This window comes from Tyto alba, unplaced genomic scaffold, assembly GCF_018691265.1.
Source record: "Tyto alba isolate M040663 unplaced genomic scaffold, T.alba_DEE_v4.0 Super-Scaffold_17, whole genome shotgun sequence".
In the NCBI taxonomy this organism is placed as follows: Eukaryota; Metazoa; Chordata; class Aves; order Strigiformes; family Tytonidae; genus Tyto; species Tyto alba.
The window spans coordinates 14,491,466-14,635,644 of record NW_024881279.1 but is presented as its reverse complement, the minus strand read 5'-3'; the positions used below and the strand labels follow the sequence as shown (position 1 = coordinate 14,635,644).

The window sequence follows — 144,179 nt, the reverse complement described above, 5'->3', positions numbered from 1 at the left end:
GTTGGACAAAATCTTTTCCTATTTCTTGGGCAGACTGCCCAGAGCTGAGATTATCTCTACAACATAAATTCAAAACATTTATAGACTTATATACTTTCTTTGACTCTTTAAAAGCTCTTCAATAATTGGCATTGTCAATCTGTTTATACTTCAAATTTGAAAAATGTTTGATCCTTTTTTTTTAAGTTAATCAAGTAACTAAAAATTAATATTTTGGGAAGACCTTCACCTCACAGAGGTAAGCTCTGCAGTCTTCAACTCTTAAGGGAGTTACGGAACATATTAAGAAAACTTGCATGATGTTTAGATGCATGTTTCTGATATTGTGACACGTATACAGTCTTTAGAAAAAGTAACTTTCATGCAGGGTGTAGATTTCTTTTTTTTCAATTAATTTTGCTATTATACTTCAGCATTATGACAAAGCAACATCATTTTGTTTATGCAGAAGTAGGACTTTGACCTTGTTGCCCTAATAGAACTAAAGCTTACACCCCTCCTCAGAGCTCTGACTAGCTGAAAAGGGTAGCTTCAAGTCCTGAGGAAGTCTGTGTTAAGTCTGAAGTCCCTTTGCAACAGCTAAAAGTAACTCTTCCTCAAATGATCTGCCCCCTCTTTGTGCCCTTTTCCCCTACTCTGTATGAAACATGTATTGGAAGAAGAGGACGGCAACTAGCATCAGGAGTCCTCTCCTTTCAGTTAAACAGGTGCTACTTCTTTGCCACACAAGCTGGTATAAGTTAATATACCTGAATTATCTTCAGGCTCATTTAGCTCAAGTGAGCCATGTCTTAGTGCTGTATTCTGATTTCACAGAGCGATTACATTAGTCGTTCATGTGGAGCTGTCATCTGAACTGATGCAAATGACAAAAGGCATTACTGCCTCCATTTTCAGTTGTAATTTTGCCCACACTTTATTTTGGACCCATGTGCATTGCCAGCCCAAGGAACTCAACTGTAAACCACCAGTTAATGAAACACAGAGATTTTAATGGAGAGACAGGAGCCCAGGGAACGCAGACTTTGGTGTGTCCTAAGTAAACAAAACAATGGCAACAAGCGTTGAGACTCGGCCCTCTGAGGTCAGTGCACAAGACCAGGGTTCCAGAAACCTCAACCTATTTTTCTTTCTGCCACTGATATGTCATATGTTTTAGGAGCATCCTTTAACTTTGTCAGTCCTTTGCTTCTACTTTCCTACATCACTTGCTTTGTCTCTTGTAGGACAAGAATTACCCTTTCTCGTACTAAGGAGTCCAGACTTTACTGATACCTCAAGGCAGTGCTGTACCAGAAATAAATAAAAAATAATCAGATGAAAGAGAGTTGTGCCTCATAACTGCTAACAGAAATGTACTTCTCTGCTTTATTTATCTTCTTTAACCATTATAGAGGGACTATTTTAGCATATAAATTTTGTGACTTAATTGCATTTCCAGGGCCAAGTTGCTCTGAACATTTAGTGTTCATGTGTCATTTTTTGAATCTCAAATATAATTCAAAAATAAAATTTAAGCTGTCTTTTCTGCTTCTTTCTCTTTCTGTTGTGTTTCTTTTATGGTTGTAGTTAGGGAAAAGAGTCAAAATCTCGAACCATCACAGAGCTGTTGGAAGGAGAGATGACAGATGAATTTGGCCAACACAGGTAGAAAAAATATGTGACTGGTTTCGGTAGTGCAACTGTATTGCATCTCCTGCTGTGTTTTCCTCTTTTTAACCACACTGCCTAAAAGTTTTCCAGCAGATAATTAGGTTAACATCCAAGTATTTTTGTCCTTGTGGCTTTGAAAAGGCAGCAGCATAGCACCCCACCAGACAAATTGGATTTGATTACTACTCTTAGGTTAGAGAGCAGCAAAACATAAGACAAGAAAACTGGGGAATTTGTTGTAAAATTTAAATCAGTATTCCTCTTTCTGAAATTATTTAACCTTGATCTTATTTTCCTGTGAGAGAATTATCTCTCATGTCAGAATCACTAAAATGATCATTAATGTCACTTAGTCACAAGACTGTTTGTTTGTACATTAAATCTTTCTTGCATATGTGTTTTTATCAAAGCCTATGAAGAGAATGACAGCAGCTGAAGGAAAATGGCTTTTTGGGTGGTTTTAGTTTGGATATTCTTTAAATAAAGGGGTTGTCCCTGAGTATAATGATAAACAAAAGCAATTACTGAATTATTAGGAACATTTCTGAACTCTCTTTTCCTATGATATTGGTATATGTTTCCAGAAGAGAGTATCAGGGGCCACGTTTTTAATGTTCTCTGTACAGCACAGAATAAAGAGTGTTTGATTGTGTGACAACATAACTGGACCAGTATATTTTACTTGTAAAATATTATTCATTTGACTGGTCATTACTGTATGTAAGGTTTTCTAATGTAGAGAGACATACTTTTGAAATGTTAAGAACTTATTAAACGTTCAGTGGGAAATAGATTTGAATAAAAGCGTGCTTTGCAGCAGGGGCAGGTGAAACAGCTGGGGAAGAAGGAATGGAACTGATCTACATACTTTTGCCTGACTCCTGCGCTTATTTGAAAGAAAGACAAAGAGAAAACAGTTGTTTCTTCTGATAGACTAGCAAAATAAAAGAAATTACCCTTTATTTCACACATTTTCTATTGTGTAGGGAGACAGGCTCAAGCCTGAAGTCTTTGTGAAATAAGTTTAAGAAGACAGTCTTGGTAAAAATCTAGGCTTTCTACATATTATAAAACTGTATTATCATCTTTCCTTTCTCTTTCTCCTATCATAATTTCTCCCAAGAACAGCCCTAAAAACCTTATTCTTTACAATTGTATATGTTAGGTGCAAATATTGCTTTTCCTTACTAAAACAGCTGGCTGCTCAAGACTGTAGTGAAAAATAAGCTTAAATTCATGGTAACCAGGAGAAACCTTGGTGTCCTCAGATGTCTCAACACCTGCAACACAGAGAAGGGAAGAATTTAGTAAGGGATTGTTAAGTTTTACATTTCTTTTGTTTTTTACTTTGAAGCACTGAAACTGTATTGTAAAATGTGTTTTAAAGGAACAATAATAAAGCCTTATGGTTTATTGCATGTTCTGCTCTTATCACAATATGTTCTTTTTTTCTTAATCTCCTGCTTGATTATCATACCCAGGTTAACTATATTTTGTATGTCATGGAAAAGTATTTTGCTGATTTTCCATTATTTTAGATTGATTATTCACTAAGATTCGGATCTTTATTCTTTCTTAACCAGATCAAACAGTCCTTTCTTTCTTTTTAACCATAAAAGGGTTTTCATCTCTTAGAAGATTCCATTTAATCATTGTTTCAATCACATGACTAAATAAAATCTAACATTGCCATCTAGTGTCCAAATTATTGTATTATATGCACTTTTTTAGTTCAGTGGTATCAGATATCCTCTCTGAATATAATCTATAACTGCTGGGTGCCCAACTGATAGAAATGTTGCTTGTTTCCAGCACTTCCATTTTAATCTTCTTTTTTTCTCAGAGGAATAACTTTATGCCTACAGTGTAATAACATTAGGTGTTTTATAACGATGCTAAGAATCTCAGCTTTTGTACAGTTTCAAAAGGGTTGTGATCAGTATTGCAAAGAGTCAACTGGGATAGGAAGTGCAGAGAATAAACTCTGGTATCTATGCTCTTCCTCTAACTGTTTTGCTAGAAACTGAAGAGTTGACACAAATCAGCATTTTACCATACAGTCTGATTCAACTGGGAAAAAAAAAAAAAAAAATCACTTGGAGAGTGTGTCACAGCAGTTGTGACAGGAATGGTAACAATGACCTTAATGAAACAAGGAGAAAGGAAAATCATTCAAGAAAACATTTTATTACGGTCTCTGTTTTTTGAGAACATAACGCGTTCAGGATGCTGAGAGGAATAAGCTTCTACCTATATACGCAGCTTCTGTTAGAAGATTACAATTTCATTACCCTGATGACATAAGTGCAATGAAATGCAAGTCACGGCTTTCCAAGGAGAAAACTTGAAAATTGTCTTGCAGCTCCAGCTATCCACAGGCTGGGTTATGATTTCTTTTCTGAATACAAAGAAGTTCCATCTCTTACTGGGGAAAGACTATTTCTTAGTAGTGACCCCAGACAGCTTGCAGAAGAACTTGTCCATGGCTGTGAGCATCCTGGGTGGTAGCATAAGCAGGTTAAGTGTGTTACCATTCCCAGTTTAGGTGCTTGTAATGTAATTTAGGCATATATAATGAATGGTAGGTGTACCTCTGAGAGGTGCACTGATTTTAAGTCTATTCACTTCTTCAGTAAAAGGAACTGCTACACTGAAAACTTCTTTCAGAATTGCAGCCTGATAGCCCCAAGCAGACTGTCAGACTGCATGTTTATCCACTCTCCATTGCACCCCCTTGATTTATTCTCTTTTGTGCATTCCCACTATTGATTTTTCTTTTCTGTCTTTGTTCAAACACAAATATGAAGAATTTCCTTGTGGTCTGAGATGCCTTAACCACTTTTTGAAGAGCCCTTTCTTTAGGGCAGCCTGTGACAAAGAGAGCGGAGCCTTTAGCTCAGCCTTCCTCCAGCTGTGCACACCTGCAGCAGGGCTTCAGCAGAGCTCAGCGCAGTGGTAAGTGTGGAGATCAGACCCCAACTGTTACAGTGTTTCAGAGGAGCTGCAGGACACCTCACAGTCAAAATCTGTGATGTGATCATAGATGATTGTCATAACTTTATTTTTCCTGGAGCTGAGCTATAGGAAAACATGTTTTGCCTGTATTTTTAGATTTCTCATTACTGCCATATTCCCTTAATAAAAATAGAAGAACAGATGTCAAAAAAAACTTTGAGGATCCCTCCTTAATTTAAAAGGTTGGCAGGTGGCTGTTGGTTGTATTTAATACAGTTTCAATCTTTGAAATTTTATGTAAAAGTTTAAAATTGTTTGGCTGGGAGATGAGGAAATAAATCAGGCAGGGTTGGTTAATAAGCCTTTAGACCTGTGCATTTCTTCAGTTAAGAGAAACTTCACTTCTCTACAGTTTTGTGAACACTTATAAATTGCTCCAATAAATATTTTATGTTTACTGTCTTGTTTATATAGTGCTCATTTGTGGTTTTTTTTCTAGTTTATAGTCCTGCCTAATGAGATAATACAAGATCTAAAAAGATACTCAAATTTGCTAAATCATACTGCAAGCGTTGCTCACATACATGACAAAAGCAATTCTGGTTTGCTTTTCTTTGTTGGTTGCAATCTAACTGAGTTGGAAGCAACTTCTTTCTGTTGATAAGCAGTGTTTTATCATTGGCTTTGTTGTATACATTCACAGTATGCTTGCATTCCTCTGGACTAGAAGTGACTTTAAATACCTATGCCTTATGGTATAGAGGGTTATTTTATTTTTCTCACTTCAACAGCAGGCATTGGCACTAAAGAGGGGAATCTATTCCTCCAGAAGTAAAGATCTTCCAAGACCATTGTCAATGTCAGTTGATAAACTACTATAAGCTATAGGCTTGTGCTGTAAACTCAGATAAAGTTGATCATCTATACATAGATGTGACTGTCACAGGTTTTTACCAGAGAGAAAGGCCCCCTGGAATGAACTGGTTCAGATTTTAGGTAGAAAAAAGGCACATATAAGATGTATGAAACCAGATAGTAAGTTTTATATCAGAGATCAGAGAAACATAACAGCAAGGGAGTTCATCTGTGGAAATTGGAGAGCTTCCATGATTTGTCTGCTCTGTATGGAGCTGCTTGACTCAGACTTTACCTCATCCTACCATGACTGAAAAGAAACTTTCCTTCAGATAAGTAGTGCCCACTTGGAGAGTAACTAATTTCCATGGACACCAAGGAAACAGCTGACCAGCCATGCATGTGTTCTGCCAGGCTCTTATTACAAAATTATGAAAATAGTCCTCTAAAGCCAGTGACATGACTTCGGCAGTAGGCATTCCTGCAATTTGAGTAACCCAGGTACTATCACAAGACTTGTCAACAAACCAAAAGTAACGCTTTCAGTAGCTTTGTTGGGTAATCTGTATGTAATGTAGCTAGAGCAAGATTAGTCCTTCATATTTTGGTGCACTCAAAGTTGCAATAAATAGCATGTGAATTAGCCCTTCACCCCTTGAAATAGCTACAGATTCTCATCCCAAACAAAATTATATTAGAATTGCAAATCATTATGAATATCATCAAGCAATCAAAACCTAATATAGAAATGTATGCAGAGATAAAGCAGATATTGTGTTCTCCAGGTTTAATGAAAAATGTCTGTTACTTCTGTAGTCATACTTTCATTTGATCTATTTCTTGGGATTTTTTTATGATGAAAAATCTGAGTACAGTGATTCATCAAAAACGACTATTCTCTGGCCATTGTCTTTCATAAATATCTGTTATAAGTTAGAGCCCATCTCTATTTAAAATCTGTTTCCAGAAAGAAAATATATGCTGGAGTTACTTTTGTACCGTTTGTCTTACAGGATTTAGAATTACCTGTTAAATAATTCAGAATATTTTATTTTGGTTTTGCTTGTAATATTTCCTATGTCTCTCAGAAGAGTTTTCTACTTGACAGTGAAATTAAAAGATTTTTTTTTTTTTCTGAAATGGAAAAAAAGCACTCTAAAGCTATTTCAACATAGGTACAAGCATTTAAAATTAATAAGTCTCTAGGAAGCAAACGTTAGCGCTGTCTGAGGAATGAACAGTTGTGCACCTGGCTATCTGTTAAAAAGAAGTCCATTAAATACTTATCTATTGAGGCTCATTACTGTATACAGTCATGTAAAAATTATTACAGCTTTTTTAGGAACTGTTTTACCCTTTCACAACAGAAAAAATAAATATAGGTTGACACTGTATGTTATTAACACTGAATAACATTCCAGCAAAGTAAAATGTTAGCAGTTACCTGTTTCTGGAGGTGAGAAAAAGGACTGCAAATATATGAGATCTCAACCTTTGAACTAAACTCTCAGGCACACTGTTTTCATCAATTAATCTTTCATCATCAGTTTATATGTGTCTTAATAAGCAATTAATTAAGAGACATGGTTCTTAACCATTAGGTTATGATTAGGTTCTTAACAATAACTTCCAAACAAGTTTCTCAGATAGTTACACTTGCATCACTCAATATCTCAGTATTTATTTAATAATAATTACTGTCTGTTTTCACTTAAATTATGATGAGGACATTTGCAGCTATAATAGCTTAATTGTAAACATTTCAAAATAGCACAGTACATGCATTATGAGGTTAGTGCTCCTTTTATGACTTAAGAAAATCATGCTCTCCTTACCATAAACCACTGTATTTCTATTTCCAAGGTGGTACAAGTCTTGCCTCCTTTTTTGAATACTTCTATCTTTAGTAAAAAGCCCGACACCTAGCTAGGCCTCTCACAAACCTTAATTAGTTTTATTTGTAGATTTGTGTTAGAAATAACACAGCCTTTCTATAAACATATTCATCCTAATAGCTGTAACATGCAACTATGTTAGTATGTTTACCACAGCATTATGGTATTGTGTCTGCCTGCTAAGCACTTGTTTTCCTTGGGAAGCTTTAGCTCTTCCCTTTCAGAGTGCAGGGATAAACCACTTGCTTTGCTTAATCAGACTGGTTTATGTCTTAATTTCTTCAGGATTGTTTTAAAATACGAGAGACATGGGTCAGAAAGGAATAGACAATATGAATGTAGTCATATGAGATATTTATATTTAACAGTGTTTGATCACTTCAAAATGCTCCTGAACTGGTAAACAATAGTTAGTCTGAATCATTTCCATAGGGGGAAACATGTATTAAGATTTTGTTGAAAATTACTATACGAGAATATCAACTTACAGTAGTTTTGATCTTTGTGTTTGTGGTGCTGTGTTAGAGACTGAGGCCACAGAGGGTTAACAGTCCTGGTTCTTCAGGGAAGCAAAGACTGTGACCAAGGAGCCCAGACAGGAGTGAATTCTGGTCAAGACACCAGCCTGTGAACTTGGCCAATGAGTCAGGGGCTTGTGCTCTCCTCTTGCAGCAGCTGAGCCTGGTCAGGGAGATGATACCAAGCAGATCAAAGAGATGAGGCTTGGATGGTATATAAAGCTTGTATGGGGAAAGAGAAGGGAAATATATATGAAGCATTAACTTCAGCAAGATCAAAATGGAAGATAAGAAAATAAATAAAAAGCATCAGGGAAATATCTTGCATTAAAATTAATGTTTTTCAATTATGTTTCTTGTCCATCTGCTTCAGGTCGTAAGTTTTTCTTCTTCCTACATCCATCCATCATTAGTTTTATCTTCTCGGTCTTTAAGAGCTATTCTTTGATTGGTTTTCCTCAGGCAGTGGTACATAACATTGTCATTTATTCTTGTCCAGAGTGTTCTTTCAAGCTTTCCTGCTGACTAGACCCACAGGTATGACTAGTTAAGCACTGTTTGCTTAGCAGTTGACTGGGCAACAATCATCTGAATGCCATTTTAAGAGGTATGACTGATTTGAGCAATTATGTTGAACAGGAAGCAATGTCTTAAAGATACTTAGCGCACAAAATAGCAATGGGAATTAAATATCTGGTTTAGTTACTGTGATCAGTGAAATCTAAGGTACAACAATCATAAATTCTATACCAGTTCTCTTTCACTGTAACACCTGGCATATAGCTGGGAAATAGTTCATCTGCTTAGATGAAATGATCACCTTCCAGAAAGAGGAATAAAGGTGATCTGCTACTGAGGATCTGGACTTGTACTCCAGATTTCTCAAGAGTCTCTTCTTATAACGTAGGGCAAATAATTTTCTCACTGTAGCTCTATATTCTTCTTTTCTCATTCCCTTGTTCTTTTGTTCAGTTGAATTGTGTATTCTTTCAAGCAGGAGCTTTTTAATATTTTGGTAAGTCTTGCCACAAGAAAGGTGTGATTGTTGTAAAGTAGTTTCTTGAGGTCTTACAAGGAAACAAAACCAGGTGTTGTAGTGGCATCACATGTAACTATGTCACTGAACCTTGCACATGCATAATCAGTATTAGACTTCACAAATCTATAGCAGAAGTGTCATCTGATGTGGCAGATGAACAAACACAAAGTCTTCCAGAAGGGAAGCAGGTGTAGATGGTGCGTGTCCTGACCAATACAAATGTTGTTCAGTTTATTAAACATAAACTCAGTAGGTAAATTAAGATTAACCTTAACTGAAATCTGAAAGTGCAAAAAAAAAAGAAAAGGAAGGCATTGCTGGCATTGCCAGGCCGTTGTTGTTTCTTTGTTTGTTTGTTTGTTTGTTTTTTACCAGAGCTTTTGTCCACTCCAGTCCAGTCAGAACACAGTGACGGTGATGTTTTTTGAGGCCAGTGCGTCAGGCTGGTCAAATATCTTTTCTCCAATAATAGCTGGAAGCCAAAAGAAATCCTGTAGTGGCTAATTATGAAATTATCTTTCTCTAAGGAAAATTTCTTCTTAACTGCATGAGCTGGCTTATTCCCTGAAGGAAGAATGTTTTACATTCCTTATACAATTATACAAGGGAGCTTAGAAAGTGCTGAATGAAATTCCTTTTTTAAAATAAGTGGATATAAGAAAATTATAAAATCCATTTTCAGCTGAACTCTAGACACAAAATAACTAATGTGGAAAGCAGACACAGGCTGAAAAAAAAAACCTTCTCTTCCAGATTTTTTCTTTTTATTTCAAAAGGTGGATGTGGATTGAATATTATGTCTTTCAGAAACAGTTAATAAGAATGGGATTTCATACTGACTGCTGGGGAGAACAGGGAAAATAAAGACGCATTGCACAGCCTCTCCCGTGCCTAGACCTAGACTTGCTAGGTCTAACACTATAGGTTTGTACCAGCAGGACAAAAGCCATTTTCAACTAATCTCAGACATGAAAGCTTGAAAAAAAATGTCACAGATTTCTTCTAGCTATAAAAACTCTATTAAGTTTGTAGACAGTAATATAAGTTAATTGAGCATCGCTGTCCCACAGAGACCATATAAAAGCATAACCAGAGCTGAGTCAAGACCTTCTGTGGTTTTGAGTCTATCAGTTTGCATAACATGGTCCATACCCTGAGGGTGAGCTGAAGTTAATAACCAGTCTAATTAATCACCTACAAAATTGTGCTGCTATGGCACAAGGAGGGTGTATGCAGAAGGGGCACAAGCCAGTGTTGACTGTGATCCTGAGAGGCTGTTGGTAACATTAAAATAGGAAATCTTGCTTCACTGGTCAGCACTCATGAATCTCCAGAAAGAGCAAGTGCGGTCTTGTGACAGCTGTGAGCAGTAGGTGTTGAAGAGTAAAACCTTACAGCTGCCTTCATGCTTAACCTGATGCTGCTTCTGTTATTTTTCTCCCCAACCCCTTCCTGTGAGATAGCCTGGGATACAGTGAGGAGTTAAGTGCTGCCGCAGGGCTGACCACATCAGTTTGGGGTGTTTAGCCAGGCCTGGGGCTAGAGCCAAGAGCTGATCTTGTCCCAAAGCCAAGGAAACCTGACTCATGAGCAGCACTACAGGACACAGGATTCACAAGGTTGTGACAAAACCAGTTATAGCTGGGAACACCAGAAGAGCTCCATCACTGCCTGAACTTGTCTGTGGGGGTGTTTAATCACTTTTGTTTGTCTTCAGGGGCCTGGTGATTGCCTAGATGGTATTTTAAGTAGGTATTTGAGTGGCTCAACCTTTCACACAAGGTAGAATGTTTCAACAGGCTGATGGAGGCTTGAGGGGTTGTTGGGCCCTGCCAGCCCACCTCAGCATATTCTATTTCCATTCTGGTATCACGTGCTATGGCCAGACACCAGGAACAGCATAGGCACGTCCATTCAGAACCTCCTTGCACAGGCAGGTGAGAATGGTGTATGCCTTCGGAAACAGGATCAGGAAACTCTCTATTAGTGACTACAGCCAGGATATTTATGATATGAAGGAGTTATGCAGTGTTTAAAGCAGTGGAGTACATGTAAGAAAATTTGGTTTGAAAAACAACACCCACTTAAATGCAGCTTAGAACAGCTTTCACAATGTTTAAGTTATAACTATGATGAGAACAACTGAGCTTATATTGGAAAGGGTGAACTTCTCTTCACTAGGTTTCAGCAACTACAGGGCTATCAAAATGTTGCTTTGCAAAATGTTAAGTCGGCACACATAAATTATTTAATATCTGAAAGCCAAATGACTGCAAAGATACTAAGGTTGCATATAAATTCTGAAACGCAAGGGATACTGCTGGAGACAGGTACAGTGCAGTGGAGCGTAAGAAATGCAAACTGAATTGCATAGCATACAAGCAGCATTAAAGAAATGTATCTCAGCTTCTAGTCAGTGAACCCAAACATGTTGTACATTATGCAGACTGCTTAGCAATTTGCATAATTATAAACTCCCCTAAAAACAGTAAACATTACTGCAGAATTCAGTAATACAAAAAGCAACATTAATATGCATTGCATTTGCCAGGGTCTTTAAAAACACACAGGTTTTGCAACAGGCAAAATAAAGACTTTTTCAGTAACAAGTAATCCATATTGGAAAGAAATGGAACATAAAAATAGAAACTTTCAGTTTTAATATAGGGTAGTTGTCTTGTTGACTTTTGAAGCTGTTTCTGGGAAAGTTTTATTTTATACTTTAGATATATTCTTAACCTCCTACACAGAGTAATCCATTAAACCACAGACCGCCAATATGTGAGGGGGTTCAGAAAATATTGTCTTTATTGCTGTGCATAGCAGACCATATGATTACGTTAGGGTAATCTGCTGCATGGCTGTGAAGCAGAGGAGCTGAACTAGCAGCAGAATACTAATATTGATAGTGCTTCACAGTAGACTGCAGAAGAGCTCTTTCCAGGGAGAGTCAGGGAAGAAATATAGAAGTTTAAATATGAAAATGAAAGAATTCTCAAGGAGACAGGAATAAAAAAAATTAATCCTTTTGTTAACAAAACAAGTAGAGAATACTGCATTGGAAACTTTTGTGAGCTTGATGCCTGGTTCATATTTCAAAGAAAGCCTGGTTTGGGGAGCAGTTAGGGAAGGAATCATGCACTGGTGAAAATCGTTCTCCCCTTTATCCTGAGGTAACTTTTGTAATAGCTTCAGGTAAATTTTACATGTTCTGTGGAGAGTAAGGGACCCCACTAATGCAAAGGCTGCAGAGTAAATTTGGTCCCAGTGTTAGTTGCTGAGAAGTCTAACTGGGAGGCAGCCACAGCAAACACAACTTTACGGTGATAGTGCTCAGAGCAGTGTTTCTCTGAGGTTGCTTACTGATTCTGATTCAAGTACTGAAAGATGAATTAAGGAAAAAAATAATGCAAAAATGGACTGCTTACAGAGTCTGAAAAAAAGAGTTCAAAAGGGTACATGGTATGTTAGTAAAGCTAGTGCATCAGTACTCTGTGTGTTCCTTTGCCCTCAGCTATTTTGTTGCGGGACTGTTGTGTGAACTTTGAGAAAAGCAATGATACATTTGCATTTACCTCTGTGAGCCTTTTGCGTCATCCTTCACCATTCCCCAGTCCAGATAAATAATCTCCTTTATTCCAGCCTTTTAAAAAAGCTTTTAGAAATTAAAGTAATAAAATAGGCTTCAAGCAAATAAACAAGTATGAAGCAAACAAAACAGAAAGTGTAAGCTTCTATGCAAAATATAAATAATTACCCCAGCAGAGACTACCTCTAATTTTTTCTAGCAAGAAAACTGACATAACAATAAGTAATATGTAATCTTGCTTGCTTTCTTTTCCTAGCAAATAGAAAAGCTGCTAGCTCAGGCAGAGCAGGATCCAGTTAATATCTTATATCTCTTGACCAATTAGACAAGGTGAAAAATCGATCACTGTCAGTCTTGTCTGTGGGTATGGGTTGGGGTGGGGGGGAGTGTTTGCGATGACTAATAGTAATTTGTTTCAGAAAAATAAGAACGATAATGCTGTATTTTGTCCATCTGTGCAATAATGTCATTAAGATAAGATTTCCAAAGGTTTATTTTAAATACTCCTTTTACAAAATTGTGGGAGACTCAAATCTCCTTCTCTTTATTTTTCTTATCCACTTGAAATCTTCCTATTAGTGTAACCAATAATGAGATTTACCTGCAAGTGATCACTAACCGACTAAATCCACAGTGACACTTTATTTATATGGTAATTTCAGGAGGATTAGGAGGGTGTGGATTGGGAACACGTACCAATATTTGAATTCTGTTGTATTTCTGAGGTTTGATTTGGGCCACTAGCTCAGCTGCTTGTGCTTCCCACCTTTTGTGGATAATGTTCTGTGCAAATTTTGTATGGTATTAAGCCTCTGAGCTATTGAGCACTAGTTAATGCAGATAGTGAAGCTGTAGGGCAGGGGCTACCAAACTTCCTGACCCTGAGAGCCATTTTCTAAATTATTTAATGTTGCTAATAGCCATATCCTTTTGTAAGTCTCTCTGTGTCCCCTATATTTTATAGACCAAGACCTTACACCCCATTGTCCCTACACCCATTGCTGTTCTGAAACAAAACTAATTTTGGCAGATTGCTGCTATTATATTTTATAATAGAGACCTCTAGGTTCTACTGAAGAGTAAGGTTTTAGTTGCTCATTAATAAGCATGCATAATTATGTTTTCATGCTACTTTCTGATGAACTTTTTCTTCCTGTTTCAGATATGCACTGACACTTAGATAATGTTGTTCTGGGAATTGCCTGTTCCCATTTCCTCAGCTTGTGCCAACCTCAGGTTCAGCAGCCAGTGCTCTCCTGCCCTCCCACATCTCTGATTACAAACACCCTTGAGTTATTCCACACTTGGGCAGATTTTTCTCCCATGTGGTATTGAAGGCAGATCCCTCCAAGCAAGTGCTGTAATTTGAAGTTGTGTAATTCTAAATAGTCTCAGTCACTCTGGGAACATGCTTTTAGTAGTTGCTCAACCAATTACAAAACTGAAAATAATCCAACATTCATTTTTCTTCTCAATTTACAAGGGCTAACAATGGTGGGTGAAATTTTGCTGGTACTATACACATGTAAGCAAAGAGTACAATCCTTACATTTGCAGAATGGTGCATGTGCTATGCTTGTTCTTGGGCTGCACCACTTTTATTCCTGCCATGAGTTCTGTGCACCAACAGTCTGAACAAACCAATCAATGACATGTTTTCTCCACTGTTCTTGCTTTCAGAAAGTTTTTTAATTATTTCAGTAGACATCTTGATTAAGTGAGCACAGCTGTTTGGAGGTACAGACCTGGGCCTGCCTCTCTGTGTGCAGGTTGGTCTTGTGTACATCTATACTGATTTCAGAAAAATTCTTCGGAAAAGTTTAGAGTCTTTGCTAGGCACCCAGAGTCTCATTTTGAAATAAACTTTATGTAATGAATAAACCCAAGGAGGTTGTTTTCAGTGGTTTAATAGAGCTTATGTGCTTGGATCAAATGATGTAAGTAAGAAACAATTATAGAAAACGGGGTATTTTCTTTAGCGTTCTCCAGGGTGCTGTCAACAAGCATATTTTTCTGCCTGCAGCCTGTCTGTTACCAGTTGTTACCTTTTACCACAGATATTCTTTCATTTCCCTGCCCATTATTTTAGTTACTTCATGAATAAAGAGAATTTAATTTGCCTCAATCTTAAAGCTACTGCATTTTTAAGCAATTGCAACTGATATGGGACTATCAGAGCTTAACATTTTATAATATGTATTAGCTACTCCAGCCAGCTCCTGTAAACAACCTCTTTCAGTAATATTTCATTTCTATGCAGCTGGAGGTTTGCCTGAGCATGCAGCATACATATTTTAGCCTAGAATAGTTAAATGTACATTTGAAAAGCAGAAATTCAGGAAGTTAGTACTTGCATATACTGGGTGGTGTTAATGTTCCTGTCACACTGAAACAATTTTACAGCCTCTTATTTAAAAATAATTTGTGGATTTGAGTCTTGCAGAGAACCTGTAAATAATCTGTTCTGGATTGGACAGCAAACTGCCTGTGCTTATTTAAGAGGTTGTTTGGGGAGCAGGCAAGGATGGAGTCTTCTCCCAAGCTATCCTCCCTATGCTCCATCTCTCTGTCTCTACTTCTTCCCCTAGGCACAGTGAAACTCTTCTTCATGAGCATCCTCTGGAAGATGATACATTGCTGTCCTCAGAATTGGCCTTTCCATAGTAGGCGTACATCTTGCTGTTTGTGAAGGAAAATGTGGGTGGTGGATGCTCTTTATTATTATTTTTTACTAACTTATTATATTATTTTTGCCAAAAGGCTGCTCGGGTAGTTCTACTAGGAATTGCTTATAAAACCAGCCAGCACAGAGAGTAGAAAGCTAATACAGTAATTTTCTACCTTGTCTGGAATTTAATTAGCCAGAGAGAGGTTTTGGGAGCTCTGAGGCTTTCTGAGCAGCACGGCCAGTAGAGTGTGTGCTTCTGTGTGTGTGTATCCTGTCAGGCCAAACTCCCCTCTGATTTCAGTCTAGTCAGATTTATTTTTTTTTCTAGTTATGAAGAGGGGAGTTGGCAGGTTTTGCAAATATTAAGGCCAAATATCCTATTAGGTACACACACCTCTCCTCTCTTAATTAGCGTGTTGGCACATTGAGTAAGCTCCTATCAAAGCAGTTGAGGACATGAATCACTGCTTTCAAACACCTTTGCAGAACATCCATAGTACTCACAGATGGAAATTTGACCTTAAGCATTTCTTAATGTACACAAATCATATAGGTATAGAAGTTGTAGTTGTTCTTATTGTCATTTTGCAGGATCACAGATTTTATTTTTTGACTTAGCACTGTTCATTTGTTCTTTGTGCTTACATGATGTCTTGTCAACAGCTCTCATTCATTTACAAGCATTAATTAAACTGTTCACCTCTTGCAAGATAGGTTCAGGTCCTGTACGTGCTTCAAAACTGCTCCTCTTTGATGTCTTTTTGAGTTGTATCTTTTCTCTGTTTCTGTGTCAGACCTGCCCAGAACAGGAACTGGCACGTGAAGGTCTTCCTTGCAGTAGTCTCTCCTCCTTCATTCTGCCTCTGCATTACATTGCTGTAGTTGACTGGCAGCTGGCATGGTCAACACTTTCCCCAGACCTCAGAGAAATGTAGATGATGTGACAGCTCTGTTAATTTCACCAGTGGTGTGATAGTGCCAGGTAATTAAATAAATTGATACAGACACAAAAAGTAAGAATACAAGAAAAGCAATGATATTGACTAAGTAGAAAATTATGTCAGATAAAACCACTTGGGAAAAGAGGCATGTTTTCCTTCTCTTGTCTCTTCGTGTTATGATAATCTCTGGAGACACAGGATCTATAAGAAGAAATTGTGTGTTTTGACTATATTTATGAGGAGAAGCAGTATTGTAGCAGTAGCCTAGTCCTGATCTTTTCTCAGTGTTTATTGTCTGCATGTTGTTGAGAGTGACCAAAGAAATAGCAGGCAAAATGATCGATTTAATAAAGTATTTAAGAAGTCTTTGGCTGGTAGTGTAATCTGACACAGAGGATTATTGGAAGTACTAACTTTACTAGAAGAGCACCCTTTATATCTTGAGCTTGATAGGCTATACTGTTTCATGAGCTGTTTAGTGGTTTTACATAGCTCCAAGACTAAAATAACAAATAGCTAAAGTTCATGTATGGTGTATTTTATTTTCTTTATTATATTGTTTAGCAGCAATTCACTCATGTGTGTCGTTTCCTGATAATGGGAGGGAAAAAAAAAAAAAAAAACAAAAACACTGTTTTTTGACTCTGTACTGTCTCAAGGGAATGTAAGTATTGAAGTTGCTGTGGTTTGCGCACAAGAGCTCCAAACAAGATGGGTTGAAATAGTGTCTGTGTTGCCCTTCCTGTTGTTTTACTGTTTCCAACATGGTGAAGTAGTCAACAAGAGACAAGACAAGAGAATTTCTTATAAAGACAGCTTGTCAGAGGATGAGAAAGAGTAGTATTTAAGAATTATTTTCTCTAGCTTTTTTTTTATATTAATAAGTAAATTGTGTCCACTGAGGAAGTTGTGGATCTTAGTATTTCATATGTCTAGTAAAAGTAATGAAATAAGAGTTTGCTGTAGAAATGCTTTAAAACTATCTTCCTGGAGTTAGATTTTTTTTTTCTTACATTGTGATTCACAGTTAGAAGTTCAATAAAATTAGCTTTATGAAATCAGAATGGGGTGTTTTTCCAGCTCATAGTGTAGTGCTGAGAAGATAGGAATATGACTCCTAAGCAAAGACTGATCAGTTACTACTGCTGTACAACTGACTAATGGCTTTTCACCTTAAAATCCATGACAGTCTCAAAATAAGTGTTTTGCAGTACAAAAGAGAATAGGGATTGCCTTCTTTAATAATAGATGGAGCTAAAATGTTGTTTAGATCAGCTGAACTCTTATTAAAACATTTTCTTTAATACAGAAGATACCTTGCTCTCTCATCATGCACTGCAGAACCCAAATCAAACTCAGAAACAAGAGAAGCACAATAAGCATGCTCAGAAAGCTCCCCCAGATTCATGCAGTATCAGTGGTCTTTCACAAGCTGATGAAGACTTTAACACAATCTGCCACCAGCTCCCATTTGAACATGGAGCTACATGCAGGTCATTTCTGTCAAGCTTTCTTCCTCTCTGTAACTGAATCTCTAAAGGGCTGAAGGCACTCATATTTGACATGAAAAGCAGGTTTTTCAGTCCAGTCTGCTCATGCCTGGTGTCTGTCTCTGCTACTACCTATGATGCTCATCAAGGAGTGGGCAGGTTTCTGAAGGCCCAGTTTCGCAACAAAGTTGGATTCTCAGTGCTGTCTACAGAAACCAAGTAATTTGGACATAATTTAAACACACAGCCTACTTTTCCCACTGCTGCACAGCATTTTACAGTTATTATTGATAGGTGAGTGTGAGTGAGTCTTATTACAGCAGTTTTAGAAGTTGCTAACTTCACCTCTGGGTCACTTCCATGTAGTGGGATCAGGAGAAAGGTTCATAGTTGCTGCCCCAGAGCAGTGTCCTGGTTGGAGCCGAGCCGTGCGCTGGTGCCCTGGGGAGGTGGAGGTGTGTGCACAGGTACATGATCGGTCATGAGGAGGGGTGACCTCTGGCAGAGGAGCTGGGCAGAGAGCTCAGGCACAGGACAGACTGAGTTGCTGCTGCAAGGTTTGCCAGTCGTTTTCAATCAGTCCTGAGCTAGGAAATGTGAGCAGAGTTATCAAAAGTACCTGTGTGATTTGGGAGTTTGTTTGTCTATGAAACCAATAGCACAGGCTCATAAGGGATGCTGATATGCCTTTGCTGGCAGACTTTGCTCCACCTACTTACCCTGTTAGCAGGCACTGAGTCTGGGCCATTATATCTTGTGTCTCGAAGGGGCTCATTAGCTTGGGCTCAGCACTTTTAACCACAGATACACAGCGCTCTGCTTTGGAGTTGATTCCTATCTAGTGAGCTCAAAATGTGGGTTGAGTGAACTTGTGTCTGCAGACAAAATAATAAGTAGGCAAACCACAGAGTCACATTGGCATATGTGACTGTTCATCTTTGAGACTGTGATGCTCTGCTGACTTCAGTAAGTAAGAAAAAGTGAAAGTATGCAGGTGAGATGTACATGGATGTACACGAGATGTACTCTTGTACATGGAGTATTTTGAACTTAAAATAAGTTACCAAATGAATGGGATGCGTTGCCATAATTCTAATGATCTGATAACTCAGTGCTGATATTTAAGTAACCAAAAGTTAATTTTAGAAGTGAGACTTTGAGAAATAATTTTTGTATATCCTAACACTGAGGACTTAAATCACATGAGAGAACTAAAAGAGGACAGGCTGGTGCTTCATGGCTTTTTAACCAGAGAACTGTTCCCAAAATATTGATTGTCAGAGACCATAGTAATAAGATCCCAACTAGGAAAGCTTAAAGATTCAAACTTTTCTGATGTCTTCTTACAACTTTTTAAATCCCATCTAGATCAATACTGGAGGGGGGTAGAATGCTGCTTAGAGGCATTCCACCAGAGGCATTTCTTTTCTTAGAAAACCTTATTTTTTCACTCAAAGTTCATCATCCTCTTTATTTTTGTGGGCTTAGCCATGAGTAATGCACCCGCAAATACGTTGTTGGTTTTTTGGGGTTTTGTTTTTTTAAGGAAAAAGAAAGTTAATAGTTTCATCCAGTGTTTGGCAGTGGGGTTCAATGGGGAAAATGAGCTACAGATTTTATCGTCTCTGGACTAATGACTACTGTGAATTCTTACAAAATACTGTTTGTATTTGGCATTTAGTTTCAGTAGATAAAACCAGATATTTAAAATACGTCCATTACTCTATGCTTAACTGTCACTTACCAAAACTTTATTCATGTAAAAAAAAAGAATTAACATTATGAAAGAAGCATTTCTGGATCAATGACCTAATCTTTTCAGTGCAAATTTATTGCAATGATTGTTTCCAACAAGTTCTTTCTTATACAGCTGAAATGTTTTTTTCAAATTGACTTATTTGCTCTTCTTTGGGTTAATAAAAAAACCTGCACTTATTTTTTCTGAATGAATAAACGTTAGTTGCAAGGGGGAAGAATATTTTGAAACAAAAGATATCAGTGATGCTTTTTTCATTACTGATTTCTTATGACAAAGACTGAGAAGTGAGACACCTGTATATCCATTTAGATTATTAATTATTCTCATAATATAACCTTCACATTTGATGGCTTGTTTCAGCTACAGCTGTGAAACTCTGCAGGTTTTAATCACTGTTTCAACCACTTGGATCAAGACAGAAAGGAAAGTTCCCCTCATGTGAAAAGTTTTCCATTTCCAGACTTACTGTATGTGTTTATTATAAGCAAAGAAAGGTTTTTAAATGCTGAACGTCCAATTTATGGAAGCTGAGAACGAAATTTCTTCTCTTTCACAAAAATGAACTCGAATTATTTTTTTTTCTCTGTTTTATCACATTTTCTTATTTATTCTTTTTTTTATTTTAGCAGATTTTTTCTACAGCACAGCATGCATTTAAGACTGGTATGTAAAAATGGAGAAAGTTAACCTTCAGAATTTCTTAAAATTTCCATATGATCCATTTTATTAATGTTTTTTCAACCTCAGTTTCCATGGCATAGAGACTGGACACAGAGTGGAGTTGGCTGACAAGATTAAACTCACAGTTTAAGCCCAAGTCTCTGGATGGCAATCTGAAAGGTGTGCTTGGCCACTGCCTTGGTCCAGCCCCAGGGCACTTGTAAAAGAGTGCAGAAAGATTTAGGGGATGGGGGAGGTGTCTGGATGCTGAGCAGAAGGTAATTCTTGTTGTCTTCTCCATGCCTACCACTGTATGACCACCAAGAAGGATCTTGAGAGTAGCTGATTTCTGACATGGAGAGATCTCTGGGACTGGTTACTTAAAAGAAGACAGACAGGCTTTTTGTTTGGAACTACAATGTATAGTCACATCTCAAATGTGTGGATACATGCTCTTGTTTTCATGTTTCAAGGCCTAGAAGAGAAAAATGATCGAAGCACAATTAAAAATAGCGTGAGAGATTGTATGCATGTGTACCAGCATGTATCAACACACTTACTGCTTTTTTCTTTTAGAAGGTCTGAGAAGGACCTGAATTCTAAGGGAGTTCAGTTTTGATTGGCAATATGCATATTATTATAATTTATTTATTTATTTATATTGAGTATTTTCTTGCAAGAGTAAGCTATCTGTGGGTTAGCCACAGACTTCCATTTAGTGTTACTTATGCATTTCTCTGTGGTTGGGATGGAGTTAGCAGTTTCCCCATGGTCTCCCATGACAGCCTGACTGATGAACCCCTTGGTATTACTACAAGGCTAACGTTATAATCCTAATGATATTTATTCAAGGTCTGATGGTTCAACTGAATATGGCATATCAGTCAACATAATAGGGTAAACGGGTAAATATTAAATCTAAAAGTTTCTCTTCTATTCCTGTCCTGACATCTGGATGATCCTTCATCTACCAGACCCTGCTGTAGTCCTTCTGTAATGCTCTCTGCTATTTTTCCATCTCAACCTAAGCATTTCCAATTTTGCAGCTGGTTTCCCATTCCTAATTTTCAAAACATTTCTGGAGCCTTTATGAGTGTATAATGTATCTTTCAGTTCACAGTATCTGCTCTGCCAGGCTGCTCTATAACTTGGTACTATGTAAATCACTTCAGAAAACCTTGTACGTAAAAACAGTATCTGAAAGAAAACTTTATTCACTGTTTTGTTCAAATGAATTACCACAGCAGGCAATTTCTGCAACAACACTCTGTCACACAGTTTTTGTGCTAACTTTTTAATAATTTCTGTTGTCTTTTTCAGCATAAGTTGATGAAGGATAAAGAGAATAGACAAGCCTATAAATTGTATACTATGTCAAGATATCCTCATCTAGAATATTTGACTGGGTAGAACTTGGAACATTATTATTGAATGTATTCAGAACGGTGCTGTTGAAAAAAAAAATCAGTAATGTAAAATATTTTTAAATTATCATAGTTTAAATTTAGATTAATATAGTGCTGTCAGAAAAGAGTAAAATAATTATGCTGACCATCAAAAGCACAAATCTATAGTTAACCCGGTCCCTCAAAAATCATTTCATAGTGCTCTTGTTATTCTATTTTAATAAATAATTCCATTTACAGGAAGTGATGATAGATACAGGATTTTAGAAAAATACAAAGTGTGTTTTAACCATCACTTGACAATAAAGAGGTGTTTAGCACAGTATGAAACAGAAGAGCTCAAGTCTTTATGAGACACCCCGGGGCATGTCCCCTGTATAAGAGGATAGTAACAGGGTGGTTGTATCAAGGTGAGGAAAGCAATTAAAAGGAAAAGAAACTATTGAAAAGCTGCAAGCAAAGCTTGACTTAACAAAAGGTTACATAGAAAGGAAGTTCAAGACTGTTGTAGGCAGTATAAGTGATAGAACATATCCTGAAAGGGAAGAAAGACAAGGTTGCAAAGAGGTTCAGGTAGGGCTACCATCACACATTCTGTTTCCTGCACTGTTTTGCAGTCCTTCAGTCAGGTACATGGTACTTCAGTAATGCACATAAGTGCTATGAGGTAATGAGGACAAGGTAAAACAGATGTAAAGTTTTCTGTACAGAAAATGTGGAGCTTTTCTTTTTTCAAGAAACTTCCAAGATAGTATTACTACCTTGAATGTCATAGCTGGATTACATGACTGCAGATCAATGCAAAACAAAATCACAGCTAGTTGACGAGGTTTCTCTTCTGTTTTCCAAACTGAAATTAGGAAAATATATAATCTAGTTTGTCCTTCATGGCTCATTGCCTTGGTTGACTAGTTGGGTAGCATTATGTTTAGCACAGAAAGCTTAATGGCCCATGGTTCTAATTTATAAGCAAGAAATTAGTTTTTCAAAAAGCTGTCTGCAGAGCACTCTATATTTGCCTGCCTAAACCTTCTGCCAGTCAAATCATGGTGGCATATTCTGATACCACTTGTCACTATTTATTTGTTTATGCAGTAGAAATACAATGCCTAGCATTATTACCCTTATAAACAAGAGTGCAGAAATGCTTGCATTCATTTTTGGCTGATGTGAAATCTGTCCTCTAGTTGTGTATGTGCATATGTGTTTTCCAAGGGGAAAAAAGAAGACTTCTCAAATGTTCATTGACCCAATATTTGATGTGTAAATAGGGAATGGAAAATTCCACTTGAGTGAAAAAATCTGGGCTGTTGTTGTTATTATTATTATTATTATTTCTATTAATTCCATTCTTGCTTGTGGTCACAAGTAGCCAGAATCCATTCTATGCCACTATATTGCCTTTTTGATCAATTGCTTTTAGTCTTACTATTGTAAACAGTCTTGATACCATAATTGTGTTTATTGCACAATGGAGCAGCTGCTATACAAAACTTAACACTGTAACTGCATTTTATATTGAATCTGTTTCATTGGTACTTTTTTTTTTTTTTTTTTTGGCTGGAGCCAACTTTTAAACAGCTTCCTTGTAACAAAAATGAATAGGTTTTAGTGTTTTTCATTTTCTTCACCTAAAGAAGACATTTTACAATTTTATAATGATTATAATGATTTCTCATTAGCTGTAGGGCTTTTTTTCCCCTGGAACTACATATATTTGGGGGATGTTTTCAAAATGCTCAATCCCTATGCTACACCTGAAGACAAACTTCTAAGATAAAGTGTGTTTCTCCTTGCCAGATGGAACATACGAAGGATTAAAACAAGGATGTTGGTACAGGTAGAAAAGACATGTTTGCATACGCCGTGTCCTCCCCAGTTTGAACACAAGTCTCAGACTATAATGAAATGACCTTCGAAATAAAGGTAGTTAAATTGTTCTAAATCTAAAACAATTGAAAAATTTCTCAGTCTTTGTGTTGCTTTATCTACTCGTTTTAACTAATCTCTATAGCTAGTTACAAATTTAAAAAAACAATAGAAAATCCTGATTTGAGACTTGCAAAAGAAGGGGAAAAAGTAGAATATCCAGCATGCCCTGGTCCTATCATTTTATGAAGTAGCTCCTCTTCAGCACCTTCAGTAAATCGTGTGTGTGTGTTTGTCAGTTATTTCTGTTATAAAGACAGGATCTTAGATTTAGTGGTGTCTTTGATATCCATGTTGACACTTGAGACTGTAGTCCTCCCCTGACATTTAGATGCAAATTAACACGTACATATTATGAACAAGAGTTTCCTCCTGTAAGATGAAAAGAGACAGATGTTTCTAGAGTTTTAAAGAAATTCCAACTTCTGTATCCCCAAGCTATTATACATTTCAGTGTTCAATGCTTGCTCAGAGACCTTTATTTTTCTAAACTTTTTTATAAAGAAGAAATTGCAGCTGAAATCTAGAATGTTGCCTTAGGGCAAAATGTGACTAGATTTCCTGTATTAAGGATGGAGAGGAGAGCTCTTCTCTTAGGCTACTATATTTCTTGGGTTTGCCAATCTGTTTGCTTGTTACTTGTCTAGAAAATAATTAACAGTGATTTTCCTGTTCTGAGCTAGCCAATGATGAATTAAAGCACCCCCGTCACCCCCCAAACATTTATGTTGGGGGTGTTTCTATTTTAAACAATGGAATTTTCATAAATCTCCATTGATAGGCAATTCTATAGGGAAGGTCCAGTTAGATGCACCTTCCTCTTTCCCACTGCCCATGATAGTGGTCATCCTCTTAAGTGTGTGCATGAGCTAGTTACTAATTGGTCTTGCATTTTTCATAACGAGAGAGGATAGACAAAGAAACAACTTTTAGGTCCTTTTGGTACCGGAGAAACTACTGGCAATCTTGGGATTGAATTCAATGCTTTCATTATACTTCTATGTAGAATTTAGTTTAGTAATAATTGAATTGTGTTTCGCCAGTTTCTGTCAATACATCTTTTTGTTCCATACTGACAGTGAAGAGCAGCAAAGTGTTGTACAGAAAATCACAGATTGCAGATAGCATCAAGAGCATATCCTTTAAAATTATGCATTTTAATTAGACATTGACATCTGGTATAGACTATGAATGCTTATTTGCACACCTGCAGGCTATTTGATATGAAGAAACCCAAAGTATCTGGAGAATTTGTCTGTAGATGGAGTTTAGTGGTTTAATTTAATATAGCAATTGTGCAGAATATATCAAATTTAAAAATATTGGAAAATTTGTATGCCACATAGGTTCTATGTACTTAAAAGCTATTCATTACATAAATAACACTTTCCCCTTCTGTTGATTTTCATAATTGATTGAAAGATGAAGTGATAATCTTGACAATATTAAAATCTTTGAGAGTAGAAAAGGTTTCATTGAAACCCACTTTGATTTATAATAACATTTAAGACTTACAAAGGAACAAAATGGTTATCCATGAAGAAAATATATTGTACAAAAAGCTCATTTTGACTAAGGTGTACATGAGGAATCTCACATCAAACATTTGGAGGACAGTGAAGTTCACTCCACATTCCTAATTACTATAATGACCTTGTTTGTTCTGGAGTTGTTTTATTTACAGCCTTTAAATTAAGAAGCATTCCCGTGCTTTTGTAAAATAACTGTTTTGTCCTACCTGTAAGAACTGAATGAGATGACTGCAAAAGTTAAGGATCACATTAACAATTTTCTTAGCAATGTTGAAATTTCATGTTCCATGATATATGATTTACTGTCATTCTCTACTGCCCTCCCTTATCAGAAAGTCTCTCTCCTGGGAAATTAGGACTGGGAACAAACCTGTATTTTGTGTTAGCAGCTTCTCCTGTCTGAAGTTACATGTGTATATTCTCATTTTTCTCATTGCTCTGTGGCTTTCAGGTAGAGGAAAAGGGAGGAAATGGCCGAAACAAAAAATGTGAGAAAGAATTTAATTATGTATGGGAAAGAAGCATAAAAAGTTATTTTATTTCCAGAAATGCTACATGTTCTGCTTCTTGAACTTTATATCCCTGTTGAAGTACTGATTGTCCTTGCAAAGGCTAGCTTCCTTTTTGCATCCACTAATGTCAAGGATGCAGCATGAAGTCACTAGAGCCTCCCCTTCAGCTACTCCAGCAACACATGAGAAGGGATTCATCCACGTAAGCTGCAGCAAATGCTGGGGCTGTGTCACTTATACTGCAAGACCATTTCCCTTCTGGTATGCAAAATCTGACACATTGCTGTTGGGAGGGAGGGAGCCTGAAGCTCTCCTACTTCGGAGTCTTATTTAGATCTTGATATCTGGTCTGGACTGCGCATATTTGTTCTACCTATAGGCATCTGATATAAGAACTTGCAGGACACTGAAGCATGTGTCTGGAAATCAGATGTATAGCCTGTTTTATAGCTTTGTATCATCTGGAAGAAATTATACGTTGTGATTTATACCTGGCTGCTAGGTCTTTTGCTTTCAACATCTCTATCAGGAGAAATCTGTTCAATTCACAGATTCATATTGTTTGCTTGGAAAAAAACCCCACACAGCACACACTGCAGTAGTGTCATGAGTTTCTTACTCCTGAAATAATTTGGCTAGGCAAATGAGGTGAGTCAAAAAACTAATGTTACCATCAGCATATACAAATTTATAGGAGTTAGAGAAATAAGAGTGGGATTAGAATAGAAGCAAATGCTTTACCTGAACAGCATCACTTCCATGCAAACCACAGAGGAAAGGTTTGAGGGGACCAGAGCACATCCCTTGCTGAAGAATTACCATCCCACCAGCTATGATCTACTTCTACAGCTGGTCAAAAGCAATGACTCTAAACCTTGCTTCTTAATTGCTCATTTGGCAACACTATCACTGTGAGGTATTGTACAACCTTTCACTATAATGATAGTTAATCACACACATAAATGCTGCATCATTAGTGCCTGGTAATAAGGAAATTCTGCCATACTGTTTGACCACCAGACATAATTGAGTGATATTGCACTCATTTTACTAATTTTCTTTGGCTACAGAAGAATCTGTAGCAGAAAACAGCAGAAAGGAGGGTTTACACCAGATGGTTTTCTTTAAAGGTGGGGAGTTCTTTTTGTGCCTGTGTAATCTCTGACATTCTGCCCAATTTCTGAATAGTAAATACTCCTTTTCAGTTTCTGGCCTTTTCATCAAGAGGATAAGACGCTCAGATTACTCTGAATGCATTAATTAACGTGTCATGATCAGGGTTTTTATCAGTGGCCTTGAAATCTTGAAGACCACCAAAGCAGTTGTGGTAGCAGAGTAGGGAGGCTTACTTGACTGATGTGGAGAGAGAGGTTTTGCTTTAATACATTCTGTAAATCCACTATGTTCTTCTGCCTTTGTAGAGCTGCTGTCAAAGGAAATCTGTGTAACTGAATTTGGTCGGTTCTCTTGATCTGAAGTATGTTGCTATTATTTCTGTATTTTCACTATTTTTCCCTCTGCTATTTTGAGGTGAGACCTGTATGTCTTTAAGGATAATAATTGGAAATAAAAGGTAAATGTTTTTGTTTTCCTAAAAGGTGCTACCATTTGGCAAATAAGCCTTTTAAGTATATTACTGGGAAATTTAGTATTTTGTTAGTAAAAAAAAAAAAAATTATAAGACCTCTGGTTTTGTTTTTCCTATTTTGTTTCCCAGTTAATGTAGTTTATAACAGCATAAGAAAGAAGTGTTGGCCTTTGTTCTTTGAGGATGGGTACAAACTCTCTCATCCATAGGAAAATAATACATCCTCCACAATAAGTCTTTCGACCTACCTCGTTAAGTTTCTAGTATCTGTGAGAAGTAGGAGTAACAGGGTAAGAAACCTAAGGCTGGTCTCACATAAGTAGGATGATCCTCCTTACTCCCAGCAGAGTCCCTGACAGCTTCCTCCCTAGTGTATAGCTCTTTTTCACGTTCTTCAATACCGTGGCAGTCATTCAGCTAATTGGGCAGGTTTAACTAGGTCAGTCAACTCTTTCTCTGGATCTGTCTGGCATGAGCAGAGGTAGATGCAAGAGTGCAAACTGAAACTTATGATTCTGCTGGCTTTAGCCCTTGATTTATTGTCTGTTAACCCAGAACTGGGCTTCAGTTTCTGTCAAACCAAGCGCTGTAAGCCAGTTCCACACATGCACAAGCAAATAAGTGTTTTGGAACCAGCTGTGCAAATTTTGTCCATCTCCCAGTTGTAATTCCTTCTTCACATATCACATCATTATTAACTAAATAACTGATGAATGAAGAGAAACAGCTGTTCTTTGATCTAGAAATACAGTTTACTATTGCCAAAGCAAGTAATGTACTACTGAGAAGAAGGGAAGCACTCTGTGATCTCTGGATATTGCAACATAATACTATCTACAATAACAGGATGTTAATCAAGTGATGGTGGAATCATGGACAGCAACTGCTTAGTGGAAAAATTGTCTTTTCATGTTCCAGTTAGCACTGAAGAGATTCAGTCATTTGCTGTGCCATGAATGAAACAGCAAACCTGCATCTTGGACACCTGAGAAGGGCAGAAGCAGAAAGTTTTATCCCAGCAATGCGCAGACAGCTAAATTTTCATCTTGTACACAGAAGCTGCTTCTTGCACAAAGCAAGAAGGAGCATTGATAGAAAAAGACATAGTAATGCACTTCTCTGGCTTGACTTAGAGCTTCTAGGGATCTCAAGTTGATAATTTAATAACTTAATGATGCAAGTAAGGGTTAAACTGGCTTAAAAGTATCAGAGTTAGGGGGTTGATCTGGTTCATGACATAAAGATTTTTTTTACTTCATTCAGCAGGATATATTCATGTAGGTGAGGTCTTCCAACATAGCAGACAAATCTAAAGCATGATTAAACCAGGTTCAAAATCAGCTTGAAAAACTCATGTAAATTCAGAACAACATGCTAGATAAATGTTCAACACAGTAGTGAATGAGAACTGTAGTCCAGAAACAAATGCTCATTTTAATAGGAGAGCTGTCGTACACAAAAAAATCACCATAGTCGGTGGAAAGAGGAAGAAGAACAAAAAAGGGGAATCTTGTTATAGGTCATGATAAATTCAGAACAGATGCTCAGCAGTTAATGATTATTTAAATTCTATTCTTTTTTTATTCTAGAGTATTAAGGGAAGGGTCACTATAAATATATTTGTTATAAGTCCCTGGTAACATACTTGGAATAAGAAGTCATGCTCCAAAGATTTTGCAATCTAGATAAGTAGTTTTAAAAATATCACAAAGGGATGCAGGTCACATGACAAGCCTGTGCCAGAATAAAATCTAGAAAAGGACTCCACAATACAGCCCAATGCAGACATCACAGTTTTGTACTGACTTTTCCACTATTGGCAACAGGCATCCATGAGAACGAGACACTGTTAAGAAAAAGGTGCACATGGCTTCACAATTAGACCACCACTTTGGGAACAGAAAAGAAAAGGAAATGTATATTCATCTCCAGATCTTACAAACTTCCATGGTTTTTTCACATTACATTAGTAAAAATCTTCTAATTAGAAATGCATTGTTTTTCCCTCTCATTGAACTGGAATTATTTCAGGAAAAGAAATGAGCTGGCAATGGGAACCCAGGGTTAAAAAATTATATTAAATTCAACAGCTACATTAAGGTATAAGCAAGTCATTTCTTGCTAATGTTTCATGTCTTGATATTTCAGATCTCTCCTTTTTTGTTGTTTTTTTGGAGTTTTTGTGTTTTTGGCTTTTGTAAGCTTCCTATTCCCAACTATCAGTTCTGCTCAGCAACTTTATTAATATGTTTAGCATTTCATTTCAAAGTCTAGACTTGTACCTTCTGTGTCACTGTACCTCCCCTGAGGGAGTCTGCCTTTCCCAGACTAAATGCAGACTTGTAGCTAGTGTCAGCTTCAGCATCACTAGCAGCTTTGATGATCTCTGGTTTCCTTCAGCTCCTGTAAGACTGCACTTCTTTCACCCTCAGGGTGAGCAGTAGTTCTGAAGGGTCATGGGTGCTAGAAAACAACTGACCAGCTGGCTGAGCGCCTGGGGGACAGTGGTTTATTCGCAGGAGCATTAACTTGTGCTGTTCTCTCTAATGTGACAACATTCTAAACCTCTGACTACCAATAATGGTAAATCCAATAATTTCATTTATGAAATAGGCCAACATAACATACTTTGTGCAGCTGTAAACCTGGATTTGACTTTGGATTTGTGATCCTTCTGGTACTGAAATTCAGCTTGTGTAACTCACTCATGTGCTACATCTGAGTATTGTTAAGGGTGTACCTGTGTATCTGCAAGCTTGTGCTTTGGAGACAAGACACCTAACAGTTAAAACATTTAACTCTTTCTCCTCTGAAGGCTTGTTTTTAAATCCTGATTAGATGGCAAATGAAAACTAGCTTGACTGACTCCAGAAATTTGTTATCTCATCTCATGTGTTGCTCACCAAGCAGTTCAAGGTCTCCAGCTGTTTGGACAGAGTTTGGCAGTTATATGTCCTGCTCAGTGAGTGTTTTTATAGGTCCTGTGCAAAGCTGGGTGCAGCAGTAGCAGGGAAGGAAGTAGGAGACAGCAGAGCCTCCTGTGTTGTTACTTGCAACGTTGTCAATCCCATGAGTAAATCCACTCCATCTTTCTAGCTGGTTCACCCTTTGCATGAGTTATTATTCTGTGTCACTGAGTGATATTTCAGGAACCAAGTCAAACATGCTAAAAATAACTATCTCCTATCATTTATTTTTATGAATTTGTATTATTTTGGGCAGCAATTACTGGCTGATTCAGTCACTAGCAATGGAAAAGTGTCATTTTCAGTAACTCAGGCCAATATTTGAACAAGAATGAGACAATTTGATAAGATGTCAACAAGTGAAGGTTGTAGCTGTGTCAGTGGTGACATTACAAGTTCTATCATGTCCTGTGCAAACTGTCATAACCCTTAAACAGGGGCTTCATCAAGATGAATTGCTTATGTCAAATAAAGCGATGGGTCAGAGCTAGACTGGAATAAATGGGAAGTTCAGCAGGCTCTTATTTTCTGGGCTGCTAAATCAATTAAGTGATTTAATAAATAAATAAAATATTTCATAAAGATTGTAGTATAGCTTCTTTGGCTAAAGAACTTGACTTTGGGACTTGAAGAGACATAAAGACAGAATTTTAATGGTTCTGTGTACTATGCATCTTGTCTTTAAGAGTGTGAAAATCCTAGATGGCAGAATAGTTGCTTGTGTGTTTCTGGACTAATTAAAAAGTAAGGTTATAAGTTTATTGTAGAACAGGTAATGTGGTATACAGTTCTAAAGATAAGGTCCCCCCATACATCAGTTCTTGAATTAGAGCAAACAGTAGAAAACTGTTCCACTGTTGTAGTAATTTCTCAGATGACCCACCAATCAATTTGTAAAGTTTTGTTTTTCATTTGAGTGAAATTCTACATTTAATTTTAAAGTTAAAAAGAATTTCAATTGTGTTCAAAGATTTCTTCTTTTGAATGGGTAGAAGTGCCTGCAGTACATGTAGAAGTTAAATGCGTAAACAAATGGCTTTATTCACATGTCTGATCTAAACACAGAAAAACAGCACACCAGATGGTGAAAGCCTTCTGCTTTGCAGAAAACCAGCTGCAAATTCACCCTTCATGTTCCTGAGGATATTACATTGAATAGCTAAAGCCACCTCAAAAGTAAGTAGAATTGTCCTGAGGGAGGATGCAGCCAGCACACTGAAAGAAATGTGAATCAGCTTTTCTTAGAAATGGAAGTCGTTTTCTTTGAATCCTGAGTCATGAAAGTTGCTATCTCAGAACCAGATATTTACCCAGAGGTGTTCTGTGCAAATATAGTCCATGGGATTAATATCAACTGAAAAAGCATTGAGAAGCTGATGGAAAAGAGGTGACAAACATAACAAGGTGTGCACTTTTTAGCCAGTGCACAGGAGTGATTGCAGCCATTCATTTGTAATTGTTCATATCCATACAGATGATAACAGCTACTTATTATTTGTCTTTGTTAACAGCTAGCGGGCTTTCATCTTTTTCCTGCAGAGTGAACCATTCCTTTCTAATTCTAGATGTATGGTTTAATAAATTCTACTTTGCTTGTATGCTAGAATGGCACCTGATGTGTTTTCTAAAGCATCCTCTTTGCAAGACTTTTAAAACCTATTTTTATATTTGTTCTTTGATGTAAGAGACTTTTTCTTCCACCTAGCTCATAATACATGAAAGGCAAAAAAAACCCTAAGTACAATAATAATAGCCAACTGAGCACATTTGACAGGAAATGACAGGTTCTTTCCATTAAAATAAAAATGCAAAAGTTTTCATATGGCTTTATACTTATCTCTTTTAACAAACTGATCTTATATTAAAGATTTTTTGCAGCTAATACAGGTGTTATATCAGAAAACAGTCAGACACTTTGAAAGATCCTTGTCATCTCTTTATGAAAAATAATAAAAAGGAGCTTTTTTTGTTTCTAAAGGTATTTCATAAAATTGTCCACTCTGATAAATGTCCTATAGAGAGATTGTCTATAGTCAAGATAATAGTGACCATCTTCTGTGACAGTCACTCCAGATGACAGACAAAAAGTAGAGAATCAGTTGGCAGTGCCCTGGCTAACACTCCCTATAGCTATTATTACTTTTTCTGTCTGCTGTGTCTATTCTTGTTTTCCTACTTTATATACATTGACTTATTGTCACTTTATCTCTTGAGGTGTCTTTTTTTTTTTTTTCTCTCCAAATGGTAAAAATCCACACTTCTCCTTACTTTGGGGCCATACAAAAATAGTCCTGATATCTCTCAATGCTGCTGCCTTTCAAGCTTCATCTAAAAATTTTCATGTTCATAGATCTCATTGTGCCTTAATGTTTATTGCATCTTTTTATTGTAGAGAAACTGAAATGAGTTATCAACATCTAACTTTAAAAAATCTTTTCTAATTATTGATATCCATTCTTTTCATAACAGTCTCCTTAAAGTTGTAGAAGTAGTCTTCAACAGTGCATCACTACCATAATACGGTGCAACAGTGGAGGCTTCTTGTTTGTTTTTTCCTTTGCTGAAATTGTGCATGTGATGTTTTCCAGCCAGGGCAGTAACCTGGCAGTCCACATATGCTTTTTCAGAATGCTGTATTCTTAGTGAAATTTATCTGCAGTATTTGAGCAGCATATATAATGTGGATTTTTTTTCTTTCTATCCCTGCCATTAGCAGAGAGAAAAAACTGAAAAAAAAGAAACCCACACCAAATTTTCTTGTTAAAGATAATACTGGAACTTAGAAGGGAATTTCTAACAGCTAGTCGGAGGGGCTAAGTGCATCCTATTGACCATGGAAAGAGAGGCAGAATCATCCCACTTCTGAACAGTATCTACTCTAGTGCCTAGCTAACCTCGTCTAAATTAGGTGCTTGCCCTGGATCTTTCTTCACAACTATCCTGTAAATCTTTATGAATTTTAGTGTACTCAGTCTCAAACTTTATTTGAAAATTTAGCTCAAAATTATTAATTTTCAAATGTTACAAGCTGCAGTGCAACCACTACATTTCTTCATGTTCAAAGTATAATTTTTGCCTTTAGATTTGGGACTCTTCCTAGCCAATTCCAGAAGGTCCATTACTCTCCTATCCACATATTGCAAAAAGTGAGAGGAAACCTCTTTTAACTGGTTTGCTTCTGAAGTGTCTAAGCAGATCCTTAGAGGCTGGGGGAAAAGCAGGAATGTTTGTGGTGCAGCTGAGGTGGATAGGTGAGGATGCTGAAGGTAGGACCTGAGCCCTGACCCTAAAGGTCCTGAGGGGAACTGCTGAGATGCAAGTGTGATTCATTCCAGTGTTGCTGTGGCTCAGTTCAGACAATGCATTCTGAATATGTCAGTATGACCTAGAGTGCTTTACTCGTCTTACCCCAAACAAATTTATAGAAGAATTATGAGATTTTTTTGTGTGAACTGCTCTGTCAGTAAATACACTACTGCTTCATCTGTCAGTAAATACACTAATTGGTTAACCACTACCGAGAAACACCATCCAGTGTGTATGATACATAACAGAAAAGATTTACCAGCTGTTCGGTACTGGGAGATTGTCTCTCTCATCAACATGACTCCATCCACCACATTCTGATTCCCACTCTTCTGTATTCTTTGCCATCTTTAAAACATTCTTTTAAATCTCCACCAACTCCAGAGAGTGCTTGTAATGGCAGCAGTGTGTTCTCTCACTTCCCCTTTGATGTCTTCATTTAGTTATAATCTTTGAAGACCATGTATTTCCACTGCTCTGGAAGGCTCGCTCTGTTTTCAGATCCTCAGCAAGGGAAGGACGGGGTGTGCTGTGTGTCAGCATCTCCGGGTGGCTGGACGGTGTCCTGGGGCTGCAGAGCTACACGAGTTGCACCAAGAGATTTCTGACTTGCTGCTGAAAATAAAGTATTAGGAAGATGTGTTAAACAGCCAGTCTTATTCTCCTTCCCCTCAAGTTGCAGCCCTACTCATCGGTGGCTGAGCAGGGCCACTTGCAGGAGCTGAGCTTTTTTAAACTCAGGCTGGTCAGCTGAGGTCCTGGTTTTGGGTTGCTACAAGGAAGGGCAGGCTGCTGAGAGCAGCAAAACACCTTTTCAGCTATGTTCCCAGGATGTGAAGGCCTAAGCAAGCCGTGCTGACTGCTGGGGCGGGAGCCAGGAGTGAAGGTGGTCTGTACTTTGGGGCAGGCAGCCTCCCATCTACAGCCAAAATTTGCTCTCCATCTTACCAGAACTGCTCCCTGCACAGCAGCACCAAGATGGGAGGGAAGTAACTTCATACAGTCTTCCTAAAAGACAGACTATAGAACTTACTCTGCCTTAAATGTTTCAGGGTCCAGAACAGCAAATATGTTTTCTACCTGGAAACAGATACATTTTTTTTTCCTCACAGTTACTGGTGTGCCATGGCTTACATCCACTGACTGTCCCCTCAAAATACATTTCAGATGGGGCTGTCCAGATCATTTAACTAGTTGTTTAAGCTCTGAAGACATTTGATCCCAGCTCCCAGTATGGGGGTGATTATGCCTTCCCCATTGCAATACCAAAATTTTCTGAGCTTTTCATGAAGATTTATAGTAGTTGTTTGCAGAAATTAACCTCACAGAAGAACTCTTCCTGCCTACCTGCCCTCCTTGCCTAGTGCATGCTCCAAGCTGTCTTGCTTTTTGTAAAAAGCCTCAGGCGAGTGAAATCCCAGGAGATAGGACTGCCCAGGTTGAGGTAATACCAACTGCCTAGTTTGCCAAATTAGTCTATAATAATTACATTCTTAAACTGGTCCATTTTCATGGTTAATTTGGCTAGCAGAAGATGAAGAAGCTATTTTGCAGCATATATGCACCATATGAATATAATTACTTGGAAGCACTGCAGTCTCCAGGATTTAATGCTTTTTTTAAAAATTTTCTAATGAGCATGAGCAGGCTCTGCTGTTTGCAGTTGCCTGGGTAACTGAGATCAGACCTTTACCTGGCTCCTTCTGTTACAAGTGGAGGCATATACACTAATTTTTATATTTGGGCTCTACCCTAAAGTATTTTATGGAGATAAGAAAGGTCAAAAAACATCTTTAATCCTGCCCCTACTGCATGCATCAGAGAAAATGATGTAGCAATTGATCCCTTACACAGGAGAGCTGTATATGACTGGAATAGAAAGGAGCTAGTTCCCTTCGCTTCTGCATCTAATTGCAAATCCTGTCCTGCGATGACAGGAGCGAGTTACAGCATCGTGGGTGTCTACACTGAGTCTTATTGGACTTTAAGAAACAGTTCTGAACCCCAGGCATGGGGATTGCAAAATTTTTTCCAACCGCACAGTCAAGAGGTCTGCAGGACCCCACTGCAGGAATCCAGGCTTTCGTGGCCCCCAGCCTGCATTGCCAAACAGAGCTGACTCTGCAGAGCTCTCAGAAATTTCAGTTAATGCAGACAATGTCTATCTGCTTTCACAGTGTTGCTTCCTGCAGGGAACATATCTTCTCTGTGCAATTCAATGAGCTGCTTGAAATTTCTAAATTACTTGTGTCCCAGTAACCTTGGAGACTACATTCCTCCTACTGCTACAACAAAATTGTTGGAACCAGTTTAGTGGTCTTTGGAGCATGCTGCAAGGCTGATTTATCTGGATGTTTGAAAAAGGGAGGAGATTTGAAGGTGAAGATGGCACAGTACATTGGTACCTCATAGGCGTGGTAAATAGGAAAGGCAATCCAGTCCCTAATGTTGAGATGCATTATACTGCATATGGCTTGTCCAAATACAGCAGAGAGGTACTAGACCATGCAGAGGAGGGATTAACGAAAAATCCTGCTTTTACCAGGAGGTGGAAAAGATAGATAACCATTTTAAATTTGACTTCAGCTTGTTCCAAACTTGGCAGTTTGGCTGAAATAAAAGCTAGAATATTATTAACTATAAACATGCTTGGTTCTCCTCTGGAATAGTTAAATAATTATGCCAGAATAGGTTATGCTGATAGAAGTCTAATGGTAAATCTCCCTGTGTTGACAGGTTCACTGGCTGCCAAATAGGCACAGAGACCCTGAAGTTATTGCTGGCTCTTTCTGCTGCAGGATATGTCACAGAGGGTTTTCATAGATGAGGGCTGAGAATATGAAGTGGGTTTTAAAATACTTAATCTTTTAAACAGTGGGAGGGGGAAACAAGGAGAGCCTGAGATTTTTCTTCTAATTCAATCCACAAGATTTCAATCTGCTATTTAAGAATAAAATCCCTTTTCTCTAAACAGAAAACTGTAACTCTGAAACATCCTTATCTGCAGCGTCTCCAAACTGCTTCATCTGTCATTTAACCTGGCATTTTTGTTAAGTGCCATTTTCCAGCTGTATCTAAAACTGTGATTGTGTTTTTCAAGTTATTTCAGTCAGAGAGCTTGAGGACAGTCATACTAAATAACATGAAAAAAAAAAAAAAAAAAGGTTGTTTTTTAACCAGGAGAATGAACAGTGTCCATATATGACATAAATCCACTGAGACACAAATCCTCACGTCAGAAAACCAAATGGGTGTCACTGCTGTCATCTTCCTTTTTACCCAGGCATGTGCGATGGAATTTTTGCTTAAAAGGGCCATTACTGAGCCTTGTGTTAACACACTTCAGAGTACAAGAAGTTCTGTGCAGCAGAGTAGCATAGATGAATTCATTGACAGATGCCCAGGAAAATGAGGTGGCATCAGCTCATAAGATTAATCTGCTTGCAAGTTCACTTTCATTGCTCAGAAGCACCTTCTTCCTCTGGTCTTCTGAATCTGGAGAGCCTGAGAACTAAAAGGACTATTGAGGAGCACAGGTTTCATAGAGAAAACAGGAAAAGGTCAGGAAAGCTGCTGTTGCCATTCTGTATCATAGTTTCTCATATCTATTCACTATTATGATCTTTTTGGAGAGTACAGAAAGGAGCGTATTCCTAACAGATCATCAGTTTTCTGCAACATGTTACTTAGAAACATTGCTGAATATCTCTTTCCTTTAACTTTCTTCTAACCATATTTGGGATGCTGTCAGGTGAATGACAGTGAGTGAGTAAGTTATGACAGATTTCTTCAGAAAATCTTCTAGCAGATTGTCAGGAACTTGCTTGATACTCTGTTCTAGGCTCTGTTGCAAATCTGCCTAGGAGTTTCTCAGCAAGAGCCACACACTGCCAAGAACACTTGAAAATATGCCTTCAGTTATAGTCTCCTGATCTCCTGAAATGCCTGGCGGTAAGCTCTGCTGAAACTCCATTCACCACAACCTGTAAAGCAGCCAGAGACAGCCCTACAGATGCTCTGTGAGATTTCCATGCAGCTCTGAGGATGACCTGTAACATCTGGAGCTCATCCCCAGCAGAGATTGCCAACCATGCCAAATACTGATGCTATTTTATGACAGAAACTCCTATTCCCTAGGTACTTAAACAAGAGCTCCTGTCCAGTCATATTCCCTGAGTGACCTAAACTGGAATTGACCTCTAGGGCTCTAGGTAGCAAGTGCTAATGTAGTACTTTGTCTGGGAGTTTTCTCTTGCAGTGCCACTAGCAGTCTGTTGTTCAAATGTGTTACTTGGCTACAAGTTCTTCCTTCCATTTGAAAACCCACATAAAAATCTAAAATGTTTAAACTGACTTCTCGGGCAGTGTGGGCTGCTGAAAGAATATATTGCTTTGCAATCAGGAGCCTGAAAATAAAAATATCCTATAATGCTTTGCTTCCTTGCCACTTAGCCTGTTCAAACACTTGTGCCATCCTTTAAATAAAATGTAATAATAAACCACAGCTGGAATAATTGATGCAGAAAATCACATAGTGTATCATTCTGTATTGTCTTTTAATGGCATGGACACTGTTAGTTTTAGTGGACTTGATAACAGTTCTTCTAAGTAAATGATGTAACATAACTGCCTTGTGACTTCCTGTTCTCCTTAATCTAAGTCTGCTATGACAGGTTTTAAACATGACCTGTTTCAAAAAAAAAATGGTTCATTTCCATCAGTGATATGGTGGACAGTGAGGAGGCAAAGTACAGAATATGCTGAGATGGCTGTGTCTGGTTTCTGCTTGAGTAGCTAGGGTTGCTCAAGGAACAGGGGAAAATATTTCCACGAGGAAATGATGAGAGCTGTACTGCTGTAGTTTGAATAATTTATCCAATATGCCTGAGTGTAGCTGTGGTTCTTGTTTGTTGGTAATCAAATAATGGCATGAAAACATCAAACTATTTATTTGGCACTTATGGGGCATATGAGGTTAGCTTCACTTTTAATCCTTATCCTTACTACCAATCATGTAGGAACAGCCCACCCCCTGTAATGAAGCTCAGAAACCTTTTCTCTAAGCTCCCTTTGGAGCTTTGGCGTCCCTATTGCGACACATACTCTGCTCTCTGCCAAAGGTGGACAGAGTTGGTCTGGATGGATCTCTCACAGTCTTCTCATCGGGCCTGGGGTCACCAACCCTTATTACAGCACCACAGAAATGTGTTACAGTAGAAGATGATTCAACTTTAACGTTTTCATATAGAGCTTTCACATATCTGCTATGGTTTTAATCAAAAATTCATAGCCTCAATTTTGCTGACCATTTTTGTCAGTTTTGTCAGACCTGAAGTCTACTCCAAGCTGATTCGGATCATATACTGATCTGAGTATACAATTGCAGATTGGTTGTGTCCATCAACTAAGCTTTCAATTAAACTCATAAATATAGCACTCAGATTCAAAAAGTCTGTTTTTAGTTAAAAATAATGAAAATATTATTGTCAAATGAGTTGCATTAAAGACAGTGTTACAGCTAATTTCTGGATGAAAACAAGTATCATACTTTCTTGAATGTGAAATTTTTGATTGAGTGAATCCTTGAATCCAACAAAACTGCACTGAATCATTCTGCTATAGTTTAACTACTTTGTGTTGGAAATAATGTGGGTGTCCCACTTCTGATGCAGTATCTAATTAAAGACATTCTGTCAAGGTTAATAGCCCTAAAACATGTATTGCACTGATAATTAAAAATAAGGGCACCCTACCCATAACAAATTAGAGTCATATTGCAATCTGGTTGAAGAAGAGTTTGCCCTTTAATCTGTACCTCATGGAGCATGAATGGATTCCACAATGCAGAGTACCTAATTTCTTCTCCTATCCTTTTTCTACTACCTTGTCCAATTTCAAGTGGCTCTAGTAAAAGAGTCTCTTAAAAATTTAAGTTACTTGAACAAAAGACTGTAGCTTTCAGGGCACGCCCACCTATTTCAAACCACCTGTAGTCTATAGTTTATATTGTGGCTGGCTTGGTTGTTTGAAGCAAGGAGGGCAATATGAAACTGGGGAGATTCCTAAATATGTTCATCAGTGTCATCTCTGGACAAGCACTGTACTACAGTAATAGTAGATGGTACTGGTTTTTCTAGGTTTTCCTGATATTTTGGAAATTATTATTTATCTTTTGCTGGATATTTATAGCTCCTAAATGTAGATACTTAATTTACAGCATTGACCTGGTAGACTTATTTCTCTAGCCAGTTTACATGGCTAGAGACAAGCTCCTTGTATTATCTCAGATTCTTCCAAATCAGCCTTTGCAGGACTCTCACCTTTCCTTTTAGCTAAAGGAAGATTAGAATCTGAATATGGGTATTTTGGCTGTGAGTATCTCTCTAGGGCTATTACAATCACAGAGAAGGATTACTGTCCTTGTCAGAACTCTGGTCTGCATGTCTCTATTTCTTAAAGTATCTGTGGTGCTTCTGTCCTTGGAGATATGCAAACCTTGAGTGGACGAGGCCCTGAACAACCTGATTGAACTCTGAAGTTGGCCTTGCTCTTGCATGGGGGTTTGGATCTTTAGGGGTCCTGTCTAATGTATTTTGTGATTCTAACCTCAACAGATCAGGGCATAGCCTCACAAGAGTTTCCTTTTAATTCCTCAATTCAGAACAGGTTCATCCCCTGAAGCAGGAAAGTGAAGGAGAATCCATAAATATGTAATGATGCAACTATTATTCTAATCTTGATAGCAAGAAGTGTTTCCAAGTGTATCATACATTTTCCCTTATGAATCTCTAGGTTTTACTACTACTCTTTGAGCTCTAACCATTCCTTGAAAGGTGCTGAGAAACCAGCAGAAATCACTTATGTTCTGTCTAGTAAGTCAGTAAGGAAAAGAGTTCAGGATCTAGGGAGGGTTTTGCTTGTTCTGCTGTCTGTTGCTCTCTCAAACAGTGATTGAACAGACTGGCTGAAAAGATCATCATGGACAACAGCACTAACTAGGTGAAGTGATCTGGATGGACTCTGACGGCTTCTTTCCAACCCATGTTGCTAACATGGGTAATACGCTTGTCTCCTCAAATGAATAGCATAGTGTGGAGAATCCAGTAGTAGCAGGAAAGCAGAATGAGAGTGTGTGCCCGGAGGATTGTTAGATGGCCTGTTAAGTGCGGAGAACATAGCATTGAGTGTGTCTTGTTGAAAAGATCCAATTCAGTTGGCACTTGTTTCCAGCTCCAGCAGCATGTCTGGAAACAGAAAGCTACTGTGAGCCAAAGCACAGATATAGTCAGAGAGGAACAGAGAGGGGAAAGTACCCGTCTGCTGGAGCTGTCAGAAATGTGTGAGGTTCCCCAGGGGCTATATAAATAAAGGAGCTGTCTGGGCGGGAGGTTTGAAAGCAAGCCAGATGGCTGCAGTTGCTTCCAAGGAGGTTGATATGCCAAATAACTTTTTACATCTCTAATGTGTGAAAAAGGTTTTGCCCTTGACTTCAAAGTAAGAGAGAGTTTGTCATGCTGCCTGATACTTTTCTGGCTTTTTTTCTGGCTTTTTCATCCCAGACAGCGGGGTTTTCTATAACCATCCTGCAAATAGCTCATGAGGTATCTGGTGCTTAATCTGTGATCTGCCTAGCAATCCTGCCGCTGCAAATTGAGGGGATGTGGTGTTTATTTAGATTGGCAGAAAATGCAGGGTTCGGAGCATTGTGTGTATCTGGCCGAATTCCAAATGGATAATTACATTCTGCCTACCTAAAGTTCCCCTTATGGCTTTTTGAAATCCCTTGCTCAAAGCTGTTATTATAATGTTGCTATCTGCTCTTAATTGGTAACTACCTTCCACTCTACAGGCGACTACATTTCAGTGACAAGTGAGGTGACCTATGTATTGTGGTGTCCCCATCGTAAATTGCAAATCAGTATTAAAAAAACATAGTTTTCCATGTGCGCCTCATCCTAGCAGCCATCTCCCCAATGATATATTTCTGCAAAGAGTACTTGTAAAGCAGTCACTTCTAGTTTACCTAGAAATATGCATTTTTCAAATTTCTTCTATCATGCAGTTGCTTTCTGCTATTTTGACAAGTCTCTGTTATCTTTTTCTTGGTTTTCATAATCTTTTCACTATGTGCAAGGCATCACTGGCCTGTGTCCCTTGTGGTTAAAGTGACCTGAAATTCAGTGATGAGCAGAGATTATTCCACAGCTGAAGGCCCCCTGCAGAAGCTTCCTCAATTCCAGAATCTGGCCATAATGTTGAGTAATATCATCTAATCAGACACAAAGTAGTACAGAAGTAGGTAGATCGGTATCAGCACCTTCAATATTGTAAGGGAGGATTTTGTCAACCCAGTTGTTGGGCCATCCACATTACACATAAATGCCATTTCCAGGGCCATTTGAAAGCTGATGCTTAGAGTGCCTATCACACAAAGCTCTGAAGTGGGTAATGCCAGGTGTGGGTATTGAAGGCTGAAATTATACATGTTCTCCTATATTTAACTGTAATTAAGCAGACACTTGAGTATCCGTTCATCTGGTTTGTGCTTTTTAAGGCTTGCCACCACTCAGTAAACAAATAATTTTAGCTTTATTCCTCACATAAGGTATATGCGTGGAAGCGATTAAAAATGTTAAGCTGTGCAAGGTAGATTTTACATTATTCTTGTGGAAAATGTGTTCTGATGCCATTTCCATCCTGTCTCCCACAGCCTTCTCTAAAAAAGAAAAAAAAAAAAAAAAAAAGTCAGTTTAGGAGAATATGTTGCTCACTGGCAAAGAAGGTGGAACAAAGCCTGTGGAGCACATTGGAGAGTTGCAAACTTGTTATCAGCTTTTGAAAACACCACCATAGTGAGCCTCCCACTTAAAGATCTGTAGTAAAAAATGAATCTGTAATTTTTCTGCTAATAACACCACATTTCCATAACCTGGATAATATCCTCATAGCGTTTATGCTCCGAAGGAATTATAACAACAAACAAGTAGTTGCTTGAACCATGCAACTTCTAAAGCCTGGTTTAGGGGAGGAGTAAGTCTCCTGGCTGTATCAGCCACTGCAAAATACGACGACTGCACTTGCACCACAGGCCTTCATCTGGGGAAGGCTACCTCAGGTGTCTCTCCATAGCCTGGCTGCTTGTTTTCACAAAAGTTATGGGGTGTTAATGTCTTTGAATTTGAACTTAGTTGATTCAGATTTCCTTACAGGGGAAGGAAAAGGGGAATGATGAATAGACCGGTACCATAACTGCCCATGATTCCTTTTGCATCTAGGCTAAAAAGAAACACATTACCTACAGCATAATCTTGCAAACCTGAGCAGTAAAGAAGGTTTTGCACGCTCCTATCCTTGTTATGAGGAGTCCATCTGCCCCTGGCCCCTTTATAATGCAGTTTAGTTCAAAGGCACAACTGACTTTGCTTGAACAGTAACAAATACTGCAAGTTCAGGAAAATACAATGTCAGAAGAGATGTGAAATCACTGATGCATCTACATTTATTTTTGAAAAGCTACTCTGTTATATTTAATATATCCTGGAATATTTTATGAGCTCCTAAGTCATGCACTTGGTTCATTCATTGGTTCACCTTTGGTTTGAATGTTTGTTTTTTTTTTTTTCTTTAGACAAACAGCAAAATATAGTGGCATTGCTCTCCCTGGCTCCTGCCACAGCAGTTTGTGTCAGTCATTTTGTATCTACAAAACACAGATACTAATAACCACACACAGTCTCCCATAAGCCTAAAGTCTAGCTCTTTCAACACTGCAGTTAGGACTGTGGTACAGCTGCTAAGAGATTTATTAATTTTTTAATGTAGAGGGTTCATCTAATTTCCCCTAGTGATGAAACAGTTGGCTCAGCTACAAGCAGATAACCACCACTTTGATCTGCCTGTTGGTCTTGTAATACTTGGATTGCCTAGATGTTAATAATGTTGATAGCTTCAAATAACGTTTGTTGGATGGTAAATACTGTCACCATTCTGCGGCCAGGGATAGTCATACAACAAGAAAGGAACAGTATACATTACACTGCCCATCCAGTCAATATGAATTATTGAGATCAGTATTCTGGTCCAGTGCTCCCACAGTGTTGTCATTTAATTACAGCCTACCCTGCTTTAGGTTTCATTCAGATTTCAGGTTATGTTCAGATTTCTTTGGTCTTCCCCCACTTGTTTATCCTGCTGCTTTCCTCAGGGCCACTGGAGTTGTACTTGAGCATGGGGAGAAGTGTTGGTGTTCAACCTCTCACATTACTTAGTTGTTCTCTGAGAGTGTATTTCTGCCAGCAGGCAGTCCTGTGAACCAGATTACATGATTTAATATTTTGCAGGGCCTGTAATAACAAGGCTAGTAGAATTGGCCAAACTGGTGCATCTTCTATTTTGACCAGTAGGTGAGGCTAAGATTTATTGGATAGAAATACTGCCTTCCTGACATTAATAAAACTAAAGGTTTGGGGTAGTGCTGTGTGGTTACTTCTCCATGCGAATTTATGAGGGCATTCGGGGAGAGTCGTTTTTCTTCACCTGGTTCTCTTTTCCTCAGAGTGAATGATGGCTGTGCTGCTGCTGGCTGCAAGGCGAGCAGAGAGCAAACAGTTCATAAATGTAACTGCCTCCAGGAGAGCTCTTCATGTGTAGAGCAAAGTGCTCTAATAGAGGAAGCAGGAAGTCAGGGTGGGCAGGTTGTAAAATAAATACATTGCCACTTAAAGGGTTGTCTTTGCTCTGTTTATACCTCACTTGCTGCCTGATACAGACTGAGTGGAGATATTTTCAGTAGAGGTATCTGTGAGTTTTTTCTTAGGCAGTTCTGCTTGTCTTCAATGTGCTGTGTCAGTCATCTACTGCCTTTGCACCTGTTTTTCTGTTAATCTCTGCAGTGCTGCATAATAAAAAAAAAAAAAAATCTGGGCTGTGAGCAACTAGAAAATTTATAAAATACATGTCTAATTCTACTTCTATTCTTACATACTGTATAAAAGGAAAGATTCTTATTATTTTTTGTTTGTTTCTGAATACCATATAGCTCAGAGAGGAAATCTGTTTAGTTTCTGCAGTTCAGGAAGGGCCCCTTTTAGGTCCATTAAGAAAAAATGAAAGGTTTTAATAAATTTTGTTCAAAATCTGAGCCAGTAGAAAAGTGTCTTTTTTCTATTATAAAATCTGTAGAATTTTTCCCTAGGAGCAACAAGACAAGCAGAAACATCTGTTTGCACGAAAACTTACATTTGTTTCTAATAAATGACACTAAACTACTTTAATGCTGTTACATGTGTAATTGAGGCAAACTAATTTTAAAAGTGGGAATGGCCTGCAAAGCTAAAACGTGTAAACATAGGCAAAAAAAATACAAGAAATAAAGCCCTGAATTCACATTCTCTGCCTGCTATTTGCCTTTAAAGTATTGTGCCTGTTAAAAATACAGCCGTGAATTTTCTGGGGTCTGTGATTTACAAGTTAACCAGCTGATGTGGGCTAACCCAACATACTCGGCACAGTTCTACTTGCTCTGTATCTCTGTCTGTATGGTGAGATCCTGTTGGAGTGTAAGGTTGAGACAGTTGTTCCAGAATTTTTGTCCTTGCTGTGACACTAACAGCCATTTTCCTATTTGCAAAGTAGGTGGTTCATTTACATCATCAAATCTTTACAACAACTTCCTAGTTAATGATTGCAAACCAGACAAAGGGCTTTAAAACAACTGGTAAACTATTTCTTATCCTGTTCTTATGCTGCTCAGAGACAGAGTCCATTGGATACAACATCATTCAAAATTTGAACACTCTGCCTGTTTACTGAAGCTGTCACTAGTTACCAGTTCAACTGTGGACTTTTAGCTGTAATCCAGTAATGGGGTCTCAGGGGTTTCATCTGAACAGATAGCCAAAAATATTTCCCAGCTGCAAGGTTTGAGAGCAAAGCAGACTTGAATGTACATTGTGGTTTCTGTTAGAAGAAAATCTAGCCAAGGGAACATGGATGGAGCCAAGATGTGCTTAGCTATGTCCAGGGGTTCTTCAACCAAGGAACCACATCTGCAAAACCCTCTCCCAGGTGTGACAAAGGTAGGTCTTAGGTGATTAGCTAGAGTTGTCCAAACCCCTTGCCATGCCTCTCCACTGAAAAATTACTAAAGTACATTTCCTTTTGTAATCTTAGCATCTGTTCTGCTATTCTTTGGGTAACCATCTATATACAGCAGAGCGTGTGACAGATCTCTTGAGGAGAACTGCCTCATGTTGCACCACTAATCCCAAGAACCAGCAGCAGCAACTGGCAATGCTCTTTGTTTGTTGTTAGCAAAAGGTGGAGCTTCCTATATGATAGTATTGAAATTGGGTTTGTTCCTTTCAAATTACTGGAGGAAATAACCCTGAATGAGCCTTTATGTGTTACATATCTGTAGTTCATGAAATTAAGGAAAATACATTTTAGGAGAGAAACCTACTTTATTTCTTGGTGCTATCAAATCAGGAATTCCATCAAGCACAGACTTATACTCAGTATGTGAACAATTTGATAAAAGTATTGGTCAGTGTTAGTAGGAAATTAGACTATGCAATCTCATGTCCCATACAGTTACAAAACTAGGAACCCTGACACTTCAGTTTTAAAAACAGCTCCCTTTTATCAATGGAAATACATCTCATTGGTAAAGACTGCATCATTAGCTCTTGTGAACAAGGTTCCTAGAGTGTATACATTGTCTTTCATACTAGTGTTCCCTGAAAAAGGTTCTCAGATATTACAGATTAGTTTAGGCTATTGCGTAACGGGAAGATTGATCAACGTGACCTGTGGTTTTTGTCCAAGGGGAACTTACTCCTGAAGATATTATTTTTTATGGAGCTTACATGATACCGTAACAAACCATGTCTTGAGGTGCTGCAATGCACTGATAAATGAAAAGGTGGTATACTAGCTACAGTCTTCTAACTGCTAATGAAAACAGTAAAGTTGTTTTGTAGCAGCTTATAGTTTAAACCAGTATAATAGTAACTACAGACTGCAGTGGTTATGTTAGAACCTTCACCTGCTCAAGAGATGGTGTCTCTTAAAGTTATTACAAGCAGCCTGCAAATGTTGCACCTTTATTCCAGAGGAGGTAACTCCCAACACCCTATGCTGTTTATAACTTCGCTATATGCTGATGTAATAAGAAGGGACAGCAGGATAAAGACCCAGGACACTCAAATTAGAGAAAGTAATGAAGAAATAGAAAAGAAGAAGGAATGCAGTTTAAGGATTTGAATTTGTCTATCTGAACTTAAAGAAAAAGAAATTCCATTGTTTTCAGCATGTCAGCTGGGCTTACATAAGATAACTAATAAATGAGCAAAATTCCAAGAAGTTAGACAGGCTACTTCACAGGCTTATAGTATTGCCTGTTCAAAACAAAGCTGTTAAACAATTATGGTTTCCATCATCCACTTCAGGGTTATAGCTAAATGTATCTCAGTTAATAACTGGAGACGATGACTGAGGCAACTACCAAGTGTAACAGCACGTTGTAATAAACTTCAGTGTGAAGATATAAATTACAATCAGGTACTTTTAAAAGCAAAAAAGTCAGATTGAAATCACTACACAAGTAGACCGCGCTGAGAAAAACAGAGTCTTTGGATGCAGTGTTAGAGAAGCTCTTTCATGCACTCTGCAAGACCAATTGTAACACTTGAGATGCTGTTAGGAGGAATTGACTGCAAGTCTCTCTTGTACCAACAGTATGAGCAAGAAGAGGATTATAAGAACTTTTTTTCCTTTGACTCAAAAACAGATTCATGACAATTTTGGTGTAAACTACTATATGTAAAAAGTCAACCTAGAATGAAGTAATTTATATATCAGACTCAAACAGCACTTATGCTTACTAACGATTTCTGTTGTGTTTGACTTTGAATGTCACCTGCTTTGTGTTATAACGAAATTAATTGAGTAATTTGGCTAACCAGTCTTTCAATTTGCATCAGAAATCAACTACCGTCATCCTTTAAAAGCAAGGAAAAAATATTTGCTCTTTTTGTTGAAACAAGCCTTGGCTACAGATCGTCAGAGTGACTGTATACTTCATGTGCTGCTCTTTAATTATATAGTAATTAAAATTTTTTAATTACATTGTAATTAAACCCTGAAATTTTTGCCAGTGTTTGTGATAGTGTAAAGTTCTCATATACCACAACCAAACAAATAGCCCTCAGGATGGGTGAACAAAACAGCTTTTCATGTGTTAAAATTTGGGTTCTTAAACAGTTTCTTGGATAATTTAGAAAATAAAAAAATAATCGCAGAAAAGTATGGGTTTTGGTCATTTAAGACAATTCTTCAGAACATTTTCACAGTCTGATACTCATCATTCTGCTTTAAAGCTACATTTCAGACTTAACCCAACTCCAGCAGAATTAAAATTTCCTCTTTTCCATTGGTTAGATAGTAAGGAACAACACAGGTTATCATAATATGGTCTCAGAAGTTGCAACCAGTAGCAAGTGAAGATCAGGTTTGGAATTAGATTTCTTAAATTCTTTTTGGTTTCAGTCAACGCTTGCTCTTCTGTTATCATTTGTATTCCATTCTGCCTCTCATTCTTTGGAATCAGTCAACTGATTGCTCATTATCATGATGATTTTGCACTCGTGTAAATGGCTCTGCAAGATGCAGAGCAACAAAAAGCAAGCCTACAGAGGCTTCAGGATGACAGATGCATATGTTTGCTTTGTACCTTAAGGTTTCATATGAGGTTTCAGAGCAGAAATAAGAATTTGTCAAAACTTACTATTCATTTCCTTATAACAGATTTTGTTTTAAACCTTGCTAAAAACATAGAACTTGAACATAGATTGGGAGAGAAAGTTTGATCTCTGTGTCTGTGCTCCTGAGAGACTCTGGCAAGGAAGTATCTGTACCCCAGAGTGAGGAGATGCTCAGTTAGGATTACTGTCTATGTTAGGCCCAAAATAGTCACGACATGGAGCATTACAGCTTTATGCTTCCCGTCAGCCCATTTTTCTTGGCAAGTCTTTGGCTTGCCTAATTTTATAAAAGAACTGCACTGCTGAATAACAAAGAGATGCTTCATCAGGTCTGTCCCAGTTCTGCTTAATAGTGCTGATATTTAAATATAATCACTATTTTCTCTACACGCAGCCTGACTAAATGGAGTAAAATTAATTTTTCTGAGATTTTTCAGGAGCTCACTTTTTAAATGTACTTTTCAGTCTCTGCTTGTGCTACCTCACTGCAGTACATCTGATATTCTCCAAATACATAGTTTACGAAGTGACTAGATTAGTTTCTGTTGCTTTGGGTATGTATTTTTCTGTGGGAATAAGATGTGAAGTTTCCTAAGATTACTTAATAATCGCTGTTCCCTTGCAAAAGGTCTGGTTTGAGTCACCTCACAGTAGAAATGTAATGTCCCTTTGCTTCTGTGGAACATTGCCTGTAGGCCACTGCTTCCAGATTTCTTGCTTTAAAGACAGAATATTTTACCTAGTTTTAAGTACCTATAATTGCAGTGTGAGTGGAGCAACATTTACCCCCAACCCCTATACTGTCCAACCTTCCCCTTTTCACTGCTTCCCAAGCTGGCTGCCTGTCAAGTGGCTCATTTTCTTAGGGAGAAGGTGGCATTTCCTAAGGTTAATGTTATATCTCTGTGACCTGACAGATGGAGGAAAGAGAAAGATCGCAGAAGAAATGTGATACAGATAGAATAAGGTGGTTAGATACCTTTCTAGGAAAACTAGCCTTGACTGGTCATACTGTAAATTTTGGTCTTTTAGATTTTATTAACATGGGGTTAGGGGGAAATACCCTGTAAACAAGTGAACTTTATACTATTTCTATTTTGTTGTGGTTGTATAAAATGATTTCTGTTGTATTAGCCTATTTTATCTATCTAGTTTAATTAAATGTAAAAATGTGCATCCAGGTTACCTTAGCCTGGAGGAGGATGAAAGTGTATAGGAGGAAAGACAAGATAGGATTGAAAGGAATCTTACTACATTTTTTTTAAAAAGGAGTTAATGCTTCCAATGAGAATTTCACAAGTATGTGTTATTATGCATTTTATGCGCATATTCTTATGTGGAAATTTGTGGTGGTCCTTTAGGCCAAGAAACCTGTGCCTGAGCAGGAAGAGGAGATCAGTTTCCTTCATTTCAGCCTAGCTCCAAGCCTCCACTAGCTGACATGGTCCTCTCAGTTCTCTCGATGCTCTCAGTTCAGTGCACTACCGCCAGGAATACCTTTCTGGACTGAAGACATTTTCACGTCATTCTTTCAAAAAGTCCTGAAAAGCATCGCTTCTGACTGAAGCAGAATAACTTTATCCTGTGTACACACCTGGTTCACCAGCCCAAGTTTTACTGGATGTTCCTTCAACAATACTGTGTGATTAGATCCTGATTAAGCTTTCCCTTGATCTGTGATTGACATGGAGCTGTGCCCTACTCAATTGGCAGTTGTTTTAGCCTCTCTGTTTTTCCTCTCCATTTCATATAAATAAGTAACTATTCTCTTTGAGGCACTTTAGTTTAATATTCAGATTTGGAGGACTGAAATTAGACTCAGCACATTCTGACAAAAACATAGTTGCATAAAAGGTTTTTACATATAAAGGACCTTCTGGTCAGTTTCCAATTTATTTTCAATTTTTCTGCTTCCTTTTGGACTTTTTCAGCATTGCTGAGTTCCCACATGAACATCTGCAACATAATTTTGATCATAAGTGCTTTATAATCATACATGCTATAAATATTAAATTGTCTTTTAAAGGCCACTTCACTTTGATTTTGAATATTAAGTGGTACAAACAAAAAAAAAATTATTATTCAGACAATTGCTCTAATTTTGGTGTCCTCATTTCTGGGCTAAAATGCAACTAAATTCTGCCATTCCTGGAGTTTGAAATACATGGTCTTCTAATTAAGTAGCATGCAGGACCACTCAGAGAGCTAGAAGCATACGTTGGACTGAAGCAGATATTAGTCTCTCTTGCAATAGCAAACTCAAAAGATTTGTGAATAGCCAGATGAGAACACAAGGGAAAATTTTCCCAACCTGCAGCAATGAGAATGCTTCTTGTGATATATTCAGAAAAACAAGAGACAGCTGTGCAAAAATCCCCCCACACCCACACCCCCCAACATAAATACTGGGCTGGATGTATTTGCAGTTTACTAAGTAAACCTTTTCTGATTAAATGAGCTTACAGTACAGTGGGTCTACAATTTGTCTCACTTTGCCTTACCCTAACCTTGACTTGCCTCCCTAACCTGGCATACCTGTCTCTTTCTTTTTCTCCAGGATCTGGGTGGAGGTGGCTTAGCAAATGGCTATGCTGATTGCCACTTGGGTTGGGTGTGCCATGGAAATTACTTTACTAGAGCAGAGTTTCTGTAGCCATGCTTAATTTACGTTTTGTAGGGCTTATTGCAGTCTGTTGCTCCACTACTGTTTTTAGACTGATTATTTTGGGCCCAACAAGAAAATTAATAACTGGCCCCAAAATTCTTCAGTTCTTTAAAAACCCTTGCAGGTGGACTTTTCCCCACCACAGAGAGATGTCAGAATTGTAGAACCATGGTGATGCACGTTGCTGGTGCTTTCTCTGATTACTGGCATCTTAAGTGTTTTCATAGATAAACAAGGCAGAGTTCTCACATGCAGAACTTGCTGTCTACCAAGAAGCGGAGGTGAGCTGGAGCTATATGACATATCAAATGAATGAGTGAGAGGCAGTATAGCATATACATCTTTTCATTTCCTTATCTGGGTTTTCTTTTCTGATAACCAGGTTATGGAAAGAATGGAGATGCAGTTTTCTAAAGCTCAGGAAGGAGGTAGGTCTGGAACATTTTTATTTTACGTGTTCTTTATGAACTTTATGAATTACCCTTTCTTCCTGGAGCAAAGAAAGAGTTTAATGTTTGGCTGTATGTAAGAACTTAAATGGAGGCTGTTTCCAAAGGCCAGTGCTATAGGCACATACTTTTGTTTGTATTGTATATAGTTTTGTTTAGGCCAACGTATGTTCATGTGGCATTAAAATTTTTTTGATATTATTTAAAGCCAACTGTAAGTATGAATAAGAGCTCCTATATCATGACTCTTATATTTCCTAGATAAGAAAAATAAAGACCTGATTTCTGTGTTTAGGAAGGTACCTTCATTTGCATCCTCAAAACTACATACATGCCAAGATGTGTAGTTCTATTTCTTATAACAACCACTTTCATTTCTGCACTGGTCTGAAGCCTGCAGTTATGTGTCTGGAACTATGTTTACTCATTTGAAAAGATATATATGCACATAGAACATTTTTAGGATATACAGTGGAATTCACCGCCCATGTCTGGGCACTAACTTGTAAGAAAAACGTCAAGAATGCTTCACTTGAAGTCATGAAGACCACAGACCTGGCTCTCCTTTCAGCCTGGTGTCTCCAAGTAACACCTTGCCATTTTGGACTTTGTAAAAGCTCTGTGCAAGTATCTTTTCCCAGTGTCACTTCAGCCAAAGATGTGAGCAGGGCAAATGTAACTACAGTGTTGGAAGGTAGTAAAGATGCAGAAGCTGCCTCTGCCTACACTCATGAAAACTGCAGTGGGCCCAGATGTAATAAGAATAGATCAGTGTGGTATTTGGGCACGTTGGCAGCAATGATACTCATTACAGCTAACCAGAACATTTTAGTTTAACTCTTTATTTAAATGAGCATGTAATATGGGAGGCTGGAGCAAGCTCCTTATTCACAGAATGAAGCTAAACACAGCACCCAGCATTACTGTTTGCAAGTTGGAAACTTCCTTCTTGAATAATATCTGATAATCATCCTTGTCTGTATGACCCGTATGTCAGCATATGCTGAGAGTGCATCTATTTTGAAACCAGTCTTAGTAACACAGCTGAAGCCTTGCAGAAGACTGTGCTGCCTGAACATGCCTCTGCACTGCTCAAGCTAGAGGCAAGTTCTGCATCGGGCACTGAAATCTAGTCTGTCCTTGGGAAAGAGCCTTATAATTAACCTATTATTGCAAGATTTTTGGATTTATTCCCCAAGGAAAGAGAATCTAGCCGAGACATGAAAAGCACGTCAATCTAATACAATAATAGAATAGTGAAGCTCTGTGGTCTAATGACACATTAGATTTATGAAAAGCTCTTTTCTGTCTATCCCACACAAACACAAACTTGTGCTCAAAAACATTATGTAACTGTTAATCCATAATACGTTTCTCTTGTCAGTTGAATGACAAGTCTGCAATGACCAGCATTTTTTGAATGAAACAGTTCTTTGGAGCAATTTTTTTCATTTCTAGTATCTTTCTTTTGCACTGCAAGTGTTATTTCTCTAATATAAAATGTACAGCATAATTTAGGCTGTGGTCTGTATCCTGCTAATCAATGTAATTGCCTTCCTCATTCTTCCTAGTCTCCTTTCCCTTTTCCGTGAGTTTTAACCACAAAATATTTTTCTGAAATGATGTGACTGAGGAGGAATTTCTATATAGTATCACCAAAAAATGAAAGGGCTTCATAGTAGATAATCACAAAGCAGATAAAAAAGTTTGTGGCTGAAATTTCTATAATAGTCAACTCGCTTGGTAATGTTCATCTCTCCAGCCAAACCTCCTCTGAAATGGCTCTTTTGAATGGATGCCACATAGTCTATATAGGGCATCAAGAAGAAAAATTGCTGCTGCTTTCAATTAGGAAATACAGTAAAATTTTTGGAATAATAGAATTAAGTGTTAGAAGGGATCTGTGTTATTTAATGCCATCTTGCCTTATATGCAATGTAGAAATTAAAGTATCAGGTGAAAAGTTGGAGGTACATTTTCTTAGTTGTAGTTCTTGATAATGCACGCACTTGCATTTAAGTGCTACCACTGTATTTTTTCACAGTACTGATTTTTAGAAATAAGCTCCACCCTGTCTGAAATTTTGCCCTGAAGTCAAATTTTCAGAAATACCCAACCAACTTTTGAAAATGAGGTCTAGACCTTGTCTTTCATAGCTCTGAAAGTTTCTGCTTTGTATTGCTAGCTTCTGAAGTTGTTTTTACATATGCCTGTGAGCAGGATTATTTTTCTTTTAATGTGGGTCTATCATCTATAATAAACAGCACACAAGGCATGATTGTGTAAAAGATTTTGTGAGTATGCAGGAGAGGCAGGATTCCTCTCTTCAGCTTCTGAAGTCTGGGATGCAGAGATCTGCAGCTAAGCCTGTCATTTGGCAGGAATGAGGCAACCTCAAAAGAGAAAAGGTTGTTTTCTTATTGCTGAGTTTTTGATGAGCTTCCTCTTACTGTCAACGGTATCTTTTTTGAATACAAGAATCTTCAAAAAAGAGATAGTATTTTAAAAGAATACTTGTAAACTGTGTGTCACAACTAATCCTTCCTTGTTAATAACATTGGCATGGATCATTAATGCAATCTATTTCTATCATATAAAGGAAAGATTTGAATTTAGTGTTGAATGAGATTAAGCAGTCACAGGGAAAATGTTAATCTTATAGGCTACCTGTGAAAAATAGAAAGGTGCTCTTTCCATTGTTAACACAAGGATGCAAGAGGAAAACACCATCAGTGGGCTGATATAGCATCCCCTTTCCAATAAAGGGAAATATTTCCTAAATACTTTTGCTGGCTTACAATTGCAGTAATCACAAATAGAAGATAAACTCAAAACACGTGGGCATAAATATGCCAAATTCTACCAACTGCATGCTGGGTTTTATAGTGCTACCTTCCTTCTGTTTTGATACATGTTTAATATATGTCTCTTACTAAGGAAGTTCACTTCTTGTATAACAAGGCCTACATATTCCCACAAGAGTATGATACATATATTTAAAATAATAAAAAAAATAAGCATAGACATGCCTGAGAGGGCTTGAGACAGGTAAGTATACAGTACTTATAGTAAGTATAAAGTATATAGTAAGTATACAGTTCATCTCTGGTATGCTGAACCATATGAACATGTTGAAATCCGCACTTGGAGAGGACTCAGCATCATTCGTTCTGCCTCTGCTGACCCAATATGCCTTTCAGCTCTTCTCCCAACAAAAGGAATAAATAATGATCCTGTTTCTCTCTAGTTTCCAAATGTGTTCACATCCCCTGTATACCTTCTGTTATGATAGCAAGGGCTACCTGTGAAATCTTACCACAGTGTAGGCTAAATCATGAGCACACTTTGACTTTCTGGAAGGTATTTAGGGCAGAAATGTAGCACTAATCTTAACAATGGTGACGGTTTCATTCACTGATTAAATGTAGCAAAAAGAAAATAAATGAGGCTTTCAAAACATGAATGATAGCCTGAGATACAAGTAATGGAAGCTAACTGCAATACATATATTTCTGTTGTATTTATTGCGTATGCAAAACTCCTGTTTCTAAGATAGGATAGTCAATAGCTTTTCACAAACAGTATCTTTTTCAGAGTAGCATTACATATCTGTTAGGCAAAATGTGTATCTTTTCCAAGAGTAGCATGATGCACCCTTTTCAGTTAATAGAAGTTGGCTATTTTAATACATACACAAATCGCAAAGAAAAAATTGTTTCATGACATTGTCCCTCTGAATTGTTTGATGATACAAGTTGCCAAATTGCACCCAGGCTCTACAAAAAGAGTATCATGTTAGTCCTCGTTTTGTTGCAAAGAAATTCTAATTTTTCAAGAGCTTCCTGATGACAGTGTAAATGATGACATTTTAATTTACAGCCTATTGTTCACTCTTTCATCAAACATCAGAAATTTTGACAACTTTCTTGGACATACATTCTTCCATCATTTTATGGGAAAAGTGTAAAGGTTTTCACACTTTGGTTATTGCTTCACATTTCAGGAATTTTGATTCAGGCTTGCAAAATAATGCAACTACTGCATCTAACCTCCTGTGCTAACACCACCTTACACATTTCTCATCTCACATCTTAGCATAACTGGGTACCTGGCTGACACATTTCTGCATAGCTAAGTTACCTTTGCTATAAATAGACAATAGTTTAATCAGTTGTATGTTGCTTGTCTTGTTTTTTTCCAGATGCAGAACTTTAGGAATTGTGACACCTAGACACGTTTTAGCTTTTTGCCTGTCTCTTGAGACCATAGTAGCTCCATCGGAAGGTCAGAGAAGAGTGACAGAAGTTTGGACTGTGGGAAGGAGTGTCATTCCTAAAAGGAAGAATAAGATAGGTAATGATTCATTGTAATTTTTATAGAATGAATATATGTCTGTGGTTGTGGGAACCTTGAGGGGCATCTGCACAAGGGAGAGGACTTGTCCTAGGCTAGATTGCCTGATGCTTTCTCTCTGGAAAACTGTGTGGGAGTTACAGATGGGGAAAATGTGTCTGCCCTGTCGAGAACTGCCCACAGTACATTCATCAATAATGAAAGAGAAAGAAACAGGGAAAAGAGTTTCTTGAAACTGATGCTTTTTAGGCTGTTGAGTAAGACTCCATGGGAATTATGGTAATAGCATTAATTGGCTGCAACTTCACAAAAGACTGGATGATGAGACACTAAAAGCTTATGATGCCATGAATATATAGCAATAGGGGGAAATTGTCATGGATACTCCTCTATATGATTTATCTGAGTAATTTCTCCAGGGGTTCTTTTTGTGCCCTAGTTTCCAAGTCTGACAAATGCTGAGCTGAAGCACAGCCACGTGCTTTCCTTGTATGTCTTATCATGTTGCACCTTGAGCAGTTACAGGGTAACTGAGCATAATGCAACTTTCTGCAGCCATGGCTGCTGCTTCTCTGGCATTTCTGACCTCATATTGTGGAAAGTCTCGAAATTCCAGTCAGAAATAAAGCAGATTCCTTTTAAAAGCAAGGATTTCTGAGGTGGCTGACAAAGGGGAGCTTAGGCAAAACAGCAATAGCTCTAATGTGCCAGCACTGCAATCAGCACTTGTTGTAATATCTATGCTGAAGTGGCGTAGATGGCAAATCCCAAACATAATGATATTGGAAATGTCTGCATCTCCTTGATCTTTCCTTTTCAGGATATGTATTGCAGGCTGAAACTTCACTAGCTAGATGGAAGAAAACCAGCCACTGCAGTAAATGTATGTTGAAAAAATCCACACTTCGCAGATTCTTCCAATGATATCTCTGTAAAAACATAAATCAAATGGGTGTGCACATGTAAAATATTCTAGAATTGCAGAAAAAGGGATTTTATGAAGCTTTTTTAGAAGGATTTGGGACAGACATTTTAGATACATTGCCAGAGGAATGCAATACTTTTTATGGATTTCCTATCATACAGAAAATAACTGGCATAACACATCAAAGTGCCAGTAAGTTGGAAGATTCTTGTAAGCAGTTGGCTGAATTGTAGAAAATTGTCATTTTACAGAATTACATATCTTTGAGTTCTTTCTTCTTTCCTGCTAGGTCATCTCCTAACATTGATGGTAGGTTTAGGCTCCTTTTTATTTTTACAGATCCAAAACAATAAGTATTATATTTGCTTCTGCTATCTTTTCATTGCCAGCACTGAAATTCATATGTCAAGAAAGCCATTAGCTTGCTGCTTTTATTATGCATCCAGCTACATAATTTACCTCCCCATATAATAGTTGGGTTTTTTTGTATGGTTTATGTTATGAAGTCTCTACATCTCCTGTCACATATTTTAATTACATGGTAGCACCAACTGACCTCTCTCTTCATGGATATGGTACTGTTTATGACCACTGCCTTCCAAGAAAGCCATGAGGAGAGAGTTGATTTCCAAACTGAATAAAACTAAGTCATTCTTTCATTGATTTATACACTAAGTAAATAGTTAATGATGGGGTGGGGAGAGACCCTATCTTGAATGTCAAGCAGACTTGCCTAATTGTGATTTGTGCAATTGTAGAAGAAGTTTCCCAGGGGAAACTGTGGAAGAAAAGCTACTGTTTATGTGTAAAGCTGCCTTAATTAATCTTACCTGCATATATTTTCAGTGATATGCCTGAAACTGTTGCATTTTTTTCATTTGTAATTACTAAGGAATTTCAGCCTACCTTGATGTATCTCAGATGCAGAAAGAATTTGGTGCTCTGGTAGGTTGTGTGTAACTCATATATGTAACTCTGTTACATGCAGCACATATAAATATATATATATGTATATAAAAATAGCAAAAATGTGGTTAAAGACACATGTAGCACAGTGTGTATCTGAGCCACTAAAGACCACTACTCTTCCATCCACTGTTCAGATCTTAATTTATGTTGTAGCTGAGATCAACTGAAGAGCTTACTATACAGAATAAGGTGGCAAAAGTATCCAGCGTTTAGTAAACATGAGCTGCATCATTTCACTCTAGCATTTTCACTGAGTGAGCAATGTGCTTTTTTTTGTAACAACCAACAACTGAGTTTCTGCCTTTTCATCATAAAATCTTTCAACACCATGGATTAAAAATTATACTGTAAGGAAGTGATGGCTCTAAGATGGTTTAGGTTGAATATCATTTTGATTTCAGTCACAGTTGTCATTCATTTGGGCATTGGCAGAATAGTTAATGTGGATTACAGGAGGTCCTGTTTTATGGATTAAAATACAAGTTCCTTCAATTCTTCATGAAGCCATTCAGAGCTTTAGGTTGTGCGTGTTAATGTAACACCTTCAAATGATGGATTTTCCTAGTAAACAAGCACCAAGTGTTCTAAAATCCAGACACAAGATGTCTGTTGTCATGTCTGATGTGCTTCCAGTCCTCTCTCATGTTAGTGGTTTAAATCTGGTATCTTACAGAAAAAATGTTCATGAGATCCAAGACTTCTAAAAACATTGACTGTTATAGCTTGGAAGCTATAAAAGGCTTTCCTTCAGTTCTCCAAGCCAATTCTTCATACTTCTTACTGTGTCTCGGTGTCTTTTCTTCCTGGCTCTTCACACACAGTAAAACATAATAAACATAATGTCACTACATTGTGCTAAGAGTCAGCTGCTGGTGATGTCTTGTCCCAAGGTTCTCACTAGTCCTAAATGAAGCCTTAATTTTCCTCTCTTGCCTGTCAGCACAACACTCCCATGAGTGCTTGAGGATCACCCAGGAACACAGCACAAAGGCAGAGTGAAGGAGAACTGGATGCTCAGGTTTAGGTTCAGCACACCTTCACCAGTTCATCATCCCTCTCCCATGCAAACTGTCTCTGACTTACAACAGGTTGTCTACAGTTCACCTGTGGCCTGGGATCCTGCAGGCATGCTGCTCTTATCGACACTCAGCAAGCTCTGGAGATAATTTTTTAAGTACACATGAACCCATTATCACAATGGAAGCTGCTTTACCTTTCATCTTTCATCAGGTGAATAAAGTTATTGCAAATACAGTGAAGGCATCTAAAATCAAGGGATAAATGCTGGAATTCCAGTCTGTGGACCACAGCACAACTAACAGCAAGTTCTGTTAAAAGCTCTGTTTGGTTGCTTGTTGTGATATTTACCTTCCTTTGCATCTTTGTGGCAATTCATAGTTTCAACATTCCCTAGTGTAACATGAGTAACATGACATTATGTCTAGATTCATTAGGTATGGGGACTTAAGTTTGTATCAACTGAGCCAGTATTTTCAAGTTTCTGATGGCCATAAATTAGCCATTCTCAACATTGTAGAGGATCTCCAGACACTGATGAGCAACCTGAACTCAATTTTTTGAGCAGCCAGTGAGTAATAATGCATAAACAATACTTGTTTGTTGATGAAACTACTCACTTCAAATATGTTAGTGAAATTCAGGACAGTATATTTTTTCCCCTTCCAAGACTCAAACATGTCCATATCTTTAAATATGAATATGATTAAGTTTTTTTCCAAAGGAATTCACATGTTGTGTATAGTGAAAGGTTTAATGTATTTGAAATGTATTTAGACTTGTACAAACACATACAGATATTGTCAGTCTGCTTCAAATACACCTGCTATTAAATAAAGCTTAAACTCATTCTTCAGTGAATTAATCTAAATCACCATTGTCCAAGTTTAAACAATTTTTTTTCTCTGTATTTCCCACAGTCTAAGTGAGGTCAGTTCAGTTCACATGTTTTGTTTAGTGGAACCTTGGAGTTGCACAAGGCCAGTGCCTTTTTTTTGTTTGCTTTTTTACATGTATATTGCCTCATCATTGTAAGGCAGATTCCAGGCCTCAAGCTCCTGCTGTTGGGTTGAGATTTTCCAGTGTTTAGATGGAGCATAACAGCATATACTCCTGCACTGCTGGAGCCTGAGCATCCTGCGTGCTGGATCACAATTACAGTTGTGATGTATGAACAAGTCAGAAGACAAGTGTTCAATGATAATAGGATTAGTATTGGGAGATTTAATTCCTTTATCTCTCCAACCAATAAAACATCCATTGTTTTAGTGCTGGCTGGCGTTTTCCATTTAAATCAGATTTCTATGGAGACTCTGGAAAACTGTTACGTGAGTGTAAATGAGATTAAGCTGATGCTGCAGTTCTTTATTATCTGGGCTATTAAGATTCAACACCTGAACCGATCCCTTTGTAAGTGTGAATAGAAAAAGTAATGTAAGAAAGTCAGACATTTGAAGAAAAATGCCTGAATAGATTTGGTGGCAGTTTATGACTGAGGAAAACGACACAGAATTTGTGATGGAAAAGCTATTCTTCTCCTCTGTTAAATTTGCTTTATCTATGTTAGTTTGCTGTTATAACACACAGAAAATAGATGTAAGATTTTTTTTCCCCTGGAGTTAGAAATAGATTTTTCCTTATTGAAGACTGTTGTATCTTTTATTCTGTGCATTCTCTGCAGAAAGTGCTGAGCCCAAAGACTGAACATGCAATGAACTGAAGTATTGTTTGCTGCTTTATGCTTCTGCTAGCAAGACATGAAGTGAATTTTCTACCAGAGTGGAATTGGTTTTCAGTCCTTGTCATGCATTTGTCTTTCAGTCTGACATCCCTGTTGTGAATGGCTTTGTCTGTGGACTCTGCTTTGTACCGTTGGCAACGACTAGGAGCTGAAAGCTCCTCCCAGACTCTATCAGAATCGACACCACTGCTGCTTTCTGTCAGAGACAAATCCAAACTCAACTTAAACAAATGGAGGATTGTGTTCCCTGACAATGGGAGACAGTGGAAATACTGGAAACAAGCTTCTGTGTTTTATTCTGGAAACAGGATACAGACCACAAAATACACGTGGTTCACTTTTTTGCCCCTAAATCTTTGCAAGCAGTTGCACAGGTAAAAAAAATTCATTCAGTGATACATGAGATTTAAGAGCTCTCTCTGAGAGTGATATTTGAGGGTGATGGAGAAGGGCTGCTTTTGTAGTTGCCATATTACTAAAATTTAGGTGACGATTATTTGTAACCAAATGTCACTTCAGTCACACTGAAATGGAGGTTTGAAACAAGTAAACACTAGGTGTGCTTAACTAATGCTGTGACCAGCTTTCTTGTTTGAATGCTGGACTAGTTTTCTATGTAAAAAATGTCAAGTTTTTATTTAAAAATCCCTCTGTTTCTGTGTTGAATAAACCTCTAACTTTTAAGAAAATGAAAAGACATTCCTGGAATGTTCTGAGACACCTATGAAATGCTGTAGATTTCAGAGGCTCATAGATTAATTTTGGTACATCTTTAATGGTATGCAAGTGATTTTGTCTACCAACTTATAAACAGTATACCTGTATATGGAAGTGCTAGGTCAGGTTTCTTTCCAAGTGCTGGTTTGAAATTATATAACCCCCCAGCATAATGAATCGTGTCAATAAGATGCCCAGAGAAACATCATTATGATAAAGATAAATGGAATTTGTATATCCATCTCCAGCTTTGACATTTTCATTCAGTGTATTAGATTTGCACATTCATAATTTGACCTTCCACCTGTGGTATCCTTCATGTATTCCTGATGGGGACATTTCCATAATTCTGAACATGTGATTTTTTACAACCATTCTGTTGCTATTGGTTTGGAGTTTTAAATTTTTTGGGGCTTTTTTTTTATTTGGTGCTTATTTTCAAGACTGAGGCAGTGGGGGGATCATTAAAGAAGTTTTAGCTCCTAGAGATAAAAGGTGTTTGTAATATGTGGGACAACGGAGGTAGCTATGATATTATGAAAATATATCTCACAGGCTCTTCTAGATTAAAAATTAGCATCTCAATAAAACAACTGATTAATTTGTTCTGGGAAAGGAAGAGGAGGGTAGAGGAGTGACATGATTAACGTTCCTTTGACACAAAATGGGGGATGTTCAATAAGTAAAGGACCCATTCTGATTTCTGACTATTTTTCATTTATTTTATACATTTCCAGGCTGGCTAATCTTTATTTCTTCTTTCTGGTGGTTCTGAACTGGTTCCCACAAGTGCAAGTCTTCCACAGGGAGATTACTATGCTGCCTCTGATTGTGGTGCTGCTTGCCAGTATGATTAAGGATGCTATTGAAGACTACAGAAAATACCGATTTGATAAGATGATAAACTTTTCTAAAACCAGGGTATATGACAAGTAAGTAAACTAAACCAATTATTTTTCTTTGCATTTGATGTGGTGGAAACTCCTCATCTGATTTTGCAGTACCTCCCCCACAGTAAGTTTGGAAAAAATGTTATAAAAGAGTTTTGTTCTGCATTTAAAAATGCCTCGTTTATCTCACTTAAGTGATCCTGATATCACTGAAGTTTTGTTTCATATCACAGAAGTGTATGCTGATATATGAGTTTTCATTCCAAGTTTCCAAAACGACTTGCCAACACACACAACATTCTCTCCAGGTAGGAGAAGGATCTGGAGGAAGAATTAAACATATCCAAGTCTGGAAAGGATTACTGGCACTGTTTAACAAATTGGAGCAAAGTCTTTCAGACATCTCACACTAAAACCATTAATACAAAAATGAATTATCAGCCACATTCAGGGTGAAGCATAACCAGGAGCTGAAAAAAATTTTATAGGACTTCAGTAAACACAGGTGATTGATACAGCACGGTTTCGCTTTGGAGATGATACAACACCCACAGTAAGCTGTGATGTTTGCTCAGTACTGACTCAGAAGGAATAAATATTTTCATGTGCAATTCTTATTGCAACATTTTGATTTCATCAGAATTTCTTGTCCAAGTACTAACTTGACTTGAGACTACTTAGCTTGTCACTATGTAATTCAATAGATGAAGTTTTCACTTACAAGATGTTTAAATGTTTGGATCTCTTCCTTTTTTCGCCTCTTCTTAAGCCCAATCCATAGAGAAAAAATTACTATGGTTCATACACATCTCATTAGCTCTCTTGGAAATTAGCCCTCATCTATGCTTACAGACTTATGTGTCAGAGGCACAAGGACCAATGGGGAAGAAGAAATGGGAGGCTGGAAGGCGTTACTGGGTGAGAGGAAAGCTTTGGGTGTCCAGAAGCAGGAGGTCTGTCAGAGGTGAAGGATCAGGCAGAGGGGTAATCTAGGTAAACTGCCCTCCAGTTTCCTCTTGTCTATGTATAATCTCACAACTACCAAATCATAGGTTTGTTTGGTTTGGGGGAATGGGTGTTGTTTGATAATCCACGCGATGGACGTGAAAACAACTAGTAGATAGAGGAAGTAAAAGAAAGAAATAATGTCTGTACTGAGGCTTCTAGCAATCTTCTGTTGGCTTCTGGGACACAGAGCTCTGCCCATTACCTTTGAACTTCCTGGCAACTCCCAGGCTTATAAAGTGATTCTGAAACTCACAGAGTGAACCGTGACAACTGTGTGTATGTTCTTAGCTTTGTCACTGCTCTGTGTTGAAGAAGAGACACTTCATGTGAGCAGGTAGTCGATGCCAGGTAAATGCTCTGAATGGGGCCTCTGGGCATTTGCTAGCAGGAATAACAAAACATTCCCGACGCTGTTGTCATTGGAGAGGTGCAGCCTCCCCAGCTGGCTCTAGGGCCCAGTGCAGCTGAGTCAGGATGATACCTGTCCCTGGGCAGGTGGAGGTTGGAGTTGAAGGAGAGGCAGCCCTGGGCTTCAGACATCTCGAGTCTTCTCTCCACCACCTAGGAGTTTGTTTGGATTATTGAACTCTTCCAAATGTATTGGTTTTCAACTTGAGGGTACTTTTTGAGAGGAAAACAAGATGTCAAGGAAGAGTGTTCCAGGCTGCTTCTCTAGAATGATATGGAAAAAACATTTTTTCAAGGAAACCTGCTGCCGATGTGGTGCTCCAGACACTGAAATCCAAAATGAAGAGCTGGAGAAGAGAGTAAAAGTAAAGAAAAGAAAGAAGAAAAATGAAAATAAACGAGTGATCATCTCCAGTGTGCCCTTTGGAAGTAAGAAGTGGAAAGAAAATCCAAACAGATACTATGACTCCAATAAAATTAAGACCACAAAATATACCATCTTGACTTTCTTCCCTAAAAATATCTATGAGCAGTTTCACCGCTTTGCCAATATTTATTTTGTGGTCATTGCACTGCTGAATTTTGTGCCAGTGGTGAATGCTTTCCAACCAGAAGTTTCTGTAATCCCAATTTGTGTTATAATGGCCATTACAGCCATTAAAGATGCTTGGGAAGACTTTCGACGGTATAAATTAGACAAAGAAATCAATCATATGGGATGCTACATTTACAGCAGGTGAGTTTCACACACCTTTTATTACAAAACAAGTTGGCTTGAGATCTTTTATTGTGGTGAGGCTTTTTGTTTAAAAATTTAATAAATAACTGATGGAAAATCACAGTGGTTAAGTGAAACAGCGAAAAGCCATAGCAACTATATATCACCTGGTATTTGTTCTGATATAAAGAAAGGTATTTCTTTTTTGTTTAAATCTCATTTCCAGACTGGAAGATAAGTTTGAATTTCGTATTATTGGTGTGGCTATCAGCCTCTTAAACACAGAGTGCAGTGAAAACAAGTGCTTAAATAGCTACAAGCACCTGAATTTCTAAGGAATTTTCAAGAGGGTTTAGTTCTGTCGATATAAGGTGGCACAGAACAAGATCTGTGATGGGACCTATTTGCATTCTTAAATGTCAAGAAGCCTCTTAAAAATGTAGCCCTTTGAACTATGTTCAGTTTTATACTCTGCACTGTGGACTAGCTTTCAGTTGTATTTCTTTTACTAGGTTGTATGTAAAATAAAACTGTAAAAATGCAGTTTAAAAATGGGAGATAGTAATATATGCCTCTGTTCAGTTATCTCTAAATGAATTAACTACATGTGTCTGTGCTCACTTCTTCAAAATGTTTCATGAACTCTTGCTTATAGGAATTTGAGAAGTTTGAAAATTCTGTTTTATTGTATCAAAACTATTCTCTCAGAAAAGTAGAAAATAACTTATCCCTTTTAAAATATCACATCTGGGAGTCAAAAGAGCAAAACTTTCCGTCGCTGTGAATGTTGCCTGTCATCCTTCAAATTAATCAACAGTGCTTTATATAATGTACGCTTTCACAAGCAAGACCTTGCAGAACTCTGGCTTTTATCGTGCAATGCTGTCATTTTTGTTTGCTTCTCTTGCATGTGTTTGTCAGATTTTTATTTTTGTATCCTGCTAGTTAAACAGGAAAACAATGGATTTGCTTGTTTGGGGGCTAAACTTATCCCCACATATAGATAATTACTTGTCAAAAACAAAATCACACTGCTCTCCTTGCCAACTTGTCCAAAAAAGCAGACATTTTACAAGTTTCTAAATATTGTTCATCTAAGATTTCTTCCCTTCCACCATGAAGACTGTCAATACCTGGAGTTTTTTGGGTAGGGTGGCAAAATTGCCTCTTCTCCCTATCTTTGAGATTGCAATCTAGTCAGATTTTTTTTCAATGTTACATTAAGTCATGAGGCAATGGATTATTTGTTAACACTTGTTAAAACTAGTACAAAAGAGAATAGGGGTGCAGTATGTACTAATGAATGAATTCCCATAGGAATCTTATTTATTTCCTCTTTACATAAAGCAACCACATTAATTTACATCTGAAAAGTTTTTACCATGGGAACATGAGAAGTGGGGAATACAATAAAACTTGTTCTGTATAAGAGAAAAATGTCCATCATGGAATTACAACATACATACAGATACAGATTCAAGTTATAGCCCTGAGTACTTTCTTATGCAGAAACTTGATATGGGCCTGTCTAAAAATTGGTTAACTCATCCCATAAAAAATACTTTGATCTATGAATAAATTTTGTCTAGAATCTTGGTTTTCACCAAAGTTTTATGGCCCAAAAAGGTGATGTAAGGGAAAGAAAATGAGGAGGGCTTCAAATGATACAATTCATCCTGTCTGGAAAAACTGTAGGTAATTACAATTGCCTTCAGATCAGTAGCTACAGCTTATTATAACATGAATAATTTTAATCAGGCTTCAGTAGCGCTTTGGGAAGCTGATATTTCTTGTTCTTCTTGCTAGCTGTAAAGAACATGGAAGAGCATGATGTCTTGTAACTTTCTTCCTTCTGAATCATCTGCTGTAGGTAATTTTTTAACATAGGTGAAAGTCTATTTTAAGACAGTGCAAATTTTGTTAATCTTGTGGCAGCAAAAATTTCTTTTTAATAGAGCAACTGATTTTCCATCCTAAGATGCAAGATTTTAAGAATTAATCTTGGAGAGGATATTGTCTTTATTTCAGATTTCAATAACAAGAACTCTGGTTCCTGTTCCAAAAGAAAGACAAAAGCAGAACAATCTTTTCCGAATGCTGAGTGTTCTCCAAAACTTTCTTGAAGATTAGGGGAAATGCAGTAACTTGCCTTCTTTCAACATAGACCAAGGGAAATTGAATTTAAATAGGCTGCCCTGTAAACACATTTCTTCTAATTTTCTTTTCACAGAGATCAACTGGAATGGGAAATCTAGTCTGCTAGTCAAATGAAGGAAAAGATACTTCAAGTAGTTTATTTAATGACTGTTTAATTAAGAAAATGGGGGACAATAGGCATTAAAATGTCTCGAGGAGATGCAATAACTGAGATCTAATGTTTGATTGTGGAGATTTTAATTTCTGAACCAAAGGTTTTGAAATCATAATAATTGTATACAAACTGTTGTGCTGTCAGAACGAATCGCACAACACCAAAAGAAGCGAACAGGAAATTGAATCACAGATGGTACAGACCTATGTTTAATTGCCTCCCTTCTCCTTGTATTATTTAAAATATATTTTGTCTGCTTTTAAATTTTCCAAAAAAGAGGGCTTCCATTAATAAAAAGTGTGATTGTCAAAGCATTTTCTATGATACTATGCTTTATTATACCTCTTTAATTACATTTAAATACTTCAAGTCACCTGGTTTCATACAACAATAATTAGTTATTCTTCATCCATAACATTTAATTATAGTCTTCAAATATGTGTGATTTTTATCATGTTCATTTTGCTATGCCCAGGCACCTTTTCATCAAGATCTGTATATAGATCAGTCTTTTCATCTTTCTTGTCAGTCAGTTCCTCCGAACCTACTGTGGTTGCTTTTCTCTGAACTGTCTCCAGTTTGTCATTAACTTACTAACAACAGAGGCTGGCACTGAATGTAGTGTAGAAACCTGTAAGTGAATGTCAACCCAACAGTTGCTACAAGCTATTATTTATTTCTCTTGAAGTTCTATAATGTTCAAGGAACTACTTGATATGTAATTAATGTATGGCCTGGATCTGATATACCCCTGGGATTAAGTTATAACGGTCTGTAAGTACTTCCCAGCATCCAGACAGGTTTTTACATCAATTTCACATTTCTGGAAGATTTAACCTAAATTTTTCTCAGTGTGACAATAGACACACAGATAAATATGCAAGGACTATGTACAGTTCCAAGATGGTACGGCAACACACTTGACTGAATGTGCGTACATCAGAGAGCAGCAGCCATAAAAACATTAACATTACTTAAGCTATTCACATTGCTTAATTTTAAGCACCTAAACTTGGATATCTGAGACAGTGACTCAGAGAAGCCTAGTTTATATGCTTTGAATCAGCTTGTGGAGCTGTCGGATAACTAGGTGAGTCAACAGGCATCCCAAATGAGATATCCCAATTACTCTTTCAACAGAAAGTTCCTCTGTGATGCTTTCAGGCCCTGTGGTTTGCAAGTAGTTCCTACAAGCATCAATCTCTTCTTCCTCTGTGGGTCCACTGATGTCCGTGATACAAAAAATTCAGGCTGGCCTTCACTGTTGCTCTTTATCTGCCTAGTGTAAGATTTTAGAACATTTAAAGATTTCTGTATCAGCCCTAACTCTTTGTTAGTCCCAAAGCAGTGATTTGGAAATAAAGAAAAAACAACTCATCTCTGTGTTGCACAAGGTCAGAACTGCTAACAGCTGAAAAGCTGGAAGTGGCTTACACTAGACTCACTGGTTTGAAAGAGAATTAAAATATTTCAGTTGATTGAAGTTTTGTAACTCAGTGTTGTAATTTATCTCTATGACAGCAACACATCTACTTGTCTACAGGTTACCATATATATAGTATACTTTATATTTTCTTAAAATTAGGGAAGCTGGGTAGTGAAAATGAAGGCTGCCTTTCTGTTTCAACCTCCTTCATATGCTCAGATCAGCTGGACCTTCTGGAGGGAGGAGAGATTGCACCTCCACTGGATGCTCCCCATGCCTGGGAGAGCAACTGGGATTGGCCAGGGATGCAGTAACCAACAGAGGTCTGTGGAGTCTGGAAGATGACAGAGAAGGATAGGGAGCACGCTTGAAAATGGGAATTGACCTACTGTCATATCTCAGAAGTGAAAGAAAAAGGACAACTTTTCTCTGGACCCCAGAAACATCATATGCAGCTCATTCAACCCAGGGTGAACCTGAATGTGCAGTAGAAAGCAGGATGAGAGGAAAATACCATCCTGCCAAGCGCAGAGTAAACAAAAGAGATTTGTTGACAATGCTTTCATTTAAAGTCTTGAACAGCAGCACTGAGTTTTCACTTGTTAAAGAGCCTCTTCTTTCTGCTTTATTATTTTTGTTTTCTAACAAAACATAACTTTATGCTGCTGGAGGCTTTAGTGGATTCATTTTATACACCAAAAAAAAAAGAGAGAGTCTAAAGCCTGTGGCCCACCTGAAGTCCCACCACATTCCCTTAGGCAAAATTGCAGTCAGTTGTCTTGGACATAGCAATATCAAGGCTTCTACACTTCAGTAGTGCCTTCTCTCAGCAGTGCATGAATTTCATCAGCTGGAGGCTGAAGATCTCCTGGAGATCTCCAGCTCTTGCATGGATGACGGTGCAGTCTTATGACAGCCACAAAGCATGAACCTTGATCAATAGAAAAAAAATATTTCTTCTAAAAGTAGCAGTATGAATAAGTTACAATGACTGCAGGATTATTATGTTCTATGATATTATTGTAACTCACTATGCATCAGGGAAGATCCAATGCCATTCCTTTGCTTAATGTCAGACATGACTCTATTGTTCTCTGTGTGGGACTACCACTGGCAGTGGGCATCCTCTGCTCTATCTGCTCTGTTATCCGTATAACTTTTGTATGTACTTCAGGTACTATGGAATTTTTGTGCCTAGTTTAAGTACTGATACCTGAATTATCAGTGGGTTTTACAGAAGGCACAACAGTGCCTTCTCTTTGTGCAAGGTGAGGCATTATTCAAACTGAGAAAATGACCTTAGCCAACAGTACGCTCAGGTTTGTTATGTCACCATGCAACTGCCTGAAACCAGTGGTACCAAAATTGTGAAGAAATAATTAAAATGTGAATTCATCTTATGGTAAGCATGCTGATTGTGTGTTGAACATGACATGCTGAACTGACTAAATGCAAAAGAAAAGCATGAAGTTTTCGATACTCAGCTGGTCCAGGCAGCAGCACATGAAAGTCAAAAAGCAGCGAGCTAGCAGTTCTTGTCAGTCAGTGTGTACTGCTACAGTGAGGATCCTTGGTCTCTGTGGAAGAAAATCCATAAATACATTAGTAATGCTACCACTGGTTTGTGTGCTGCTTTATTAGGGCTATCTTTAAGATCTATTACCTGCCAAGATATTTAAAACCACTTCACAGAAAAGGTGCAATGGTTGGCAGGCAGCAGCAGAAGCTAATGACTGAAAACAAAGGGCAAATAAATGAGAACCTATGTTTTTGGATCAGAGACCTGCAGAATCATGACCTCATGGCATTAAGTTCCATCCTAACTGTCTGAATTTTGAAAACACTATTAAAACCCGGAAAGAAGCAGGTTTCTACCATATGACCTCAAGAGCTACACAGTCATGTAAGGCAATGACTGTACCAACAAACTGATCTAGGCTGTGGCTTGCAGAAACTTAGTAAATTAATGGGAGTTCATAGAAACTAATACTAATGATTAGCAGTCATTAAGGAAGTGACCTTGGAGTTACCTGTTCATTCCAGCTGGTGCCAGGCAGAATCACATATTGTTCTAGGCAGTATTAAAAAAATAAATAAATAATTAGATTTTCCTAAATGCATTACTCCATAACTTACAAAATGAACCAGGTAAAGTGTAAGCAAATGTGTTTTCAAAATACTTTTTACTTACATTTTATTTCTTCATTAGGTACAGGTTACTATAAAATTGAGACAGATTAAAAAGGCAAGTTAAATCCAAAACTTTGTATATGGGCATATAATACATTTATAAAGTTCTGGTACTTACTTGAACTTCACATAAACCTGAACTGATTACAGAAGTTGAATAGAGGCTTCTTTTATTATTGAGAGAATAACTTCCTTCTTAGGATGCTATAGACGCTTTTAGCACATAAAAAGATAGGATCTGTTGCTAGCCTTAAGGAATTTGAAATACCAAAACAGTATAATTAAAGATGTATTTTATTAGAATTTAGAAAAATTTCAGTCTTGTCATCTTTAAAAGATGCACACTGCTGTCTTAAAGTAGTATTCAAATCCAGAGAGTTTGAGGCTGTGGGGAAAGACTATAGATGCTTGCTAATGAGGGTTTGTTACAGGACATTGCTAATTGACATCACTGATGCTGCTGGGCTGTTGTCCACATCACGAAGACAACCTTCCCAGCTACTGTAATCATAACGTGGAAGAAGCCAGTGATGAATTGGCACAGACAATACGGTACCTTCTTGTGCTCTGATAGTATCTCTAGCTCAGGAATACTATCAGCCAACTTGTGCTGTATTCTGACCTACAGACAGGTTTCAGAACCAGTTTCTTTCCAATCTAGTGCCTTCCTCAGGTCCTAAATCTGCTCTTTTGTTGTCAGTTTTTCAAAATTTTATGGCACTAGCTCCTTACCGTGAGGTCATGGCCATAAGTTGTGTTTGAAAACATTTTGTGAGGTTTTTCCATGTAAAAGTTGGTGTGATCTTTCATAGCATAAAAATGTGTGGGATTTCTACCTGCAAAAATAGATGGTAAAAGGTAAGTAGCCATGTGATTCTACCTGTTTGTCTAGAACTGAGAATCTCATAACATTACCATTTTTTATAAAGTAGGTGATTCTTGAGGGGGGGCATTTTCAAATATAACATTCTAGCGAATTTACATATGATAAAGTACAAACATTTGGTTTTGTCTATTTATATCACTGATACTGTTGTTTGTGGTCCTGAGAGTGAGCTTACAGTAATTCAAGGAAATAAGACTTGCTGAACTACTTGGTTGATATGATACTTCTAGATGATACGGATTTCTTAAGATCTTTCTCTAAGACAATCTAGGACTCATAGACATGCTATGGAGTGCACATGAAAAATTACTTTTGTTTAATCTCCTCTGGGGAGCAGAACAATAATTTTTATTTGCTCCCATTCACCATCCATTTTGACCCAGTTTTTGTTTGAGACCTATGTTTACTGAATCCAAGAATGTGAAATGAAATTGTTGACACAAAGTAATTTATTCATGTCCTCCCCCAATCTCCAACCACAGGAGAATTTTTTTATGATCCTTTCTTCACCGAAAATACTTCATAAAGTCTATTTAGTTCAGGCCTTCTGGTCAGACATGATGAGTCCAATAACAAATTCTGGCAGACTTCACTTTGACTGTTCAAGGCTAACTGCTTCTTTGTGTCGGCACTATCCTCTGATGAGCATTATCATGCTAGCCATTATCCCAGGAGAGCAAGAGAACACTTTTTAAATGTACTGTTGATAAATTGACTGCTGAAGGAGAGAAGGTGCTGAGAAACTTTTATCCTAGAACATGTTTTTGACATGCCACAGTCCTGATGTTACCTGCTATCAAAATCAGATTTCAAGCTTTCCACCTACTGAAAATCACCACATCTTGTTTATTTTATTGGATAAGTGTATTTGCCCTTTTTGTGTGTTTCTCATCAGACCATCTTAGATTTATGAAGCTCCTCTGTTTATTTAGCAACTGGAGCTTGTGCTATGAACTTTAATCACTGAACAGAAAATGGGCAGTGTTCCCAATTACAGGAATTGCTAAAAGGAAACTGCTTCATTTGAAAAATCTTGTTAGGCAACTGGGCCAGTGCTGCTGTGGGGTGTACCAGGTTCCTTGTGAAGTACTTTTCTTCCTTTCATTCACTGGTAATTATCTACACAGTTGTAGAAAACCTTTGTACTGCAGGAAATTGTTAATCTTACAGCTCCAGCTGAATAGTTCTTTCAGGAAAAGAACATGTTTTTCTTTACCAAATTCAGTACTTGTTGGGAAAGAGGAAGAGTCTGTTCACCTGAATGCAGGTTTGGGATTCTAGCAGTTCCTGAACTCTAGTCCCTGTGCTAAGTAAGACTTTTCCTCTGTTCTGAAAGAGGTTATTTGGCTTTTTTGACTCACCGCCTCCTCTGCAATTAATGAATGGGCAGAACCTGAAGCTTCATGTGTAATGTATGTTTCACAGGGAATTGTTGAAGAAATATCACAAATCTGTGATTTCTGTGGATTATTTTTGCTAACCTGGTTTCTTTAGGCTGATGTGGAAGACAGCCAGCTGGGCAAGGCCCTTCTATAGCATTTTATGAGTGGAAAAAATCAGAAGTGTGTTCTATAAACTCCAGAATTGTGCAAGAGTTGACGTACAGAGGTAGGATTTCCCTGCAGAAGTCCTAGCAAACAGTATATGCAAACTATAGACAGCATCCAAATGTCTAGGATAGCAAGACAAGCCATCTGTTTGCTCTAAACTGCTTCTGTACTCTCATTTTAATGTTTCAGAAAAACAAATTAAGAAGTTCTACCTGGAAAGTGTTAGATATGGGAAGGATTCATAGTTACTTAGTTGATTTGTTATATTAATATTAGTATCTACTTTGTGAGGCAAATATTCAACATGCACTTGCTTAAATACTTTTCAAATAGAAATTCATCTGGCTTTTTTTTTTTAATGCCCAACAACATCAAATTAACTTAGAACAAACCTCTGTTCTTCAGTGTGGTCTTTTATGTCTGTTGTTGAGCAAAAGAAAAAAGGGCATGCAGATAAGGAGTCAGAGAAAAGAAGACAGAAGAATTAAAAATTTAGGAATGAGAAATTAATGTAAGAAGGAAAAATTATTGCTACAATACCATTACTTATTAAGCGCTTCACATCTAGTATTAAAGGGATTTAAAAAGTTGGGGCGGGGGAGGGGGCTGGGGTTCTTTTTTTGAATAAAAAGTGGATACCACTGGTAAACACACAGAATTTAACTGTGTGCATAACCTTTGCAGGAAGCTGTTATTTCATGTTTTACAGATAAGGATATCAGCAAAGTGCAAGGGTTTGCCTGACAGCATCATGGCTGGCTCTCCTCCACAGGCCAGGGAAATAGGTGAGCAGGAAGCAGCCTTTGGCCTGACTGAAGCAACACTTGAATGTGTGCTTTGAACTGCAGCAAAACACTTTATCTGCTGTATCACTGCTCCCCTTCTCATGATACAAACACTTCATTGAAAGACGGTATTCTTCAGGCAATAGATGAGGATGATTAAAAAAATTAAGCAAAAATGAGATTCTGAGTCATTACAGAAGCCTTTTACTGTCTGTCTGGTAAAGTATCATGAGCATTTTCCCTCTTACAGAGTGACGCATAAGATGATTCAATTATTCATATTGAAAAAATAATTTCCTCTCAAAGAGTTAGAGGAATTGGGCCACTGTTGCCCGTACAGTTTTTCCATTAACTAATTTTAAAGCTTATTGTGCAGTTTTCAGTTTGCTTAGATGATTAAGAGCAGTTGAAGGATCAATTATTGAAAATGTGATGTCAGAAAAAGTTTGCTATTTCCTGAATCACTGATTACTGGTTAGTTGATGAAATAGTAATTTCTTTTCCTTGAACCCCATAAACTCTTTTTCTTTTTCTTTTCTTTTTTTTTTTTTTTTTTTTTTTTTTAAATTTAGAAGCTCTTTGTGTCTTACTTTAACTTTTCCATGAAACTTGGGCTCTATTTGCATTTTTTTTGCTTATTATTAAGGGACCATTTGTCTACTGCTCTACATTTTGTAGTTATTTCTGCGCACTAAGCTCAAGACTTGTAATTACCTTTTGGGAGTTAAAAACAGGAAAGACCTGCAGCAAGTGTAGCTGAGATACCAGTTTTCTTCTTTCAGGATATACATGCTGTTGTTGGAAAGTGTCTGAGAAATAGTCACATAGCCAAAAATCAATAATTTTTTTTTGGTGAAATGTCTAAATTTCTTGAATAAGATACTTTAAAACATCTTTCTCAGTCTGAACAACCTCCTGTCCTTTGCTGTGGAGATTATAGCGCTAAAGCTAAAATGAAAGAACACTTTTATTGTAGTTTCTTTTTATTCCATGTAAAGATTTATTTGAATGTGATATATGGTGAAGTGATACTATGAAAGGGCCTAAATCATTAATTTCTAGCTGTTGTGCTGTGTCTTGTAAAAAAAAAAAAAATGCAGCAATGTGCCACCACCCCTCAATTTATCTTTTTTTAAGCCCCACTAACCAGGAGGACTGCTTTCCTAATGTCACTGTTTAGCTATGACATGTTTTTAATGCAACAGGGAAGAACGTGCTTATGTTGAGAAATGCTGGAAAGATGTCCGAGTGGGGGATTTTGTGCAGCTGCAGTGTAATGAGACCATCCCAGCTGATATCCTACTGCTGTACTCCTCTGATCAGAACGGGGTCTGTCACTTGGAAACTGCCAACCTCGACGGGGAGACCAACCTTAAACAACGGCATGTCGTGACGGGCTTCTCCAGCCAGGTAAGTCTGCTGGAAATACAGCCCATGCAGCGCAGGTTTGGTCTGAGCCCATTTACACACACCAGCTCCAGCCATGAAGTGCCCCAGTTCTGATGGGCTGGTTGCGCTGATACAGCTGTGAAAGCCTTTGCTGCTGGAGCTAATGCCCTGTACAGAAAGCAGCAGTTTGTCCTAAAAGATTTTTGGTTTTCTGGCACAGGGATGTCTGTATAAAAAGAAGGATTAGCTCAGAGAATAGTCGTCTGCAGCAAACTGCACCAGCAAATGCCTAAGCAGCAGCACTCAGTACCAACATTTGGGACAGCAGCAAGTCTTTTCTATGTATAAGCCATGCCTACCCCCCAGGTTGTCACAGCACAGAGCACATCCCACAGCCAAGCCCCTACTACTGAGTGAATTATTTCTTCATGGAAAGTGGAAGAGAGCTCATGTCCTCCCTTCCAAAGTGGCCATGGGCTTCTTTATGGATTTTGCTTCTCTGCTGCGCTGACATGCCATTGCTCGTTTGCTAGGCAGGCAGATGTATGGCAGTTCAAATAGGAACTTCTCTAAGGCATGCTAAGTTGTAATGAAATAATGGAATATTTTATAGGAGTATAATAAGCAATTGAATAGGAACTCAAGGTAAATTCAAATTTGAAAAGTTAAATAAAAGTGATATGTTAGACATCAGTTTGATTGTTAGCAAAGATTCAGTTTGAATGCTTGAAATCACCATTTTTTTTTCTATAGGCAATATAATTTCCTTTATATAAACATTTGACTTGTATTCTCTTGACTCATGTTTGATAAACCTGAAGTAAACAAGAAAATATGACTTTGAGAGAGTTGTACTTGGTACATTTTAAAATATCTCTTCAAACATAGCAGGGCAGTTTTTCAAATAACACAGAACAAGTTTAAGGAGTTGTAGCATGTGAAGAAGAATATTTTCCTCTACTGGAATCACTCCAGCAGAGAGAACATCCAAAAATGTGGTAGATAATTCTGGGAAATATGTCCATTTATTTAGCCATTAGTAGTAGTGCCCTTAGGAAGATCATTTGGGGTTATTGGTGGGTGGGACATATCTGCCAGTGAGAAATGAGATTTATTATATAAAAGTAGAGCATTTCCATGGCCACTTGTGGTCCGGTACTGTACTCTGGTGTTACTTGATCTTTGTTCAAATGGAAATCTCTTTGCCAGCACAATTAAGGGCTTTCTCAGGTTGTGGATGCCATAGGATAAAGTATACCTTTTCCAGTGCTTTCCAGTTATGATTAGGGAGAGGGGGGTTTTCCTGAGAAATACTGAACATTTTTAGTAAGTAGAGATTTAGCAAAAGAACAGTAAACTGCCTACTTACATCAAAAAAATAAAAATGCTGCATTTCTGTCACATAGTCACGGTTTACACATTAGGTTTTGTATTTTTGCTTTTAGAGGAAAACCATATGCTCTACTATAATACAAAATGCAAATTTTGCCTCAGTCGTTTATAATATGAGGAAGTCTTTCTTTCAGTCAGAAAATCCCTGCGTGCTGCATTATGGTTCAGACTGCCTACTCATGGTTATTTTCTTTAGACTTTGAGTTATTTAGATAAACTGAATGCCCAGAAGTGTTTATACTTACGAAGTCTTGTTACATTGGCAGAGTGGAATGCAGTTCTGACCATGGTGATAACCAGTGCTCAAGAAGTTCAGAGCTTAAACGGTCAACTATATTACCCTGTTATTTTAATGTATTAATGTAAACAGTATGTTGGCTATTAAAAAAAAAAAAAAAAAGTGCGTTAAATATCATATGTACAGTTTTAGTGTGCCAACTTCTTCCTTGTTCTTTGAGCTTTGTTTAGTCCTGTGATTTATGTGCTGCATAAAACTTACTCAGATTTAACTGTGTCTATACAGTGTGACTCTTTAAGGAGGGACAAAATATGTATGGACTGGTGTTAGTTCTTTGTTTCAGGATATGATTAGGCATACTGAATTCAACTACCTGTAAAAGACTGAGAGGAAGTATTCTTTTTTTCACTTTATGTCATTTTCTAACTTGAATTTTCAAATTTAAAATTCGATTCATCAAAAGAAAAAGAATTTAAGAATCATCCTTCTCTATGCCTTTCTAGCTAGAAGCCTATTTGTTTCCTTCACTGGTAATGAGCCCTCCACGTGCCTTTTGCATCTTCCTGTTCTCCTGTTGTACAAATACTTCTAGCATAACTGTATACATACCAATTTTCCTGTTGAGTTCACTGAGTTGAACAAGATTCAGTGGAGGTGAACAATATCTCTTAAAAGAGATTCTAAAAATACTCAGTCACATGGGTCAGAAGGTATACAAAGTGCCCATCAAGTTTTTAGATTTCCTCCAACTTTTTCTGTTTAGATCAAATTCTCTACTTGCTTGCACTTAGTTGTTTTTTGTTATTTGTTTGGTTTTTTTTTTTTTAATTAATATATGTATTGCTCAGGAGAAAAAAAAAAAAAAGGGAGAAAATAATATAAAAATTAAAGTACAGTGAAGAAAAAATTGCGGCCTGGCAGTGTAAGGTAGTCCTCTTGCAGTCTGGCAAAGTTTTTGTGAATTCCAGTGAAGTATTCCCAGGATTTGCAGTTTCTGAGGGAGTCTAATCTCTGGGAGTCTCTCTTGCTGTAGAAAAAGGTGGGGAGGCCCAGCAGCAGATTTGATTTCCAGCTTTCTTAATGGGAAGAGTTTGGATTAAAGTGAGTTTCTGTTCTTTTAAATATTTTATAGCACAGCAATAACGATTTTCTTTCACATAGCTCACATCCCATTTTTATTACCTTTTCTTAATCTAAAATAAAAGTTTTATGTATTTTTTCAGTTAAGAAAGAAACACCACTTACGGCAGTCAAGTACCTCTCATGCTGTCTGCTTTCCAGACTGCTTCATGCAGTCCAAAACCCAAGCCCGTTTTCTTGAACACAGGGGAAATCAAACGAAATTATGTGTCTCAGTTCAGCTCCAAGCTCTTTTTGAGTGAGCACTTATCCTGAAAAGCTCTGTCTTGTTTTGTCTCTCCCAGTGATTTGGACATATTCTAGTGCCTTCCCTCTTTTGGTTTTATTTGTTTGTTTATTCATTTTGGGGTTTTGTTTGGTTTTTTTTTTCATTATTACTCTTGCTTTTAGTCTTATTTGAATGTGATACTTTTATTCAAATGTGTGGCTCTTATTTTATGATTATATCATCCTGACCACTAACATAACTCTTCTAACATATTTTAAAATCCTGATAAATCCTGAAATTATTTGCATTTGATCTTGCTTTTCGTTGAAGGCTGGTTTTCTTTCATAAATAATTTGAACTATTTGTTATATTCACTTTAAATGAAGACAGATGCTTTCACTAATTGGCATCAGTGATATCTTGTCCAATACACAGCATTTTCTTCATTTAATTTAACCAGTTGTTTACCCAAGAGAGGAAAATCTCAGATCTTTACTCAGCCCCCTGAAGCTTTGCTTCAGGCTCAATGAACTAAACACTCCCTGCTCCTCCTTTTAGGGCAAGTGCTCCAGCCCCTAAATGCCCTGGTGGCCTATATTTAGCTGCCCTTAGTGTTCAGCATTTCAGGTACCCACTGGATTTAACACTCATTCTCAGTGTGTTTCCTCTTGCAGAATACTTTGTTTGAACCCGAATTTTTCCAGAACACCATCATCTGTGAAATGCCTAACAATGATCTCAATAAATTCAAAGGGTACATGTAAGTATTTCTTATTCATAAATGTATTTTGTATCTGAACTTTAATACTTCTCTTGGAGGAACTGGATGGAAAGAACGTATTTTGCAGAAATTGATGGAAGTCACTATTATCTGGAATCAGAAGTCAGTATAAAATGTAGACTGAAATCTGTGTTTCGAGGCAAGGCAGAACCAAGGCTTGACATTGAATTTGCGGTTGTTTAATACAAACTGTTCTCACAAGGCTTTCATAATTCAGACATAAGATCATTTACTTTTGACCTGAAGGTTAGGCTAGGCTAGATTTTAAATCTAAATCCTTCATAATGTATGAGATAGTCAGTTGCATGCCTCTAGTTTCTTCATATTTACAGCCACAGGAAAAAGGTACCCAGGATCTACCAAACAAAACAGATTTTCTTCTTACAGCTAGAAAAAGCAAGCAAGCAAGAAAAATCCTACTGAACCAATGTGTTAGACTAGTGTAAAAAAATGCTTTTTTTTTTCTTTTTTTCATTTTTAAACCTATGTATGTGAGGAAAAGGTCACATCCTCTGTTCCTTATATTCTTTCTTCATAAAATAATTCTGACACAGGCATAACAGGGAAATCTATACTAGAAAATTCAGCAGATTTAAGCCCATTCCTTAGCTGTAAGGCCAACTTGTATGGCATGGCTTATATCCTAAAATTCTCTTACCCATCAGTACAGGGCAGCTGTTTTCCAAGGCCCTTTGCAGAGCAGTTGTTGACCCGTGCTCATTCCCACACCACACCAGAGAATTGTCAGAAATACCTGCTGCCTGAGACCAAATGCATGCCCCACGTTATGCAAATAATTTAACTGTGTGACCATGACATCATCCCTATCTATACTTGCCCCAGCTCTGTAAAGTTTACTAGTAGATAAACAAGGAGCTAATGTCTCTGCAAGGATGCAGTGAGCCTCTGACATGAGTAAACCACAGGGTTCTCACCCATTATCACTGACTGTGCTTAATCTGGTTTTGAGAATTTATGTCCTGTAAGAATGATGCCTCTAACAGCAATGTCATTTCTTCTCTACTGTGATATCTTAAAAGGGAAGAAGAGGTCAAGTTTGTATTGATCACTGGCTGTGGTTGCTGGCTTTGAGGACCACTGGATATAATCTAAATTGAAGCAATCCTTCCAATTAGCCTGCTGTAATATAGCACAAGAGAATTGAGGTTATAGAAATGTAGGTGATATGTCACAAGAAAACACACACAAACACACACACTTAGGACACAGGACTGGATTCAAAATCATCAGATCTATTGAAAGTCTGTAATAGAAATCTATTAGAAATGCCTATTATCTCATCTGCTTGGTGGAATATGGAATTAGCTGCCTTTCATTCCCTGTTTCAGGGGTAAATGAAAGAATTTGCCAGTGAAAAATTACTTACTAACAGTTAGTGGACTTTCTGTCTTTTGTCTGCTGTTATTTGACCTAATTTGTAAACACAGATTACTTGGAGCAGGTTACATTTTTCTCCAAGAACACTTAATAAATTATTGAAGCTCTCTTGCCTTGCTATAAAATGGTAGCAACGCTCTCTCTGCTAAAATTTATAAGAATGAACTTAGTGACATCCATCTGACATGCCTGACCACAGCAAATTCTGCTCAAGGGGGATGCAAGAAGGCTTCTATTAAATGAGTTCACGAAGGCTGAATCCAGATTCCCAGAGCAACAGGTTTCTGGCATTATTTTTTAAATTCTACCAGCTGTAGGTTATTGATACCTAAACCTTTTCGCTTGTATAGTTTGATGTCATGTAATCATGTGCAGTTGCAAATAGACATAGGACCGTACTTAGCCCTGAGATAGCACCTAACCTTTCCCACCATTTAAGTGACGCTGCAGTTTACTAGTAAATGGAATGCCAAATATCAAATAGAAAGTAGCAAAAGATACATATTCTAGACATTATTTTCTGATGCTCATATTTATATAACAAAACCAGGCGTAGTGACTGAAGTGAAAAATCTCAGCTTTGGTAAAAATCTCAGGAGGAACCTACCAGAATATATAATAAAAACTGTAAGCCAAAGTGGTTTTATGCTTTCATTTTCAGAGGCAAGTAACAAATTGCCTTCCTGACAGAGCACTGACCTTATAATTTCCATTAAGTTTTCATCAGTCTGTTCTGCTGATATGTGACAGGACATCTTCAGCCAGGGTAAAAAGTCTTCCATCCAGTGTGAGCGTGAGAAAGAGAGCCTCAGACTAGAGAATATTCAAGCAAACTGAGGTTCACAAAGGTGAGAAGCCCTTTGGTGGCTGAGAGACATAGGCTCTTACTGGATGCAGATGTTTTAATCTGAATCTCTATTAGCAGGCAAACCCTGCTCATCTTTCTAAAACAATTTAATCTGAATTAAACCACATAATGTATCCTGCCTTCATTTATGAGATATGGAATCTTCCATTCCGTATAAGGTACTAGGTGAGAGCCAAACTTTCTTCATATTAACATCACAATGCACACCCCATGCAAGCAGTCTTTAAAAGAAATACTTTGATTTCTCTGTAACTTCTTCCTGGAGTCTCTATTGAAACTGTGTGAAATACAAGCAAAATAGGGCCTTCAGAGTTCCTTGATTTCAACTTGAAACAGACATGCACACAAAAATTTTGTTTAATACTACATTAGAACAGAAAAAGGCATTGCTTTATTTTATTTTCTTTCTTCTAGGGAGCAGCCAAATCATGAGCAGATTGGTTTTAACATTGAAAGCCTCTTGCTTCGTGGATGTACAATAAGAAATACTGAGGCTGCAATAGGAATTGTTATATACACAGGTAAGATGTACTTTCTACCAAGGTAAACAGCATTTCTCTGTAAACATCCTTAGAGTAAATATGTGTAGTCTAATATTGCACCAAAAATTGACATTTTGTTTTAAGAACTGGCAGTGCATGGGAAAATTAAATAACTTTTTTAAGTAAAGGTATTACTCATCCATCTCCAAAGCCAGAAAATCCTGCACTGGGTCTCTGGCAAGTGACAGTAGCCTTGTGTATGTCAGATATTTTCCTGTCTTCGCAATATCTTGCAAAAATATACAGACAAGTAAAAAATTGCTAGGGTGAGTTTAACTCTCAGTTCTGCTGCTCTGATTATAATACTAGTTCTGTCTGGCATAAAATCTACACGGCTGCCCTAAGGGAGGTCTCAGTGGCTCCTCATGGTAGAAACTGATGCATCTGAAGATATACTCCGCAAAAAAAAAAAAAAAAAAAATAAAAAATCATCACAAAGCCAGGCTGTGCCAGTGCCAGCACACAGGAGGCAGGAGGCAGTGAGAACAGCAGCTGGAGGTGGCAGAAGAGGTGGCAGCAGCAGCACAGGTTTGTGCTGACATAGACATAGTGTGTCCATGCACCCATGAATTTCATGCAGTAGAGACATTAACCAAGCAAGACAGTGTCAGTGCCCAGAGCAAATGCAGACGTGCCAAGTTCAGCAGTAGGTCACATCATCTTTTTCTCAGCATCTTTTACTTTCAGAGTGTTACCGTTGCTTTAATCAGTGTGCATGATTTATCATTGGCTTTGCCAGCTGTGCCCTCTTCTGCTTCAGATAGAGTGTATCAGCTACACTCTTTATTTGTAGATTAAAAAAAGTCAATATAAACACAGCAATTAATCCTACTGTTGGTTATTTTTAACTTGTCAGTAAAATGTCACCTGTTTTATGTCTAATCAGCAGCAAGGGGTTCAAGGTTGAGCCACCTAAGAGAGAATAGAAGTCACCATCTTTTCAAGAGTCATTTATTTTAGATTAATTTCCACAATCCAGATTATTTTATCTGGCAAGTGACCATTTTATTTCACTACTTCAGAAGTGGACTTTAAATAACTATAGTTCCCATATGTTTCCAAAGTAGCCTTTACTTTGTAGGTCTTTCATTTCCTGTCTCTCTGAACACCGTAAGTAAGGATGGTACCTGGCAGACAGAGGAGGAGGGCCAGAGCCAAACTCACCACTCATTTTTTTTGGAACTACTATATTAAAATCTCTGTAGAGATCATTCCCAATAGAATTGGAGTAATCCCTTCTCCTGTTAGGATTCCTATTTTAATTCTCTTTAGTCAAGATTTCCCAGTATGTTTCTTTAACCACCAACACAGATCCTAACGTGGAACTCTGTTAATGTTGCTTAAGCTCCTAGTAGCAAAGGTTGGAGTTTTAAAGTCATTCTCAAGATACAGTGCCTTTGATGTGACTATGTCTTCAATTCAGTTTTCAACTGACATCTTATTGTTAACATCAGTATAAAAGTTTATTTTTTTTCTTCTAAAATTAGACTCACTTGATCCAGTACCAGCTTAATTTCTAGGGTTCTTTGACACTGATTATAGTCTGGATTTTAATCATGGTCTGTGACCTTTTCTGAACAATCAAGATCTGTCACATAATAAGATAGCACATTCTCCATTTTTATAACTCTATTACTCCTCAAACTTACTTTCTAATGGAAATCTTTGTGAAGAATACAGCCATCACTTAATGTGATTTTTTAGCCTGTGCGGTTCTCATCTGACCCAAATATGGCTACACTTTTCATGGCTACCCAGATGGTTCTAAACAAAGCAATAGCACTAATGCACAAAAACCTAATTACAGAGCAACAGCCAATGTAGTTTTCTCATTGTGATAGGGACAGCATCAAGAATTATATGCTTTTCAAATAATAAAGTACCAGAATGAAATTTTAAATAAGACCATCAGCATCCAGAAATAGAGAGACAAGGTACTAGTGGGGTGGTAGGTGAGGTACTGTGTTGCACAGCATATGAAACTGTGAGGATTAGAGGAGGACAAAGTAGTTTATTCCTCTTATTTCTGATATTCTATTTATTGCAAGGTGATAGCTGTATTACAGATATGTCCTTTTCCTGTTGGTCAGCTGACGTGGAAGGGAATTATAAATCTGATGTTTGGAAAGAAATCTCTTCACATTTTCTTTCTGAAATAAATCCATCAACATTTCCTTGAGGGTTTTCCGGAAGGGATTAGAGGGTTTTGTCTTGTTTTGTTTACAACACAAAACATTCCACTAAGCCTGACATAAAAGAAAAGTGAGGAACAGATTCATATAGCTGCTGGAGAAACAGAAGCGCAGGCAGCAGTGTGTTCCTCTTCTGTGTAGCTTGGTGGTTAGAGCATTTGTTCACCAAAAGTTCACTTAGTTCACCTGGGTTTTGTTCTCAGTTCTGCCTGCATGGGATCGAACATACACCTCCTGCTTCACAAGTTGTACCCTGAATACTTGACTGTGTGGAACCAATGGTTATGTAAATAGATATGAGTTGGAAAGGAATGAGCATTGCTAGTATAAACTGGTCCCACCAATATAGCTTCAGGTTGTGTAAATAATTACATATTCTCTGGAATAGGAAGACAAGAGTCACAGTTGTTGGGTGAATGTCCTGAACATAAGGCTGGAGAGTCATTTTCTTTCTTGCTCTCTGCCTCAATTAATAACCTTTGATGAAAATCTGGAATTAATCCATCCGGCGTGATTGAATCGCACCTAACTTCCAGCCTTTGGTTCAAATCACTTCCCTAGAGAAAGCCAAAAGACAGCCTGGAAAACAGTCCCTCTCACACACATCATGCACATACAAATGAAAACTAAATATAAGTCTGCAGGGTCTGTATTTTCAGGGAAAAGGACCGTAGAAATAAATGCAAAAGATAGTGTATAATACAGCACCCTATGGTATCCAGATATCCCAGTTCTGGAGCCACAGTTTAGATAATATCAATAAAATAGAATAAGCAACTTCTGCTTCTTGGCTTCTTACAGCACTCCTCTTTTTCCATTACAAATATACCAGCTCAATTCTCACTCAGTAAGTTTTAAGGATCAGGTGGGGTTTTTTTATTTCTTGTCCTACTGTTTTGTTAGCACTTTACAACCACATAGCAAAAAAATAAATAACATTAGTGTCTTTCCCTGCTGGATCTGACATGTTGGATTTTATTTAAGTTAATACATGAAATGTGTCTAGTGGCTTTTAAATAGATGCTGAAAAATATTCAAATGCAAGTTTCAGGAATTTGTATAGCATCTAATCAAGTTGTTTGTAAAATACAAAAATATAGTATTATCATTCTTTTTCATTTTATTCTCAAGGAGATTTGGCTTTTGAATATTTGTATAAAATTTGAGAAAAATTTGAGTTACTGAATGTGCTGTCTTTGGGAAAGTAAAATGTATATGACAGCTGAACTCTGTAATGTGATGGGGGTCTTTCATAAAGCTCTGAATTTAGTCTCTGATGTATTCTGCTATTCAGGCAAATAAAATGGGCAATAAAATTACTGAATGAAACTAGAGTCATATTAACATTAGTCATGAGCATCCTGCTTCCATTTTGTAAGAGAAAAACTTAAAAAAAACCCTAAAAAATATTACATAAACATGATGATATTCATTTATGTTTTGAAGGTCATGAAACTAAGGCCATGCTAAATAACAATGGTCCTCGTTACAAGCGCAGCAAGATAGAGCGACGGATGAATATGGATATTTTCTTATGTGTGGGACTTCTATTCATGATGTGTCTTATTGGAGCTGTAGGTATGAACCACTGACAAAAATCTTCTTCTGTTTCATTGCTTTTTTCTAAATTGTTAAAATTAATCTTATAGACATGAATGAGATCAGATCTAGAACTGAATGATCTTGTGGTCTTTAGGCTCCTTGGTCTTTTCAATAAACAAGTTGAAATGGCAAATCTGAGCAATTCAAATGGAAGAAAACTCATCCGTGGCTATAAATATTTCACATAAGACCCATCTCCACTGAGGTAAAATATGTGTCAGGCAAGCAAGCAAATGCCATTGGGTTAATGCATTATAGGAATTGGTACTTGCCGACTGAGATCTACTTCCTGAGTGGATGTTTGTTCCTCGTGTCTAACAACAAAAGTAAAATGATGTAGCTTCACCTTCATTTCAGTAACATCTTCCTCTAATATGTTCAGGAGTGATGTTAGCCAGAGCTACACTATTTACAACCCGTGAACTGCACATAGACTAATTCATCCAGTTTTCAGTCTCAGGCCCCTGTACAGCAGGCTGTGAGATGGATTAATTGTTTAGGTAGGAATAGACTGCATTTTTCTAGGGTTCTTGCAAGTGAGCACACTTGAATGTAGTAACTGGGGTTAGCTGACTAGAGTTTAATGGGTTGCTAATCTTCACTATGTGTAAGTACCTGCTTGCCTTCAAGCTCTGATTGCAATCTGTCCCAGGCAGGTCAGGATTAATTGGATCTCATAGTCCTGAGGAAAGGGGCAAATTTTAAGCCCACTGACTTTTGAATGGGTCACTGTTCTAAAGAGATAACAGAGACTGCCATGAGCGCTTTGTGTTCAAAGCCCCTTTTCTTTTTAATCAATTGGATCTCGGTGATAACTTACTTAGTCCTACTGCTCTGATTTAGTTTTGCAGCAACAAAGTCAAATCATGTCGTCCTGTCAAGTCTTCCTGAACCTGCCCTGGAGGCATGTGATGTGACACACCAGCCAGTCATCAGTGTAATACCATTAGAAGTAAGGGCCATCCAGAAAAAGATGAACAATTGAAATGACTTAATCGCTTTTTAAATTTTACTGCTTCATGTTGCAGTGGGCTTTTTTGGCACAGAGATGGGATTTCAGTTTGACAACTGAGCTCTGTGTGAGGGAGAGACACTTTAATTTCATTGTTCCCTGGCTGCTGTCATGTAGATTTAGAGACTTGTCTTTGTCTGGTGTGTGGAAGCCCTTGAGTAATAAAGTCCTTAAATTAAAGGTTTAAAGTGGTCTCAGATGACAAAATCAGCATTTATAAAACAATTTATCTTGTCAGTTTTTTAGTATTTTTCTTTGGGTTTTTTTTGTTTTTTTTTTTTTTTTTTTGTTTTTGTTTTTGTTTTTGTTTTTAATATATATATAAATATATATATATAAAGTTCACAGTCTAAGTGAAACATGTAAAACAGTAACAAGTCCATTAGCTTTCATCTATTCAAAATATCCCACAGTTCTACCACGAATTGCTTTGCAACCTTGTCTGAACATAGGGTTCTAGGAAGAAATAGCACTGGTGGATTGGTTATCAGGATTTTTCTTACACACAGTGAAAATCTGGGGTAAGAAGTGGCTTGTAGAGCAAGTTGTCCTTGCTCAGATGTGACTATAGTCTCTAGCAGCCAGAAAGTATTGCTGAAATAAATTTAATTTCTTTGGCAGCATTTTAGTTGGCAGATGCTGCAAAGTTGCTGCTTGCTTAACTGCTGCTAGTAGAAGTTTTATCAGAGCTGGATACATGAAGTGGACTAATAGCAGATTTTGGCATCTGGAGCAATGATGCAGTGAGACAAACTGAGTTATTTGTCCTAGCTCTGAATGAAGGTTCTGATGCTGTAAATTTAGTAACATCCTTGAGCGGTTTACTTCAGTAAAGGCAGTACGTAAAGGTGGTAAAGTAATTGTGATGGGATGTAGTTAAATCCTGAAATGAAGGCTTTGTTTCAGTAGTGCAATGATATCTACTGGTATTTAAGACACAGAGGAAGAAGCAGTTTTGGAATATGGTTTAACTGAAGGGAATGTAAAAATAAGCTGCCCAGACTGAATTGCAGGGATTTTATCAACTCTAACAAAGACAGATTTAAATCAAGAATGATCAGGAAGGATAAGAAAGATTTCAGTTTGTCTATATAAAGGTTATAAGGTTTCTTTCTGTTAGAAAGAGGAACATGAGTCTTCAGCACTGAGGATTTTTAAAGATAGGTGATAGAGATGGAGTCCTCCAGCAGCAAGACACAGAATGAAGAAAGATCTGTGTAGAGATAAAAGCCCTGGCGATCACCTGATGGAGAGGTGGATAAAAATACCCATGACCACTCATTTCTTACTAGTATATCAATGATATGCATGTACTACAGATCTCTGCATATACTTTACATTCTCCAATAGATTTACAGCACTGCTTGGGGCCTGTTGCTTTGGAAATGTTCTTTCTTTTGAATTATCATAGCCGTCCATATCTGCAGATTTCAGCAGCTTTGTCAAATCACCTCACTGCTCAGTGTACTTCAATATTGTATAACATTCCTACAGGTCATGGCATTTGGACTGGAAACTTTTCAGAACATCCACCCTATGATGTCCCAGATGAGAATGGCAATTTTCTGTCTCCTGTTCTTTCTGGTTTCTACATGTTCTTAACAATGATAATCCTGTTGCAGGTAAAAGACAAAAACCTCTGTTACCTCCAAGGAAAAAGCTATTCAAAACTGAGTATAATCACTAATGAACAATTAATATCAACTAATAGCTGTGCAATACCTTCTTAATCCTATTTAAAAATACTGCTAGGAGTGTTTCAAATTATCCAACTGTGAAATAATGTTGGGTTTTTTTTTTTTCTTTCTCACGGCTGATTTTTTTCTTGCTGTTGAAATCCCAGAAGGATATATATAGGAAGGATGTGTATTATATCTTTAAATAACTCCAGAATCTCTAGTGTATGCAATAAAAAGGATATTTACATCCAAACATCAGCTTTTTTTTTTTTTTCTGCCTATGTCCAGAATTCCAAAATAAGAATGCCACTTAGTATCTCAGAAAAGCAGTGAAACAAAAATTGTCATTTTTGCCAGTAGGGAATAATAACTAGGTATGGTTCAGCTGATTTAGGAAAGAAGCTGAATTAGAAGTAGGTTGCTTGTATATCTGAGTCTGATTAAGCCTAACTGGGAGAGAACATTTTATGGGATGGGGGAAATAATCACATTTACTTTTCACGTTTCTTGATGTAACTGCTGAGATTTAAGTGGACAGAATTTCTTTAATATGAATCAAATGTGAAGATAAGTTTCAGAGTGGCTCAGAGATTCCTTGGGGAATTATTCTTCATTACTGAAACAGAATATTTGTGTATCTTAAGAATTCATTATTATTTCAGGGCAGGGAAGCTAGTGGGTGGGAAGTTTTGTGTGCAAAGTAATTGCTTGTGAAACTTTTTTACATTAAGAGTTAGTCTGTGCTAGTGCATCCTTTCAGAGTTTCAAGAGGGTAAGGGCAAGCATGATCCTCAGTCCAGAAAATGTGCTTTGTATCAGCATCCTCTGAAAGTCCCATCTTTGTGTTTGGTATTCGAGGTCTTTTGTGTAAATCTGTCACTTACTGTCCCTGTTTATCCATTGCTGTTGTGTACAGGACTTTTTTTCTCCCTTGAACTATTATTATTCAGTCCCAAAGTATGTCTGTAGGAAGAACTGTTTCTCTGAAAATTGTTTGTATACCTGTGCCAGGACATTGCTGACAGAAAGCAATAAGACTTATCTCACTCTTCACTGAGAATTTAAACTCTCTTGCAGGTTTTAATCCCCATTTCTCTTTATGTGTCCATTGAGTTAGTCAAGTTGGGCCAAGTCTTCTTAATTCACAATGACATTGACCTGTATGATGAAGAAGCAGATTTTCCCATACAGTGCCGTGCCCTAAATATTACTGAAGATCTTGGACAAATCCAGTATATCTTCTCAGACAAAACTGGGACACTAACAGAAAACAAAATGGTATTCCGACGCTGTAGTATCAATGGAATTGAGTTTTCACACCAGGAAAATGGTGAGAGACACTTTTTTATACTTGACTTCCTGTCTGAGCAACTAAACGTTATTAATTTAAATATTAATATTTAAACCCACTGAGCCCTCTGACTGAATGGAGAGCTTTGTGGATTTGTCTCCTTTTTGTGAGGGACTCCTGCTACGGATATTCAGAAAAGTGAGGTGTGAAGTCAGATGGGAAAGGTTTTCTGGCTCCCTCTGCAGGCATCTCAGTCTTTGCCCTGCATTCAGTACCCACTCAAGAATGAAAAGAGAACATTTTCTCTTTCATTTCTAAATGAATGCCAGCCAACCTTTTATAAGCTCACAAACTGAGAATAGTTAGTAATTAAACTCAGTGGGTCCAAAAGTAATTACCATAGTCTTCTGTGTGATATGAAAGGTACAGCTACATATTTTCTTGAGTCAATCCTATCTGCAGTCCATATCTGAACTCACTTGACATTCAGTGCCTTGAATCTGGGGGTTTGACTCAGGACCATTTTTGATTGCTACTTTCTCTCTCTGCATAGTGCAAAGGATTTTATTAAGCTGGCAAGCAGCTGCCAAAAAGATGTTTGTGCTCTTTGACTGAAAATATTAGCAAATATGTGAATTACCATACTTCACTCTCCTGTTCCAGTCAACTGCAAAATGCAGCTAAAGAGACCAAGCATTAGCAGGAGTCCATAAAAGTGACTGATAGCTTCGAAAATGCATTTTTATTTTCTTGCAATAATAAACATTGGCAAGTGGAAGCTGTCAGAAACTGAAGTCAATAGTGAAGTTTTTCTGGTGCTGGCTTTTAAGATGTTTTGGCTTTGGTTTAGTTTGTTTTGGTTTTTTTAACCAACCAAGGAATTCCTGCTGAGCAATGCAAAAAAACCCAAACACAGAATAAGAGGTAAGGTTTCATTTTCTCTTTTTACAGCCAGACGCCTGGAAACCCACAGAGAGTTGGATTTAGAAGATGAGGACTTTGCAAAATTTCAACACTTCACTCTTCCTCCCATGAATATTGAGAGACAAGCCACTTATAAGCAGAGGACCATGAGACCTTTAGGGAGGTGCCAGAGTGCAAGGGCTCATTTTCAGGGACATACAAGGAACAGGTCACTCGGTCGTCGTGACAGCAACCAGTCTCAAGTGGCATTCAGCAGTACCATTGTGAGTATGAACAGACTGAACTAACACACTTTAAGCTCTCCTTTCTGTTGTGTTTGTGATGGGAAGTCAACAGGTGGACACGAGAAATCTAAGACATGCTGGAGCTAAGAGAGGGAATGGGGAGACACTGGGCTCATCCCTTGGAGTGTGCAGGCTACAGTCAGGGGGGAGCTAGGCGAGGGTTTGGGAAACTGGGTCCTTGTATCAAAGACTGCAGCAGGAGAGTGGGGGCACACAGGTGAGGTTTTGTGATGGTTGCTTGACAGGAGGATGAAGAGACATGAATTTGGGGTCCAAGGACTGAGGCTGTGGGTTGTAACAGCATGAGGTACTTAGCACAAAGATAAATTCACTTTTTGTACTGTTCTGGTAAACTAAAATGCCAGGGAAAATGAGATGGGGATTCTGGGCTAAGACTGTGCAAGAGGAGCTAGGGACATAACTTTGCAGAAGCAGGAGGCACAGGTCCTGCTGGGAGATGATGGCTGGGAAGAGGGTATGGGTTTGAAGTCTGAGTTTGAACATAGCTCAGAAAGCCCCAAACTACTTCTACTACTAGCACTGCAACATATTGTCTCTATTAAACAAAGTTTAGTCACCCCTACGCTGTCCATGCAAAATGCCCAAGCTGCATTCTCCAGAGCAGTTCTGGGACTTTGCTAGTGTGTTAAAAGATAAATACTGCATTTTTCAAGGAAAAAAAAAAAAAAATCAGCACTTCTCACAAAGTTAATTTAAATTAAGCTAAAAGGGCTTATCAGAATAAGGACTTAAACCCTGCCATATATTGAACTCTGCAAGACGCTAAAGAGCCTTGTCCTCCTTTGTTAGCTAAGTGGCCTCTGCCTCACCTGGAGTACTGACCTGGAAGTACATGTTGTCTTCATTGCAATTCTAGGAAAATCTTAGACTCTGCTGAATTTTAGATCTGAAACTTCCCAAAATCTAATACAACCTAATTAAGGTCAGACTGTTCTTTTCTTCCTGGAAGTTTTTCAACAGACATTTCAGACAAGGCTTTATGGACTCTAGGAGAAGGTCAAACACTTTCAAAATTAGAGTTCCAACCTCTATGACAAATATGAAGATGTAGTAAAAGTGGAGACACTTAAATATTGCTCAAAGCTGTCCTGTATGTAGATATCCTTTAAATGATGCATAGTAGTATTTTTCTTTATCAGCCAAGCCAATTCCCTATTAAAAAAATTGGGAAAATAAAATTTTCTGTCTCTATGGTTCCTGACCTTTGGAACTTATATCACCTTGTCTGATGCATTTGTACTTTGCTACAAATCTGGAGCATCTTGAGTACTCCAGTTATACAGATAGTACCATAGGCCTGAATGTATCTCAGTAGTCAACATTTCTCAAGAAATACCCATCTTTGAACAATGTATGAGTGAAGACACAAAGACTGCTATTTAACTTGATTAAATTAAGGCTTGCAGAGCCCTTCTAAATTAATGGCTCTGCTAAAATAAAAGCATTGAAGTATTCAGCATTAGTCAGCGATTGTCAAACATGATCCTCACTCTGAAATTGTGAAACTTGTCTTCTTCAGATCAACAAAATGCAAGATTAAAAAAAAAAAAAAAACAAAAAAAAAAACAATATTCTGTTTAACATAATAAACAATGTAAAGTCCAAAGGCCAGTAGTTGGCATTGTACAGTTTGTTATTTTTGGCTTTTTTCTTAATAAATGTCAGGTTTACAAGGGTTGATGTGCCAGCTGCATGAAAATTGTTCATAAAAACTAGTAACCTCAGGTAATAGTAAAATTGAAGAACTTTGCACTGCTCAGAAGACACAGTGGTTTTGGGGTAAAGGTTAGCACAGCATCTGCTGTGAGCAGCTGCATGTCAGAACTGTTGCCAAGAAAAGCATTTTAAAGCAAGAGGTGTTAACATAATAGTATCCTACAAAATGTAAAGAGTTTAACTGGAAAGTAACTGTGCCAAACAAAAGATAATCATTTACAAATGTCAAATTTATATGTGAACAGTTTTTAAAGAAAAATTATCTATGCGGTGATCACAAAATTTACTTACTCTCAATCAGCCTTACATGAATTGGAGATAAGCAGGTTGCATATGGTATGTTAGGTGCGTTTGTACAGTGGTAACTGATTGCGCCTGCAAGTCAGGATGTTTGAACTTTGTCTCAGAATTCTGAGCTGTTCTGCAGTTAGGAAGGTCTGCAGCTACAGAATGTATTTCAGCCTGACTTTTTGTGAGAGCATTCAATGCTTGACAAGTTTTGATGTTTTGCTGAAATCTGAGAAGCTCTTCTCAATTAACATGTTCATTTCAGTGTGTCTCTGAGATAGAGATGAGGATGATGTGTTTTTCATGGCATTTGATAAAATTAATTAAACTGGATCCTGCAGATCCTATAAGAATAACTAAATAACATTGCTTGTCTTTTTTACAGTAAAAGTAACACAGAAATAATGCAGGGCCTAACTCCTAGGGTTTAGCCTCTGGTTTTGCTCCTGTCAGTATTTTTGGCCATAGTTTTCATGGTCCATGGCAGTTTATGGAACCTCCTAACATAAAATTTATGCAGTTCATTAGAAATTATGAATCCTATGTCCAGTTAAAACTTCCAAAAATGCAGTGGCAAACTCTATTCAGTGGGAAGGAGCTTAACCAGGTCTTAGATAACTGAAAAGCAAATTCCTAGCTTATTGTCAGCAATAATATCTCCTGCTACCCTTACTAAATGTAAAGAGACAGAGATCTACCTATTAACAGTTACACTTGGAAAATTAGAGACTGAGCTGAGCAGATCTGTTTGAACACTAATTCAAGCTATTTCAAAAACTTTCAGCTGAGAATTGCTGCCAAGTCTATAGTGTTTATATTGATACCATAAAAATGTGCAATGTCTGTGTATGCCTTACGTTTTATGTGGAATGGAAAGGAAAGAAGAACAGCGTAGTCTTTACTCCAGAAATCTCCTAGGGTAACTGAGAGACAGAAACATAGTGAGTGATTTATTTATTTCATAAACATTTCTGAGAAATCTGGAGGGAGGCAGACATCACAGAATCACAGAAGGTTGAGGTGGGGAAGGAACCTCTGGAATTCTTTTGGTCCAACCCCCCTGCTCACCTACAGCCAGTTGCCCAGGACTGTGTCCAAATGACTTTTTAGCATCTCCAAGAATGGAGGCCTCACAGCCTCTCTGGCCAAACTGTGCCAGTGCTCTGTCACCCTCACAGTAAAAAAGTGTTTCCTGATGTTCAGATGGAACCTCCTGCGTTTCAGCTGATGCCCATTGTCTCTTGTCCTTTCACTGGGCATCACTGAAAAAGCCTGTCTCTGTCCTTTTTGCACCTTCCTTCAAGTATTTATATACATTAATAAGATTCTCCCTGTCTTTTCTTCTCTGAACTAAACAGTTGTGGCTCTCTCAAGCCTTCCTCATACAAGAGACTCCCCAGTACCTTAATCATATTTGTGGCCCTTCATTGGACTCTCTCCAATATGTTCATGTCCTTCTTGTACTGAGGAGCCCAGAACTGGATGCAGTACTCCAGGTGTGGTGTCACCAGTGCTGAATAGGGCTGTAAGATCACTTCCCTTGACGTGCTAGTAACACTTTGTCTAATGAAGACCAGGATACCATTAGCCCTCTTTGCTGCAAGGGCACACTGCTGGCTCATGTTCAACTTGGTACCCATCAGCACCCCCGGGGCCTTTTCTGCTTTTGAAAACTGCTTTTGATCTGGATGGCCCCCAGCCTATTGGTGTCTAAGGTTGTTCCTTCCTGGGTTCAGGACTTTGTACTTCTTGCTGGGCTTCAGAATGTTCCTGTCAGCCCATTTCTCCAGCCTGTTGAGGTCCTTCTGGATGGCAGCATGACCCCCTGGTGTATCAGCCACTCCTCCCATGTTAAACAGGACTGGACCCACTATTGATCCCTGGTGTACACTGCTTGTCACTGGCCTCCAACTAGACTTTGCACTGCTGATCACCACCCTCAGGGCCTAGCCATTCAGTCCATTTTCAGTCCTCTTCACTGCCTGTTTACCCAGCCCATACAACAATAGCTTGTCTGTGAGGGTCTCACAGGGGACAGTGTCAAAGGCCTGAAGTCCAGGTAGAAAATATCCACTGCTCATGGACATGTCTGTATCTAAAGTATCTAATGCAGCTGAAAAAATAACAGAGTTACCTGTTCTATCACACCTTCTGAAACAGAAACTGATTTTCATCCTGCCTGTCTAGCCCTTTGGAGAGACAGCCTTCAGCCCAACTAGAAGACACCATCTCATTTTAGAACCTAGAAGATGGCATTGGATAACTTACTGATTTCTTTGGGTACCTCATAAGGAGACAATGCCAGTATTCTTTATTAATTTGCTTCCTTGTGGCTGATGCAACTTCTCAGAGGGAAAAATAAAATAATTATTATAAAACAACTGAGCTATGATTGACAGAATGACTTAAGGGAACTTTGAAAAAGTAGGAAAAATATCAATTGATAAGCAAATTTGTAACTCGATAGAGAATTAACATTTACTCAGTCTACCTTCAGGTGTTCTTATGAATTAAGATCATGACAGCACATTTCCTTCTAGATTTAATAATTCCAATAAATGGTGCCTTGCTATTAGAAGAATTTTATTAAGATTTCAGTTGTCCTACTGTCATCAGGTTTTGGTGTATCAAGTATAAGAAATGCTATCAAATTAATGAGAAAATCTTAAAAATTGAATGGCACTAGCCATTTTATAACATCAGCGTTTTCACCAACAAAATTGCTAACATTGAAAAGGTGGTAAATTTAGCTGATCATCATTTCATTTTCTTTTTGTTTGTTTGTTTTTATATATGCTCAGGCTGGTCAATAAACAGACTTGTTTGTCTGACATTTTTTTATCTCCTGAAGTTCCATAAGGCTGGAAATTCAGGTGAGCCCTGTTTTCACTGAATGTGAAAAATAAAATGAGAAAAACTTTTCTGATACAGATTTTTGTATTATTTTGTTTTTTAAAACCTGTTTCTGAGGTCACAATTGACTTGACAATTTTCTGTTTTTCCTGAGAAAAATTTTGAGTTCAGAAAGTTTCTGATTAATTGGAATATCCACTACTGCATTGTCACTCTGGGCATGAACTAGAGGCAGATATTGAGTATATAGATGCAAAAGAAATTGCGTGGGATGATGATGGATAGGAGAGGCTGAGATTCATGTGTAATAATTTGTGGTTCATGAGGTTCATTCTAACTGTGGCAATGAATAAGGAAATTATATGAATAGCTGGGAAAACAGTGAGTTTCTAATCTTTCATGTTTTGAACTTAATATAATTACCAACATAACTGTTTTGACAGTTGTGTCTGCACATATGTGTTCTTCATTGGAATTGTCCAGTTAAGCCATTTGGGGTTGCTCTAGGTACAAAGCACAGTATTGGCAACAGTTACCCACAGCAACTGTCCACTGCAGTGCAATATTGTGAAAGGGTCTCTAAAGAATGACAGCTTTAACTTTTCGGCCTCTGATTCCTTTTAAGAGACCTGAGAAAATAACTAAAAAAATCACTTATCCTCAGTATGTATCGGTTTGCTAGAGAAAGGTCTGCATCTATACTTAAAATTTTTCTCCATATGTGAAACAAAAAAAGCATAAAAATATAGACCCAGAGGAACCAGAGTCTCCTGCAGCAGAGAAAGTGTAAAACCTTCTTCCATCTTTGGACTTCAGTTGAGCTCTTTTCTGTAAAATGAGCAGTAGATTTGTTTGCAATTATTAGGATGATTTAAGAACTGCTATTCACTTTAGCAAGCAGGAGTTACAGTGCAACATATTCAGCTCAGCACAACACAACCATGAAAGTGGTTGGTTGACTTCTGTTGCCTATTTAGGAAACTTAGGAAAACTGTGCCAGATTGAAGGAGGAGAGGGTAATAACTGAGATGAACTAGAAAGCAGCTACATCACTTTGGCAGCTCCTTAAAGAAGGCATCCAAAAGTTTTGGCTCACAGGAAGGTGTCTTTTAAATTTGGAAGCTCTTGTTAAATATGGCCCTGAATCAAATCCAAACCAGACTCTGCTAATATGAAATTTCCATTAGAAGTAATATTCCCATATCCCTACATCAAATTAAATTGTAGGTAAGTGACATTGTTAAGTAGTTCGGCTTGCAAATTCAGGTTTGATTAGGAAGAGTGTGGTAGTAAAATTACAGTAACATTTCAGGAACAAATGAAGTATGTACATATTTATTTATTTATTTGTTGTAAAAATTGAGAAAGAGCAGTTTGCAACAGCACCCTCTTTCTGGGTGCAGAGCAACATGACTCAGGTAACAAAAAGTGATACTGCTGCAACCAAGCCATTAGCATGATATATTCTCTGTTGAAATATTGATCAGCTTCCACACTGAAACAGGAGATCCCAAGTCCACTTTCACCTGGAATGACCTTTAATTCAGTAGTCAGCAGTTCCCAAGTTGGGGGATACATTATTCTTGATTTTTAGTAGATCTCAAAATAAAATTCGGGAAGCACCTTCTATTTCAAGATACATTTCCTTCCAATGATCTAGTTGTGCATTTTAGAAATGTATCTTTTTTTCCCTAGATGTTAAGTACCAAAGGCATTTACCTTACATAATTCAATAAGAGGCAAGAAGAATCTATCAAGTTGATAGTTCTTGCTTGAGGACAAGGGTAAATGGGAATAATACTCATTAAGTAATTTCTCTTCCAGGAAAAGGATGTGACTCCCGATAGAAGGCTGCTGAGGCGAGTGAGAGAAGCTGTACTCCAGACTGAAAATCTTTCTCCTTTTATACATATGAAGACTGCCACATCCCTTACTGACTTTTTTCTTGCCCTCGCCATCTGCAATACAGTCCTGGTCTCCACAGCTACCGAACCAAGGCAAAGGGTAATCTAACTTTAAGTATATAAGGAGAATCGATTATGCTTCCAGTTAACAAGAGCAGTGTTCAGTGAAACCTGAGTGGTAAAAAATTGATTTTTGGGAGTTGTCCTCTAGTTCTTTTACCTTTTCTGTAATATCTATTGTTTCCTTGCCTGTGTATATCCCTTCCTAACATGGCTTTTTATGTTTGATGAAGATCTGACTACCACAGTATCTGCACTTTTTCTTTCAGATTTCATATTATATATACTGTAAGAAATATGTTGAACATAGTAGGTTTTCTCTGAACTCCCAGGCCATTGATAGAACTACATGGGGCTTGATTCCATCTCTGCTTCAGAGGTAGAGATATAAATCTCTATCAAATTTTGATGCTTGTTCACCCATGACTCCTCTACCAAATTCCCCCAACACAGTTAAATAGGGAAAATAATAAATAAATAAATAAATAAATAAATAAATTTTGCAAATTATCATCATTTAGATAAAGCAAAATATATTGAAGTTTTGAAAAGTATCTTGTAGTTCACATTTATTTATTTTTAATCATAGGTTTTCTCATATTTCTAGGTCACGGTCCCACCACCACCAAAACCTTCAGGAATCACCCTGGAAAAGATTCATCAGATATTTCAACGGCTAAAATCAGCAAGCCTTAGTCAGTCTTTTTCATCATCTCAGTCTAGTTCAGACCTAGGCACTAGCTTCAGTGCAAAGAACACTGAGGAACAACTTGCTGCATTGGATTGCTGCAACAGTGACGATGATTGCTGTGCCAGTGGTAGAGGTGATGAGCTCCAGGGCAAGGGCAGCACAGATATTGGTAGTGCTTCCTTGGATGAGGTTTTTAAATCTGTGACTAACAGTTCTTTGCCAACAGACTTCTGTTATGAGGCTGAGAGTCCAGATGAGGCAGCGCTTGTCTATGCTGCCCAGGCATATAGTTTTACTTTAGTGTCCCGAACTCCTGAACAGGTGACCGTACGGTTGCCACAAGGCACATTCCTGACTTTTGATATTCTCTACACTCTGGGATTTGACTCAGTAAGGAAAAGGATGTCTGTAGTGGTGAGACACCCTCTAACCAAGGAGATTGTTGTCTACACAAAAGGAGCTGACTCTGTTATAATGGACTTGCTGGAAGACTCTGCCAAAGGTAATTAGCCAATGAGCTATTTCTGTTGTGTCTCCTCCAAAGAAGCACAAGAAGTTGCAGTACTCTTTTCTGCATGAAATATTATATCTGGGCAGTAGAAGAATTTAAAAAAAAAAAAAAAAAAAAAAAATGGAAAGCTTTCTCTAGTGTTACCCTTGCAGATCAGAACTGAGAGGTATTTGTTTAACCTGAGTAGTGCTGAGAATATAGAATGAGCTAATTGAAATTCACTGACAGCGCTAACCCATGTGGATTGTGTACTCTGCAATAATACTGTCATAAGGGCCTGGCCATTGTATTCCAGCTTGTCAGCAAGAGTGCTGTAACATTAACAAACAAACAAACAAACAAAAAAACACAAGTAATGTTATCTTAAAGGAAATAGGGATCTTTAGCAAGCTTTCAGCTTATGCACAGCCAACATCTTTGAGCTTTTAAAGGAATTGCTATTATACTGAAATCCAGTTTTCTCTAATGCCCACTCTTTTTTAATCTTAGGCCATTAGGTCTGAAATGATCTGTGCTTAAAATACAGAACCTTTTCCTTGTATTTCACAGCTGACATTAGAGCAGAGAAGAGAATGAAAAGAATAAAAGAAAAAACACAGAAGCATCTGGACTACTATGCCCGTGATGGCCTACGAACTCTGTGCATAGCTAAGAAGGTAGGAAGGCATTAGCCTAATATTGTTTACAGCTTTTCTCTGTACACATCAATAGATTCATTGGAAGAATGTAATGGTTATAATTCTTTCTGCTTCAGAGAACATGATAAATACAGCCCATCTTTTTGTCCCTCTATTTGATTGCTCTGCAGTCTCTTTTTCCTCAGTGTGAGCAGATGATGGATTTTTGGACAGCCTCAGAACATTAATTTCTGTATCTCTTATGGTAACTCTAGCTGACCTTCTGTACAGTGATCCCAAGCAAGAAATAAAAAGTCTGTAGAGGAGCCAACCTTTTTGTTTTGCTTATCATTCAGCTTACAAAACTCTTGCCCTCAGCCTGGGTTAGTACATCTTGGCTTGATACTTTAATACAGAAGTTGTCTATGTGCAACAAATAGGTCATATTCAAGATCTAGAGAAATGTAGAGCAACCTTCAGAAACTGTGTGTTCCAGTTCAGAGTCCCAACTAAGGGCTGTGTGATCAAGAGTTTCTCTAGGTCATGTTTTTAAGTCTCAGCTGTAGGCCATTTATACAAACAAGAGGGCAGGTCTATTTTTCCCATTACTACTAGTTCTTGCAGTCTTCTCTTGGAAAAGTTTGTGTTATTTTAAAGATGTCATAGTATTTTACCACCCTGGATAGGAGTTAAGTCTCTGTAATCTAGAATGTTAGCATTCTTATCTTATTTAAATTTAAAATGAGCTCTGTTTAAATTGTATTATGCAGGTCTTGAATGAAGATGACTTTCAAAAATGGGCCAATTTTCGTCGGGAGGCAGAAGCTGCAATTGAAAACAGAGATGAGCTGTTAATGGAGACAGCACAGCATCTGGAGACCAAACTCACCTTGCTGGGTAGCTAAAAATAAGAATCGTCATTGCGTGAAATATCACTTGCTCTCCTGTGATATTCTTGGCAATCAGACAGACAACAGCTTATACTAATTTATATCAAAAAGTCTTCCTCTGAGGTTTGGAAATCTCAAGGCTAGAGTATACAGTCCAATGACAGTGTCTAAACAAGTTCTCGTGCATTTTGAGCAGCAGTAACTTTGAAAAAGTATACTGAAACTATCATGTGCCAGGAGCAAAGACCATGTACATCAGCTGTTACTGTGGCTCGGCTGACACAGTAGATAATGGAGTTCCCATAATTCAATCATGTGTCTGTGTCCTTAGATAAACCTATAAAATACTATAAATTAACTTCAGTTTTGAGCACAGATTCCAAGGGATTTTTGGTAATTAAACAGTAACTTAAACACATAGGCATTTTTGCTAGTGAATTCCTGCTGTTGTTGCACTGTCATGTTTGCTTTCTGCACTTCGTAAAAGGATATTTCATATTAAAACTTGCATTCATTGACACGTGCATTATCCATCACCATCGTATCTAACAACTAACAATTTAACAATTCTGTTAAATTATGGAGCACTTCAGTGCTTTATTTTCTATTTTGTTTCCAAACATTTTGTTCTTTAGGACTTTGATTTTCAGAGTTGTCTCAGTCTCATCTTTCTGTGAATACAATCTCTGCCCATACTTCATTATCCTGAATTTCTGTGATTGCAAGCTATTAGCATTATGGCTTCTCGTAATCTCTGCAGTGATTTAAAAAATTAGAGTAATAACAGTAAATGCCATAAGCAGAACCACATAAGAAGTAATGGAGATCTTGTCAGAATCTCTTACCTTTGCCAACTCTTAAGGCTCTGTGTGCTTTCATACTTTATTTCACAAAAAGTGTTCTTTTAGCTTAAATCATTATCTGTCTTTAATGTATCACAGTTACAGCATCTTCAAACTGACCTCTAGTGGAAGACATAAGAAGAGTATTGTAATAGTCAGATGGTGACTTACCATCAGGATGAGTATTGGCATCTGCTTCTAAGTTTGCACATTTTCAAAAAGAAAACACTGTACCGTTTCTTCTCCCTTTGATGGGTGAAGGATCTATCTTGACAATAGGGATGGCATTCATTTAAATAGTCAAAACTCATCTTTTCTACTTGCTTTGATGGGACTTATTGCAGTACTTTAAAAATCCGTATGGTGTAATTCCTCTGCCAGGACCTTGTCATTTGGATTATTAAGAAGAAATGAAGTGCATTGTTCTAGCAATGAGTAAAATGAAGACCCAGAACTTGATTGCTGACACATTCAGTTCTTAATCCAAATGCAGAACTTGTGCCTGTGTATTTATTTGCTGGACAATACCTTGGCTCAGCTTTTGATAAGTTCAGGATCATGATTGGAAGTCAAAGACCTATTCTTAAAAAAACAAACAGCAGCATGATTTCTGAATGAAAGAAAACTAATTCGCTGCTTCTTTTCCTGTTTGCCCAGGAGCAACAGGGATTGAAGATCGGCTGCAAGATGGAGTGCCTGACACTATTGCAGCTCTTCGAGAAGCTGGGATACAAATCTGGGTGTTGACAGGAGACAAACAAGAAACAGCAGTTAACATTGCATATTCCTGTAAACTCCTGAACCAAAGGGACACTGTCTTCACCATTAACACTGAAAATAAGGTGAGTACAAAGACACGGACAGCATTTGCTATCTTTCCCCTTCTTTGTTTCTTGCAGCTTGGCGCTGCTTTGCTTTAGGCTTCATACAACACAAACCAGTCAACCAAAAATCAACATAGCAGGATTAGGCCAGAAACCCTTTAGACAGCATGTAACAGGATGAATTGAGACACAAGACAGTTATGTAGAGCTTTATTCAATTAAAATACAATGATTTTTCCAAATTAAAATATTCTTTAAGAAAATTTCCTGAATAATGAGCTTTAGAAAGAATGTCATATGTATTTTAAGTGCCTGATTCCTTGATAATATTGATATCTGGCTTTTCACCTTGCAATGGAGACTTCAGTTATGATAATATTTTGACCCTAGGTGATATCTTTAGGAAGACATTTGTAAAGTACTGTATGAGTCTGGAAAAAGTATGCAGGTGTAGATTTAATTAAATTCAGCTTTCTAGTCATATGTTCCCTAATAGGATTAGGCTTAATCAGAAACTTATTAGTGAACAATTTAATAGAATATCTTTTTGTGTAAGCAGCATTTCACCTTCTTAGTTCTTGTGGGCCCGTTAAAACCAGTCACTTTCTTGACATTACCTGGGGGAACATGTAGTTGTTGATGTGTACAGATACTCCCTGAATTTCCATGGGCAATAAGAAGGTCAGGCAGTAGACAAGCAAACATACTCCAAATTGAGGATAATCACTTCAAGGGCACATCTGTCAGCTCCTGTGACTCACTAAAATACAGTGAACAACCTGTGGTGAAATCTATGGCTATTCCTGAAACTGTCTGAAAGGAAGAGAGAAAATAGAGTCCTAACTTTTGAAGAGGGTAAATGCCATTAGGGATAGTGAAAGTAAAAGGATTTAGAAAATCAACCAAAGGCTTTTGCAGGTTGCGAAGCAACATCAGTAGGGTACCAGGAAAACCATGCCTTGCTTTTGGAAAGCCGAATGGCCACCACTGTGCACGGCATAGCATCTCATCCCTCTGGTCATCCTGGTGGGACAGACTGTTTTGTGAGATGGATTTAGGGGAGAGCGAGTTCATTCACGTATTATCATTAAACCAGACTTGTTTGCTAAGGAGAGGTCAGCCTTGATCATTCCTAATGCCCCAAAGCAGGGCCCAAAATACCAGCTGTGATGTCCCTTTTTTTTTTCTTGCTAGTGACTTCTTACTTCCTGTATAGCCCTGGATGCCCCTGAGGTGCCCTAGGCAGCAGCCTCTGCCCTTTTCCCAGTGTGCTGGGAAAATGCTTTTTTTACACAGCATACACCTGTGGCCTGCACCCAGCAGTGACAGGAGTTACTGTGAGATGAGCCTTTCCATGGGTAGACAGGAGGTTGAGGAGGGAAGGCAGGGCTTCTGTCTGTGACTAGGCAAGCCACAGGTCTCGGTTGCCTCAGTTTTCCTCCTCACAGAAGGGGGGTTACCAATACAAGCTTGCCTTTCTCTGTAAAGCTATTGTGAGTATTATTTAAATCTAGTTAAAATACTGACTGTTTTTCACGTGATAGGCAATTGTGTAGAGCAGTTAGATGGCCTACTTTCTAACCGCTTTTATCTGCAGTTAGTAGCTCTTCAAACAACAATGAAATCCTATGCAAATGTCTCTCTCTTTTAATGTCATGGAAATAGGGAAACACGCAAAGATGATATGGAATTTGGCACGGAATACATTCCTTGCTTCAATGTGTAATTTCATTTGATACGCGTATCTGCTTTAACGGAAGGCAAAATTGATATGTTTAGGATGGAAATTAGAAGATGGTTTCTGTCAGAGAAGTGATGCTGCAGGCAGGACCACCCTGGCTCCAGGAGACACAGGCACATGCACTCACCCATAGCACCCTATATGGCCCTCGATCCAGGCCCAGATGCAAGCTTTGCGCACGTGGGCGCTTGTGAGAATCCATGCGATTCAGTGGGCACTGGAGTTGCTCCACAATAATATTTAGTTCCCTCCCTTTCAAAATTAAGCCAAGGACACTGGTTCTGAAAAAGTTTTCCTGGTAACAGCTGCAGGGGAAAGCAAATAATGCACACAAAGCATTTAACCCATTAATTTTGCCATAGTTAACCCTTGAACTGGCTTCAGTGGGAAGGGACTCTCTTTACCACCTGAGCTCAGCAGCTTATTTAAACACTGAAAATTAAATATTTTCCAGGCAGAAGTAACACAAGTACGTATTTGGGAGGGTTATTTAAAAAGGCAAGACAAGGCAAACCAGGAATTTCCACTACAATTTTTAGCTTGTTCACAGAAAGATGATGCTTCTTCAATATTTTTTAGAGGTTTTAAGTGTGCAGGCTAGATGCAGCTTCTTATTAGATGTCAGAGGTACATTTGATTCCAGAACCTCCCACTTAAGTGTAATTTAAATCTTGCAAACATCCTACGCATGTACCTTATGCAACATAAAGTGAAAATAACATTTTAGAACTGAATCATCACTCAATAAAGCTGACAGAAAAGGTAGAAAAGGGAGTGATTAGCTCTTCAGGTATTCAGTGCCATGCCACAGAAGGAGGACTTTTAGTACTAACAAGCAGCAAAATAACTTTCAGATCATTCTGGGTTTTCTCTGATAGTGGTGTGCCAATTTAGGAGATCTTTATGAGAGGTAAAAGTGCTTCCCTTAAATCTGGTTGCATTTGATACTAAGTCAATTCCAGTTGTTTGCATCTAAAAGGGAACTTCGGTCCAAAATGAGGCAGATTTGCTAACAGGGAAAGACTAAGTTTGTGTTTGAGGCACAGTGCTGGGAACTATGAAGCTTTATTTCTGTCCCTAAGTGTGACACACACCTAATTTGTGACCTAGAAAAGACCAAATTGTCAAAGCTACTGGATAATTTTGAAAATCTGAATGTCTTGTTTCTCTATAGCAGTTTATTTCTGAGGGAAGAAAATGTTTCAGTATCTCACATCATTCATATGAAAACTAGTTTTTTTAATTTCCTTTAGAAAAAAAGGAGTTTTTTTTAATTTCTGAAATCTCAGCATTGCAAATACAAATATGTCCTTCTGATTTGAAGATTATTTTATTTTCTTTTAAAATATTCCTTACTACAGTTAACTAGCTGATAAGATGCACAGTGTTTTCACTGAAAGATTTGATGACGTCAGTGAAATAATCTCCAATCTGATGAATCAGTGCATTTCTCAGTCAGTTTTCCCTAATGTTTATCTGATAGGCATAAGCCCACTGGCATGATTATACATACACTTTGTAAGGTGCTGTGCTGTAAAGAGAGATGGAGATAACTATTTCTAGAACCACTTCTGTTTTCTCACAGGAAACTTGTGAATCTCTCTTGAATTTAACCTTGGAAGAGGTGAGGAAGAATTGCGAGGTTGAAAATCCACAGAGGAAATTTGGCATTATCCCAGCATCTTTCTCAGCCTCTGAGGCCCCCAGTCCCGAGTTCGGATTGGTGATTGACGGACGGACGCTGAACGTCATCTTCCAGGGGGGCCTGGAGCAGCAGTTCCTGGCGCTGACGAGGCACTGCCGCTCGGTGCTGTGCTGCCGCTCCACCCCTCTCCAGAAGAGCATGGTGGTCAAGCTCGTCCGGAGGCAGCTTAAAGTGATGACCCTGTCAATAGGTACCTCTGCTCTGAATCTCACAGGAGAAAGGGGATCACAGGTTCTTTCTATATGGGTTATGGAAATGTAAGGAATATATTGTATGAGCTATTTCTTTTGCTTCAGATACAGTGGGGAAATAGTACTATATAGTCTTTCCTGATTAAAAAACAGATGGAAGTCCTTATTCAGCTTTCACTGAGCAAATCTGACCCCCATGTAAACAAGATGAAGGCACTTCAAATTCAGAATCTCCCAGCAGTCCCTTTCATGCACACCAGTACAAATGTATGTACACGTTCCCTCCAGAATTCCTCTCTCTGGGCATGGAAAGCAGTCAATAGTAGTCACTGTTCTGTCTTTTCATAAAGCCCTTTTCCTGTCAGATTTTCCCGACCGGTGAAAACAGAGTTATCCCCAAAGTGGTATTAAGCACTGACTCATTTGCTTTTTACCTCCAAATAATGTCAAATGCTTTGAGTTTCCTGCTCCACTTTTGGTAAGTGATCCCACTAAAATCCTTGCAGAATTGATTTTTATGACTTAAAACTAAAAAATACACCTCTGTGGACCAGAGAAGGAAGACTCTGATGTATTTTTAAATTTCTTTCTTTGCCTTAGAGTTCAAAATACAAGCTTTCATCCTTCTGCTTCATTGATTTTGCTTTACCAGCTAACCTAATTCATCATCTCCACATTGCAGGCAACAACCATGGCTGGTCTTTCCATAGAAATTTGGTTATATATTTAACATATTGCTGCAAGTTGAAATGAGCAGAATAACTCCTGAAAATGGCTTGTTACATTGTTAACTACAACCAAATTTATCATATCATTTGGAGAATTCAGTGAAGTAGGGTGCTGCAAAGTATGTCAATGAGCATATGGAGCTCACCAAGCAGAAACATGCGAAACAGCGCAGGTGTAGATGGTGTCAGGATGGCCATGCCACCACCCAGCTGGTCCCAATGTTGGGCTTAGCCCTGGTGGATCTAGCTCTTCTGGGAATGAGGATGTATCAATCAAGATCAGAGCCTAGAGGTCATAATTGCTTGATGCTGAGTATTAGTTACCCTAACTAAAATGCATGGTAGTACAGAATAGCCTTTGTTTATCAGCATAGCTAGGGCTTTTTTCTTGCTCTGATATAGGGATTTTGTATAAAGCACCCTTTCTTGCACCTTTTTTGTTCTTTCCTGTCTTCCCATTCTAGGTGATGGTGCAAATGATGTAAGTATGATTCAAGCAGCTGATGTTGGAATAGGAATATCTGGCCAAGAAGGCATGCAGGTATCACTTCCATTTATTTCCTTTCCTCTTTTGTCACATGTCTCTTGCTGCTTAATAAGTTTCATAGCAGCCCTATACTCGAGTGTTATCTTAATGATGCAAGTTGGCATCATTACTGTAGTAAATTAATATGCAGTTTGTAATTATGGGTCCAGCCAAAAAGGAGTGTTTTGAGCCGACAATTAGCATGCATGGAGAAACACGCGTTTTCTCATAAGCCTGGAAAATTAGCAGTTGTCTGTCCAATGTTAGGTTAACATCTGGTTTCTGAATCCTAACTGATATAGCACTTCCAGGTTTTGTTGATTCTCGTTCACTTTCTTTTGCCCCACATTCTTTCCCACACACCTCCCTTCCTCATTCTCCTAGGATGGAGAGTTCTGCAAAGATAGAAAGTTTCAACTATTTTCTCAAGGAGTTTTTGGTTGGTTTGTTGGTCTTTGGGTTTTGTTTTGTTTTGGTTTTTTTCTATAATATTCAGTAGTAGGGAATCATTTCATTGTCCACGTTCAAATTTCATCATATTGTGTGGGAAAAAGATACATTGTAAATTAACTTCTGTTCTTTTTACCAAAGGCTGTGATGGCTAGTGACTTTGCAATATCCCGATTTAAGCATCTCAAAAAACTGCTTCTTGTCCATGGACACTGGTGTTATGCTCGCCTGGCAAAGATGGTGATTTACTTTTTCTACAAAAATGTGGTAAGATTATTAAAATTCTGGAAGTTTTCACTCTAGCAAGGGTTACTCTCAGAGCTGGGGGATTTTTTTGTTTTATTTTGGGTTTCTCTTACTTTTTATGAAGCTGCAGTTTCTGCTTCTTCGCTTTGGAAGTTTATAGTATGCTACCTCCTTCTTAGTAATGCGTTGCATAAAGCATTGAGGAAAATTCAGGTTCTAAATATATTTTGAAATAGCATTATTCCAGTGGGAAAAGGGACTCAAGGCTTTGTAACTTTTATATGGTAGTTCAAGAAACTTTATTAATAATGCCCATGAGCCTCAAAATAAAATTTGCATATGGAAGAGCAGATTATTATTTCTAGAATATAGAAGATGACTCTGCACTAAGGATTGGTTGCCTGTGAAACCTCTGAATTTTTGCATTTAATTTGATAGGAACAACTTGCAAGTAATGATGCAATCATAACTGGCATTTTTATTAAAAACGTAATGTATATGCAAATGAGCTGTGCATTGAAGAATAATGTAAAGTGGAAAAACCTGATAGTAATATAGTTTCTATAAGACTGTGAAAACAAGTCCATTTGACATGAAATGCACTCTGAGCATGAAAGACTATTTACTTAGAATTCAATGTATCTGTTGGGTTTTTTTAATAATTTTAAATAAGGATTGCTTCTTATCACTGTTAAAATTTGTAGTGGAAATGGAAACTTTTTTTTTTCTTGTTTGGGCATCCTTTTAGAGTTCAAAGGATATTTATTTGCAATGCAAAATAGCCCTCCAGACTGTGATGCTGCTGTTCTATTATCTCCCTCATACCATTAGGGAGCAGGATGCCTTTGATTCCACATGGACAACGAATCTGTAAAAGGATTTTAAAATCTGGTGTTCAGAGCTGTGAACAGTTTACTTAATTATTCTCTGATATTTTCTTCAAGAAACCTAATGGCTTTTAAAAAGCTGTATCACAGTGGATCGGTGTGAAGTAGACCCTTAAAATATACTGTGTTACGGAATAAAGTGCAAAGCTGTCTACTGATGGTACCTTTAACCAAAATAATGTATTCTTGGGAGGCTGTTAATAACAAATGTACTACATAAATCTTGTAGGTGGAACTATGAGAGCCACAGACCATCTATGCATTGCAAACTAAAGAGTTCAGGTCAGCTGTAATAGTAGGGAATAGGGTAGGGAAAGGAAGAGGACATAAAGGAGAGGCCACAGGAAAGGTGCAGCTTCATGACTCCCACAACCCAAAGAGAAATGAAATCACATCAGCATGAAGGATGTGCTTCTGCACATGTGGGGAGCCACACTTCAGTTTGTAACAGGATGTTGTGTTTGTATTTGCTTCTCAACAGAGCTATGTCAACCTGCTCTTCTGGTACCAGTTCTTCTGTGGGTTCTCAGGCAGCACAATGATAGATTACTGGCAGATGATTTTTTTCAATCTCTTCTTCACCTCAATGCCCCCTCTTCTCTTTGGAGTCCTGGATAGAGATGTTTCTTCAGAAACACTTCTAGGTTTGCCCAACTTGTATAAGAATGGACAAAATTCAGAGGTATGTCTTGATTGCTAAAATAACTGCTTGATAAACCAAAGGACTACAGGTTTTTTGGTTTTGTGAGGAGGGAAGGAAGAGTAGAGTTTAGACTGACTTGGAACCAAATGATCCATTTATGGTCTCTAGTTCACTGATGTCTACCAGAAGAAGATATAATTGTAGCTGTCAGAAGAACTGATAAGGAACATATGATTGAAGTTACTTTCTTAAAGTGAAACTGTGTGCCTGGTCATAGTTGAAAGATGTAAGTGGGAAGGTTTATGGTTTATTCTGCCATTAAATATATGGAGCAATCCAGTTTAGTACCAGCATGCTGCATTATAATAAGTGATGTGCTAGGGAATCAGCCCTGTGTTTGGTGTTTCTGATCTGAAGAAGAGATGATGAAGCAAATATGTGTGTGCATATATATGTGTATACACCGTATATATAGACAATTTCTTAGTGAAGGCATAGGGAGAAATAAATAAAACAAGATGAGAAATGTAACAAATTAAGGTAAAATAGTTTAGCTGGTCCCTGCTTAAACTCTGCTCAGATTTGGTGCTTCAAACAGTCGCAACCTACTGAAAAAGAAAAGCTTGTTAAAAAGATTACAGCAAAAAATGACAAGAAAGCACGAACCCTTAAATCAATAAACAACCTGACATTTCTTTTCTACTCTCAGATTCAGAAATACACCTGTTAATACATAAAGGATTTTGTCAGTTTGGTGTCTAGGCTGTTCTGGGCATTAACTGTTTCAATTATTTACTTCTTTTAATAGTCACTATTAGTAACCCTCAGAAAATACGCATAAAATACATAGGTTCTACCCTAGTTTACCTGTCAAGTTTAGAGAACCAGTCTGATCTCAGTATGTTTGCAAGAAGCACACATATACAGACATACATTCCTGGGTTTGTGTATGCATACAGTACAGTAGCACTTATTCCCAAACTTCCTTAACATTTTTAATAGGAAATTATGAAAATGTTAATGAGCAAAATTTGAAGTGGCCATAGTTTTAAATCAAAAAATTGCAGGGTACTTAGGAATTCTTCTCTTTGTTTCTTTTTCTCCTAATACTTACTTTCAGTATCCTGGACTGTGATTCTTAGCACTGATGAACACTGGTGGTTCACATCATGTTTAATGATGTCTTGAAAAACCTATGCAAGGGAGTGCAGAATTTGAATATTTTCTGTAGGACTTTCCATCCCTTTTCTTGTAAGACCTCACATATATGTGAAATATATGTTCTTCACTGTTTTGAAGAGATCATTGTTGTTGCTTTGTCATTTTGTTTGCTTTGAAACCATAGAGGAGCCCAGCTTTTTGTCACTCCAGTAATGCATCCTGCTCCACAGGAGCTGTGGCCCCACAGGCCACTAGATAAGTTTAAATATGACAAGTCGTCAAAGTAAAATGGCACAAAATAGATGTTTCAATTGAGAGAACCTTATCAGAAAGGATTTTTGACCAGTTCTGTAGGTCTAGGAAGAGCTTTGTATGAAAAAAAAAATATGAGGAATGGCATCCTTTGGGGCGGGATGGGGAATTGATGACATTCAGCTTTTAAGACCCTTAGTTGACTGGCTTATTTTTCTAAGGTCTGTCTTCAGTTAATACATAGAAATTGCCTGTTCAGATAGGCCTTTGGTCTAAATCGGCTGCTCAGGAGGCATTTACTCGTGAAGGGAGACCAGTTAGCTATAATCAGTAGTCTAAATGGAAGAAAAACAGACAGCAATTATGTCTGCAGAACAGACTAGAGATCTGTGTCCCATCATAATGACTGTTATCTATAAACTCCTGCAGATATACAAACTGTCAACTTTTATTGTCACAATGTTGGATGCCTTCTATCAGAGCCTCATCTGCTTCTTTGTCCCCTATTTGGTAAGTACCTAGGTCATTAATATTCTCATTTTCCTATCCTCCTTAAAAAATAGAAAAATTCAATTCTGAACAATCAGAGTTCATTCACACTCTATCTGCCTGTTTCCTAGACGTACAAGGACTCTGACATAGATGTGTTTTCCTTTGGAAACCCCATCAATACCATCTCCCTCCTGACCATTCTCTTTCACCAGGCTCTAGAAATGAAAACATGGGTATGTGTTTGACCTGTCCTGTTCACATGACTATTCTTCTTTTGTGAACACAGTGTACTGTGTAGACATGGCATTGTCTGTCGGAGTCATTTACCTGAATTCTGGGTCACATGAAGTAACAGATGCACTGAGATTTCACAATGTGCCACGTTTGATTATTAGCCTTGGGATAATACCTTTGAGCACACAGTGACAGAATTTGTTTCTACTGTGACTATGTAGAGGACAGAACACAATTTTTATATACTTCAGTATATGAGAACACGTTTCTTAAAGAACTGTATTGACTGTCACTGTTATTTTGTAAGTTAATTTCCAGGTATTTCTCCTACTGCACTTGTCAGTAGCATGGACTATTGGATGTGTTCTTTCCAATCTGTCTTTGCATAGTCGTGTCTTATACCCAGAGTCAGGGTCTCACAAGCATCACTGTCATTTCATGCACTTCTGCTTACAGACCCTGTTCCATTTGGTAACAATGATTGGCAGTGTGGTGTTTTACCTCGTCTTCTCTCTGATCTACAATGCCACCTGCGTGGTCTGCAACCCTCCCACCAACCCTTACTGGATTATGGAGAAACAGCTTTCGGACCCCACCTTCTATTTACTGTGTCTTATTACCCCAGTCATCGCACTCTTGCCAAGGTTTGAATGATGCACAGTGTTCCTCTCCATTTCCATTTTGTGGATTTGTAGGCATTTGAGTGAAATAACAAAAATGATGTGTATAGATATGTGATATGTCAGGCACATGTGTTGCACAGGGATGTGACTGGTGTCGAAGTCAGATGCCTAGGTTCAACTTTCCGGTTCATGAACCATTAACTTATTCAGTTATGTAGCCCTAAAGAAGTCGTTATATATCTACTGCTTTTGTTTTCCCATCAGGAAAACCTTTCTTTCTGGGGTGCTTCAAAGTTTACCAATACAAATCTGCTACATAATTGTTCACTATCATAAACACAATGTTGTTGAGCTGATCAAGACTAGAAAGCAAGTCTTTGAAATATTCCTATGTGCTCTGAGAGCTACAAAATTTATTCTGTTTCTTAAGTACATTACAGTGCATTACTAAGCCAAATTTAAGAACATGTTTCTATATGAAATAATTTTCCGCATCCAGAATTTTAGTTTTACTCTGTGCAACAAATCAAGTATGTTAAAGATAGATTTAACTGAGGCTGAATAATATTTGGAGAAGGATAATTATTTTGATAGGTTGTTGAAAAAAAATAGTTTGAAAAAAACAATTATTCTGTTCCAATATATGTATATGGTAAACTTACTACTTTTGGTGCTTAATGCCTTAATCATTCTCTACGTAGATATGCTTTGTCTGAGTTGCACCATATTTGTGCCTGGGCAATAAAAGAAATAGGTTGGTTTGATTATCTTGATAGTCTCCTTCTCATCCTAATTGTCATGAAGTAGTGCAGCACACTGGTATTGCAAGAAACAGGAACATATTTTTGGTATATGATTTTGTAAGCACTTTAAGGCATTAGAATTTGAGCCTTAACTTTGTCTAAAAAGGAACCTTTCAAGAATAGATAATATTTTTCTTCAGATTATTATTTCCCCATTTGAGTTGTGATGCTCTTGTGATTTCATGTTACATTATGTAACTTCAGGTCAGGATAAACAACACATAGTTCAGTAAGGTCTCATGTCTTCTAGGCAGGGCATCCTTTTCCAGTCTGTTTTGCTCCCCTATGATTTTTGTTTTCCTATCAGCCCTCATTCACAGTGTCATTTTTGACCCTGAGCTTTCTACTGAGAGCTACATCAAACATGCGCTTAGAGAACTCATATCTCCATCTTGGGAATTAACAAGGTTAAGATCATTGCTGCCTCAGCAGGATACTGAGCTTAAAGATTTGTATCTTGGTATGTTCAAAGTTGGAGAGCTGCTATTCTTTCATGTAGGTACCCCAGATTATTTTCTGCAGAGTCCTCAGTTCACAGAATATCCAGCCCCCAATTTTTGCTACAATTAGCTGTGTCAGCATATCACAGCAATGGTAAAATCACCCTTTGTTAAAATGCACTTAATTTTAAGTTTCAGTTGGTTCATATCACCACGCTGCCTGCTCCCTATCTCCTTCAGAAACCAGTTGGAGCCTTGAGATTCTGGTTTCTTTCCAAGAGGTTTTGTTCAAATCCTTGCTCTGCTCAGTTCTTCCTTTTGTTTCTGCTTTCTGTACTAGCTGACATTTCTGAGGCACTGTAGGCACTTGGGGGGAGCTTGCCTGTGCCCTGCCTGCATGCAGGCTTTTCCTGGAGCACTGTCTGGCAGTACTTTGCAGTGCATCCTTTGTGCATCTTCATCTCAGAACTGCCTCTGATCTTTATTTTGGGACACAAACTGCACAGCATTAGGTACTAAGACCCTCAACTGAGGATTTCAATATATGACCCACACATACTTCTTCAGCTGTGGAAGGCAGGCTGCGGTCTGCCAGGAAGCCCTGCAGAGGCCCAACAGGTAATTGAGTCTTTCACCCAGTAGGTCTGTGGGAAGGGCAGGAGCAAGTGAACTCAGTTCATGGGATGGAAGACACAAATCTCCTTCCCTTCTCTGTCCTCCTGTCTGGTCCACCAGCAACTTGCACAGAAGATACAGAGGACAACTTGATGAGAAAGACAGAGGACAATACGATCCACACCAAACGTACACAAGCGGACCTGGGCTCTCTGTAGTTGTGCTCTTAGCTGCCCAACCATAACTAGCAACCGCATAGTTGCCAGACCTGACATGCTATGGGATGGACCAGCCTCAGCATAGCCATAACAAATACATGTTTATCCACTCCTACTTGTGCAAATAGGCCTGAGAAATCCATTGCATTTAAAAGGTCTTTCTGTAATCTAACTTGTTAGGCTTTTTAATCTTGTTATTTATGCATACATTTAACAGCAGGATGTGAAGATGATAACTTTCTTAATGCAATTTCAAAGAGTTCCCATGTTTGTTTTAAAATGCATATTGAGGCCATCTATGTAAAGGTCAAATCCTAATAGAATGATGCTTTGAAAGAGACTTTGGTTTTCAGACAAAACTGAAATGGCGTGGAAAGAGGATGTGTGCTCTCTCACTGCACACAATATACAGTTACATAGTCTCTCTGTCCTGTGAAGGGCAGGTAGGACACTTTTTTTTTTTTTTTTTTTAATCTGCTTCCTGAGCAAATGCACAAGATGAGGTTTTTAATTTCTGGTTCTATGTTATCTATCATATTAAGATCCCTTCTTTAGCTTGTTTTAGCAGTATAAATACAATCTCCATCTCCTCAAATATTGCATCTTTTGGTGAGCTTTCATGTAGCTTTCTTGCATTGTTCAGCAATCACATGGTTCTACTATCATTTACTTAGTATTTATATACATGTAGTTGACCCTATACAGGTCAAAATAAGTGTATAGTTACATGTTGCATTAAGATCCTGGAGTCAACTTTCATCTACCAGGTATAAGGTGTCTACCAGATGCATGGAGAGCAATGGAGAATTAGCAACAAGATTTGTTTTATGTGATGCAGATTACGGAAGGAACCCACTGGCAAAACAATTAATTCTCTTCCTCTTTCATCAGGTTCTTTATTTTTGCTCTACGAGGAACCTTTGGAGCATCTCTGATTCTGAAAGCACAGCAACTAGATAAACTTCCTAAAGGGCAACGGGATCTTGAAATCCAGAAACTGAGATCAAGAAAACAAACTACCTCTGGTGCACCTATAGCATCACCTGCACCTAATGATGACCTTGACCAAAACATCAGTCACTTATGTGTGTCACCATTTTTACATCCAGCAGCATCAGCTGTGTCTCATGGGGACACAGAAAGTCAGGGACTTTCCACGTCTGAAGTGAACCCTCTCAGGAAACAGACACCCGAAGAAGGCTACTATTTCTTTAATAGGTGGGCAGAGGAAGAATCTACTGCTACAGACTCTTCAGCAGGGCCTTTCTCTGGCCTTTATCCCCATGTACCCAGCAGTGTAGCAACTCCTGGACAGAACGATGGTAAACTGACTAAAGATAATGCTAACAGTTTTAACCATGGAAGCCATAGGCGATCTGTGAGTGCAGTGACACTCTGAAGAAACGTTCAGAAATGGGATCCACAGCCCATGTGGAAAATGATACCACAGGGAAAATAAAAAGTTTATTTATACTTAATCATGATGTTTGGTACAAAAGGAGAGAGGTGTGTGGAGTAGTGCAATAACATCTCTGATATGCAACTTTTCCTAGGTGCACATATAGTTTGGGTTTGTCAGTACATGACTTCTTAATCTTCCTGGTTTCATCTCATTAGAGGAATGTTACATGAGCATCACACAGTTGCTGAGAAATGTACAATTACTTTATTTCATCAAGGAATATTCTTTCTTGAATAGGAAATAATTGTACTAGTGATGTTTCAATGTTATTATGCTATTGAGGTAATAGAAAGAGAACCCATTCTATATTATGCCAAGTCTTAGAGCAACACATTCCACTCTAGCTTTTACTATCAAAGTCTTAAGAAGACCATACTAACTTAAAAATTAGAGTTCTGCCTGGAAGGAATGTTATCTCCTGATACTAAAGCTATTTGCAGAACAACAGCATCAGAGACTAGAGAATGTTCTGTGTTTTAATATATGGACTTTTTACATATAACAGTATCAGGTCTATAGTTTGTTTTCCCTGAACAGTAAGCTCAATATTTTCATGCAGGCAGCGGTTTGACCTGATACTGTTAAGAAAAGGACAAGTGATTTTATAAAGTAGAAGAATGCAAATACTGAGCTACAAGAACTGACAGGATAATTCAGGGATAAGTAGAATCTACTTCTTCATATCTACGAAAGTAGACAGATATAAAAAGTCAAATTCAAGGATTTATGTTCTAGAATTCTAAAGTTGTCCCTGCTTTTTCATCTAGAAATCCAGTTTCTTCCTTACATTCTCTATATTATTATGTAGTGTTGCTGCATTCAGTCATATATGAGTCATGCACCTCCCCACAGCTGGTTACATTCAGTAGTTGATGGAGATCGCAATAACAGAGATTTTGACAAGCAATATATGAAGGTCACTAGCCACACTGCAGTAAGTACATGCTGTAGAATGACCAAAATATGCATAATATATTCATCTGTTTCAGTATATCAGGGCAACAAGATGCAGGAAAAAAAAAAAAAAAAAAAACATAAAATGTCACCATCATCACTACCTATTGCAATGCAATGAAAGTTGATTGGTATTTCTTATAGAAATGTTGACTAGTAAGACCATTTCCCAAGTTTTTCTTCACAATGTAGGGTGAAATCATAGCTATGTTTTAAATTCAAGCCATCTGTACTTTTGTAAATCTACCACTAGCTCTGATTTAGGCAGGTTTTTAGCCTTTTTTTTATATGCTATATTAATTTAGCTATTTACTACTTATCACAATGTGTGATCTGTTTAATCAACCTATTTAGCAAATACTAATTTAACTTACATGTGTTATAGAGTCCTCAATATGTTACTTTAAAGCAACTTAGACAAAATTGAGTAGCATATCTGCCACTGGGATTTCTGGTAGCCAGAGAAGAGCACACATAGAACTGTAATTATTAAAGTATTAATTGTCAGTTGTAAAACTATTCAGAAAGAGATTTTTTGCATGATGTACAAAATGAGGGGAATTAGGCATAACTAAGATTGTTGTTAATGGAGTGTGAGATTGCTCAAATGTTTGCTCAATAGCAGGGAATGGACCTTGGGTGACAAGACTTAAGATCAAGCCTTTACAATTCACAGCCATGTTTTTACATTAAATGGTCCATTTCCTTTGAACTTAAAGAAGATGCCAATTTCTTACACATTTTATTACAAAATGTGAAGTGTTTTTATAGTAATAAACATAATATGGTCATGACTTGGTGTGTTGTTGAGAGGACAAAACCAGAGGCATAGGAGTGGTTTTCCTATTGTCATCCATGAGTGGCAAACTCATGTTTTCAGAGGCCACTTCTATATCTAGTAGGCCATGCTCTAGGAGTGGTTATCAGAAAAACTAGATAACAGATTTATCTGAATGTGCAAGAGGACTGAACATAGGTGGAAAAGGGCCAGACAGGTTATGTTTAAGCAAACCTGGAAGACATGTAGACGTTCTTGAATTCAAAGCCAAGAATTAGTTTCATGTTTTCTCATCACAGTTTCTGCAAAACTATTCTACCGTGCATTTTGCCCTGACAGCTGCACTTAGGTTCAGAAATGGCATATAGTTAAGGCAGGGTCCTTTTAGGAAGGGGAATGAAGGAAGTATTGCTTATGATCTCCAGCAAAATAGCCCCTAAAAGCTCTATAGTGATGGAGTCCCTGCTATGTCAGGGGCTGAAAGAAGTGGAAGATATCCCTCTCTAAGTAACTTTAGACTGTAAACAAAAATAGTTACTTCAGTTAAATAAATAATCCAAATCTGCATGACTGCCTTAACTAATTCTACAGCTATACCCTACAATCTGTTAATTCTGTTGTGTGGTAGATGTTAACAAAACAGTCCAATAGATTCATTTACCCAGCGAGTTTGCAACATAGAGGAAAACCATTCCTGATCCTTGAGTAGAGAGAAAACTGAAACAACCAGAAGCGAAAGGCAGCATCAGGCAAGACCTGGCCTCTGTATTCCAGCTGGCTCCACAGCTTTATAAATCTCTCCCCTGATCCCCCTTCTCCCGAGGTGACAATACTACCATCACTCCTCCAAAGCGGATGCTCTGATAGTTCAGGACCTATATTCACTGCTAAACAGTGTCATCTTTTCTACGTTCCTGGGGAAGCAGTGATCATGAACTATCTCATGTTAAAAAGATGGTGAACAGGCACTTCCCATTGATCATGAAGTAAATTAGCTGTGAATATCAACCCCTTTGGGAACAAGGATCTAGAGTTAAAAAGCATTTTTTCCCAATGAAAGCAAACCTACAGTAAAAAAAAGCAAGCCCTCCAATTAATTTATTTGCAAGAGGGGGGAAGTGTATTTACTAAATGGGTTATTTAGACCTAACTGGATTTTCAAGCTAGCTTTTTTTTATTTCAAGACATATTTAATAATACTGTCAAGATACATGTTCCATTAGTTCTAATGTGAATGCTTCACAACAGAACAGGTGTCTTACTTTTTAATGTATCCTCTGGTGATATTCAGCATTTCATACACTTGGACTATAAAACACTAAAACTATTTTTTTTTTTGTGAAATCACGGCATGTTTTTTATTTTGGTCTGTGGTATTATTATAATAATGATACTGCATATGCAACACTGCTTTCAGCTATATGGAGCTATACCTATGTGTCAAACTGAAGGTGGCATCTCATGTAGAGGTGAACAGGAACTGACTTACCAGGTCTATTGGCGCAGTAACAAATGCAATCCCAGGCTGCTTGCAATGGTCAGTGAATCCATCGTGGTCTCAACAGAGGCAAGTTGTTCAGGTTTTTTTTAATACAAGGTGTGGGAAATGCATACACATGTCTACAATTTGTTTGTGTCTGTCATAGCACATCAAGTTGGAGACATGGTCTTTGACAGTTATAGCTGATCATCTGCTTGTATCACTGCTCAGTCTAAAATCCAGAATTATTCAGGTGGTTTAGAGGGCAGATTCCAGTTTGTTCTCTTATATATCTCAGGAATATAAAATCAGGTTTTAAACTATGTAAAGATAGTTGTGCATTGTGCTCCAGCACAGAAACCACTTTTCCCAAGGATGAATTGTGTACATTTTGCCACTTTGTTGGCTGATGCTGCAATGTTTAATTCATTTGTTTGATTGCAGTTTGAGGTGGTGTGTGAGTACAGAGCTATTTGCTTTAGGGGTAAGGTGACTGCAGGCAGGATGTGGCATGATTAGGTACTTGTAAGCAGCACTGATGAGTAAAAATATAAACGAGGAGACAAGAGACTCTTGAAGATAATGATCACAGAGGGTGGGATTTAGAGAGCTGACCAAATAACACTGAAGACCTATAAAGTACTTCTGACACTGCTGGTGATTGGAACTTGCTGCAATTATCAGTACATGAGACAACTGTGAACAAAACTTACTGCCCAGCTCTAATATAACACCTGATCATTCTCAGCTACATAAACATGACATTGAATAGAATCTGAATCATTATTTTTCCAAAAATATCAGAGGGGTAGCCGTCTGTTGTCTGAAGGCATTGAAGGCCATGGATGTTTATTCACCACCCCCAGTGCAGCTACTGAAGTATGCTTCCACCTCCAGGCTTACTTTGCAGGTTTCTTTCCATGTTAGTGTTCAAAGAACTGGTGTGGTTATTTTCTTCAACGGGACAGCAGAGCTCTATAAATGATGATCACTATAACTAAAAGGTCAATTTTTGGCTTCATGGAAACTGAATTTTGACCTTGACTTCACAGAAAACAAGTCATTAGCTGCTGCTTTGTTGTTGCCACTGGTTCAACCCCACAAAGCTGAGTCAAGATCTTTATGGGACTGGGGAAGGAAGCAGTTTAACACATCGTTGCTGCCAGCCATGGGGGATATTTCTCTGCCACAGATAATTGCCCTCATCATGAGAACCACAGATAATCTCAGTCTCTTCAACTGCTTCAGATAACTCTGACAATATACTTGTCAGAGCTCTGGGTTATGCTTTCAATTGTTCAGATCTTGTTCTCCATTTTGCCTTCAGTTGCTGTAAGAGTTTTAAACCAGCCAGAAAGCAAATCTGGGCTCTAAAGTTTAATGCATTGGTTTAGTATCTGCTATGCTTATAGTACCATGGGCTGTTCCAATGGGTCAGCAGGTAATTTAGTCTTCCTGGGCACTGTACTTTGTATGACATGGTGTGCATCCAAAGAACCTCAGCTGGAAAGAATGTATTATCCCCAAACACTGATAAATGTTTAAAATAAATAGCCAATACATTGGATGATGAGTCCTAACACAGCTGTGGCCTTCCTTTTGTATGCTGGTATTCCTCCCTGGTTTACTAACATTGTTCTATTTAACCTCAAAGAGATCATTTAGGGAACTCCTGTACGTTTATTGGTTTTATTCAGAAAAAGGGCAAATGTAAATCAATACGCTGCAGGCAAGTCAACAGAGCTCATTTTAAATCAGCTAGATTCGACTGAAATTTTATTAGAGCCTATCTTGTTTTGTTAATACTTTAATTCTAAAACTTGCCAGGAAGAACAAACATCTATATATGCTCAATCTGAATGGTTCCTCTTTCACAACATTTAGGCAACTTGTGGCCAGTCGTGTCACAGTCCAAATCAAGATTTGAAGAGGAGAGCAGATTCTTCATTCTGTTACTGTGTACATGGGATAGAGAGGGAGTTGGACTAATAAGTGCCAATACTGGGAGTACACCATAATGATAAAGGAACAACATGAACACATCCAAGGCCTTTTGGAAATTTCCAAACAAAACTCCTAAACTACTTTCAAGCACTTTTCAGAGATCACTCATGGCTTGAAGTGTCTGTCTAACATGTTTTATGAGTAAGATGAGTAAAGTATGCATCCATGTATGTTCTCAGTTAAGTGTGGAGGACTGTGAAGAATGGCCCCACACTTGTCATAGACTAAAATGATTTTGCTTTTAATCTTGTTTTTAGATGAGTTAATTCCATAAATATTCAAATACAATTTCTCAAAAATTTTGAATGTATATAAATTATGGGAATCTGTTCTTAAGATCCTTTGCTCCTTTTCATTATGTTCAATTTCACAGTAAGGAGGGAATAAAGTCCAGAGACATCAAAGAGCCAGAATTGTGCTTGCAGCTATTAGTTCTCAGATGAAAAAAACCCCAAAGCTAAAATTTACAGCCCAAAGGAATCTAACTGCCCAGCACCTTTCAATAAAGGAGTCCAAGCACACACCAAATAAATACTTCAAATCCTGATTTGGAAGGTAGATTATTTAAAAGGAATATTCTGACACCACATGTGCATTTGACTTGCATTCATTTAAAATTTAGACTGATTTGCAGTTTCTTGAGATTATTCCACATAACTGGTTATTTGTGCTATATCATAGTTTTACAGAAATGTAAGACAGTAAAGCATCTCAAGAGAGAATCTGATCTCTTTGCAGTAAGGAATTCCAGATGATCCACATCAGCTATTTGTCTACCCAAGACTTTATTAACAAAAACAGAAAAAAAAAAAATCCCTGTGAGAAATGAGATTAGCACTACAGTGGGGCTTGCTTGAAGAGAACCTGCTTACTGGACTTTTGAAGATTCATCCACTATCCATCATCAAAATAAAGCTATTCTTTACTTCTACTGTATAGAAATATATCACAATAATGGTAGAAATCCAGAGCAAGCTCATATGCTGTGATAAATGACAAGACTTCCATGGTGTTCAAAGCATTATCAGAATCCATTTCATACCTCATCTGTTATTATAAGCATAAATGTGCAAATGTTCTCCACTGCTTTAAATGTCAGCATGCTGGGGGCAAATGCTTTGATTTTCTACCAGCAAATAATGTTAAATTATATAGTGTTTAATCACACTTAGTGAGAGTGATGAACTTTAAAGAATGAGTTTCTTTCAAATCACTCAATCTTCAGTTCTGGAAATGGGCATTGTCCTTTATAAAATCATGAAGATAACTTCCCCAGCCTGGAGGCTTCATGATAGTTCAAGGCTGATGATAGAGCACTAAAATACAAAACCATTTAGACATCAAATTTATTTTGATCGAGGTAATCATGTATTTGAGCACAGAATTTGAAAATTAACTTTGAAGATCAGAACCCTCATATAAAATATATCTGGCATCTTTTAGGACAGTGAAATTATCTGCATTTATTGAAGAGTCTACATTACCTAGTATGACACAACCTCAAAACTGTTCATTTCTAAATAAAGCAGTTGCATTTACCAGGCCAGATTGTAAGTGGTTGGAAGGTAGGAGTACTCCACTGGAGTAACTGTACGTCTCTGTCTTTATAAGTGTGGAAAATTTCACCTACACTCTCCACCTGCTCTTTCTGAAAGGAAAGGTACAGGTAAAGGTATGGATGCAATACATGGAGGAGACTTTTACAGGGGGTAAGAGAATATAAATCTTAAATCCCAAAGACATACTGAAAGGTAATCCTGCTAGTATCTTAGCAACCAGAGAAACTAAAAGACAAGTTGTACAGGGAAATCAGCTATAGACCATCTTTAAGAGCTCTCTCTGGTTCATATTTATTATGTGTTTCTGAAACTGGATTTTTAATCACAGCATTTGAAAATACGGAATTTTTTGTTGGAGGACTTCATAATTTTTGCTTTCTGCTGAGGGGAGCTACATTTTTATATTTGGATGAGTGATCACTAATTTATTAGAGTAATTTCATTTGTTCTGATGAAAAGCACATCCTTCTCTTTCTGCTGCTAAAGAGCAGCACAGAGAAATTCTAGCCAGTAAGTCAGCTTCATCAGGGCCCAACTTAAATGCCTCTATGCAAACACACATAGCACAGGGAATAAACAAGAGGAAGTAGAGACACGGGCACACCTGCACGGCTGTGATCTTATTGGCATCACAGAGATGTGGTGGGATGACTCCTGTGGCTGAAGGGTTGGAATGGAAGGACACAGGGTTGTTATGAAGGATAGACGGGAGACAAGGAGAGGGGGTCACCAGTTGGAGTGCATGGAGCTCTGCCTGGGGGTGGGTGAGGAGCTGACTGAGATCTTATGGGTCAGGATTAAAGGGAGGGCAGGGACAGGAGGTGTTATAGTGCGGGTCTGCTATGGGCCACCCAACCAGGAAGACCGAGCAGATGAGGCCTTCCATAGGCAGAGAGGAGCAGCCTCACATTCACAAGCCCTGGTCTTCATGGGGGACTTCAGCCACCCTGATATCTGTTGGAGGAACAACACTGCAGGACATAAGCAAACCAGGAGGTTCCTGGAATGCGCTGATGTTAACTTCCTTCTCCAAGTGATAGAGGAGCCAATGAGGAAAAGTGCTATGCCTGGACCTTCTTATCACCAATGAGGAGGTGCTGGTGAGGAATGTGAAGCTCAAGAGCAGCCTTGGCTGCAGTCACCATGAAATGGTGGAGTTCAAGATCCTTAAGGCAGCAAAGAGGGCACACACCAAGCTCAACACCCAGGAATTGATGAGAGCAGCCTCTGGCCTCTTCAGGAATCTACTTGGCAACATACCATGGGATAACACCCTGGAGGGAAGAGGGGCCCAAGAAAGCTGGTTAATATTCAAGGATCACCTTCTCCGAGCTCAGTAATGATCTAAGGAACCCAAAAGTACAGAAACCAATGGGACCTGATGAGATGCATCCAAGTGTCCTGAGGGAACAGGTAGATGGAGTGGCTAAGCCACTATCCATCCTATTTGAGAACTCATGGCAGTCAAGTGAAGTTCCCACTGACTGGAAATGTGGAAACATAACACCCACTTTTAAAAAGGGAAAAAAGGAAGACCCAGGGAACTACAGGCCAGTCTCACCTCTGTGGCTGACAAGATCATGAAGCGGATCCTCCTAGAAAGTACGCTAGGGCACATGGAAAATAAGGGGAGGTGATTGGTGACAGCCAACATGGTTTCACTAAGGGCAAATTGTGCCTGACAAATTTAGTGGCCTTCTACAACAGACTTACAGCGCTGATGGATATGGGAAGAGCAACTGACATCATATACCTGGACTTGTGCAAAGTATTTGTCACTGTCCCACACAACAATCTTGTCTCTAAATGTGAAAGACATGAATTTGACAGATGGACTACTTGGTGGATAAGGAATTGGCTGGATGGTTGCACTCAAAAGAGTTGTGGTCAAGGGCTCAATGTCCAGGTAGAGAGCGGTGACAAATGCTGTTCCTCAGGGGTCAGTGTTGGGACCGGTGCTGTTTAACATCTTTGTCAGTGACATGGACAGTGGGATCGAGCGCACCCTCAGCAAGTTTGCCAACGGCACCAAGCTGTGTGGTGCAGTGACATGCTAAAGGAAAGTGATACCATCCAGAGGGACCTGGACAGGCTGGAGAGTAGGCCCACAGAAACCTCATGAAGTTCAAAAAGGCCAAGTGCAAGGTCCTGCACATGGGTCAGGGCAATCCCCAGCACAAATCCAGGCTGGGTGAGGAGTGGATTGAGAATAGCCCTGCGGAGAAGGACTTGGGGTCTTGGTGGATGAGAAGCTCAACATGACCTGGCAACATGTGCTTGCAGCCCAGAGAAACAACGATGTCCTGAGCTGCATCAAGAGAAGTATGGCCAGCAGGCCAAGGGAGGGGTTTCTCCCCCTCTACTCTGCTCTCGTGAGAACCCCCCTGCAGTGCTACGTCCAGCTCTGGGGCCCCCAACATCAGAAGGACACGGACCTTCTTGAGCAGGTGGCCTCCTCCAGAGGAGGCCAAAAAGATGGTCTGGGACCTGGAACACCTCCCCTGAGAGGCCAAGCTGAGAGAGTTGGAGGTATTCAGCCTGGAGAAGGCTCCAGTGAAGCCTGCCAGTGCTTAAAGGGGGCTACAGGAAAGGTGGGGAGGGACTCTTGATCAGGGGCTGTAGTGATACGACAAAGGGTAATGGTTTTAAAGTGAAAGAGGGTAGATTTAGATTAGATATAAGGAAGAAATTTGTTATTGTGCGGGTGGTGAGACACTGGCCCAGGGTGCCCAGAGCAGCTGTGGCTGCCCCCTCCCTGGAAGGGTTCAAGGCCAGGTTGGACGGGGCTGGGAGCACCCTGGGCTGGGGGAAGGGGTCCCTGCCCAGGGCAGGGGGGTTGGGAGAACAGGATCTTTAAAGTCCCTCCCGACCCAAACCACTCTATGAAGCTCAGGTTGAAAGTGACAGTAGAATTCTCTTGTGAAAGGAGGGGTGGGTGCTTTGCTGGAGTGAGCATCTTGCCACCCTCTGCAGTCAATGGCAAAGCCTCTACTGCATTCAGTGGCACAGAGATAAGTCCTTCAAATACTAAGAAACATAAAAGTCTTTGATATTTTCACTTTTTTTTCCTAATTAAATTGGCTTAATCATGTTCACCACAATCTAGATTTTCTGTATTTCTCTATTACCCCCAGTATATAGAAACTGGTAAGTTTTTTCTAAATCAACACTAAATAGAAACATATATTTCATAGCAGTCATGTGGCTTATGGCAAAAGTTTTATCATGATGAAAAATTAACAAGAGATGAGTCTATTATCAGAACATCAGCTTTCCATACAGTGATTTTGGTATTAAAAATGCATAAATCCCAAAGCAAAATGGAATTTGCAGAGTTGGTCAAATACTAGGATAATAGATGTATATAAATGTCAGTACATTAAAGCTTCATATCCACTTTGTTGCTCTTTAATTGTAAGAATTTCAGCACCTATTGCTTGCTAGTATTCCTGTCATCATTAAACTTCATGATAATGACCACAAACATCAAAAGTTTGAAAACTATTTAGCTGAAAGTATGTCCTTAGATATGCGTTACTTGTAACATATAATAATGTTTTATTCTCATACTGGAAAGTTGCAATCACCTAAAAAAAAAAGGCAGGAAATAGGTTAAAGTGCAAATTAGTTGTGTGTGATAAAAAGCAGATAGTCAAAGTCAATGGTTTAAAGGCAAACCTCTGTTTTGCAGTTTATTTAGATATGCTGTACAGTGATAACTGAAAATCCTTTTAAAGATTGACATGAGATAGGAAACTATTCAGAATCCCCTAAATGCTCACATTCAATAAATATTTTGTCTGCTTTATACTGTTTATCTAGCTCTAATCAATTGTCTGTCATCATTGAAGATTGTTTGAGCTCACAAGAGGCAAACCAGAGAATTTACTGCAAAAATTGTTTTATTAGCTTGTGTGTAGTTATTTCTTTGTTAGGCCACTAATACTTCAACTCTGCCAAATAATCAGATATTTGAGAAGAGGACAGCAAAGAATTTACCTGTATTTATGAAAAAGAAACTGTGCGTAAGTGGTTTTAAACAACTTTCAGTATGACTTAAGCTCTGTGTATTGAAACTATCTGCCTGTCACCAACAGTAAGGTCTTATAGGTCTTGTTATTTACTGAACATCCATCCCTCTCCAGGTCTTTCGGTGCCTTTTGTTTTGTTACCTGACGTGGAGCTGGCTCAAGGGCATTTTTTAATTAGTATCTTGAGGTTAAGAAGTCACTTGCTGGCTACCCGGGCTTTCCTGAGCCAGCCCCTAGGGATGCCCTTCCCTCCATGCAGAGGTCCCAGGGTCAGAAAGATGCAGGTGCCAGTAGCAAGATCGATAATGTGCCACTAAAACAGAAATAAACCAGACTTTGGGAAGTGTGTATTTTTCTAGCTCTAACTGTGCAACAGATGGTTTAATAGTCTCTCCCTCTGCAAGGGCATTCTTAAACAAAAACAAAATACATAAATACCCTAAAACAAGCAGGGTGAGGCTGCCTTGCCAGCTGACGTCCCCCAAGGGAATCTGGCCCTGGGAATCTCTCTCCTAGGAAAATAAACATGCTGCTTCAGGGTTCAGTTGCAGGTGCTGCTCAGTGATGCTGACAGAGCTAAATACTTTCCAGGAGGTGGGGAGCCATCTCTCTGTGGTTGCCCTCCCAGTCTGTAAGTGGAAATAATAATCCTTTGCCCTACCTGGAACAAGTGATCTGAGAATAAGCATGCTTTAAGTCATCAATGGCTGGAATGCTAGCAGAAGTAGGGGAGACATAAGAGGGCAGGAAGTGTTGGTGTCAAATGTAGAGAGAAGCCAGATCAGATTCATCAGGAGAAATCCCTGCTATTGTATGGTGGTTCCTTGCAACCTTATGAGAAGTAACAGCAATTATTCCAAAGGGAAATCTGAACAGATTAATGAGGTGCAAGTTTTAAACTTTATTAATTTCAACAGTTAACACCTCCAAAAAGAAACTGGAATTAGCCTCTTGTGCAAGGACAAATATTTATCATCACTGCTTCAAGTCCTGCCAGTCTAGCAGCTGACATCCATGGCATTCAAATTCCTTTAAGTCTTGCCAGTCAGTATTAAGAGACACTAAATACTCAGATTTCACCTGTCCATTAGAGTAAATTGATTAGTTTATTGTCTTCACAGTCTTTTGAAGAGTGATAAGCACCAGCTTTGAACAACTTCGTGGAGAAGATTTCTTGATTATGCCCTTTGAATCTGTTCTGGGAGGTGGCTGACAGCTGTCCTTTCTGGTTTGGAAACAATCAAATTAGACTGACTGCTAATAGATGATACTCCTCAGAGAAAAAGCTTATGCGAATGCAATGTGATAGCAGATGATGCCTGGATCCCTTTATTCAAACTGTAAGACAAAGATTGGCAGGAGAAATCAGTAGGAGGGGCAAGTGCTATGTTAATACCTGGAGACCTGTTAATAGCAGAGGGTGAGCTGCTCAGTATTACCTGAGATGTTCTTAATATAGAAGACAAAAGTTTTAATTTTAAATAATTCTCCTGAGTTTCCACTCAGGGCAACAGGCAAGTAAGAAAAGGCTGTAATTCAAACTAGCATGCTGATTTGGCAGTCCTGCAGATACTCCTCTGTCTTCCAGGGAAACTGTGAAGAATCCTGTTTTTCAGGTATTAAGTAGCAAGAGTTTGGGTTGAGAATCTCAGCACTGTCATGTAAAGTGCTACATGTCTTTTTCTTCTGGGATTGGCTATGAAATTAGATGCCCATTAATCAAGGGCTTGAATTGAAAAATAATGAGAAAAGGGCTTGAATTGAAAAATAATGAGAAATATTCCCCATCCTTTTTTTGTACTATCCAGGTGACATTTATTTATTTATTTATTTTCTCAACAAGAATGACAAAAATGACTTTCTGCCGATTTCTGCTGCACCCACAAACAGGTTTTTACCTGCTCACCTATGCTGGGAACATTCCCAAGATTTCCAGAAAGGGAACAGTCATCAAGCATGAGCATGGGCAGCAGTGGTGTTACAAATGGTTTCATCTTGGCCAGAAGCTAAGTGCTTTTATTTATGTATAAATGTAACATATATATATATATGTATATGATGAATGGATAGGGGAAAAAAAAATCGCTGCATAAGGAGGTTTGATATATCCTAATAAATGTGAGATAAGCCATGCTGAGCCCACAGCATGTTTCTCTGGACTCACACGCAGCCACGACCTTCCCTGTGAGCGGTGAGAGCTCTGCTGCTTCCCAAGCCGGGACCTGACAGAGGGGAGGGAAAATGAGGCAGAAACTTCACAGATGAGCTCGCAGTGGCCATATCAAGGGATCCATCCTTGTTTGTGAATGTAGGTGTGTCTCAGAGGGAAAGAGGCTACCAAGTTTTGCACTTTGCTCTAAATTTTTACAGATTTCTTTTTCTGGGTCACTGTTCCTTGAACATATGCAGCCCAGCTTTATATAAGCCTTGTGAAATGAGGTCTCTCCTCATTAATTTTTCACTTGCAATCCCCATCCATTTCTTTTCCTTCGCCTTCAGATTCTTCTGCTTGGATGTTTTCCTTCTGTTTCTTATTTCTGAAGGAGATATCTAGACATGAAAAGCAAGAACAGAACAGAGCTGAGCTAATTAGCAGCTGCTTTAAGCTATTGTTTACCCTGCACAGGAACACATCTCGAATCAATGCCAATTTGGATCTCAAAAATGTTGCTAGAGAGATCCAGGCCAAAGCCATGAAAGCCCCTCGACAGTCACTTTTCAAACTCACAATTTTGCTGCAGACCAGCACCACTGAGCGTCATTTCCCAGCTCCATAGGTTCCTGCCTGCAGGGAAATTGTTAGAAACACATTTCTCACCAATTCTATGTAAGTGGAAACACCTTGTGATCATCATTACTATTTCAAAACAGAGAGGAAAGAAATCAGGAAATGTTTAAGAAAAAAAGAAAAGGAAAATTTTATGTGAAAAAATAAAAGGGTGTTTATCGTTTTCCCTGACATAAAGCTCTAATATTAGCTATGATTGTTCCAGCTACTGGGAAGGAGCCAGAAAAAATCTGATTGCTCTGATTAAGGATCTATATTGTCAGAATTGCCTCCTCTGTCCTGTGTTCACGAGCACATACATACACATGTATGTTTCTATTTTGTATGCAGGACCTTGGCTCCGCTGTATGTGTGGTTTTTAACTAGTCTTCCTGAATGCAAAGGAGTGTCACAAAAATAGTGCACTCCTCAGATCAGCTGTGCTCCGTTTCAGTGCAGGAAAGAAAACAAGGAATTAACCACATCTTCGATAAATGCAATTCATGTTAGAAGTTGTGAAAATGTTATTTTCTGGATCAGTGCATGAATGTTGTTGCTCATGCAACTACATGCATTTTCTCTGATTTCCATGAAAACAACATGGCAAGATTTTCATTGACTTTATGAACTAGTTTAGTTATGAACTAAGTCATAACTGGTGAAAAGTACAATTTGAGCCTGCTTGCTGTTCATAACAAACCTACAATGATTTGCAAAAAAAAAAAAAAAGCCTCTGTCAAAATGAAAGCAGGATGTTTGGTTGAAGTCACTGCATCAACATTACAAGTTCTCATTTGTTCATCAGACTGAGGCATGACAGTGTCACCTAGCAACTTTTGAAGGGCACTCAGACTTGATGGTGCTGAACTCTACAGAAAAGTCTATAAATAAATTAAGTTACAAACTAATACTTTTTATGAGTGTCAAAAGCATCACATTTGACATTAAAAAATTAATATTATACAGGAGGAAATGAACAAAAAAATCATTTTCATCCTGGCAGTTATGTGGTGGGAAGATTTAAAGTGAGTAATCATGAAATACTGTAACCCTGGGAAACAAAGGTGTACATTTCCAATAGCCTTGCTTTGAAATATATACATGCATACCCGTAAGATTTATATACATATATGCATGGATGTATCTATGTATATTCTTTCAGATAAGTTCCATGTTCCATTCCTTATTCTTCAGTACATTCTTAACCTCCTCTGCTCTGCCAGCCCAGCTGAAGATCAGGGCATGGAGTGCCATAGGGGTCTGCAGTGTTGAAATCCAGTAACTTTCTATTGAATTCCTGCTGCCAGAGCTGCCTGAGTGGACAGATAACTCTTTGTATATTGAAGAGCTTAGCCAAAATTAACAGGCATGATGGCCAGCAAAATTTAGGCTGATGGATTGGCTGTGGTAAGGATCATGCCAACCAGACAGTCTCTTTCATCTATGAATTAAAATTAGGAGAAAGAAGAATTAATAAAAGCTAGATTAGGCCTAACAATTTGTAAGGGGGAGTCTTGAGTAGTCCAACATCATAGAGGCAGTATCTGGGCCCTCCTCTGTAGAACTGAGAAGACAAAGTGCTCCTTGCGGTGGTTTTCTAGGTTGGATTTGAATTATTAAAAGCTTTCACAGAAGAAAAAAAAATTAGACAGAGAACTTTCCTAAGAATTATCAGACATGTAACGCATCAGTGCATTTGCTAAAAGTAAGGGAAATAGAAGTTGCAAATATTCTAGAAAAAGACATGAGTGGGTACATATTGTATGGCATTGTGTGGCTATTTGTGATATATTCTTTTTAACTACACGGCTTCTGTGGGTGAATTAGTTGGTCCCTGCCTGCAGTCACTGCTTGTCTCTGAGTTTACACTTCCAGCCATTCATCACCCTCCAGGTCAGCAAAGGGACTTCACCAAGGTGGGGTAAAGAGTAGGTGCTAATGGGATCTGCCTGCAGGCTTGTCTGAACAGACTAATCCAAAATAGATCTAAGAAGCATAACAGTGCTTTAAATCAAATCTGAGCCTGGAAAAGAGGAATCGGTTTGAGTGGTTAAGAAAAAAAAAAAAAAAAAAAGGAAAAAAAATTATAGCAGAGAGTGGAAAAATATTTTACAGGGATTTTGTTAATGGCTCTACCCCAAGACCTTTCTGCTTTCCTCCTGTCTCCTGTGACTCTTGGGCTTAACCTGTGTTAAAACTGAGGATCAGGAGGTTGGATACCTGGCTGCTTGAAAGCAGCACAGCCCCTCTGGGCTCAGCAGGACCCATCATCTCTACCCTGTGTGGGCACAAGTGATACCTCTGCTGCCTTTTTTTTTTTTCACAAGCATATCCCTGATATGTTTCTGTGATGACTTCAGCCTCCAAGAAAACTGATGGCAGCTGGATGACCTAAAAGCCTGGCTGGCAGGCAAGTCCAGACTGCACAGGTGGGGAGCAGATGGGCAGGAATGGGTGGTTGCCTTTGGCACCTACTGACCCAGGACAAACAGTCATTTTGTTAAACATCATTGGCACAGCCAGTCCTCTTTCAGCAGCCTGAAATAAATTTCAAATTTCATTATTTCTGTGCCAGCATTCAACTGCTCATGGTGCTAGGCTCACCCTGCTCATGCAGGGATAAGAGCATCTCACCCATTCCTAACCCTGCATGGCCCCAGGGAGCCCCAGGGGACCAGAAGAAAAAGGAGCAAGAACAAGAAAGGACAGACTGAGGAGCTGGTTCCTCAGCAGGAGAACTACATGCCGTGTTCTGCAGTGCAGTCAGTGGGACATGGTACTCTGATGTGCCCCAGAAGGTAAGCACAAGCTGTGTTGAATGCAGCTGGGAGAGCGAGCCCAAGCTCACAGCAGGAGCTCAGAGCAAGCCACCTCTGGCAGCAGCTTGAGGAATCACCAAAAAAGCCACTGACTCCTCATGCCCAGGCCCGCTGTGCAGGGACAGTGTGGCTTTGTGCGTGTTTGTAAGCCCACCCCGCTGGCCCACAGTTCCTCCCACCACGGGAAGGGCCAGCATGATCAGACTTGTAGCGTGGCAGATTTTACTCCCAGATTCACTCAACAAACATAATTGAGGATACTGATTATTCCTTCAGTATTACTTCATTTTCATTTCTAGCTTCATCAATCTTTCCTACCGCAGCTGAGCAATGAGCAGAGCTGAGATGCGCCATTCAGCACAGAGCTGCAGGTTTGCAGGGCACAGCAGCGTGCAGACACTGCTGCGTGCCAGGCCTGCAAGGCTGGGTAAGGGTGGCAGTGTCTAGGGCGTGTCTAGTACATGACAAAAACACTATTACTACCGCAGTCGTTAAATGTGATTTTTTTTTTCCCCTTAAGAACATATATTATATGCCACAAGGTCGGACACCAATGTATACACATCTATTTATACTGCAAAATTCCCACAGCTTCACAAAACAAAAATTCTATGGAACAATTTTTCTCTTACACTGGCTATGTAACAAACATATATAACAACTGATAGTAATTAAAAACTATCTCATTTTGGCATTGCTGCACCCAGTCAGAACATTTCCTACTTCAAAGGCTAGGATGAAACTAAACCAGAGCAGAGGCAATTCACACTCATCATGATGCTTTCTCTCTCTCTGTTCTGTCCTCAGCTCCCTTCAGACACAGGGTATTTTTCATGAGAGAGAATAAGCAACTCATTTTGTCCTAAAGTCACCAAGCAATGCAGACTTCAGTGCGAAGAACTGAACAGCAAAAGCCTTGCTGCCTCAAAACAGAGTGCAATAAAAGGTAAAGTGATAATCCCTCTGCAAAGATAACTGTTCCCCATAGGCGTTGAGGTTTTTCTGTTATCTTTTCGTGCTCTCTGTAGGCAGGAGCAGCCTGGGACTAAGCTGAGGGCACCAGAACAAAGTGATCTGCAACGGCAGCAGAGGCCTCCCCTTGGGATCGCCAAGAGCATAACAAGGGATCCAGCAAAAGAAACAGTGAAAAACACAGTTTATTTGATTTTTTTTTTTCTGACAAACTAATTAATCACTGAGGGAATCTATCTGTATGGCATTTGATCTGGCTTTCCAGAGTTTTCAGTTCTACCTTCCATCTCTAATAGAAACGATCTATGCTTTTTTTTTTTTTTTTAAAATCAGCTTTCCCTTTCTCACTTCACCCCTCCTTTCACTGACACAATAAAATATAATTTTCTTCTTTTTTTTTTTTTATTATTACATTTCTCCACAGCTACTGGAGAAAAGCAGTGTTGAAGTGAAGATGTAACCCCAGTGGAAGTTTGGATTTCTTCATCAGAGTGAGGTTGCCATTTATGAGACAAATAAATTAATTTCAGCGGAAAAGAGTTTGATTTGTTGTATAAATAATTTGCAACCCATAGGCTGATGAGGTGATGAGCTTCAGTTTAATATTTGCTCTTGTGGTTATGTCATAGCACCAGGTACTTGTACCTCATCTTATTAATAGAAGAAAAGTGGCAAGTGTGCAGAGAAAATACAGTGCTGATAAAATGATTGCTGGTGGGTAGGAAACAAGTGGGAACACCCTGAAATGTGCCTAGCTGACTGCACAGTGAGGTACCTCTGCCAGCTGATGTGCACCAGCCGCACGGTGGGAATGGAGATGTCAGGAAGGCAAAGCAAGCCCGACGTACCTTCGGCTCCAGGCGTTGTGTGCACAACAGCGACAGAAAAGCAGTTTCCTTTCTAAATGGATAAAACCTCTTTGTATTAATCAAATCAATGCAAATTATGTAATTTAGATGACTGGCAGCTGTAATGGGCTGTACGAAGATACTCTGCCAGCTTAAGTATAAGGATTGCCTGGGAAGGCAATCAACTCTCAGAGCTGAATAAATGGCTCACAGCTGAGGTTAAAAGCACAGAGACAGACAAACCCCCATTGAGTGTTTCTGGACTAGCAGTGGTGGCGGGGGCTTAATGGGTCTTTCCAAAAAAGACCTGCTATTGATGTGTTCCCACGTCTGCTCGCTAAGAGCAAAGCTGTACTTGTAGGCATCTAGTGGCTCAGATCAACTCATGATCCCTGATAAACTTGGCTGCAGTGGTGGAAAAGGCTGCTCCCTTGTACCCCAGCTAAATCCATCACCTAAGATTAAGCACACATGGTCTGAAGGGTCTTGCCTGCAAGCTTATTCACAGCATGTCTGCTAACATGCTGACACCGTGTTTCCATCTGGAGTTACTGATGCTGGGCTGGAGCTGCAGTCAGGCAACACAGCAGCAGAGAGTGCCCGGTGAAATTCCCCAGAGAAGGAGTTTCTCCTCACAGCTATTCCTGCTCTTACATGCACTCCTTTTTGATCCACCTCTGGGCAAAGGCACACAGGCTGATTTAAGCTGCCAATGATGACAATCAAGGTCATCCTTTGACTTTGACCTATGTACTCCTTGGACTATTTATAACCCACACAGAGGTATTCCTCTGCTTAATCAGTCTCCTGAGGGTGTGAGTCACACTGCGGATGGATCGGCCTCCTACCAGACACCAGAGGACAAGCAGCTACTCTGGCTCCTGTGTCTCCACCTTCCCACTCATGCACCTTGAGGCACAGGACTAAAGGTCTTCTGGAAACACTGCACCTCCCAGGAGGGTGCAACCACCACTGGGGTTTACCACCAGGACAGATGGAAGTGGAGGGGACTGTTTAAGGCATTGGCTGAGGTGGGAGATGAGAGGAGAGGGAGAGAGGAACTGAATGCAACACCAGCTCAAAAGAAAGATGAATACAGCTGTACGCTGTGAGCAATCCTTTTTGTCCTTGCAGAGAGGACTCCCACTGTGTTCTGCGTTAGGTAACTTCTGGGGATGAAAAGCTGTGGGAAAAGAGTATTTCATGCCAGAGAGGAATTACTTCTTTATCCACTGTTCTCACCATGTACCATAAGGTGCAGAGATGAGGTCTGTTCCCTGTGCCATTCAGGGCAGTGACTGTGATCCCCTGAAGTCTTGTTTCACTCAAATCTTGCTGATTCAAGGACTGTCCACAGGACACTTCTCCAATTCTAACATTCCAGTACTGAGTTCAACTGAAGTGTCAGCCTGTATTTTACAGACCTCATATATGGTGAAAGGACACCCCACCGCCCCTAGCTCACCCCACAGCACAGTTTCCCTGGGGTTCTGTAATGGAATAAGAAAACCACTTTAAAGACAATAAATTATTTTGAGTTCTCTTACGCCAAATTAGATTAGCAATTTAATGTTACTTAATTAATTAGTTGCAGAGGTTTTGTACACCGGTTTATAATGTTGGGAAACTGTATTTTACAACATTGCACATACAAATAATAAATTGTGCATCACAGATGTTGTGACTGATTGTAATATTTTAAGTGAGGAGGAAAACACTCTGCTTAGCTTTTAATTAGGTTTATCCCAAGCAGACACAAAAATAAAAATTTACTTGTCTTTTAAGTAAATACCATCTGCAATATATTTCTATACCACAATCTGCTGCAAAGTGTATCTGCAGCCTGCTATGCTCCTGCATTATCTTCTTTATGGTGGAAAGCCTGTTAGTACAGTGAAGGTAAATCGCCAGCCATGGTTGTATTGCAGTGTGGCTCTGGCATGAAGCATGCCCCCAGCCTGTTTCAGTTGACCTCTCAGGCATGTTTTGGGCTCGAGGTGCCCTTGGCCTGATAGCAGGAGGGCATAGCAAATGTCTGCCTGTAACCCCTGTCTGTATGTCACTCAGCACTGTGGGACAAGCAGCCAGACCAGCACACCACAGGCTAGAGATGGAACTATATAGTGCCTTGCTGAACCACACACACACAAGTTTTATCATTATTTGAGTGGCATGAAAGCAGTAAACACTGCAGGAAGCAAGCCAAAAGCACCCATTGCCTCTTTACAACTAGCATCTCTCAACAAGCTGCGCAACCACGGCATTTCTTCCTTTTGTAAAAAAGGATAAGTCCAAGTGAAATAACCCCTAATACTGGCTAATTTATTTTCCCATTCCCATTTTGTGTTTCCAAAGCACAAAAGATACCAATGTAAATGCCTAACGCCTGAGGAATCAGGCCACATTTGTCACTGCTCACTGATGTACAATTTGAATATACAAGTTTACTTCCAGCAGTAGGGTTACAACGCATGTAAAGTAAGAGGCTTAGTTCCACATCAGACCATTGCAAGAGTTATTTATGCCCTTAGACCAGTGGCTGGCAGACAGGCATCACTGCTGGGAGGAGGGTGAGCCAGCTCCCAGGCACTCCTGGCTTTGGGCCGCCTCATTACCAGAAGTCTTTAAGCTCAGCCCAAGGGCAGAAAAGCAGGACATGGGGAGGCCTGCATGGCTGCTGAACAGCCCTTCAGTTGAAGAGGGTGGGACTGCCCCCCTTTCGCTGTGGCAGTTTAAGCCTCTCAGAAACATCTAGTCCAAAAGATGTTGCTACAGTACAACCCACAGCAGCTTTGGCAGGTTGTTTCTGCACAGACACAATTCCCCCTCACCAGCTAGTCAGACAGGCACTGACACCCTCCTCTTTGGGTCAATGTGAGCTGCATTTATCAAAAGTAAAACTGCTGCAAAGGAGCCTCCTAAATTCCCCCCCTCCTTTGCAATGCAACAGGAAACAAAAAAAAAATAACAAAATTACCTACCACTGCTTTTTTTAATGGGAAATTTTACATCTAAACCCTCATATCCACTATTCCTTCCAGTCTGAGTTTAAGACATACCCAAAGACCAAAAGGCTAAAGCCATCCCTGAAGCCACCTTCAGCGGGTGACAGACTGATGGGCTCCATGTGCCTGCACATGAACATCAGACACTACAGGGTAGGGAGGTGCATGGCTGTCATCATCTCCTTCATCTCCTCTTATTGTAGTATTGATTCATCTCTAAATCAAGCAGAATCGGAATCTAGAAATGTATTTTTTGAAATGTTTATTTCATCTTTTGCTTTCTTTTCTCCTTAGTTCTTGTTCTTGAGGGACAAGAAGGGGGAATGGGAGAAAAGCATTAACCAAAGGGCTTGTTGTACTCTCACACAGAGTAAATAATTTTAATCTGTTTTAATCAGCTGTCTCTGAAATCTTGGGCATTGTTGCAATGCTCGGGAGCATTGAGCTTGCACTCAGCGTGGTGGAGGCGCACGTGGACATTTCTCCTCCCTGTGTCCCCCCCACCTTCAAGAGGGGGACTCCAGCCTGGGGACCTGGGGACCCGGGGACCCAGCCTTCAGTGCCACTCACCCAGTGCCAGCTTCTCCTGGAGGTCAGCCCTCCTTAATTGCCACGCAGCAGCCTGCACACAAAATAATTAGCTTCACCTTTTTCTTTTTAAGAAATTTTACAGTATTCCAGGTAGCCCTACTTTTCTCATGGTATTAATTTTGCTCTGGTTAAATGAAAGCTGATAAAATAGAAACTGCTGTAAGACCCAGAGAAAATTAGGTTATGTAACCTCTTTTTTTATTTATTTAGCATGATATCAAAGTTGTTTCTTATCATTCTTCAGGTACATTGTGCTCAGGAATAAATTAAATTTTCTATTAAACAAAGAGGAGTTGCTTTTTCTACTGCTAATTTTCTCTCTTTCTCAGTTTTCACTCTATTATTAGGGAAAAAAATAACAAGCTTAGATGAAGTCAGAGGAGTCCTTCCAGCTTTGTGCATTCACACCATGCAATTACCTCATGTAATCCAAGTGGTCCATCTATCGGTCTCTGGCCGATACGACAAGCATCAAAGTCAAAAGTACAATGATGTTTTTCTTTACATAATTACTTGCTGATGTTGACAAATGGAGTGACAGCTGTGCCCTTTTTAGGGCAAGATTTGTGCAGAAATCAGTCATGTAAATAATTTCCCTGAGTGTTTTTTTTCCCTGCTCCTGTCCCTCCCTGCTCTGCGCCCACAGTCCCGGCCGTGTGCCGAGCTCCGGGGGAGCAGCCGCGCTGGCTGCGGCCACAGATGGGCCCCGCTCCCCTGGGTGCCAAATCCCGCTCCGACAGTTTCTGTCCTGTCTTGAATTGCTTCCACTGCAAATTGGATTTGTTTATTTTTATAAATTGTTCTGGGAAGAGCCAGCAGAGACCTCTACACTCCCAAAACTGAGGGAGGGCAAGGAAGGAGAAGTGGGTGGGTAGCTGGAGACAGAGCTACCTCTTGGGAAACACAGTGGGGCTGTAGGGTTTGGTGGGTTACGGCCCCTTCCAGATTTATCTCTCGCAACACCAAGCCCAGCCGGCACGGCAGGGTGAGCAGCATCCAGCCACCTTCGGCTGTCCTTTTCAGGCAGAGCTCAGTGCTCCCGTGGCACTGGGGCTCTGCCAGAAGCAGCCAGCAGGGCGAAACAGGTACTGGCGGGGAGCGGGGCTTGGGGTATGGCCAAGAGGTCACCTCAGTGGTCCTCCCTGGGGGTGCAGGTTGAGCGGTCTGCCCTCCCTGCCCTGTGTCCCCTTGTCCTGCTGCACCCGGAGCCAGCGGTGACTGCTGCATGAGAACACTGTCTGTCCCCCACCACATGTGAAAAGCACAGAAGTACAAATAAACCCTAAGGAAATCCACCTTTGCTCATTAAAGAGTTCAGTCAGCAGGACATGTCTTCCAGAACTTACATTGTGTTTCTAGGGATGGCAGAGGCATGGGTCAAGGTGACTTGCTCAAGGTCACCAACCCAGCAGTTACTGGTGGTTGCAACCACTACAATGCAGTATCTATCTCTTCTGGAGTCATTTTATTGCTCCATTTTACCCAGAGGGTAGCAAGGACAGCAGCATCTCGAGTCACCCAAGCAGGCACGAGGAGGAGCCAGGGGCTCCTTAGGGGCAGGCTGCTGGGTCATACTGTTTCCTGACCACATAAGGATGTGTGATGCCCACAGTTTTGGATAACACCAAGGAGTATGGCAAAACATGTAAACCAGCAAGAGGCGGGGTGGCAGGGTGTATGTGCACGTGTGTGTGCATGCACACATTGGCAGGGGGGAGAGGGGAGGGCCTCTCCCGCTGCATGCTGTGGAGGGCAGGACGGCATGAGTAGGTCTATCCCATGACATTGCACCACAAATATGTAAGTGTTAGAACAACTAATCAGAACCTGACCCAGCAAATAGATGAGCAATTCCTGAAAGGCACCAAGGTTCAGCTCCTGTGCTAATACTTCAACTGTCTATGTTAATCTCAATTAGCAGAAAAGTCTATACTTATTAAAATTGTCAGCTTTCTATTTTATGCATGTAAGGGCAAGAAAGAAGTCAAGTAAATGTGTCGCTGACACTGCTGGGGGAAAGTACAAAGTACACAGGGACAAAATCCTTTTTGTCTCTTTTTTTTAAAAAAAAAAAAAAAAACAACCTGCTAGTATGACATCAAGGCTCCTGAGTATGACAAGAACCTGCCTGCCATTGCGTGCCACAGTGCTGGTCCAGAAGCACGGAAGACAGCAGAAGGTACCATGATGGTCTCACCAATCTGCCACCTCCAGGGCATCATTCCAGTATTAAGCCAGATGAGAGGTGGTGTCTAATAGTGAGAGCAAGGGAATGAAGAAAAACTAGGGGAAGAGGGACACCTGTGGGATAAGGCAGCAGCAAAATAAGACCAAATTGCTAAGAAAGAAAAGGAGGAATGGGAGAAGCAAGTTGTTTCTCAGCCCAAGATAAATGATGTCAGGAAATTTTACCCAGTGTATAGCAACAAAACATTTTAAGACAGGAATGTTTTCTGTGTGTATCTGGCTGTTTACACGTTCTTTGTTGCATCAATGCAGCTAGAAATGTCACAGGTAGTGATTTTTTTCATCTTATTTTCAGTGTGACTTTCTTGTCCTGCTTTTTCTGCTTCACACCTGCTGGCCTGAAAATGGCAGTTCACCAGTTCAGATTTCACCATCAGCTTTGGTAGTTATCACGTTTGTGCTTATATAAAGACTATGAAAGACTTCAGTTCTTCTGTTTAAATCAAAAATAAAATCAATCCTTGCTTTTATTTTTCTTTTTTATTACAAATAACAACAAAACTGTGAACACAGGTATGAAAATAATTGATGCATTCTAAGAAACTGTCAGGTGTGAAAAATGTTGAAGGCTCAACAACCCTATTAATGCTATGAGAAGGTGTTAGACAGCAGATTTATGTAGTAGCACCAACACAGCATAAGATATATATGATAGAAATTAAGACAACAAAATTCTGTGCAACTACTCCACAGTTTTTTTCTTCTAGAAGCAGCACTGCAACATGTGATCTGAAACCCAGAAGCTGGCAGAGGGCTATGGGGCAGGTCCACCGAGACAGAGACCCTCGTCAGCCATAAGTATCCTCTGGCATTCCCACAGGGTTTTCGGGAACGTAGCTGCAGGTGGCAATAAAAGGGCAGAGCTGTCTTTTCTCCCTTTCTCCATGCTTCTGCTGCTAGATCATTTGTCCAGGAAATAGATGAGATATAGGTTTAAATTGTTTCCCCACTTAAGGAACTTGCCCTCTCCTGCCTGAGGCACTCTGTCCTGCCCATGAGCTAGTTTAGGTGACCACAACACCAAAGTGACAATCAATGTCCCTCTCCACTGTTACCAGCCGTGCACATGGCTGTCCAGGTATGTCCCCTTCCTTTGCGTCATCCCCAAAACAGGTGGGTCCCTATAGACATGCTCCTTTGTAAATCTGAACATTAACAACCCCCAAAAAGTCTGGTCCTATTTGCTTTCCAATATCTGTAACCAGGTTTAAAGAGCTGAGGGCACTTTTCAAAGACTATCTATGCTGACTTTGGTGCCCCTGGAGGAGTTGGTGTCAGCGATTACCTCTTTCCTGCTCTCCATCCCTCAACACTGTGTCCTTTATCTTAAACTGCATGGTATGCTGCCCTGATCAGGTTCAGGAAAAAGACCCCCCCCTTTTTCCACCCAGTGTTGGAGAACCCCACTGAAGAATATCTATCTGCCATGTTTGTCTATAGATAAAGTACCATGACAGAAAAACAAATTTTTCTATAATAGCCTGAGTTTTTTTCAGGAAAAAAAAAAAAAAAAACCAAAACTGAAATGCATCAATTTCCCATTAGAACTGGAAATGTTCTGACATCCTACGATATTGCCTTTGCATTTCACTGTTCTGCTGGCATTTCAGAAGTTTAAAATGAAAAATTAGCTTTCAAAAAGTAGGATCTTCTTGATTAGAAAAACTTGTTGAAACAGTAATGGAAAGATCAGAACAACTTCATTAGTCTTCATTAAATAAAATAAATGTTATTTCTATTCCCTTCACATACAATCATATATTACAACTATTAATATTGCAGAGATGTTTCTTTTGTCCCAGACTTTAATGTATAAAGCTGAAAACCTCCTTGCATGAAAAACAACTTACGATCACTAGAATGACGTGCAGTTCATCTTCTTTAAGTTCATTAATTTTCTGTAAATAGAGCACAGTTGCTTTGCATTGTTTGCATTAATGGAGAGCTCAGAGCAGTTTACCCTGTTACTACTTATCATTTATTTGCGTGATAATTTTAAAAAGCTTTTAAATTAAAATGATAAAGATGGTTAGGGGGAATGATACAGCCTTTCAGAATGTTTCAAGTATGATAGATTATCCCAGCAGAAAAGATGGTTCTCATTTAAGAGACATGCCAGGGCTGGCTGCACATCTCAAGCAATTTTTCAAGCCCCCTCCTCGTGTTAGGCATCTTGCCCAAAGCCATTCTGGAGCGTAATTGCACCAGCCTCCTGCTCATCCCCCCCGCCGGGGGCTCAGCCTCGTCCAGCCGGTCCCTGGGGCACCTGCCAACACACAGAGGTGGCTTTACCACAGTGCCTGGGCTGTGACAAGTGACCCACCACGGCTCGGCTCTGCTCCATGGCTTGGGGTGTCAGGCAGCGAGGGGTTGGGACACCTCCGGCTGAACCCACCCCGGCCTCCGGCCCCGCCGCGACCCCGGCCACTGCTCAAAGCAGGAGTCAGGGCAGCAGGAGCTGGCACAAGGCATAGCTCCTGGCGTACTTGGTCTCTTATTTGCACCCTCTGTGCACACAGTCCAATCCTCATGCTCTCTTTGTGAAAAATACCCATGTTTGTGATGGGGACGTTGTGAACAAATTACTTGAGGAAAGGAGGGACCCCTGGTCCCTTGGCTGCCACCCTTCTGCAGTGTTCAACCAGAGACCTTCCAACCCTAGATTTCTTTTTTTTTTTCTTATGTTTAATAATTACGAAACAACAAATAATACTTTGGAAATACTTCAAGCTGTAGTTGCATTCCTGCTGCTCCTCAGAGCCCTCAGCTCCCCGAACCACAGCGGCACTGCGGGACCCTGTACTGCCCTGAGCGGGGGCCGGGACACTGCTGGTGGGGGCTACAGCAATGGGGGACACCCAGAAATCTTGGGGTTTTCTCCAGGCTGTTAGAAGGAGGCAAATAGCTTCACAGGGAGCGGCACTCGAGTAAAGTCAGCCTGGAGAAAGCAAGTGACTGTCCCTGGTAGCTGAGTAACGATGGCCCGTTCGTTATAAGGCTGGGGGTGTGCTCAGCCCCGCTGCCCCCAGCAGCACTCCAGGTACTCTCTCTTGCTGCAGTGCAGCTAACAGGCAGCTGAAGGAGCTCACCTATTATACCCAAAATACATTTATTCCCACTGTCAGCCTTCTGAGTGCTGCTTACTGAGTCCCCCCGGGTCTGTGCGCTGTTTGCATCAGGTGTGCCAAGGCCTGTGGGAGCTTTTCAGCCACGCAGCGTTGTCAGCGTGAGAGCAACTGTGGCACTGGCTGTGTTAGAGCTCCTCAGGGAACTGCTCCTCAGCTGAAGGTTTATAGAAAGTTAAAAAAAAAGAAAAAAGAGAGACTTCTATATTTCTGCCATTTATAGTTAGTTTGTGTTGATATCTAGATGTGGCTGCCAAATCAGCCCAGGCACTTTTTGAAGAGGGAAACTTGCTTAAAATGGTGGAAGTAGAGACAACAGAAGTCTCCTTCTCTTCAGCACACAGCAAGGCAGGTGAGTGTGTCTTGCCATGGGCAGGAGCAAAGCAATTGATCTAACAGGTTGATCTAACCTAGATTACAAATACTTGTTTGTTTGTAGCTCTGTGTGACAGACTGTACCGGTTTGACATGTTAACTCTCCAGGTAGCACCTCCCTCTGTTCCTACAAGGGCTTCTGTTGCCTGTCAGAGAGATGTGGGGTGGGTAGGAAAACCTGGCCAGCTCTGGGGAATGATTTAATTTCCCTCTCCCTAATCTGGTTAGGGGCTCTGAGACAAGGACAATAAGGAAAGGCAGAAGCGACTAGAATAGTTGCCCATAGAGGTAGCTTATCTATTTCTGCTGACTGTGGAGGGAGACTAAAAGACTGGCTGTCTAACTTAGACACAGAATTTGTAGGTATAAAAAAAAAATAAATAAAAAGCAGCCAATACTCCCATTCTCCCCATTGACCAGTCCCTTGAAGCCCTCCTCATGTATATGCGTCAGAAAAAAAGCTGACTGTTAGCACATCTTTGCTACTAAAATCAAATCAGATGTCTCCAGCAAAGATGCAGAAGTGAACACCTTAACCCTGCCAGTTATCTTCAGGCTTGCAGCCTCCTCACTGGAGGCCAGTGGTGCAGGACTGCGGCATGTTGATGGCCACCTTGCAGATGAAAGTAGGTCCAAAATGCTACTGCATTTAACTTGGCTCTTATGCCTCACTCAATATACTTTACATATTCATTTTCCCAAGCCTTTCCTGCCCATTAACTAGGACACCTTGCTCTTATGGTCAGACAGATCACTCCTCTCAATGTATGCCAGTGTTTGTTATCTTATTACCATGCTTATATTATTATTGCAGTTTAGCTTGGCAATTACTTACTAACCAAAAAACCAATTCCAGCAGACAACCTAAACAAGTCTAATTTAACAAAATATCTTTTTTTTTTCCTTTTTTTCCCTCCTAATACATGCAAGATTGCTGTAATTTCCTCTGGGTAATAGGCTTGACTCAACTAAGCTTCTCAGGCCTATATTTCCCCGTTTGCATTTTTGCAAAATTTAATAACAAACATTTAAAAAAAAAATATATATAATCCAGTCAGTAGCGTGTTCCCTTGTCATCTCTAGATGCTGGGAGAAAAGGCAGGCTTTTGCTAATCTGAAACTACTAACACCAAACACCATAAAGTCAGCTGAGGAAAATCCTTTATACTTATGTTAGCTTCCAAAACCATGGGCCATTCCAGCATCCGGATGCTGAGAATGTGTCCATGCATTATGTAACCAGTGATGCACGCTATAAACTATAAACCTAATGTAAATATAATATCCAGTCATTATGCAAACCAATACACTGCAAGCTGGGCAGAGGCAGAGGGAGGGGTTGGTTGCTACTCCCCATTATTTCAGAAAACACTGAGACTGCCCTCAGACTAAGAGCAGGTCAGAGTTTATTATCCACCATTTCTAAATCCAACCCCTTTCACTCCTTGTTTCAGCAGATTTAATAATGTACTTGCAAAATGCAGGAAAAAAATGCAGAAGATGCTTCCCAGCATCAAGACAGTAAGAAAGAATTGAGTATCATTTGATATCAGTTGTAAATTGAGTTCATCATAAAGAACTTAGGAGTGAGTTTTGCTCACAGTATTAGATTTGGGGAATGGCATATGGCATATCAAGTGATTAAGGCTCTAAACTGTACATTTAAGGCCTGCTCATAATGAAATTCTTGAGAATTTTGCAATTAATGGGAGAATTGGGCCTTTCATAATCTAGTTAAGTAGAATATATCATACATCATGATAAGCTCCACAGCAAAGAAGCTGCCCAGGCATTTGTGCTGCCTTGGAGCCCTGAGGCCCTCGGGAAGGGCCTGTGCAGGCAGAGCAGGGGGGGATGGCGGGGGGCGATGGTGGGGGGCGATGGGGTCCAGGCAGGCAGGAGCCTGCAGAGGTGGCCAAACGCTCCGAGTTAGGCAGCGTGATCTGCCCAGTGCCACCTTCTGCAGCGTGACTGCCACCCAGCTCGATTGTTTGCTTTATGCAAAGAGTGTTTGTCATC

The 144,179-nt window shown here is 38.8% G+C and overlaps 1 protein-coding gene across 2 annotated transcripts; it reads left to right on the top strand.

The window, feature by feature from the left end:
• Positions 1-60,238: 60,238 nt before the first annotated feature.
• ATP10B (ATPase phospholipid transporting 10B (putative)) lies at positions 60,239-114,636 on the top strand. Of its 2 annotated transcripts, XM_033006686.2 has the most exons (22): positions 60,239-60,516; positions 61,597-61,791; positions 74,237-74,441; positions 78,073-78,158; positions 80,860-80,966; positions 84,626-84,757; positions 87,288-87,415; positions 88,550-88,802; positions 89,715-89,950; positions 96,674-96,853; positions 97,421-98,006; positions 98,565-98,671; positions 99,403-99,529; positions 101,022-101,206; positions 104,515-104,824; positions 106,018-106,094; positions 106,671-106,796; positions 108,144-108,344; positions 110,148-110,228; positions 110,339-110,443; positions 110,901-111,088; positions 114,035-114,636. In XM_033006686.2, the coding sequence occupies exons 1-22, from the start codon at positions 60,242-60,244 to the stop codon at positions 114,540-114,542; spliced, it is 4,398 nt and encodes a 1,465-aa protein (XP_032862577.1). In that variant the 5' UTR covers positions 60,239-60,241; the 3' UTR covers positions 114,543-114,636. The 2 variants fall into 2 exon arrangements, with proteins under 2 accessions (XP_032862577.1, XP_032862568.1); XM_033006677.2 differs by lacking the exons at positions 60,239-60,516; positions 61,597-61,791 and adding an exon at positions 63,266-63,901.
• Positions 114,637-144,179: the final 29,543 nt, after the last annotated feature.

What these genes read in the sequence shown, in the direction of transcription:
- ATP10B (XM_033006677.2), top strand. Translation starts at nt 63,399, where the DNA reads ATGTCAAGGAAGAGTGTTCCAGGCTGCTTCTCTAGAATGATATGGAAA. An exon ending in CTACCGAACCAAGGCAAAGG is followed by an intron (nt 96,854 to 97,420) that starts GTAATCTAACTT and finishes TCATATTTCTAG; the next exon opens with GTCACGGTCCCACCACCACC. An exon ending in GCTGGAAGACTCTGCCAAAG is followed by an intron (nt 98,007 to 98,564) that starts GTAATTAGCCAA and finishes TGTATTTCACAG; the next exon opens with CTGACATTAGAGCAGAGAAG.